This window comes from Hordeum vulgare, chromosome 5H, assembly GCF_904849725.1.
Source record: "Hordeum vulgare subsp. vulgare chromosome 5H, MorexV3_pseudomolecules_assembly, whole genome shotgun sequence".
Taxonomy (NCBI): Eukaryota; Viridiplantae; Streptophyta; class Magnoliopsida; order Poales; family Poaceae; genus Hordeum; species Hordeum vulgare.
Genome location: NC_058522.1, coordinates 338083163 through 338227341, shown reverse-complemented (window position 1 = coordinate 338227341; position 144179 = coordinate 338083163).

Genomic DNA, 144179 nt, shown 5'->3' with positions numbered 1-144179 from the left:
TCGGGCTGCCGTGGCAAAAGTTGTCTCAAATCAGCCCTAATACCTCAGTATATATAGGAGGGAGGGGGAGGGAAGAGGCAGCCTCAAACCCTCAAGGTTTGGCCGAAATTGGAGGTGGAGGAATCCTACTCCAATCCAACTTGGAGTAGGATTCCACCTTCCCACTTGGAAACTCTTTCCACCTTGTGTTTTTCCTTCTCAAACCTTATGGGCCTTAGTGGGAACTTATTCCAGCCCACTAGGGGCTGGTTTATCTCTTCCCATTGCCCATTAGACCCCTTGGGGCGTGACACCCCTCCCGATGGTCCCCGGCACCCCTCCCGACACTCCCGGTACACAACTGATGAGCCCGAAACTTTTCCGGTGACCAAAACAGGACTTCCTATATATCAATCTTTATCTTCGGACCATTCCGGAGCTCCTCATGACGTCCTGGATCTCATCCAGGACTCCGAACAACATTCAGTAACCAACCATATAACTCAAATACGCATAAAACAATGTCGAACCTTAAGTGTGCAGACCCTGCGGGTTCGAGAACTATGTAGACATGACCCGAGTGACTCCTCGGTCAATATCCAATAGCGGGACCTGGATGCCCATATTGGATCCCACATATTCTACGAAGATCTTATCGTTTGAACCTCACTGCCAAGGATTCATATAATCCCGTATGTCATTCCCTTTGTCCTTCGGTATGTTACTTGCCCGAGATTCGATCGTCAGTATCCGCATACCTATTTCAATCTCGTTCACCGGCAAGTCTTTTTACTCGTTCCGTAATACAAGATCCCGCAACTTACACTATGTCACATTGCTTGCAAGGCTTGTGTGTGATGTTGTATTACCGAGTGGGCCACAAGATACCTCTCCGTCACACGGAGTGACAAAATCCCAGACTCGATCCATACTAACTCAACGAACACCTTCGGAGATACCTGTAGAGCATCTTTATAGTCACCCAGTTACGTTGCGACGTTTGATACACAGAAATCACTCCTCCGGTGTCAGTGAGTTATATGATCTCATGGTCATAGGAACAAATACTTGACACGCAGAAAACATTAGCAACAAATGACACGATCAACATGCTACGTCTATTAGTTTGGGTCTAGTCCATCACATGATTCTCCTAATGATGTGATCCCGTTCTCAAGTAACAACACTTGCCTATGGCCAGGAAACCTTGACCATCGTTGATCAACGAGCTAGTCAACTAGAGGCTTACTAGGGACAGTGTTTTGTCTACGTATCCAGACATGCACTGTGTTTCCAATCAATACAATTATAGCATGGATAATAAACGATTATCATGAACAAATAAATATAATAATAACTAATTTATTAATGCCTCTAGGGCATATTTCCAATACTTCCATCGTTCCGCCACCGCAGCGCTTCCGAGATCGGGAGCGTCATGAGACCTCTTCCTCGCACCCTGTCGGAGGGAGGATTGACCTCCGGGAGCTTCTTCACCGCCATGGACGCTTCCCGGACGTGCCGTGAGTAGTCCTCCTTGGACCATGAGTCCATGACCAGTAGTTATGTGATGTCTTCTATCCAATCTTGTGCTTCAATGGTTAGTCCTTGTGAGCTTCCCTACATGATCAAGGCATCTATGTAATTCTCTTGCTATTGCTATGCTCGGTTTGTTGGGATCCGATGGATTATGAGATTATGTTTAGATTGTTATGAGTTATATATTTGGTTATCCTTTTATATCATGTTCCTTAGTGATTAATGCATGTTCTCCGTTGCTATTTATTGCTTTGGTCGAGTAGTAGATTGTAACTCCAAGAGGAAGCGTTATGCATGATTGTGGGTTCATGCCCCTCGATGTCTAGCTTGAGTGACAGAAACATGAGACTAGGGGATGTGTTGTTGCCACCAGGGAGAAAACAAAGGTGCTTCTGGCTACGGTTGCAAGGATTGTTTACCTTACGCATAGTTTGGTAATGGAGTTGTCCGTTGCTTTGACTTTACACTTTGGGTGGGGCTCGCAACTTAATACCGACGAGATGTTCTGGATATATATCTCAAGGTGGATGATTAGTAAGTAGATGCTGATTCATAAACGGTCTATTTGTCTTGGCGTACTGCCCATTACTATTGAACCTCTAACTATCAAGTAGCATAACTAGCATTGCGGTGCGCTCATAATATTGTCAATTGCCCAACTGTAATTTGTTTACCCAAGCATAGTTGTTTATCGTCTTTTGGAAGAGAGACGTCACTAGCGAACATCATGTGACTCCGGTCCATATCACAATCATTGTTTACACCTCCATCATTTACCGTTTTCATTTACTTTTCCGTTGCAATCACTGTTACTTTTCCCGCTTGTGTTTTGATCCTTTGCAAACTACAAGGCCGGAGAGATTGACAACCTCTCTATACTTGTTGGAGCCAAGTTATTTGTTGTGTGTCCTGGTCTACATCTTCTGCTAGCGCCAGGGTGGAAGACACCTACTTGTTGATCCTTGGAGTCCTCGTGGTTCAATAAACCTTACAGTATCTGTGTGAGGGAAAACTTGCTACTGACTACATCTCGACCTTCCACTTGGGTAATGAGGTGCGAGAAGTACATACATCATCTCGTCATCAAGCAAAGTTTTCTGGCACCATTGCTGGGACTCCAGTCTTCAAGATAGGGGAGTTGCACACTATTCTTTACCTTTGCTTTTTAGTCTTGTCAGTTTGCTTTCTAGTTTTTGCTTTAGAGTCTTATACCAAAAACCACAAAAAAATTAGTTGCTTTGCTCTTGCTTGTTGCCGCTGCTATTGGTTCCACTGAGAACACCAAGTTGTGTGACTTTACTAGAAATAAAAATGACCTTATCTACACTCCTATTGTTGCTCCCGCCACTGAGGCCACGTTCTACGAGATTAAACCTGCTTTACTGAACCTTGTTATGAAAGATCAATTCTCCGGTGCTGGAGATGATGCTGCTTTGCACTTGAACAATTTTGTTGAGCTTTGTGATATGCAAAAATATAAAGAAGTAGATGATGATATTGTTAAACTTAAGCTTTTTTCCTTTCTCCTTGAGAGGAGGAGCTAAAGTGTGGCTTCAATCTTTGCCTAGGAATAGCTTAGATTCTTGGGATAAGTGCAAAGATGCTTTTATTGGTAAGTATTACCCGCCTGATAAGATTATCCAGTTGAGGAGTAACATTATGAATTTTATACAGTTGGATAATGAACATGTTGCTCAAACTTGGGAACGTATGAAATGTCTTGTTAAGAATTGCCCTACAGATGGTTTGACTACTTGGATGGTTATCCAAACTTTCTATGCAGGATTGAACTTTACCTCACTTGGTGCTGCCACAAAGCTATTGGATGAGATGATGAAAAATATTCCCAATGGTACACCGAGAGAGCTCCAAAGGGTAGGAAGGTAAATTCTGTTGAGGAGATCTCCTCCCTTAATGATAAGGTTGACATTATCATGACTCTACCACTATAGGAATTAGCTTCTTTGCCGTCTGCCATCACAGACGGCAAAGAGTAAATCCCGGACGGCAAAGAGAATATCACAGACGGCAAAGAATCTCACGGCCGGCAAAATTTCTGCGTCAGCCTACGACGACATCGTAGCTTCTTTGCCGTTTGTCTCCCCAAAGCGGACGACAAAGAGCTTTGCCATCAGCCTTTCATAGGAGCAGTCAGCAAAGTGGTCGAGACGGCAGCCGACAGGCGTTGCCTCCGTCAGGGGCTAACGGAGGGTTTGCCGTTTGCCTCCCCCTCTTCTTTGCCATCAGCCTCCCCCCTCTTCTTTGCCGTCTGCCTCCCCCCTCTTCGGTGTCGTCTGCCTCCCCTCTCCTCTTCTTTGCCGTCAGCCTCCGCCTCCTCCACCCCTCCTATGTGCCCTCTTCTTTGCCGTCTTCCCCCTGGAAGCAGACGGCAAAGATACTATATGACCAGCTGCTACTGCCCAGGTTGCATAGCTGGGCGCCACGTGGCACCTTTGCCATCGGCCAGCTGACGGCAAAGGCCTTTGCCATCAGCTGGCAGATGGCAAAGAGCCTATATTGTCACATTTTTGTTTATTTTTTATATTTCATAGCACATATACATATAATTCATAGCACATATATGATAAATAGGTCACAACACACATATGATATACATATAAAGCTCATCAATGCCATTTGTTCATCAACGTACATCCCATATATCAAAAGAACCAACACATACAAAGTTTCATCCATATATACATACATATAGTTGCACATATATAGTTCATCCATATATACATATACATATAATTCCACATTGTTCATCAACTCAAATAAAAACGGAAACTAAAGCACTCCAATGCCAGCTTCCATGCATGTAGTACATCCAATCTGCAAAATGGAAGTAAGAAAGTCAGAAAAAGAAGAACAACAACATATATATGACAAATAAGCTAAATTGAAGAAGAAAGAGAAGAAGGAAGAAGAGAACAACGAGAAGAAAAACAAGAAGGAGGAGGAGGAGGAGGAGGAGGGGAAGGGGAAGGAGAAGGAGAAGGAGGAGGAGAAGAAGAAAAAAGTAGAGAAGGAGAAGGAGAAGAAGGAGGACAAGAAGGAGGAAAGAAGAAGGAGGAGAAGAAGGAGGGATCCTTATCCTTCTTCTCCTCCTTCTCCTTCTTCTTCTCTTCTTCACCTCCTCCTTCTTCTTCTTCTCCTTCTCCTTCTCCTTCTCTTCTTCTTCTCTTCTTCTTCTTCTTCTTCCTTCTTTTCATTTCTCCTCTTCTCCTCTTCTTGGAGCTAAATTAGCTAACTATGTTTTTTGGAGCTAAATGGGCTAATTATGTCATTATAGAGGAAAACAAGCTAAGTATATAATATTAATGAGCTAACCAAGGTTCTTATGCCATTTTGAGCTTATAATTTCTTTTAGGAGCTAAATTGGCTAATTATATCATTGTTGGGGAAATTAAGGCAAGGAGAATATGAAAGAGGAGAAGAAAGAGGAGGACGAGGAGAAGAAGAATAAATAAAGAAGAAGGAGGAGAAGGAGGAGGAGGAGCAGAAGGACTAGAAGGTCATTGGCCTTCTCCTTCTCCTCCTCCTCCTCCTCCTCCTCCTTCTTCTTCTCTTCTTCTTCTTCTTCTTTCTTTTAATTTTTCCTATTTCTTCTCCTCTTCTCCTCTTCTTGGAGCTAAATTAGCTAACTATGTCTTTTTGGAGCTAAATGGGCTAATTATCCAATTTTTGAGCAAAACAAGCTAAGTATATAATATTAATGAGCTAACCAAGGTTCTTATGCCATTTTGAGGTTATTATGGCATTTTGGAGCTAAACGGGCTAATTTTGTCATTGTTGGGGAAATTAAGGCAAGGAGAATATGAAAGAGGAGAAGAAAGAGGAGGAGGAGGAGGAGAAGAAGAAATATGCGCAGCCTGGTAGTTCTCCCAGGAAAATCCTAGTGTAGGAACCTGACCCTCACTAGGCAACGTGACAATCCCCGGGAAATTTGCCCGGCAAAGCACACCAAGGGCGGAGTTCGGCCTGCGGACTCCAAGAGGGTGTACCCATCCCCTGCAGTATGATAAGGTCAATGCATTAGATATTTGAACAAACTTGAAGGCAAAAGCTACAAAAAGAGTAAATGTACTTACCTATCTCCTTCAGGTTTAATCACCGGCCTCTGCTCGCGGGTAGCCGGCACGACCGGGAGACATGTACTACCACGCTTGTACACGGTGGCTACGTCCACCTGCACATCGCCCTCACTATCCGTAAGCTCATCCCCGCCATCCTCGCCCCCTGAGCCACTCGGACCCTCTGTCTAATCCGGCAACTCGGTCCGATCCGGCCAGGTCTCTCATCCGGGCCTCTCCACGTCGGGTGAAGCCTCCGGAACCGTAGTCTCGTGGGCCGAATGCACCTCGACCCGAGGCTGCTCCTGGACCGGAGTCTCATGGGACGAATGCCCGTCAACACAAAGCTCCTGGAACGGAGTCCCCGTAGCCTCCTCCGCAAACGGGTCGACCATAGTAGTCCTATTCTCGGGTGAATGAGCTGGTGGTGGTGGCGAGGACGGCTCAACAGTCCTCCTGGATCTTCTGCGGCCACCACATCTCCCTGTACCCTTCCCCTTCTTCGCTACCCAACCAGCACCTCTCCCAGTGGGCAATGCCGCCGACGAAGAAGAACCCACGGGTGGTGTCGACAGACTGTCTGCCAAGGCTCTACGAAGAGATAGGGGTGGAAGGGAAGTACCACCCCTCGTGCAGGGCGCGTGGGAAGAACCCGTCGAGCGATCTGGACCAGCGCCCACCATCTTTCCACACCTGGTGACCTGCCATGATAAAGATTAAAAGAAATTAGTACAACATAAAAAAATTGAATAATTGACATGAATAATAATATGTACATGAATAATAAAGATTAAAATATATAATTTAAGTTGTGAATCTTACAAACTAGTAATCATCATCAATAAATGCATCATCATCATCACTATCACGCATGTCTTCATGAATGACGTGCTCGTCGGGTTCAATAGCATGAAGTTGTGAAAGGCCTTCCTTTAATCGTTGAAGCACTGACAGGTCATCCGCATCAGTAACCTCTACGAGTTGCAGGTCTCCTGGTTCTAGCTCAGGGCTGGAGTCAGATTCATTGTCGCTTTCTACTTCCATGTTCTTGGGTGAAGCACGACGGTTCTTGAAACGTTTCTTGGAAAGACGAGTTTCTTGGAAGAATTCTCCATCATATGTGTCTGGGTTAATGTGAGGTTCATAATCCTGTTCATTTGGGAGACGTGGTCTGACATGTGGCGGCACTTCATAAACAACATACCAACCTTCCAGATTCTTATCCGTTTGGCATGCCCACGGTAGATAGAAAACTTGGGTCGCCTGTTGAGCCATAATATACACATCGGGAACATCTAAATGGGTGTTTGGATTGATTTTGACTAGTCCTATATGTTCATGAGTCCTTCTAGTCTTCTTCGGCTGGAACCAATACATTTGAAGACTACAACGTTCGGTGGGTTTTCACCATAGAATTGAAGTTCATAAATTGCTTCAACTCTTCCATAATACTCGATAACACCTTCGCCGATAGCAGAGACACCACAATTTGTAGATTTCCGGTCGGGCATAGATAGCTCTTTGCCAAAGGTACGAAAGAGATACCCGTTGATGTTGTATTTCTCAAATGAACGGACCTTATAGTCAAAACCATTAGCGACTTGTCTCAATTCGGCATCCATAGACTCTGAATTAGCCTACAAGTTTAATACGAAACGATTGTTGCATTAGCCGTAAGTTAGACCAAGAAATGAAATGGTCCATTATTGATAATTATCATTTGTTTGAACCAAGAGATGAAACCGGGATAGCCGCCTCCTGTCCTTGACAGAAGCTCATACTCTTCGACGGAATCATTTTCGATCACCGCTCCATTCTAGAATTTGGCGACGTAACGCTGTTTGAAATATCCGGGAATAAGAGGAGTTCAAATGAATTAGAAGTTATGGGAAAATGTGCCGAGAACTCACTCGATGTACACTTCTGTTAGGTTGTTGAAGATATACAAGGAAATGTTCCGCCATTCTTCGACATCCAACGTTATTGGTTTTGAAGCACCGGCTGGTGCGAGCTTCCCTTTGAATAGGCTGAGGTTGGACCCACCTTTTTTAGGATCTGCATCATTGTGCCGAGGCTTCGGATTATGCAAATGATGATTTTTGGCTTCGTAGTGTGCTGTCACAAAGTTTGCCACCTCCTCAGTAATGAATGCCTTAGCCATCGATGCTTCAATTCTATGCTTATTTTTACATTTAGCTCGAAGGTTCTTCTGCATCCTTTCAGTTGCATAGCACCAACGATCTTGCACGGGCCCACCCAATCTTGCCTCGGTCGGTAGATGTAAAATCAAATGCTGCATTGGATTAAAGAAGCACGGTGGAAAGATCTTCTCTAACTTGCACATCAACTCCGGTGCAAACTCCTCTATGTCTTCTACCACACCAGGCGACAATTCTTTCACACAAAGAACACGGAAGAAATAGCTCAGCTCCGCCAGTACTAGCCATTCATCCTCAGGAATAAAGCTACGTAACATCACCGACATTACCCGCTCTATCCATATGTGCCACTCATGACTCTTGAGACCAATGATTTTTAATTTTTCAAGACTCACTCCCCTCTTTAGATTCGCTGCATACCCATCGGGGAACATCAAGTGCATTTTGACCCACAAGATAATTTCCCTCATAGCTGGACTTCCAAGATTGAACCAGGCCTTTGGCTTCGACCACTTCTGCTTTCCTTTGCCTTCTCGCACGTTTTGTAACGGTCTATGACATAGTGTCTCTTGATCGACTCTAGCCTTAGTATTATGCTTTGTCTTCCCATCTATGTCGAACAATGTACCAAAAATAGCCTCTTCGATATTCTTTTCAGTGTGCATCATGTCGATATTGTGTGGAAGAAGGAGGTCTTTGAAGTAAGGCAGATCCCAGAAGCATGGCTTGTGAGTCCAGGCGTGTTTTGAATTATACCCCTTGAAATACCCTAGACGCTCTGGATCAGGCTCGAGGGTGTTTAACTGATCCAGGATCTGTTGGCCTGTGAATGCAGGTGGTGCCAAGTTTTTGACAACTTTACCTTTGGTAAAGTTCTTCTTGTCTTTTCTCAACTGATGGTCAGGATCCAGGAACTGTCTATGCAAGTCAAAGCAAGAATACTTCCGACCCTCCTGCAACCAATGAAACTGAAGAGCTGCCTTGCATTGGGGGCACGGGAACCTTCCATGCACACACCATCCAGAGAATAGCGCATACGCTTGCAAGTCATGCATAGAGTACAAGTACCACACATGCATTTTGAAGTTTTCTTTTCTAGCGGCATCGTATGTCTTGACCCCATTATCCCAAGCTTCTTCCAATTCATCCTTAAGCGGTTGCAGGTACACATTCATTTTCTTCCCCGGATAATTGGGCCCTGGAATTATCAACGTCAGAAATATGTTCTTTCTTTGCATAATCTGCCCGGGGGGAGATTGAGTGGAATGACTAATACAGGCCAACAACTGTATTGGGTTGACATCATGCCGAAGATATTAAAACCATCCGTGGCGACGCACACTCGAGGATTCCTTGGTTCTGCCGCTTTATCCTGATGCAATCCATGGAAATGTTTCCACGCTTCCCCATCTAATGTGTGTACCACCATTTTATTCACATCCGCATCTAGTTCGGTTCTTTTGCCCAATTTGTGCCATGTCATCTGTCTGGCCGTCTCTTCGACCATGAAAAGATGTTGCAGTCTTTGTGTGATTGGCATATACCGAAGAACACTAACTATGATTTTGGTCTGCCTCTTCTCACCCATATCGTTGTCTACCACAAGATACCTGCAAGACTCGCAATTGGGACAATAGTCCAAGTGTGCATACTCCTTCCTAAATAAGACACGTCCTTTCTCACATGCTTCTGTCTTCTCATAGGGCATCTTATGTACACGAAGTATTTTGTCCGACTGGTACAGGTTTGCAGGCATGACATGACCTTTGGGTAGGAAGCGTCCAAATAGTGTCATCATCGCGTCGTAGCATTCTCTTCCCAAGTTGAACTGAGCCTTCAGAGCCATTACTTGTGCAATTGCATCCAGCTGACAGAGCTTAGTGTGCTCATGGAGAGGACGTTTTGAAGACTCCAACATTTCATAAAAGACCTTTGCAGATTCCTCCATCTCATCTTCCGAATCCCGAGCATCATCAAAGTCTTGCACCATGTCTTCGATCCCGGTACCATGCTCGTCCGTGCGACGACGGACCACCTCAGCTCTTGTGCGTTGTATAGGCTCACCATGAAAAGTCCACACCGTATAATTAGGCTTAAAACCCCTCCTCTGCAGGTGTTTAATCATTACATCCTCTGTCGTCTTTTTATAGTTGTCACATCCAGGACAGGGGCAATAGTTTCTTTCCTGGCCATTTGTGAATGTGGCTTTCACAAATTCCTTTGTTTTTACAAACCATTCTTTCGTCATCTCTTTCTGACTAGGGTGACTGGTATACACCCACGCACGATCACTCATCTTGCGTAGCTATTAAAGACAGAAGAAATATATTTATATATAATTTAGCATTTATATTCATCGGTTAATCAGGTTCGCCATTTTTATTACGTCCAGGCAACCTACACGCTAATAGGTAAAGATAGGTCCTAATCCCACCCGAGTATGTGTAGATTGGGTTCGTTTTCCCATGCTCTGCTCCGGATCCAACGCAAAATTTTGGGAGCACCTCCTCGCTGTTCTCCTGATACACGTCTCCGCAATAAACAGAGAGGATGTGCATCCGGAGAACAACAGAGAGGCACTGAAGAAATTCCGCATCGGATACAAAGCACAACATACGGGAAAACGAAACCAATCTACACATACTCGGGTTGTCCATGGATAATGTTGGACAATTCGAAAGGATGGCGGTTATAAATATGCAAAGACATGCATATTTATAGATGTCGCCCTTTCGAACGAGAGACGCATACTGGTCACGCATACTGATAAATTAATTTAATTACCTAAATCTAGAAAGTTTCATCCGGAAACCGAGCCAGAGTAAATGAAGGGGCGGGGAGGAGATGAATTTGTACTGACCCACGAATGCACGGGCGGAGCTCGTACAACGCACGGGCTCGTCTTCGCACAGCACACCTCACAGCAACGAGACAACTATCACAGGTAAATCCACCCGATCAACACAAATATTCTAATTATGTCATTTTAGAGGAAAACAAGTTAAGAATATAATATTCATGAGCTAACCAAGGTTTTTATGCCATTTTGTAGCTAAATGGGCTAATTATCTCATTGTTGGGGAAAATAAGGTCAGGAGAATAAGATAGAGGAGAAGAAAGAGGAAGAGGAGAAGAAGAAGAAGAAATCAAGAAGAAGGAGAAGGAGGGGGAGGAGAAGAAGGAGGAGAAGAAGGAGGAGGAGAAGGTATTCTTCTTCTCTTCTTCTCTTCTTCTTCTCTTCTTTTCTTCTTCTTTTCTTCTTCTCCTTCTTATTTTTGTCTTCTCCTCCTCTTCTTCTTCTTCTTCTTCTTCTTCTTCTTCTTCTTCTTCTCCTCCTCCTCCTCTTCTCTTCTTCTCCTCCTCCTCCTCTTCTTCTTCGTCCTATTCTTTCTATTAAGCTAACTAACTAACTAACCTAACTAACCAAGCTAACGAAACCTATCGCTAAACCTAGATAGCACTAAACAGCAAAAAAATAACAAAAACAGAATCTACCACTAAGTAACTAAAAAAGAATCTAGCTACTCCTAAATACCAAACAATAAAAAAATCAACTTCTTCTTCTTTTTTCTCTTCTTGTCCTTCTTATTTTTTTCTTATTCTCTTCTTCTCTTCTTCTTTACTTCTTCTCCTTCTTATTTTTTTCTTCTCTTCTTCTTCTTCTTCTTCTTCTTCTCCTTCTTATTTTTTCTTCTCTTCTTCTTCTTCTTCTTCTTCTTCTTTTTCTTCTCCTCCTCCTCCTCCTCCTACTCCTCTTCTTCTTCTCCTCTTCTCGTCCTCCTCCTCCTCTTCTCCTCTTCTCCTACTCCACCTAACTAACCAAGATAACTAACTAACCTAACTAAAACTACTAACCTAACTAAATCTACCACAAAAACTACTAACAATAACAACTACTAAAATTACTAAAATTACTAAAAAATAATGCGGGTGGGGGGTGGGGGTGGGGGTGTGGGGGCTCACCGGGAGGGGCGGCTGTGGAGGGGCCGGGGTGGCGGGGTGGCGGGGCGGCGCCAGGGGCGCTAGGGGCGGCGGTGCGACGGTGGTGGGGCAGCGGCAGCGGGGGCGAGGTGGGGAGAGAGAGAGAGGGGCGGCGGCGGGGGCGACAAGGGCGACAGGGGGGCGGTGGAGGCGACAGGGGCGGCGGTGGGGGCGAGAGGGGCGGTGGCACGACGGGGGCGGCGGTGCGACCGTGGTGGCGGCGGCAGTTACAGAGAGAGGGGCGCGCGGGGTGAGCATTACAGAGAGACAAAGGGGCGGGGTGGGGGGAAGGAGCCGTTAACAGAGTTAGCGCGTTGCCGTCTGCCGGCGGACGGCAAAGAGTCTAGTCTCTTTGCCGTCTGCCTCCGGACTCTTTGTCGTCCGCTAGCAGACGGCAAAGGTCTGACTCCAGTTTGACCTAGCCACCCCGCGGTCAGGTGGGCCCATCTATATCTTTGTCGTCTGCCTCCGGACTCTTTGTCGTCCGCTAGCTGACGACAAAGATGTGATAGATGGCAAAAAAAACTTTATGCCATCAGCCTATGCTTTGCCGTGTGTTTTGCTGAAGTTGACGGCAAAGACACTCTTTGCGATCAGCTAACACACGGCAAAGACTAGGCTGATGGCAAAAAACGGTTTTCCACTAGTGTACTTACTAAGCAAAGTCCTATTGATCCTCACGATGTTCCTTTAAATTCTTCGATTGCTCAAGAAAGAGAGCAAGTTTATGTTAATTTTATCTGTAGGAACAACTTCAATAATAATGCCTATAGGAGTAATTTTGGTAGCAATCCTAGACCGTTTCCATCCAACAACTATGGTAACAACAACAATTATCCTAGCACTAAAAACTCCATTTCTGAATTAGAGAGCAACATTAAAGATTTTATCACTTCTCAAAAGGCCTTCAACAAGAATGTAGAAGAGAAATTAGAAAAACTAGATAGTCTCTTTGAAGGTGGACAGCATAGCTCATGATGTACAAATGCTTAAAATTAGAACTTCCCCCTTGAGGAAAGTAACACCACACCCATGAATTCTATCCAAGTCCAAACTAAGGAGAACATAAGAATGCTAGCCAAACTTAAAGAGAGATGGGCTAGAGAAAAAGAAGAGGAAGAGAGAATTAAGAGCCTTCCTACACACACTACCATTGCTACTATACAAGTTCTTGAGGACCTCAAAACTGTTAGCACCCATCGAACTCCTAGTCCCAATGGACCTATTAATGGTGATGCTAATACCTCAACTATAGGACAAGAAGGTCCTTTGAATTTATAGACTACTAAAATAATGAGATTAAATGACATCACTACCACTTTAATTAATGGTAGTAACCTTGTTTTGACAATTGTAGTCTTTCCGAAGTTATCACCTTTCTGCAAAGAATGGCAAAAGACCCCCATAGTAGTACACTCCATATTGCTTTCACCATGCATATTATGAATGCTCTTATCAAATCTACAGAGGAGAAGCTCAAGCTAGATACTTCTATTCCTACGAAACTAGAAGATGGTTGGGATCCTATGGTCAAAATAAAATGGAATAATATCTCTTGCTTTGCTTTGTGTGATGTTGGAGCTAGTGCCTTCGTTATGCCCAAAAGAATGTATGATATGCTTGATTTGAAACCTTTTGATCCATGTTCTTTTAGTGTTCGTCTTGTTGATTCTTCCATAAAGAAACATTTTGGGAGAATTGATGATGTGCTTATTATTGTCAATGATAATTATGTGCCCTTTGATTTTCTTATTATGGACATTGAATGTGATCCTTCATGTCCAATTATTTTGGAACGTCCTTTTCTCCACACTGTTGGTGCTATCATTGATATGAAAGAGGGGAATATTAAGTTCCAATATACCCTTAAAAAGGGAATGGGACACTTCCCTCGAAAGAAGATTAAGTTATCTTATGAGTCCGTCATTCGGGCAAGTTATTCTTATGGAGTTGATAATACTTGATCTTTTTGCATTAAGCCTAGCTCAAAGGCATAAAAGAAAGCACTTGTTTGGAGGCAACCCAATTTGTTTTGACTTTCATTATTAGTGGTCTTGATGCTTGTTACCACTGTCGCAACATCATTGTATCTTTATTTTTAAGCTTTGTGCCAAGTTATAGCCTCCGATTGCAAGAAAGTTCAAAAATTGTGACATGCTATCTCGAAACAGATTCTGTCCACTTGACGGAAAAATTCACCAAAAATCACCAGGTCATCTTTTTTATCTGAATTGTTTTGAAAGCATGCTCTATATAATTTCCTTTCTGGCATCTGTTCTGAGTTTTTTGATTTGAGTTGCAGAAGTGCCCTGAATAAATTATTTACTACATGTTGTTCTGTTTTTCACAGATTCTGCCATGTTTTGCATTTTCATTGTTTGAAAATCCTAAGCTTACTATTTATTTTTAAAAACCTTTTGGAATTCATGAGAAATAGTATCTCTTCATGAAAATCTTTATTTCCAGCAGGTAATGAATTATTTTATTAAGGGTACTAACCACTCTAATCAGCTTATGATGAGTTTCGTATGAAGGGAGTTTTCAAGTATGCGATGGGAGATGATGAAAGAAGATACAGGAGTGTCAAGAGCTCAAGCTTGGGGATGCCCCCATGCATCCCAAGAAATATTCAAGGAGACTCAAGCATCTAAGCTTGGGAATGCCCTCGTGCATCCCCTTCTCTATCAACAATCATCAGTTCGTCCATCTCCATCCTATATTTTATCACTTCATATGTTATGTGCAATGCTTGGAGCGTCCCGCTCTTTACTTTTCAGTTTTTTTAGTTTTGTTTTATGTTAATAACAAGTCGGAACCTAGCCTACCATGTTGGGAGAGAAACACGCTCCATTCCACTCTAGAACACAACATAGGTTTTCATGATTATCTTCTTTGTGTGTTCGTTATCTTTCCATAGGTACTTTCATGCTTAGCTCTTAGTTTTCATGATTATCCTTTTAAGAGCTTTTATTTAGGTTGCTTTTGGAACTCTCTTGAGTTATCATGCATATCTTGTTTAGAGAGTTGGCTCGTTGCACTAAGTTGTGTGTCTTGCATGAGTAGTTAATTAAGGTTGCTATTTAAGTATATTGATTTGAGTAATGTTTGGACTACTGGTGCCAAGAGCTTAAGCCTATTAGTGATATGTGTCGTATTTTGGTAAATCCATGTGTTTTTCAAAAAACTAAAAATTAGTTGAGAACTCTAGCTACTAAATTGATCGCTAACCTCTGCAGGGGTTGGAATATATAGGGTACCCTCACGTTACCATGAGTCAAGGATGCGTGTTGACCCACAAGTATAGGGATCAATTGTAGTCCTTTCGATAAGTAAGAGTGTCGAACCCAACGAGGAGCGGAAGGCTCTCATAAACGGTTTTCAGCAAGCCAATAACAGCAAGCACTGAAAGTAGCGGTAACAAGTGATAATGTAGCGAGGTGAAACGTAGCAAGTGAAAAGTAACAAGTAACAAGTAGTAGCAATGGTGCAGCAAGTGGCCCAATCCCTTTTGTAGAAAGGGACAAGCCTGAACAAAGTCTTATAAGAGGAAAAACGCTCCCGAGGACAAACTGGAATTTCTGTCATGCCAGTTTCATCATGTTCATGTGATTCGCGTTCGTTACTTTGATAATTTGATATGTGGGTGGACCGGCGCTTGGGTACTGCCCTTACTTGGACAAGCATCGCACTTATGATTAACCCCTCCCGCAAGCATCCGAAACTACGAAAGAAGAATTAAGACAACGTCTAACCATAGCATTAAACTAGTGGATCCAAATCATCCCCTTACGAAGCAACACATAGACTGGGGTTTAAGCTTCTGTCACTCCAGCAACCCATCATCTACTTACTACCCCCCAATGCCTTGCTCTAGGCCCAAGTATGGTGAAGTGTTATGTAGTCGACATTCACATAACACCACTAGAGGGAAAGACAACATACAACATATCAAAATACCGAACGAATACCAAATTCACATGACTATTATTAACTTGACTTATCCCATATCCTTAGGAACAAAAGTAACTACTCACAAAGCATAATCATAATCATGATCAGAGGTGTAATGAATAGGATCAAGGATCTGAACATAAACTCTTCCACCAAGTAATCCAACTAGCATCAACTACAAAGAGTAATCAATACTAGTAGCAACCTTACAAGTACCAATCGGAGTCGCGAGACGAAGATTGGTTACAAGAGATGAACTAGGGATTGGAGAGGAGATGGTGCTGATGAAGATGTTGATGTAGATGCCTCCCCACCGACGGGAGGAGTGTTGGTGATGATGATGGCGACGATTTCCCCCTCCGGGAGGGAAGTTTCCCCAGATGGATCGTCCTACCGGAGCTATAGATTGGATATGCTCAAGTTCCGCAAAAAGCTCCCTCTTGATTTTTTCTAGAACGAAACCCTTCATATAGCAAAAGAGGGGGGCAGTGGGCCGTCAGGGAGCCCACAAGCTCTGTAGCCATCACCAGGGGGGTGGCGGCTACCAGGCTTGTGGGGCCCTGGTAGCTCCCCTCTGGTACTTCTTTAGCCTAGTATTTTTATATAATCCCAAAAAAATTCCACGTAAATTTTCATGGCATTTGGAGTTGTGCAGAATAGAGGACTCAGATTTGCTCCTTTTCCAGTCCAGAATTCCAGCTGCCTGAATTCTCCCTCTTCAAATAAACCTTGCAAAATAAGAGAGAAAAGGCATAAATATGGTACCACAAAGTAATACAACAGCCCATAAAACGATAAAGATCAACATGAAAGCATGATGCAAAATGGACGTATCAACTCCCCCAAACTTAGACCTCGCTTGTCCTCAAGCAAAACCAAGTTCCATAAACATGTCCACATGTTTAGGGACGAAGGTGTCAATAAAATATAATACGGACATGAGGGCATCATGATCACACATAGAAGATCAATACATCATAAAGATTCTTATGGGAAAGTAACAATTCCTTCACAAAGCAAAGTATGAAGCAAAAACCTTACCGAGAAGTAACCAACAATAGTCCAAAGTCAATGAAGCAATTGCAATTTATCATAACATCAGAAAGAGTCAAATAAGAGCTTGTAAGGCAAACCCACATACTCAATCATCTCTATTATTTTGTACAATTATTACAACTCACGTGGTACTCATGGTATCAAAGTTTCAGCTGGACACAGAGGAAGATAGGGGCTTATAGTTTTGCCTCCTAACTATTTACCTCAAGGGTAAAGTCAACAATAATAAAGCATAAGTACTCAACTCCAAGTTGATATATGAATATAGATCTTTCCCAAGCATGTGACGGTAGCCAAGACAAAGGCAAAAATAGGGAATTGGTGAAGATCACCATGACTCTTACAAGGGCAAAAAGTAAAGGTACAAGATAGGCCCTTCGCAGAGGGAAGCAGAGGTTGTCATGCGCTTTTGAGGTTTGAATGTGTGTCCTCTTAGTGCGGAGGAACGTCACTTTATATTTCCTACTCTGATAAAGAACTTTATTATGCAGTCTGTCGCTTTTATGTCTTCCTCATCACAGGTTCGTACAAAGCTTATTTTCCACACACTAATAGATCATACATATTAGAGAGCAATTTTTATTGCTTGCACCGATGACAACTTACTTGAAGGATCTTATTCAATCCATAGGTAGGTATGGTGGACTCTCATGGCAAAACTGGGTTGAAGGTTTATGGATGCACAAGTAGTATCTCTACTTGGTGCGGGAGTTTGGCTAAAATGAGGTGGAAGCAATCGTCACATGCTAAGGGATATCTAATCAGATAACATTGTTTGGAACCAAGCAAACACAATTCATTATGTTGTCTTCCTTGTCCAACATCTACTCCTAAGCATGTAATAGTTTGGTGCGTGCTCACAATTGTAAAAAAAATGTCTAAGATGATATATTTATATGTGAACCTCTCTTTCCTTATTACTTCTTATTAATTGCAACAATGACTGAGGTCTATGTTGATTTATTCTCAACAAGTTTCAATCATCATACGTGTCATATGTGAAGCTATCACTTTCCATAAGATCATCTCATGATCTTTCATGCTATCATTCTTTTCATACTTTTGATCACGACACAAAGCAAAGCCCTTGACTAAAATACTCTTTATTATATAGCTCGCAAGCTCGAATACATCGGGGGAGAGACAAAAGCAAAAGACTCAAACTAAACACTAAAGACTTTTTCCTCTAAGAGAAGAAATAAAAACTAAAAAGGAAAGAACTAAAACAAAGGTAAAAGCAAAAGATATAAAGGTGATACGATACTAGGGAAACTCCCCCAGGCTTGGCAAAAGCCAAGGGGATTGCCCATACCAATGCTTAGTTGTCTTCCTTTGGTGGTGATGGTGGTGGAGTTGTTGAGGCACTCTGATCCTCTGTCTTCCAAGGCCTAGGTGCTCCATCATGGCAGGATGAACGAGTCGCCGGAATCCTCAAATCTGCAGCCAACCTTATTGATTTAAATTTATACTCATACTCACAGTTTTCGTTCTGCAGGTCATAGATCTGGCCCTGAAGTTGGTCAACCCTGTCATAGAGCCTGGAGAGGTGTTTCCCAATGTCTATGGCATCCATCTTGTGATTGCTAGTGAACTCCGTGATCATCATGTGGTTGGCATTGAGTCCACGCTCCACCATCCCTTGGCACTTGAAGACTTGTTGCTCCATTGCTTCGAGCCTCGTCTCCACGCTTCCGGTCTTCTTAGGCCCCTCAACATCACAGATTTGCAACATCCCCTCGCTCGTCTTGATAGATTGAGGGTGTTTCAACACTTCCGTGAGGTAAGGATTGATGACCTTCTCGAAGATCTTGTCCTTAGGAGCGTTTGGGGAAGTCATGATGATCTAGATCTGCCACAGAAACAGGCTCGAAACGAAAACAGAGCAAAACTGCGCGATACGGAGATCAAAACCTTTGGGCGTATAAATAATGATTTTTTCTGGACCAAAAGGAGTGCTCCGCAAGAAAACGGAGTCCGGGAGGCACACGAGGTGCCCACAAGCCCTCTAGCCGCTGCGAGGGCATAGGTGGCGGCTACCAAGCTTGTGGCCGCCTCGTGCGCTCTTCGGACTACTTTTTATTTTTCTAATTTTCCAAAAATTCCAAAATGGAGGAAATTTCCTATTGGAAAAGCTTCGGAGTCCAATTACTTACCGAAACAGATACCTCTTCGTTTTCAGGGTCTGAAACAGGCTGATAAACATCCCTTATGTACTCGTCTGGAGTTATGATATTGATGATATTGGTCTCAACATTTATGGGAGTACCGGAGATATAATGCTTGATTCTTTGCCCATTAACCACTCTAGGAAAATTTCCTTCCGTGTTATTGATTTTGATGGCACCGGAGCGATATACTTCCTCAATAACGTAAGGACCTTCCCATTTAGAGAGAAGCTTGCGTGCGAAGAATCTTAAGCGAGAATTGTATAACAGGACATAATCACCTACATTGAACTCTCGTTTCCGTATTCATTTATCTTGCCATCTCTTAACAGTTTCCTTGAACAACTTGGCATTCTCATATGCCTGGGCCCTCCATTCATCTAATGAGCTGATATCAAACAAGCGCTTCTCACCGGCAAGTATGAAATCGAAGTTGAGCTCTTTGATTGCCCAATAAGCTTTGTGTTCCAGCTCAAGAGGTAAATGACATGCCTTACCGTAAACCATTTTATACGGCGACATGCCCATGAGATTCTTATAAGCAATCCTACAAGACCATAGTGCATCGTCAAGTTTGCTAGACCAATTCTTTCGAGATCTATTGACAGTCTTTTGTAGGATCAATTTGATCTCCCTATTACTCAACTCCACTTGACCACTAGACTGAGGATAATAAGGAGATGCAACTCTATGGTTGACATCATACTTAGTGAGCATCTTGCGGAAAACACCATGAATGAAGTGTGAACCGCCATCAGTCATCAAATATCTAGGGACTCCAAATCATGGGAAAATGACTTCTTTAAGCATCTTAATAGAGGTGTGGTGATCAGCATTTTTAGTGGGGATAGCTTCTACACAATTAGTGACGTAATCCACAGCAACTAAGATGTGAGTGTACCCATTGGAACTCAGGAAGGGTCCCATATAATCAAAGCCCAGACATCGAACGGTTCAATGACAAGTGAATAGTTCATAGGCATTTCCTTACGCTTACTGATATTCCCTATTCTTTGGCATTCGTCACAAGACAAGACAAACTTACGGGCATCCTTGAAGAGAGTGGGCCAATAGAAACCTGATTCAGAAACCTTATGAGGAGTTCTATCTCCAGCATGGTGTCCTCCGTAGGCTTTGAAATGACACTTCTGCAAGATCTGTCCATGTTCATGTTCAGGCACACAATGTCTAATAACACCACCTACTCCTTCCTTATAAAGGTGAGGATCATCCCAAAAGCAGTGTCTCAAATCAAAGAAGAATTCTTCTTTTGCTCATAGGTGAAACTGGGTGGTATGTATTTGGCTACGGTATAGTTTGCGTAATCGGCATACCACGGTGCACTATGTGAAGTGCAGATGACATTTAGTTGCTCATCAGGAAGGGTGTCATCAATAGGTCGTGGGTCATCAAGGACATTCTCTAGCCTGGACAAGTTATAAGCTACAGGGTTATCAGCACCCTTTCGGTCAACAACATGCAAATCAAATTCCTGTAGCAGGAGAACCCATCTGATTAGCCTAGGCTTAGCGTCCTTCTTCTCCATAAGGTACTTAATAGCAGCATGATCAGAGTGAATAGTGACTTTGGAGTCAACTATATAAGATCTGAACTTTTCACATGCAAACACGACTGCTAAAAACTCCTTTTCCGTAGTGGCATAGTTTCTTTGGGCACTGTCTAGAGGTTTACTAGCGTAGTGAATAACATTCAACTTCTTGTCAACTCTTTGTCCTAGAACAGCACCAACAGCATAATCACTAGCGTCACACATGATTTCAAAGGGAAAGTTCCAGTAAGGTGGTTGAACAATAGGTGCAGTTATCAAAGCCTTCTTAAGTATTTCGAAAGCTTCCTCACAATCCTCATCAAAGACATAAGGAACATCCTTCTGCAAGAGGTTGGTAAGAGGCCTAGAAATCTTAGAGAAGTCTTTAATGAACCTTCTATAGAAACCAGCATGACCTAGGAAACTTCATATACTTCTGATATCTGTGGGGCAAGGCATTTTCTCAATTGCATCAACTTTAGCTTTATCAACTTCAATGCCTCTTTCAGAGATTTTGTGTCCTAAGACGATGCCTTCATTAACCATAAAGTGGCACTTCTCCCAATTCAAGACGAGGTTGGTATCTTTGCATCTCTGTAAGACTCGATCAAGATTGCTGAGGCAATCATCAAAGGAAGACCCGTAAACGGAGAAGTCATGCATGAAAACATCGACAATCTTTTCACAAAAGTCACAGAATATAGCCATCATACATCTTTGAAAGGTGGCAGGTGCATTGCATAAGCCAAAAGTCATACGTCTATAAGCAAAGGTACCGAAGGGGTAGGTGAAAGTGGTTTTCTCCTCATCAGATTGTGCAACAGGTATTTGCGAGAAACCTGAATAACCGTCTAGAAAACAGAAGTGTGTGTGTTTGGATAGCCTTTCTAGCATTTGGTCGATAAACGGCAAAGGATAATGGTCTTTCCTGGTTGCCTTGTTCAGTTTCTGGAAGTCTATCACCATCCTATAGCCAGTAATAATCCTTTGTGGGATTAATTCATTCTTATCATTAGGAACGACGGTGATACCTCCATTCTTAGGTACGCAATGTACTGGACTTACCCAATCACTATGAGCAACAGGATAAATGATTCCTGCTTCCAGAAGCTTTAATATTTCTTTTCTAACGACCTCTTTCATCCTAGGATTTAATCTCCTTTGATGATTGACAACTAGTTTAGAATCAGGATCGGTTTTAATCTTGTGCTGACATAGAGTGGACTAATACCCTTAAGATCATCAAGAGTATATCCAATAGCAGCACGGTGCTTCCTTGGAGTTTTTAGTAACTTCTTCTCTTCGTGCTCTAAGAGGAGAGCACTAATAATAACAGGATATATCTCCTTCTCATCAAGATAGGCATACTTAAGAGTATCATGCAACTGTTTAAGCTCGAACACAGGATCACCCTTTGGTGGGGGAGGGTCCCCAAGCAGTTCAACAGGCAGATTATTCTTGAGAATAGGATATTGTTCTAAGACAATTTTATCTATCTCATCTCTTTCCTCCATATGCATATCATTTTCATGCTCAAGCAGATATTTCTCTAAAGGATACGTAGGAGGTACGGCAATAGAGGCAAGAGCAATGATTTCATCCCTACCAGACGACTCTTTTTGATGGGGTTGTCTTCCAAACTTGGAGAAGTTAAATTCATGAGACACACCCTCAAAACTCACTGTGACAGTCTGCTTAATGCAATCAATGTGAGCATTGACAGTGTTGAGAAAGGGTCTACCGAATATGATGGGACAAAAGCTATCTTGTGGAGTACCAAGGACGAGGAAATCAATAGGATACTTTGTCTTACCACACAAGACTTCTACGTCTCTCACAATTCCCACGGGGCAGATAGTGTCGCTATTAGCTAGCGTAATAGTGACATCAATGGGTTCTAGCTCAGTAGGTGCAATCTCATCTTTGATTTCATCATATAGGGAACGGGGTATTGCACTAACACTAGCTCCCATATCACATAAACCGTGGTAACAGTGATCTCCTATCTTGACAGAAACAACGGGCAGGCCAACTACAGTTCCGTATTTGTCTTCCGCGTGAGGTTTAGCAATTCTAGCGGAGTCCTCATAGAATTTTATAACATGCCCATCTATGTCTTCGGCTAAGAGATATTTGATAATAGCAACACTAGGTTCAACTCTAATCGACTCAGGGGGTGCAAGTGGTCTAATGTAACCCCTACGTATCACAGTTGGAGCTTTAGAATAATCCTTTTTCCTAGCAGGGTAAGGTGGTTTCTCAGCGTAGGCACAAGGAACAACAGGATCACTAAAAGCAATGACTTTCTCCTCAACTAGATTGGTTTTGACTATGTTGCTTTCTACAGGAGGATGATACTTAAAACACTTCTCCTTGGGAAGATCACATGAGCAGCAAAGGATTCACATAGAGAAGCTACTATCTCAGATTCAAGTGCATACTTATCGCTAAAATCTCTAGAAGTGTTTGTCTCGACAAAAGATTTAACGCAATCAAACTGGAAATTCATACATGACTCCTTACCTTCCTCCAGCTCCCAATCTTCAGATTTATGTTTGATTCTTTCCAATAAATTCCACTTGTGGTAAATATCCTTCTTCATAAAAGAACCGGTACAAGAAGTGTCAAGCATGGTACGATCTTCATGAGAAAGCCGAGCATAAAAGTTTTGGGTGATAATTTCTCTCGAGAGCTCATGATTGGGGCATGAATATAGCATTGATTTAAGCCTCCCCCAAGCTTGAGCTATGCTTTCCCTGTCACGAGGCCAAAAGTTATAAATATAAGTCCGATCACGTTGTAGTACATGCATAGGATAAAACTTTTGATGAAATTCCAATTTCAACCGATTGTAGTCCCATGATCCAGTATCATCACATAGCCTATACCATGTCAACGCCTTATCCTTCAAAGATAAAGGAAAGACTTTCTTCTTTACCTCATCCTCGGGCAAACCTGCAAGTTTAAATAAACCACAAACTTCATCTACATAGATCAGATGCAAGTCTGGATGTGAAGATCCATCTCCTGTAAAAGGATAAGCCAGCAGTTTCTCAAGCATACCCGAAGGAATTTCATAAAAGATATTTTCAGTAGGTACCTCAGGTTGAGGAACAACTCCTCGTGCTTCCGTTCGTGGTGAAAATACCCTGAGCAAACTCCTCAAAGGAATAGTTTCCATAGTGACAAGTGACAATAAATTTCAGCACAATATATAAATGTTTCCTTACGAATTTCCACTTAGCAAAGGCGCTTCACTCCCCGGCAACGACGCCATAAAAGAGTCTTGTTGACCCACAAGTATAGGGGATCAATCTAGTCCATTCGATAAGTAAGAGTGTCGAACCCAATGAGGAGCGGAAGGCTCTGATAAACGGTTTTCAGCAAGGTAATAACTGCAAGCACTGAAAGTAGCGGTAACAAGTGATGATGTAGCAAGGTGAAACGTAGCAAGTGAAAAGTTACAAGTAACAAGTAGTAGCAATGGTGCATCAAGTGGCCCAATCCCTCTTATCCCATGTCCTCAGGAACAAAAGTAACTACTCACAAAGCATAATCATAATCATGATTAGAGGTGTAATTAATAGCATCAAGGATCTGAACATAAACTCTTCCACCAAGTAATCCAACTAGCATCAACTACAAAGAGTAATCAACACTACTAGCAACCTTACAAGTACCAATCGGAGTCGCGAGACGGAGATTGGTTACAAGAGATGAACTAGGGATTGGAGAGGAGATGGTGCTGATGAAGATGTTGATGAAGATGACTCCCCTCTGACGAGAGGAGTGTTGGTGATGACGATGGCGACGATTTCCTTCCCCAGCAGGATCGTCCTGCCGGAGCTCTAGATTGGGTCTGCTCAAGTTCTGCCTCGTGGCGGCGGCGAAACCACGAAAAAGTCCCTCTTGATTTTTTTCTGGAACAAAAACTTCAGATAGCAAAAGAGGGGGCCAGTGGGCCGTCAGGGAGCCCACAAGCCCTATAGCCGCCACCAGGGGGTGGCGGCTACCAGGCTTGTGGGGCCCTGGTAGCTCCCCTCTAGTACTTCTTTCGCCCAGTATTTTTATATATTCCCAAAAAATTCCACGTAAATTTTAAGGCATTTGGAGTTGTGCAGAATAGATGACTCAGATTTGCTCCTTTTCTAGTCCAGAATTATAGCTGCCTGAATTCTCCCTCTTCAAATAAACCTTGCAAAATAAGATAGAAAAGGCATAATATGGTACCACAAAGTAATATAACAGCCCATAAAGCGATAAATATCAACATGAAAGCATGATGCAAAATGGACGTATCAATGCGCAAGGAAAACCAAACCCCCAAACACTCCTCCTCGGGGTACTTGTCTCTTTGTGAATTTACTAACTAGTAGAGAGTTACCGATAAAAAGTGTATGAGTTCTTCAGACTAATGTGAGTATTCGATTGTTGGCACTTCCACCATCAAAATTTTGCTAGCCTCTTCGGTAGCATGCATTGCCCTTTCTCACATTGAGAGTTGGTGCAAACTTCGCCGGTGCATCCAAACCCATGACATGATACGCTCTATCATACATAAGCCTCATTATATCTTTCCTCAAAACAGCCACCATACCTACCTATTAAGACATTTCCATAGCCTTTTGGAGATACATTGCCATGCAACATCCACCATCTCATGACTTGATCTTCATGTCATACATGCTTTTGCTTGATTGTAGAGCCACATGATAGTAGGGCCTTGCCCCAATTATTGCTACATGACGCACTAGTATCATTGCATATCCTGCTACACTGGCAGAGGCATACATTTGCATACATCATGATAGTTTTCACTTGTCTTTATGTTGAGTACTTCTTATAAATTGTGATGATCTTCTTTTTATTCATGTAAAACATAGAGTGTTGCCCTTAAGTGAGGAAAAGATCCCAAAGAGGACAAACAAAAGATCCCAAAGAGGACAAATTTGAGATAAAAAGAAAGAGCCAAACAGGCCACACACAAAAAAAGAGAAAAACAAAGAAAAAAGGAAATAAAAAGAGAGAAGGGGGCAACACTACTATTCCTTTTGAAAGATCCACACTCGTACTCCATTGCTATATTGGTACTACATAGAGATTATCATTCGTGCATAACTACGTGGGACCCTTACGCTATAGAACTTGGTTTGCATATTCCAATGATGAGCCTCCTCAAATGAGCTCTAGGTATTCATGAGCAAACAAGTTGGATGCACCCCCACTAGTTCCGTTGGAGAGCTTACCTTAGCTCATATGTGCATCTGTTACATGGCAATCCCTACTCCTCACATCATATCTATCATTTGGCTTTCTCTCGCATATGCTTATCCTCATTGATGTGAGGCTTTCACACCTTTTTGTCTTCCTTCCCCATCATCATTCTATTTTCCATACTAAGTGCCAACATATCTTGCTTACGCTCATCCATTGCATGAGTTCTCAAAGTCGAAAGGGAGAGGATTATTTTGACTTGTGCCTGACTAGTTGTCTCAGGATGAGTCAAAATAAGATTATGAAGGAGACCAAGTGTGAATTTTAGTAGATTGAGTTCTCAATTAAAAAATATTTTATGAGCTCAACCCATCTCCCACTTCTTACACGCAAACACCATTTGGAGACATTCGAGTCACGGACAGTGAGAGCTCTTGCACCTTTATGTTCTTACTTTGCTAAATTCAATACTAGATATAGACTCCTGCTTGTTATTGTCTTGACTTGAATTGCATATCTTACTTGCTTTACTTTGAAGTTCTTATATGTGTGTTAGCATGTAACCACCAAAATTATTGTGTTATCATTTATCTACTCAAGGACGAGCAGAAATTAAGCTTGGGGATGTTGATACGTCCAAAACGTATCTATAATTTCTGCCTGTTCCATGATCTTTTGCGTGATATTGTTATATGTTTTGCTATGCTTTTATTTCATTTTACACATATTTGGACTAACCTACTAACTCAGTGCACCCAGTGTCAGTTTCTGTCTGCTGATGTCTATTTTGCAGGGGCTTTTACCCAATTTGCCGAAGTCCGAAAAATTCCAAGAAAAATATATAAAAAACAGAGTAAAGGAAGCTTCCACATTACCGAAGATGGGCCCGAGGTGGGCCAGGGGCCTCCCAGGCGACGTGTGGGCGCGGGATGGCCCTAGGCCGCGCCAAGAGGCCGCCTGGGTGGGTCCCACCTCCTCCAGTGCCCTCCTTCGACCTATATTTACTCCTCCGAGAGAAAACCCTTCCATCATATCCACAATCGTGAATTTCTCGATCGTTATGCCGCAGCAGCGCTTCCGAGATCGGGAGCGTCAGGAGACCTCTTCCTGGCACCATGTAGGAGGGAGGATTGACCTTCGGGAGCTTCTCCACCGCCATGAACGCTTCCGAACGTGTTGTGAGTAGTCCTCCTTGGACCATGAGTCCATGACCAGTAGCTATGTGATGTCTTCTCTCAAGTCTTGTGCTTTAATGGTTAGTCCTTGTGAGCTTCCCTACAAGATCAAGGCATCTATGTAATTCTCTTGCTATTGCTATGCTCGGTTTGTTGGGATCCGATGGATTATGAGATTATGTTTAGATTGTTATGAGTTATATATTTGATTATCCGTTTATATTATGTTCCTTAGTGATTCATGCATGTTCTCCGTTGCTATTTATTGCTTTGGTTGAGTAGTAGATTGTAACTCCAAGAGGGAGCGTTATGCATGATTATGGGTTCATGCCCCTCGATGTCTAGCATGAGTGACAGAAACATGGTACTAGGGGATGTGTTGTTTCCACCAGGGAGAAAACAACGGTGCTTGTGACCATGGTTGCAAGGATTGTTTACCTTAATTACGCATAGTTTGTTAATGCAGTTGTCCGTTGCTTTGACTTTACACTTTGGGTGGGGCTCGCAACTTAATACCGACGAGATGTTCTAGATAGATATCTCAAGGTGGATGATTAGTAAGTAGATGCTGATGAATAAACAGTTTACTTGTCTTGGCGTACTACCCATTACTATTGAACCTCTAACTATCAAGTAGCATAATCAGCATTGCGGTGCGTTCATAATTCTTTCAATTGCCCAACTGTAACTTGTTTACCCAAGCATAGTTGTTTATCGTCTTTTGGGAGAGAGACATCACTAGGGAACATCATGTGAGTCCGGTCCATATCACCATCATTGTTTACAGCTCCATCATTTACCGTTTTCATTTACTTTTCCGTTGCAATCACTATTACTTTTCCCGCTTGTGTTTTGATCCTTTGCAAACTACAAGTCCGGAGAGATTGCAACCTCTATGTATTCATTGGGAGCAAAGTTATTTATCGTGTGTGCAGGTCCACGTCTTCTTCTAGCGCCAGGATGGAAGACACCTATTTCTTGATCCTAGGAGTCCTCCTGGTTCGATAAACCTTACAGTCTCTGTATGAGGGAAAACTTGTTGCTGACTACATCTCAATCTTCCACTTGGGTTAAACAACGAGGTGTGAGAAGTATATCCAGCATCTCATCATCAGGGGTCCCTCGCCTTCGTCTACATCGCCACTCTGTTTCTTCTACTTCCCGGAGCCTATGTCACGAACACCTCACCATTGGAGAGTTTGTGGTTTCGGATCCGCCACCCCTTGGATCGATCGAGCGCAGCCTCGACTTGGTTCTCTGCAGTTGCCTCCGCCGCCGCTTACACTTCTTTAGGTTAGTCTTTCTCTTTCGCAAATTTCAATTCGTAGATTTCCTCTGTTCTTAGGGCAGCGCTGGAGCTCTTCAAACCTCCATTAATCGCGCCAAGAATCCCCAAGTATTGACTGAATCCCGCATTCTAGTAGGGGACCGCGATTGATTAGCGAGTAGTTCGTAGCAGATATGTTGCTCATTTTACTTCCTTCGCAAGATCACCTCATAGATTGTATAGTGTTCATGTGTCTTCAGTGTTCCTGAAAATCATGAATTATTCTTCCTTTTTAACCACCCATAGATCTGTAATTTCTGGCATCACGTGGGAATTGTGTTTGTCTCCAATCCAAAAACTTTCTAAGCGATTTTTAAAATGTAACTCGCCCTTAACTTGTGGCGAGTCATGATGTCTGTTTAGGTGCATCTCCAGCCACTTGTCGGCGAGTCAATACTCTGTAGATCCTTATGACCCGCCAATCACCTTTCATGCAGATTCATGGCCCCCTTTTCTCGAGTTTTCAACCATGGGCACCATCTATAGGAGTAACTAGTTACCATCTGAGGTCGATGACGGTGCACTTGAGAAACTTGTGAAGGAGGGAACTTTGGCACCACGGGAAGCGATTGGCTGGCGACCTACCTTAGGAGAGCAATGTCCGCAACCTGCCAATGGGGAAGTAGTGGTCTTTACTGATCACATCCAGCGGGGCCTCACACCGCCCGGCTCAAAATTCTTTAGGGACGTTCTGCACTTTCTAAATCTCCATCCTCGAGACTTAGGCCCAAACTCTATCAGCAACCTCTTCCAATTCCAAGTATTCTGCAAAGCCTACTTGCAAATGGAGCCTACATCCTTCTGTTCAGGAAATTCTTCTACTTGAACCGCCAAACAGAGTTTACTGATGGCCCCTGCTTAGAACTTGGAGGAGTTAACATTCAGAGATGACGAGAATATAGTTTCCCAGCTGCTACTCTGCCCAGTCATTCCAAAGGATGGGGGAAGGCTTGTTTTTATTGCCGCAACACAGCTCCAGACACTGAGAACCCCCTACGAGGCTTTAGGCAAGAACGTCTTCCTATGGACTTCAAGCTGCCCGAGAAGCTAACTGCTGAGGAGGAAGTTTCCATCGCCAGTGTCTTTTGAAAGCTTAGAGCCTTGAGCGCCAATGGTCTTACTGGCGTAGATTTGATCCGCTGCTGGGTGGACTGGCGGATAATGCCTTTAAGCCGCCGGGACGGCTTAATGTGTGAATACAGCGGCGATTTAAACCACCTACAATGCTTCTCCAACTTCACGCTTGACAAAGAAGACATTGACCATATTGTGAAGAAATTGTCAAGCGAGTCACTTGAGACTTGTGCCAAGACTGGTTTAAAGCTGTTTTGCCTCTCCAACCCGGATCGAGAGATGAAATAATTCAACTCGCCTGTCTTGCTTTTTTTAATAACTTTGAGCTTGTTCTGACTCAGGTTCCAATTATGTTAATCAGAAGAACTCGCCTTTCTGGAAACGAAAGCCGAAAACCGCTGTCAAGAAGGTGCCAACAAAAACCACCCCAAAGAAGAAACCCAAGGGCAAAGCCGCCACCACCATAGAGTCATCTGTTGTGGGCGAGTCTCGGACCGTAGAGGAACACTCAGAGGTAAATACCTTTGTCCTTCTTCTTGTTCCAACATAGTCTGTACTTAAAGGTTGATGTTTTCGTTTATAGGGTGATGACATGGAGATCCAAGATGAAGACGTCGAGGTAATTTCCGTTTCTTCCGACTCAAATTTTTATTCTCCCAAACCGGCAAGGCGGGTCTGTAGAAAAGTCCCCATGTCTCACCGAGATACTCATCGAGATCCCGATTTCCTTTTGAAGAAGGCAGGTTGTACACCAAAACGTCACACTCGAAGCCATTTTGGGGATCTCTTGTCCGGCTTGCCCAAGAAAACGGTCGGCCGCAAATGCCAGAGCGAGGTATGTTTTATATTGAATGTCCTTCTTTCCTGTGCAGCCGATTCTCACAACTTACTCAATATTTTGAATCTTATGTCTAACAGGTTTCGCCTCCTTCATTTGGCGACTCAGCTGTTTCGGCTCTTCCTCCTTTAATCCGCCTCCAGGGGTAAGTCCTCTTGCCAATATGTTCTTTTGGCGCCAGTCTTTCAATTTTAACATAAACACCACCCTTGTAGGGCTCAAGCCAAAAAGAGGAAGATTGGCAAGTCATCATCTAACCCCAAGGCGGCCGAGAAGGTGGGATTACATACTTCCATTCCAGAAGCTCAGGATCAGCCGGATGAGCCTCACACCGAAGCTCCTGACGATCTCCCTGATATTCAAGATGAGCCGCCAAGCCCACATAAGAAAGCAACTGAGAATCTCAATCCGCCAAGCCCTCAAAAAGCGGCTGAAGACATGACACCTGACACAGATCAAGTCATTATTACCGGAACAGGTTATTCTGAACCTGCATCCACAGTGTTGATCAAGCATACGTCCAAGGATACCCCAATCCTAATAGAGAAGGGCAGGACCAAGTTGACGCTTCCCAATATTGAGAAGCTAGGCTTTGAAGAATTACATTCTGGCTATGTGAGTCGCTTGGCGGCGAGTCGTGTCATGGAAATAAGCCTAGCCAACATGATGAAGAAAAAACATGAGGTATGATACTTGTCATCCTCCTTTGCATGTACTCCCATTAGCCCTCCAAAAGGCGAGTCATCTTTGCAATGATGAGTCGGAGTTTTGTGACAAGCTTTGTAGACAACTTCAACCTGTAGCCCGCTAGGGCCGGGTCATCTTCTTGAAGATGAGTCGTGTCTTGGTGTAAATGTAGAAGAAAAAACTTCAACCTGTAGCCCGCTAGGGCCGGGTCATCTTCTTTGAAGATGAGCCGGGTCGTTGATGTAAATGTAGAAGAAAACTTCAACCTGTAGCCCCCAAGGGCCAGGTCATCTTCTTTAAAGATGAGCCAGATCTTTAGTTTAAATTGTAATAAAGGTTCAACCTATAGCCCCCATGGGTTGGGTCATCTTCTTGAAGATGCGCCGGGTCTTGCTTAAGTTATTAATATGGAAAATTTAATCATACATTAGCCCCCAAGTGTCAGGGATATTGCTTGCAATCTTCATGAAACTTGTGATAAACATATGGATTTTTGTAGGAATCGTTGACCCAGGCCAATTCAATCGTGTCCGGCTTGAAACAAAGCTTAGCACAACAACAAGATGACTGAGCTGAGGTTAAAGAAAAACTCCACCTTGCACTCGGGGATCTGGAGAAAATGAAGGCGAATCACAAAGAATTTGAAGAAAAAACCGAGGTTGAATGAGCCGCCTTGCTGAAACGGGATGAACAAGCCGAAGAACAAATGAAAATCGCCATTGAGGAACTGACTGGGCTTAAACTTCATATCTCCAAAATGGCTAATGTTGTGTTTGGTAAGTAGCCACCGCTGTCCTTATTTGTAAGGTAAGGTTGTAAAACACATCGGTGACATATGATTGTGTATCCTTGCTGCTGGTCCTTGATCCGCCAATCTCCATGATGATTGTGTGTTGAAGCTAAAGGCAATATAAACTCTAACAGAGCAAATTAATGCTGGCGGCTTGATGACTATTAAAGCCGTCATGAGCGATAAGGAGCCCATGAAGACCATCAGGTATATGTTGAGGTGCTTTTCCACAGTGCCAAAGCAGATTGAAGAATTAAAAAAGATCAGTCGCCCGGAGAGGAGTAATTACCACCCTTAGCCGATGCTTTGCTTACGCTCCAGAACTTAAGCCGCAGGAGATAATTGGCGGGTTTCCAGAATATAAAGACGACGGGCCAGAATTCACTCAAGAGGACTATACTTGTTCTGTGAAGGAAACTCGCCTATCGGCGACTCAACTTCTAGCCAGTCTTGACTTAGCCAAGTATCAGGTGGCTTATGACGAGAACAACAAACGTGTCCCTCCTCCCTCTTTTGAATGCACAGATCAGACTTCGCAGCGCCGTAAGCACCTTTTTGACTCTGATGCTGACCCGTCCACCATCTTGACCGAAGAGGCTGAGTTCCACGCCTTAACCAATTGCAATTGGACAATGGGCGACTTACAGATCCAAGACGATGAAGGCTTGATGCAGGATAACCCGGAGGCGTCCTGAACAAGGTGTTCCTTGAAGACTACCCAAGGAGATCGATCCAGAAGATCCAACTTCGGGTCATGTAAAATTGTGTGGCCTTCTAAGCCATGTAATAGGTTAGAGATGAAAACAGTAATATTTTGCACTGTACCTTTATTGACTCTGAAGTCTCACCCTTTTGAGAATATGAGCCCCCTTACTAGGCATTGTGCTATGTCTTCATCAAAGTAAAGATGCTTCGTGTGGTGAAGAATAATGAGCCGGCTCAATGAGACATGGCGGGTAACATGAGTCTAGAAAGCTATAACTGTACCCCAAAGATACTTTGTAGTCATAAAGTTTGCTAGCTCAATGAGTCGCGGCAGGGTAGGACGACCTTGCAAGGCTCCAGTGCTACTCTAGAGAGGCTTTTGCAACATCCTTAGTTGTTTAGACCAGCTGATCAGGAGCGAGTCAAGCTTCAGTGAAGCAGGTTCACTGAACTCATGGTTTGTCTATTTCCAATATGTCGGCTCCCGCAAGCACCCTTCATGTTTTAATCAAGGAAAGTTCAGGGTCCAAAACTGGATTGACTCGCCAAGAGTACATGGGGCCATAGGGCGCGTCGCCAAACATAGAGTGTAGTATAACCATTGTAATGCGTTAATTTTTCTCTAGCCAAGAGGGTATTCAGGCTGAACTCAGTGAGTAGAAGCCCCCAAGTGACCTATGATTAGGGAAAAGTTGGACATAGGATTACACAAGCGTTTATGCTCTTACTACAAAATGACTTGGGAACTAGTAGCCCCCAAGTAAGCCGACTTAATCTTCAAAATCATATAAGGCGCCCATGTTTGAACCGTGCAACGTGGCAACTTTGGTTCTATTTGGCTTACCAATATCCAGTTTTGAAATAAGTGCAGCATGGCGACTTATGCTCTTTGATACTGATAGCATCCATGCTTGGACGATTTATGAAACAATAAAGACTCATGCTTTCAAGAAGCTGAAACGACAAAGACCCGGAATTTTGTGTGTGCCGGCTTTATTGCTATATATATATATATATATATATATATATATATATATATATATATATATATATATATATATATATAAGAGTACAAGGACTAAACTATGTAAAATGATAAGGAGCCAATGGCTCTAAGTATAATAAGGCCGCAAATGGGCAATGTTCCACGGCCGGGTTTTTTCTACCTCTCTCGTTGACCTATCTGGACGAAGGTCCACCAGGTAGTAAGCACCATTATGAAGACTTTTGCTAATAACAAAAGGTCCTTCCCACGGGGGTGATAATTTGTGCATACGAGTATGATCTTGAATCAATCGAAGCACTAAGTCGCCTTCCTGAAAGACCCGGCTTCTGACTCTACGGCTATGATGGCGTAGCAGGTCTTGCTAGTAAATCACCGATCGTGCTGCGGCTAAGTCACTCTCCTCATCCAAAGCATCCAATGAGTCTTGACGCGCCAGCTCGTTGTCCTCCTCAACATAAGCGGCGACTCGTGGCAATTCATGCCTTATTTCACTTGGTAAGACCGCCTCAGCTCTGCAGACCAAGAAAAAAGGCGTGTAACTAGTGGACTTGTTGGGGGTAGTCCTTATGCTCCAAAGTACTGAAAGAAGCTCCTCAACCCAGCAACCCGGAGTGTGGTCCAGAGGAACCATGAGTCGAGGTTTGATACCACGAAAGATTTCTTGATTTGCTCTTTCCGCCTATCCATTGGATTGGGGATGTGTAACCGCAGATACATCAAGTCGAATGTGCTCCTTTTCACAAAATTCTTGCATGGCACCTGTGGATAAAATAGTACCATTATCAGTAATGATACTATGACGATACCCGAAGCGAAAGATCAACTTCTTGAGGAACTTGACGGCCATTTCTGCATCGCAATTGCTAACTGGCTCTGCTTCAATCCATTTGGTAAACTTGTCAACCGCCACGAGTATATGAGTCTTTTTGTTGGAAGACATCTTGAAAGGACCAACCATGTCGAGCCCCCAGACTGCAAAAGGCCATGTAATTGGGATTATCCGCAACTCTTGAGCCGGAACTTGCATCAATGAGTCGGCGGTCAATATGCCACATGTGATACGGCATGCCTGTAAGCCGCCATCAACGGATCCCTGGAATCCCACATTCCGGAAACTTGTTGCGCCACCAGATCTGAATCGCCCAGGCATCTAACCCAGCTAAGGTTCATCTCTTTGGCGATCCTAAGCCCATGGAACAAAGCCTCGTACTCTGCTGCATTGTTAGTGCATGGAAACATGAGCCGTAGGATATAGCAAAATTTTTCACCCTGCGGGGAAGTCAGTACCACGCCAGCCCCCGAGCCTTCCAATTTCCTGGACCCATCAAAGTGGATAGTGCAATATGTGTGATCACGTCTGTTTCTCGAATTTGCAACTCGGTCCAGTCGTTGATGAAATCCACTAAAGCCTGAGACTTGATGACCGTGCGGGGCATATACTTCACGTGGTGAGGACCAAGCTCAATGGCCCACTTAGCAATCCGCCCAGTCGCTTCACGGTTTTTATGATATCGCCATGTGGCGCAGAACTGACCATCGTGATCAGATGTTCCTGGAAGTAGTGCTTCAGCTTCTGGCTTGCCATGAAGATCCCGAAAACTAACTTCTACCAGTGTGGATAACGCTGTTTGGAGAGGGTCAAGACTTCGCTGACAAAATACACAGGCCTCTGGACTGGGTACTCCTTTCCTTCTTCCTAGTGTTCGACAACCACTGCCACACTTACTTATTTGGAGTTAGCAGCAATGTACAGGAGCATAGGCTCTTTGTCGGTAGGGGCGGCTAAAACGGGCGGCTCATCCAATTGCTTCTTCAGGGCCTTAAAAGCTTCATTGGTCGCGTCTATCCACACAAAATGGTATGTTTTCTTGAGAAGCTCATAAAGAGGGATGGCCTTCTCACCAAGGAGGCTTATGAAGCGACTCAGAGCTGTGATACGACCCGCCATACGCTAGACTTGGTTGATATTAGCCGGCTTGCCAAGGGAAGTAATCGCCTTAATCTTGTCTGGGTTAGCCTCAATACCTCGCTCTAACACCAAGAAACCCAATAGCTTCCCTGCAGGGACACCAAAGACACAATTGGTCTGGCTAAGCTTCATCTGATACACACGCAAATTGTCAAACGTCTCCTTGAGATCCTCCATAAGTGACTCCTTCTGGGATTTCACCACTATGTCGTCAACATAGGTGTGAACGTTGCACCCGATCTGATTGTGCACACAATTCTGGATACAGCGCTGATAAGTGACCCCTGCACTCTTAATCCCAAATGGCATGGAGACATAGCAGAAAGTACCAAAAGGGGTTATGAAGGCCGTCTTATCTTGATTCTCCCGAGCCATCTTGATCTGGTGATAACCTGAGTATTTATCCAAAAAACACAGCCGCTCGCAACCCGTCGTAGAGTCAATGATTTGATCGATACGAGGGGGAGCAAAAGGGTCCTTCGGGAAGGCCTAGTTAAGGTCGGTGTAGTCAATACACATGTGGAAAGTCCCATTCTTCGTGAGGACAAAGACTGGATTGGCCAGCCACTCTGGATGGAAAACTTCTACAATGAACCCAGCAGCCAAGAGCCGGGCTACCTCTTCCCCGATTGCTTTACGCCTCTCCTCGTTGAAACGATAGAGGTACTGCCGAACTGGCTTCATCTTCGGATCTACATTAAGGTGGTGCTCAGTGAACTCTCTCGGTACACCTGGTATGTCAGAAGGTTTCCATGCAAAAATGTTGTGATTCTCACGGATGAATTCGATGAGCGCGCTTTCCTATTTGGGATCCAGACCCGTCCCAATTGTGAATTGCTTGGAAGAGTCGCCAGGCGTGAAATCAACCTTCTTGGTGTCATCGGTCGGTTTAAACTTGAGGGGCGGCTCTGAATCGATTGTGGGCTTATTAAGTGGAGTCATGTCTCTCAAGTCAACATTGGCCCGATGAAACTTGAGTTCCTCAGCAGTGAAAGCCGACTCGACATAAGCATCATCTCCTTCTTCGCACTCCTGAGCTATCTTCCGATCTCCACTTATCGTGATGGTTCCTCTGGGGCCTGCCATCTTGAGCTTAAGATAGACATAACACGGCCGAGCCATGAAGCGGGCGTAAGCCGGCCGACCAAAAAGCGCATGATAAGGGCTCTTGATCTTGACCACCTCGAACGTGAGAGACTCGCTCCTGTAGTTAGATTTGGTGCCAAAAGACACATTGAATTTAATCCGCCCAATAGGATATGCCGACTTACCCGCGAGGATGCCGTGGAATACCATGGCGGAAGCCATCAAGTCGCCTTCAGAGAAATTCATTCTCAAGAAAGTGTCATAGTATAAGATGTTGATGCTACTGCCACCGTCCGTGAGGACTTTGGAGAGGGTATAGCCCCCAACCTGTGGTGCCGCGACCAATGGCAAGTCGCCAGGGTTATCAACCTTGGGCGAGTGGTCCTCCCTACTCCAGGTAACATGCTGCTCAGACCAGTTCACATACCTGGGAAGCGTCGGCTCAGCCATGTTGAGGGCTCTCTGCTTAACCTTCTTGTCCCTCTTGCAAGCATTGCTGTTAAACACGTGATACTGCCCGCTATTCAACTGCTTCAGATTATTTTGGAATCCGTTGTTGTCGTTCTGCTGCTCAGAGCCGCCCGGGTTAAGTTGCTACTGAAAGCCGCCCTGAGCATTATATTGCTGGTCACCTTGGACCGGGTATTGCCCAGTGTTGGAGTGTGACCCGCCGTGTGGGCCAGGATTGGAAAAGCCACCAAACGGATTCCCGTGTGACCCGCCCGAACCAAATTGATCCGGGTGTCCGCCACTACTCCCTCCTTGGTTGTTCTTGAGTTCCTCTGCATGAAACTCCTGCATCACAAAACAGTTTTCCCAAGAATGAGTGATTGGACCCTCCGTTGTCTTATGTTGTGGACAGAGGCCCTTGAGAATCTCCTCATAGTTACGTGGTCTTTTGCCACTGAAGCCCCGATGCCCACTTTTCTTCTGACGCTGATTCCCGGTCCCAGTGTTAGTATTGGCGACGAAATCAGTGACACCTTCTTGCTGCCTTTTCTTCCCTTGGCTCCCAGGGTTATTGTTGTTACGTGTGTGAGCCTGAGAATGGCCTCTAGATGACTCTCCCTTCCTGGCATCGCTGACTTTGTCATCGTCTTCTCCGGGATCTTTGGTGACATCTGACTCGGCATATCTAGTTAGGGTGTCCATCAACTCGCCCATATCCTGCACTTTCCGCTTGAGTCGCCCAAATTTCAATACCAAGGGCTGGAAGTGACAGTTTTTCTCCAAAATTAGCACAGACAAAGCCGTCGTGATACCATCCGATGAATGGATTATCTCTGCAACCGGCCGTGTCCAATGATGGCCCGACTAATCTGAGCGTTGGAGACAGTGTTGTAAGTAGAAAATATTCATTGGACGCTTGCAAGTTCCTCTGAAGTTTGTGACAAAACGTTCCTTCATCTCGGCCCAAGTGTTGATGCAGTTGGGTGGAAAATTCTTCAGCCAAGTGCATGTCATCCCTTCGAGCATCATTGTAAAGTACTTGGCACACACAACATTGCTAACATCGAGCATGTCCATCGCAAGCTCGTAACTCTCAACCCACGCTCCTCACTCAAGGTCAGGCGTGTAGTTGGGAACCTTGCGTGGACCCTTAAAGTCCTTGGGCATACGTTCATTGCGGAGGGCGGGTGACAAACAGGGAATCCCTATGTTCCTACCTCCTGACTCGTCGTGCGCCGGGGAAGGCGGCACATAAACCTGATAGCATTGACCCGCCGCGGCTGCCGCCTCTTCCAGACGGGCGGCTCGTGTTGCATCCACAATGTCTTGGGCATGTGTGCCTAGCAGTCCATGCGGGTTGGTATGCGGATGTCGACACTCCTCACCGCTAGACACCGCGGGCAGGTCGTCACGCCGACTCCTGGTATGACTTGCGTGAGGCGTACAGTGCAGTCGATCACGACTATACGAGTACTGGGCCTGTTGGACCACCGTCGTTTTCAACATCTCCATGGCATTCCTTGCCTCCACCTCAGCTACAGAGTTTCCGTGAATCGGAAGAGACTCTAAGTTGCGGGTCGCAGCCAGCACACTGTCAATAGGGTTAGAAAAGTGACCCTCCGGCGTCTGGAAGCGTGGCGGCTGGGCCGGCGTCGGTTGAGGCGCCTGTGGATTGGGCGGCGGCTGATACGTCCATTTTGCATCATGCTTTCATGTTGATAGTTACCGCTTTATGGGCTGTTATTACACTTCACGGTACAATACTTATGCCTTTTCTCTCTTATTTTGCAAGGTGTACATGAAGAGGGAGAATGCCGGCAGCAGGAATTCTTGCCTGAAAAAGGAGCAATTTGAGATACCTATTCTGCGCAAGTCTAAAAGCCGTGAAAATCAACGAGGATTTATTTTGGAATTTATAAAAAATACTGGGCTAAAGAAGTACTAGAGGGGAGCGAGCAGGAGGCCACAAGCCTACTAGGCACGACCTACCCCCCTGGCCGCGCCTAGGGGGCTTGTGGGCTCCCTGTTGGCCCTCTGGCCCCCCTCTTTTGCTATAAGGAGGGTTTGATTCCAGAAAAAATCAAGAGGAGGCTTTCGGGAGGAATCACCGCCGCCACGAGGTGGAACTTGAGCAAAACCAATCTAGAGCTCCGACAGGGTCGTCCTGCCGGGGAAACTTCCCTCCCGAAGGGGGAAATCATCGTCATCGTCATCACCAACACTCCTCTCATCGGAGGGGACTCATCACCATCAACATCTTCATCAGCACCATCTCATCTCCACACCCTAGTTCATCTCTTGTAACCAATCTCCATCTCGCGACTATGATTTGTACTTGTAAAGTTGCTAGTAGTGTTAATTGCTCTTTGTAGTTGATGCTAGTTGGACTACTCAGTGGAAGATTATATGTTCAGATCCTTGATGCTATTCAATACCTCTCTGGTCATGAATATTATTATGCTTTGTGAGTAGTTACTTTTGTTCCTGAGGACATGGGATAAGTCATGCTATAAGTAGTCATGTGAATTTGGTATTCGTTCGATATTTTGATGTGTTGTATGCTGTCTCTCCTCTAGTGGTGTTATGTGAATGTCGACTACATAAAACTTCACCATTATTTGGGCCTAGAGGAAGGCATTGGGAAGTAATAAGTAGATGATGGGTTGCTAGAGTAATAGAAGCTTAAACCCTAGTTTATGCGTTGCTTCGTAAGGGGCTGATTTGGATCCACTAGTTTAATGCTATGGTTAGACTTTGTCTTAATTCTTCTTTCATAGTTGCGGATGCTTGTGAGAGGGGTTAATCATAAGTGGGAGGTTTGTCCAAGTAAGGGAAGCACCCAAGCACCGGTCCACCCACATATCAAGCTATCAAAGTAGCGAACGCGAATCATATGAAAATGATGAAAACTAGCTTGACAGAAATTCCCATGTGTCCTCGGGAGCGTTTTATCTCCTATAAGAGTTTGTCCAGGCTTGTCCCTTGTTACAAAAGGGATTGGGCCACTTTCCTGCACCTTTGCTACTTGTTACTTGCTACTTGCTACGAATCATCTTATCACACAACTATTTGTTACCGATAATTTCAGTGCTTGCAGAGAATACCTTGCTGAAAAGTACTTGTCAGATCCTTCTACTCCTCGTTGGGTTCGACACTCTTACTTATCGAAAGGACTATGATAGATCCCCTACACTTGTGGGTCATCAGCAGCTGAGTTGGCTCAACCTGCTGAGTGACTCGCCATGGCAGGTTAGGCTCCATCCCAGGGGTATGTGGGATGTCAAAGAGTCGGGTAGGGTTTAGATCGACCGGCAAACAATTATGATGCCTCCTCTCGTGAACCACATCCGAAGTGCGTTGTTGGCGTTCAAGCCGCCATCCCTGAACCCTTAGTCGTTGTGTCTCTGCAGCGATCTGGGCATGCTCGCTCGCCATCCAGGTGGCCTCGATTTTGATCTCGCGCTGGATCTTGTTCATCTCCTCCCTCATCTTTGCCAATTCGGCATTAACCTCTTCTTGGTTCTCCGCGGTCATGGTGACTGTCGTGAGTTTAGACATCTCTGCCACTAGATCCGCCATGGCTTGAGCCGGAGTCTTCCCTGACCCACTAGCTCCGTTGTTATCCGCCACGGTCGGCCGAGCCGCAGCTGCTCCTGCCATGTAGATGGCGACCTCACGATGAGTTTCTTGGAAATCTTCAGGAATCGGCGCCTCGGGCAAACCCCCAAGCCGCCCTTCATGGAGGGGGTACACTACTAGGAAAAGGCTTGCTAATGGCACACCTATTTTGGCTACTAATGGCGCACTATAGGTGCGCCACTAGCATCACGCCATTAGATTTTTTTACTAATGGCGCACCACACGTGCGCCATTAGTATCTGGTATACTAATGGCGCACCAGGCAGTGCGCCATTAGTATAGCTCATGGTGCACCATTAGTATGCCTCCCAGGTGCGCCATTAGTATGCCTCCCAGGTGCGCCATTAGTATGCCTCCCAGGTGCGCCATTAGTATGCCTCCCAGGTGCGCCATTGGTATGCCTCCCAGGTGTGCCATTAGTATAGCTCATGGTGCGCCACATGTTATACTACCAGCTCTAAAAATATTCAATTATTATCCTCACACCCACAAAAAGGTTCAAGATAAACACATATTACACCACAATGAAAAATATGTTTATAAACATGCACATACATTGAACGCAAGTTGACAAACAAATTAACATAGAGGAAGCATAGTTTTGACCATCTTAACAATCATTTAGAACACACAAGTCACGCTCATGCAGGGATAGTTCCCTTTTCGTGTCGAAGCTCGTCCAGCAGCCCTCGATGCCACAAGTGTACCCTTCGAAGCGCATCGGATGATCTCTTGGAGTCCTCTCCTCTCCTATAGCCTTCTTCAGCTGCTTTGTCGTTTCGGTGTGAACCTCGCGGTGCTGCAGCAGATGCTTGTGCGTGAAGAAGTTCTTTCCACAGCCATCCACCAGGCAGATGTGGCGCTCATGCAGGGACAGTTCATTCTTCATGTCGAAGCTCATCGAACATCGCAGATGTGGCGCTCATGCAGGGACAGTTCATTCTTCGTGTCGAAGCTCATCGAACAGCCCTTGATGATGCACGTGTACCCTTCAACGCGCATTGGATCATCTCTTGGAGTCCTCTCCTCTCATGTGGCTTTCTTCAGTTGCTTCATCGTTTTGGTTCTGGTTATGTGCTCACTTCAGTTACCATTGTTACTAAGAATGAAAACCTAGCAATCATATGGCCGATGTGTACTGACTTATCAACTAAAGTAAAAAAAATAAGTCACATACATGATAGCCTGATTCAAGGAACAGGCAAAAATAAGGAACACTAGAAGGAACCATTCACTCCTATTCATGATTATTTATCTTCTTTGGTTGTCCACAATCAGCAAAAGGATGTTTGTACATTCTCTAGGCCAGGCGCCGACGCAGAGGTAGATGCACAACAAGAGTTCGTCGACGGTGGCTCATCACGGAGAAAAGAACTAAACATGTGCATGATCTCCTAATGTGAAGAAGACATTTCCACAACACACACACACACACTTGTTGATTTCGTGCTCATATGACCACAGCACACGCAAGCATGGGCTAGAGATGAATAAAGATCACCTACATGGGAAGAAAAAATAAACAAAAAATCATGCATCAATTTAACATATGCTTGAAAATTGAGAGCACACTATAACAGCAACCAGCAAGTCAACTAGCAATCTAGAATACAATAGAACAATATTTCATACGGAACACTATATTTGTTCATAATGAAAAGAAACAAAAGAGGGGATCTCAAGCCCCATAGCTGCTCACATACTTGATTTCTGTGATGACGGCCTGGGTGATAACCTGCTTGCTGCAGTGACCTCTACCTCCGATCCGTTTGCAGCCTCATCTGAGGATGTTTCATACTCCACCACTGCCACCCCTCCTCTCTGCAGCTACAGCTCCAGGGTGTGATGAAGAGTGCCTCACGGCGGCACTAACCAGAGGGTACATGAGCCTAGATAGTGCCCTGTATTTGTCATTCTAAGGTCTCCCTACTTGGTGTACATAATAACAATATTGACGGGACAACAAGGCGTCAAAGTAAGGCAACTTTGGACAATGTTAAAAATATGAATAACACTCCAGTACACAGAATCTGTAACATCTGGCCATATGACAAGAATATTCACAAATTAGAATCCAATGCGTTATAGGAGTAACTAAAATAAGAGTTGCAACTCACAAACTTCTGACATTTCTAGTATAATCATATATTGTAATCATAAATTGTGAAATGCATCCATTATATAAACTGGCTAGACCATGCATGTGAAATCCTAATTATAGGCTGTTACAAGACAGTGTAAATTTCGTATAATTGTTTAAGGCATTGCTGAATTAATTGATTATAGGTACAGCTGTGGCAGATGTTGTCACAGACTTGAGCCCAGCAGTACAGGCATGAGCCTCTGGAAAACATGATAATAAATCTAATTAAGGAACCTGCACCTGCGCAATCCTGGGCAAGGTGGGGCGGTTGGGTCGTCTTCTGCTCGCTCGTGGTGCCCTCGTCGTCGGGCAGTTTCCCCTTTCCTGGTCTCGTTCCTAGCCGGATCAGGCGATTGTGAAGCTTTGTTCCTCTAGCAGTTCCTCTTGCATTGCCTTTAGCTATCTCTGTTCTAGGAGCTCTTGCATCTTATCTTTGGACTTTGGGTGTTCCAATAGTATAAGCAAATCTACGACCCCAAAAATACGTAAGAGCAACATAAATTGCTTCTACTAACATGAAAGGCACTAAATTATCAGCACTTTTAGCGAACTAAGCAACTTCACTGTCACACAATGTACAGCAACCGCGCACACAAGTGACAAAGATGTTGGTAAAACAAAGAGTTCTAGATTACTTCAACGGCAACAAAATCAAGCATACCTGAACGTGGAAAGAAAGCGTTGCTTATGATTGGGGTTAAGTTAGTTGCCACTGAAGCAGATGATGATTTACTACCACTGGAATAATAAAAAAGGATGTATCATATTACATAGCAGTTAAGAGTCGGTTTCTCCTTCCATTTGAACAAACCAGTAGTATGCAGATATTATAACATTCCAAAGTTACAACATGAGCTCACCTAACGGATGTGTCTTCGGCATTTGGTTCATCTTCAAAAGGAGAATGAATCGCATAGAGAGAACATGGCCTGTTAGAACAGTACTTGATGCCGATTTTTCTAGCGGTGCTCTAAAACCCGTTGCATTCTAACCATCCCACAAAGACCAAAAGATTTTGATGGCCTCTTGAAGATGGCGGAGCCCAAACAACTTGGCCAACACTGATTGATTTTGTAATGCCTCTAGCAGCACGTACTTCTCCACTGCATGCACGAAAGTACATCAATTGATCAATACGTGTTTTGGTTTAGTATAAGCCATATTTCTGATGGATGAAGGATTGGCAATAGTCATGTTCATTAGAAGGTGCTAAGAAGGAGACCTGGCAATATCAAGAACAAACAGTGAGGGTCTCCCCTTTCTGGAGTAAGTTTCACCCCAATTCTCTTCCCAATCCCCCTGTCCCCTCCAGCTATTATAGTCTTCTTCAGAAGAGCCACCCCTCCTATACCCGGCATCGTCGAAAGCTGATTTTGGTTGAGGTGTCTGTTCAGCGATGTACGCTACGAAGGTTTCTTCATGGTTCCAGGAAATCCCCTGAAACCTGCAGTACCGACAAATATAATGTCAGATGTTACATATAGAGGTGAGGGGTGAAGAGGTTAAAAATGCAGATTTTATGTTGTACATTTACCACTCATCTGAATAAAGTCGACCATGGCCCCAACCGCCGCGCACGCAGGCAGCACGCTGCTCACCGTCAGCTCACTCGGCTGCACCCCTGCCCCTCCCACATCTCCAGAACGCCCCCACGGCCTCCTCGTGCCGTCCGTTCTGCGCGTAGCCGGAGACCATGGCGGTCCACGAGACGATGTTCTGGTCCGGCATTTCCCCGAACATCTTTTCCGCGGCATCAAGGAGGCCGGCCCTGGCGTAAGCCGAGAGCAGCGCGTTGCACACGGCCGTGTCCCTACGCGGCATTTTGTTGAAAACCCGCCTGGCGTCGCCGAGGAGGCGGTTCCTGGCGTAGAAGGAGACGAGCGCGGAGCCGAGGAAGGAGTCGCCCGACGCGGAGTGGCCGGACTTGACGAGCAGGGCGTGGGCGGGGAGCGCGGAGGGCGCGGAGGAGGAGGGGGGCGAGGAGAGGAGGAAGGTGAAGGAGAGAGGGGTGAGGAGGCGGAGGCGATGGGCGCGGGAGAAGGAGGGGATGAGGAGCGGGCTGTGCGAGGACGCGAGCGCGTGGAGGAGGCGGTCGTGGAGAGTGGCGGAGCGGGGAGAGGAGGCGAGGAGGAGCGCGGCGTAGCGGAGGTCGCCGGTGGCGAGGACGCGGAGGAGGAGCAGCTGCAGGCAGCGCACCCCGCGCCGGAGCAACCGGCGTGAAGCCGTTGCGCTTCCTCCATTGAAGCCGCTTCGCTTGCTCCATTGAACCGAACCACACGGGCTCGGCTGGGGCGACGAATTCGGGCGTTGGCCCGCTGCTCGAGCCCGAGCGTCGCAGGGCCGGCGGGTGCCTACACCGGCGCAAGGGGCGAGGGCGGCGAGGCTTCGCTGGCAGGTTGGCGGCGGAGATGGTCTCCCTCGGACCGGATCGGGGCGGCGGCGGCAGAGATCGAGGCAGAGGGCGGCGCAGTACAAGCGATGGTCTCCCCCGGACCGGATCGGGGCGGGGGCGGCGGCGGCGGAGATCGAGGCAGTGGATGGAGGAGCTGGGGAGGACTGCGGCCCATGGATGGATGGATCCCCACCCCACGGATCCCTACCGCCGCCACAGCTAGGTTACTATTGGCGCACCACCTACAAATGCGTCATTAGTAACCGTGGTTACTAATGGCGCACCAGCTAGTGGTGTGCCATTAGTAGTTTCGCAAAAAAAAGTAGTGGCGCACCAACAGCAGATGCGCCATTAGTAACACTAGTTACTAATGGCGCACTAGATGTGGTGCGCCATTAGTAGTTTGCAAAAAGAAACAAAAAAAATTATGGTAGTGGCGCACTACCAACAGATGCGCTATTAGTAACCCTGGTTACTAATGGCGCACCAGCTGCTGGTGCGCCATTAGTAGTTTTGCAAAAAAAATAAAAATAAAAAAATATAGTAGTGGCGCACCGAGTGTGTGGTGCGCCATTAGTGTCCATCACACTAATGGCACACCTCACATGGTGCGCCACTACTATATAGTAGTGGCGCGCTGTTTGTGTGGTGCGCCATTAGTATCTATATCATCTATATCCCTTTTCCTAGTAGTGGTAGATTGAATCTGTATCGCCCATGGATGACTCGTCGTTCGAGTTGACAGGAGTGTTCTCCTCAATCACCGGCTCATCCGGTAGGTTGACCACGTGCGTAAAACCAACAAAAGTGTGGCGCGGCCTGACCTGGCGTTTGGCGGGTTGGGCGAACCGTGCCGGCTCGACGACCTCGGTGCACATGTCCAGCTCGGGTACAGGAACTCCAAACTTGCCAATGAAGGCGTGGATTTTGCCAAAGGGGACTCGGTAACTAGATTCAATTGAATCGGTGTCAGGCCCCCACTAAGAGTTGTCGATGTAGTACTTTGGGTAGCGGCTCTTTGTCATGAGGCCGACCGCGTACCTCCCAAACCCTGGAAGGGCTCCCTCTGAGAACTCAACTACACCATGCGCAGGCCCCACGGTGGGCGCCAACTGTCGTGGTTTTGTCACGGCAGATGTCCTCGTGAAAGGACTTAGAGATGGAGCCATCGCACCTTGGTGGAGACTCAAAGGGGTTAAGTGGAAGCAAGACTCGGGTTAACCAGGTTTGGACCCTCCGATGGAGGTAAGATCCAACGTCATGATTTGTGTATATTAATGGTGGAATCGATTACAAGGGTGCGAAACTCACCTGACCAAGCTCTCGATGGATTGTAACTTAAGTCTATCAACCCTAAAGACTCGCCTTTATATACAGATCGAGGCCCTAGGTCTACAAGAGTCCAAGTCATATCACAAGTCATGGCCTAACATATCTCTAAGATGTCGTGCCTCTCAAGTAAGGAATTTTTATGACGAGTCTTTCTCTTCTTGGGCCGTGAGTCGCCATCTAGGCTCTTGGGCTGGAGATCACTTCATGCCTTCCATATTCCGGGTCTAAGCCCATCTTCGGGCCACAAGTGTTGAGTCGTGATGGGCCTGACTCGGCCCAATAGGGTGGGTCAGGCAACGGATAATATCCCCAACACCTGGCGAGGTGGTTCTCATAGCTCCTCAGAGATTTCTAGCTCAAGGAAGCCCCCAAGTCTCCCATTATAAAGGGTGCAGATTGACTCTGCGTCCCCCATGGATGAGTCGCCATCAGAGTTGACAAGGGTATCTCCGCCAGACGTCGGCTCATCCTCGAGGCGGATCCATTACGTTAAGCCGACGAAGACATGACGCCGGCCGGGTTGACGCTGACCGGGTGGGTTGAATCGAGCCGGCTTGACGATGTTGGTGATGATGTTTGACTCAGGTATCGATGTGCCGATCTTGTTGATGAAGACGTGGATCTTGCCGAAGGGAACCCGGTAACCAGATTCGATTAAACCGGCCTCGGGAAGCCAGCTCGTATTGTCAATGTATCGGTGTCAATGGCGGCTCTTGGTCATCAAATTGACCGTGTAGCTCCCAAACCTTGGAAGGGCTCTCTTCGAGAACTCAACTCCACCAAGCGACAACCCCACGGTGGGCGCCAACTATCGTGGTTTTGTCATGATAGATGTTCTCGTGAAAGAACTTAAGTGTGAGGCCATCGTTGCTATGTGGCTACTCAAAGGGGTTAATCGGGAACGAGACTCGGGTTTACCTAGGTTTGGCCCCTCTGATGGAGGTAAAAGCCTACGTCCTACTTTGTGTGTATTGATGATCGTATCGATTACAAGGGAGCGGATTCGCTTGACCTAGCTATCGATGGATTGTAACTTAACCTTCTCAACCCCACGGGCTTGCCTTTATATACAGGTCAAGACCCAGGGCTTTACAAGAGTCCGGGTCGTGCTATGATTCGTGACACGGCTGATCTCTAACTCGCCTTGCCTCTCAAGCAAGGGCATCTCCTATTTGCCTTCTGCCCAATTGGCCTTGTCTTGACATCTTCAGGTAATGAGCCGCCAGGCGACTTACTAGAGTAGGCCACCTTACACCTTTGGTCCTGTATGCCAAGGCCCATCTCGAGTCTTATATCAAGACACCTTAATCTTGACCCGGACTCCATAAGGCGGGTGATACTGCAGGGTAATATCCCTACAGCTACTACTACTGTTACTGTTACTACAGTTGTTTTGCTTTTGCTATAGAGGGATAACCTTGGTGTGGTTGAATGGACAACTCAACTACCAAGACCAAGAAATATTATTTGTCTTCCCTTGTGTCGAAACAACAAATTTGGGTAGAATACTTCCCTTGAAGACTGTTGTGATCCCCTCTACTTGTCGGTTATCAGATATTTTCAGGAATTATGCTCAAAGTGCTACATTCTTGATAAGCATTATCGTTCTAAATTTTCTCCCGAATCTCATGAAGGTTTCCTACTTGGTTATGGATCAAACTCTCACACTTATAGTATCTAGAACAACTTCAATTGAAAAGTTGAAGAGATGATAGATGTGAAGTTTGATGAAACTAATGGTTCGCAAGTCGAACAATTGCCAATTGATGTAGGAGACAAAGACCCTTCAGAAGCAATTCAAGATCTATCCATTGGCAAGATTCGTCCATGGAGGTGAAGTAAAGTACTTCATCAACTCAAGTGGAAGCCCCATCTTCACGTCAAGGTGAACCACAGAATGATGCGAAGGCATCCACAAGAAGTACACGCCAAATATGAAGAAGTACATCAAGATGATCCACCTCAACCTCCTTCACCACCTCCATAAGGGAATGACGACCTCAACAATGACGAAAATGATGAGGATGAGGAAGCTCCACTATCTACAACTCAAAAGCTATCTCGAGTTAGATCAAGAGTAGGCAAGAACTACCCAGTCAAACAAATACTTGGCGATATTAGATCGGGCGGAATCGCTCCCTCTTAAACTCATTTGGGTAACTTTTGTGGGCATTAATCATTCACATCTAGTATTGATCCAATGGAGATGGAAGAATATCTTGAAGACCCTGATTTGGTAAATGCTATGCACGAGGCGCTACACAACTTTGAGAGGAATCAAGTGTGAACTCTAGCGGAGAATCCCAAGGATGATCATAATATCACAACAAGAAAGATGATGATGGATAAGTAGTGCGCAACAAGGCTCGTCTTGTAGCTCAATGCTACACTCAACTCAAAGGTATGGACTATTGTGAGACTTACACCCCCATTTCTAGAATCGAGTCCATTCACATACTTCTTTCTTATGCCAATGACCATGATATTACACTTTACCAAACGGATATTGTTGGGGATAAACCCCATGATATAACAAGCCCTATTAGGTCGTGTCATCCTGATGGCAGCTCGTAGGCAATACACAAGGTGGGCTGAGACTCGGAGGAACAATACCAGCAAGGGGGCTTACGAAGAAAGCCGGTTTGTGGTCCAATATACGAAGACGCCGGCACAAAGGCCGAAGAGGTGGAAAGACACCTAGAGTTTCCTTACTTAGGAGGTAAGTCGAGTTAGAGATATACTTGGTCACAAATCGTAACATGACTTGGACTCTTGTAAGCCTAGGTCTCGACCTATATATAAAGGCAAGTCCCTGAGGCCAATAGACTTTAGTTACAATCAATCAATAGCTAGGTCAAGCGAATCCGCTCCCTTGTAATAGATCTCCAAGCAAGAAGCAGAAAATCAAGAGTAGGCTATTGCCTTGATCGTGAGGGGCCAAACCTAGGTAAACCATGTCTATCGATTTCGATCAACCCCGACAAGCTAACCACCCAGTTGTGATGGCCTCACGTCTAAGTGTCACACTAGGGCATCTGTTGTGACAAAATCACGACATTTGGTGCCCACGATGGATCATCCACATTCCAATGGCGAGGCAGAGCGGGCTAACCAGGAAATATTACAAGGGATTAAACCCTGGCTCATGGTTCCTTTGGAGAATACTCCAGGTTGTTGGGTTGAAGAGCTTCTTGTAGTCCTTTGGAGCATAAGGACTACCCCAACAGGCCGACGCGTTACATGCTATTCTTTATTGTTTACAGCGCACAAGCAGTTCTTCCAAGTGATATACGTCATGACTCGCCCTGAGTGACGGCTTACGTTGAGACGGACAATGAGATGGCTTGACAAAATTCAATTGACGCCTTGGAGTAGGAATGTGATCTGGCGGCGGCTCAATCTGCAATGTAATAGCAAAACCTTCACTGTTATCACAGTCGAAGATTCGTAGCTCCAGTTTCTAGTAGGGCAACTTAGTGCTCCATTTGATTCAAGATCAAACACGCATGCATAAGCTTTCACCTCCGTGGGAAGGGCCCTTTGTGGCTAGCAAAAACCTCAATAATGGATCATATTATCTGATCGACATACGTGAACACAATAGGTCACATACCTCTGAGGTGGAGACTAACATGCCCTAGAACATTACTCATCTTCGGCCTTACTACACCTAAAGCCACTGGCTTCAGTCATTGTACATACCAACATCCTGTAGATACCGTTTACGATCAAGTATAATAAAGCCGGCATACCCGAAACTTGGGGCCTTTGTCGCTTCATCTAATATATTGTGCATGAGTTTTTATTTACTAATCTTCGGTCACTTGGGGGCTTCCAACTCACTGATTTTAGCTTTCTCACCCTCTTGACCCAGCAAAAATGCCGCAATATATTGGTTAAACCTGCTTGTTTGCTTGATACTAGTCTGAAAATGTGACCCGCTATACTCTGAAGAAGTCAATCTTTATGACCCTGAACTTGCTAAAGCTAAAACAACATCTTAAATCTCGTGAGAGCCGGCTTACGGAAAGAGAGGATAAGGCAAGGCTATCATGCTAGCTTCATTGAAGCAAGACTGAAGCCTCGAAAGCCAGTCTTTTGTCGAGCCCGAAGGCCAACTTATAATTCACTCCATATATATATGGGGATATTGTTTATTCAGGAAAAAAATCTGTCTTAAACTCCCAGGGTCAAAAGAGCTCCGATTTATTCATCCTCCTCATTGAGTCTTCATCAACCATGAGTCGCCGGATTATTAATGTGAAACACCTTTTTTGACTATAAGTCGTCGGTCGATGACTTGTCGGACCTTTCCACTTCAAGTATTATTGGATGGAAATTGTTTTGCAGGTATACTTTCTGCACATACATGTCGCTGCAGGCAATTTATCAAAAACACGTGCAAGCAACAGGCTGCATGTTTCCAAACAAAATTATAAAGGCAAGATGACATACTTGTTGATATACAAATCCTTAATCATCAAATTGAGATGGGATCAAAAGTTAAAACATGCACGAAGGCACGACACAGGCAACCAGATGTTTACTTAAGCTGTTACATGGCTACAATAAATCACAAAATTTAGGATCAATGTTTTTGAGTAAAAAGTTACTCCTGTACCTGGCTACTCAGCCATCCAGGTTAGATCTGGGCTGACCTTTCGCATGTGGCGCCTCCGAGTTATCCCGCGGCGACTCTTCTATGTCTTGGATCTGAAGGTTGTCCACATCCTAGTTGACATTGGTCAAAGCTTAGAAAATGGCCTCTTCATTCAAGATGGGGGACATGTCAACATCAGGGGCGAAAGTATGCTTACGACTTTTAGGAGTAAGGCCTACAATTTCAAAGGTTGGTGGTTGAACTCGCGAGTTATGGTGGTCATAAGCTGCAACTAGTTGGTTGGCCATCACTCGAGTCGCCTTTACACAATGGGCATAGTTAGCATCAGAGAATTCTGACCCGTCGTCTTTATACAAAGGAAATCCTCGGGCCATCTCTATAGGACCCATATTTGCTGAATAAGCCAAGGTCCGGCTCAAAGATGACATTGTACCTCCTCCAGCAGCTGATCTTTTCACCTCTTCGATCTGCTAAGGGATTGTTGAGAGGCATCTTAGTGCATCCTTGATGAACTTCATCGATTCTTTTCACCCATGACAACTTTGATGGTGCAGAGACTTCCAGCATATAATTTCTCAACCAACGAATATACAGGTTTTAGTTTCATTAGGGTCTTGTCCTAGAGATTGCGAGTTCGGGTGCCTACAAAAAATTCAAGTGTGTGAGTCATCGGGCGAGTATTTATTCATACATGATTATTTGAGCGGGTTATCATGAGCTCATAAAAATCCTTACCAAAGATTGCTTGGGTCATATGAGTGATATGCCATTTTAACCCAGCAAGCTCTTCAGCAATGGGTCTCAATTTACCTCCGGCCTCTCCTGCGCGCATGATCAAGGCGACTTCTTTAGTCTATAAATACTTTTTCTTTACTTAAAAGCCCACTTTGATTTTCTCCAATTCTTTCAATGAAGATTGCAGGCTCAATTCAGCTTCACCTCAAGCGGTTCATTCTAGCCCCAGCTATTTTTTCAAGCCGGTCACATTTGACTCAGCCACATTCAGAGCCTCCTACACGGTGAGAGTTATCACTTTAAAGACATTCTTTACTCCTAACCCGGAAGCAAGGTGGCGCTTGACATTTGGGGGCTATGACAAGAAAAAAATTATGAAGTCCCAAGCAGGTTGCAAGCAATATACTTGACACTAGGGGCTAATGCATATCAGTTTTTTGCTTCCAAACATATGATACGGGAAGACCCGACTCATCTCATAAAGATGAGGCGGCCCTTGGGGGATACAGGTCGATTCTTCATGCATATTATGTTAAGAAGACCCGTCTCATCTCATGAAGATGAGTCGGCCTTTGGGGGCTACAAGTCGATTCTTCGGGCATATTATGTTAAGAAGACCCGTCTCATCTCATGAAGATGAGATGGCCCTTGGGGCTATAGGTCGATTCTTGAGACATATTATATTAAGAACACCAGACTCATCTCATAAAGATGAGCTAGCCCTTGGGGGCTACAGCTTGATTCTTGTCAGGACGAGTTTCCAGATAATCTTAATTATCGGAAATCAGCCATGAATGTCATCCAGCATAGAAAATAATTCACACTTGTAAACCAACTTGATACAGAAAACCAGTAGTACTTAATATTAAATAGGGTCGAGCGGAGGTTCACTCAATAGTTTATTACAAACACACCCATAACAGCATAAGGGAGGATATATCATAGTGGTTGTGAGGGGGTAACTCTGCTTCTCACATAAAGATGGGCATGTCACATCAGAATGAAGTGACATCGCTTTAAGTACTACTAGGCACCAAGCGTCAGAGTGAGGCTTGACGATTTATTCATGGTGGCTGAAGTGGTGAAATAATACAATGACGGACTCCATGATCACAAGACTAACTAGGACTCCTCCAGGCGTCAGACTAGCTATCGTACTCTTCATCCATGAGTTCTGCTTCATCCATATCTGGCCACATCAACAAGATAGTGAGTACTTCGAAACGTACTCGCAAACAGTTTGCAAAAAAGATAACATGAATGCAATAGTTCATATGCGAAGTTAAATTATCACAATTGTCATGGTAAATAATTTTAACAGTTAGTTAGTTTAGAGTGATAAGTCGGGCAGTAATCCTCCCGAAATATCCAAACATAATAAAAGGTACCGATCGGGTGTCTGAAGCGACGCCATGAAAGGTGAACATGTAAAGTAAATGGCCATCGTCGGGCATCTAAGCGACACCACATATAGGGCTAAAAATAAATTAATGAGCCACAGTAGGGCGTCTTACCGACACCGCAGAAACGGCATAATAAAAGTAAATACTCACCTCAGACACGCGTCTCAATGACACCTCAGAAAGGGCATAATAAAATAAACACTCACGTGAGTCGAGCGTCTCGGCGACACCTCGGAAAGGGCATGATAAGATAAATGAATATCCTGGTGGTACAACCAACCTTCATGATAGTCCACACAGGCAATTTTTCGTCAACTTAATCCTCATATCATAGTCAGATGTCAATAATACACATTAATGTAAACCAATACTTGTGCTCGAGAGACCGGCACTAAGACCAACACTTGACATGTCAACCAGCCGTCCTTGACCGTGGACACGGCTACTCGAAATAGTTTTGACTCTGTAGAGGTTGTAATCTTTTCCCACAGCCAACGGGTTCCAACAGTTAGTTCCAATAGCCACTATGGTATTTTAGAAGCAAACACTCAGAACCAGCACACACCCATTTTAGCCCCGTGAAGACCGGTATCACCCGGGCTACGTTGCCAAGGAAAAACCATAAGACGAGGAGGCCAACATTCTCGACTAGCATGGGATCATATTTCTACGGTGCTACAAGGGAGTGCCCTCCCTCTCGGTCCCAGAACGGAAACACCCATGCCCCGTGACGGGATGACTTGCTTTATTCCACGGCCATGGAGACATTCATCCCAGCCCCTCTACTTGGTGTGTAACTGATAATTGGTTCACGACCTACTACACTGTATTCCCTTTCTGAAAAACTGTGGCAGCATGAAAGGAAAGGTGACAAACTAACATGACTTGATCTAGGTCGACACTGGAGTTAATTAGATTCATCCAACGAATGTCATGCATCCAGCATGACCAGGCCACAACATATCACCTCCCACGTGCTAGGCTTTCCACGGCCTTTCATCACCACATCGGTCATCATTGTCACACATATAGTCATTTTAAGTAATATGCAATGTGTTTGTTAATTGAGAAGTGATCAAACATTATCATCACCAAACATCATATCAAGTGTTCTTGCCTGGTTCAACGTAGTCCGGGTCTAGCTCAGTGAAGTTGAAGGTGGCATTTCCTTCCTGAGAATCAACGTCACACATGCTGGTTATAGCATAAATACCATAGTCCAAAATCTTGGCTCAAAATATTGTGAATAAATATGAAAATAAACTAGACAACAAGAGAAAGATTTTGCAAAAGGAATCACTGGAAAAGCCCATGTAGTTTGAAACTTATTAATTAAATGAACTTAGGGACTAATTTGTAATGAAACAGAGTTATCCTAGGGGGCTGACTGGAAAGAACAAAAGTGCTCCGTTGGAAGTACGCAAACCATAAGGGAATACATACTCTGGAGAAATGCGCTTGGAAAAACGGTTCACAAAGATTAGAATCCTAGAAGAGGCCCTCCACTTTCAGGTTTGAGTCTACCTCGCCAGCGGGAGAGGCTCGCGTTGTCGCCGGTGGCGTCCTGCAACGCACCAAAGGGAAAATAGCATGCGGGTGAACTCACCAGGAGGTTCTGCGGCTGATGGAGGTGGAGGCATTCGTTGGGGAATAGCATGTCGATGATAGCTCCAACTCCTGCGGGAGGCGCTTTCCGGTGGAGGTGGATCTCGACGGAGACGTGTGCAAACTCCAAATTCGCAAGCGGGTTAGAAGGGCTGGTTCTCGAGGAGCATGCTGGCAAGTCTTGGGTTGCGGGGGTGCACTCACCGGCTTGAATTTAACCAGACCCCGAAGCTGAATCGGGTGCCGGAGGCGGGGAAGATGATCTTCTCGAAACCCTTCGAGTGGCTCATGCGTGACTCTGTTGAGGGGGGAGAACTGGTGGCTTCAGCAAGGTTTGGGAGGTCCTATTTATAGGATGGTGAGGGGGGTGCTGCATCTGGGTTAATTCGGGCGCCGATTACGATGGCCAGAGAGGTTCGGCGGGCGATTACGGGACTAGGCTAGCAGGTATGGTTTGTGGTGTCTCCATTTTAGTCCTATACCCGAGTCAATATGGACAGAGGCAATCTATCAACGGGGTGGCTCATCATGGTAGCGACGGCGGCAGAGATCGTGGTTTCTGCTGTCCAGGGCATGTCGGCGGGCAATGTGGCAAGCATGGGTGGGGGACACACACGCGGAGCTTGTAGGGTGCTTGCGCGGTGTCGGGCGGTGCGACTTTGCAGCAACGGTTACTGGCGGTCGCGGCAGCCATCACTGGCGCCATGGCCAGAGCTGGCAGGCTAACGCCAACTCACCATCAACGCGCGCAAACAGCCAAGGGATCGTGTGGTGCAGCCGATAGGCTTAGGGCACAGTGTGCAAGCCGCCAGGGCTTGGCACTGGTGAGATTGATGTTGCTCCTCTCCTACTTCGAGCAGTGTTGTAAGTGCATCTAGTGCCCCTTAGTGATTTTGGTGGTTTGAAGACATATAGGTTAAGAGACTGATAAGTTTGTAAGTGTACACAGGCTCTATAAGTCACTGAGTAGTTTGAGTTATTCGATGAATATCGACCCATAAAAATGTATGTCTTCGGGTAAAGACTTTGGTCATTCGTTGAAGACTTTGATCGCATAGAAATTGTGAAGAAATTGATATTCCTCATGAAGACATTGAAGATGAGGAATTCAGTGTGTCCCGAAGAAAATATCTTGAAGACTTTAAATCTTAAATATTTACTCTTTCTGTTTCATTTTCTTCATTCTTGAGTCATAGGAACACTGTACTGTTAAAGGGGGTTGAGGTTAATATGTGGAAAGAATTTTCTCATGATGCTCACCTCAAACCTACACCTACCAGATCCTCAAAGTGAGGTACATGATAGACATGAGGTCTTTCACAGTTGAAAGTCCCATCATTGTCGTGCCACGTGCCACGTGTCCCAAAACTTATCCAACCAACGGCCATATCATTAAGGGCATTTATGTCAAATCATGTCGAGATGCTCCCAAGCTATAAATAGCACCCCCCCACACACACACACAACCACTAGCTGGATGGCTGCTCCGAGAGAATCTGACACTTGTCATTTAGAGCAACCCAATTCCTCAAGAATGTTGAGAGAAAATCATCAAGTGAGGAAATACCCCAAACACCCAAACTCAAACGAAAACCCAAGTGGTTGAGCATCACTGAAGAAGTTATTCCAGTTTGGAACCGACGCTTGTTACCTTTGAGGATTGTGCATCCTCCAGACAGCTAGGCGTCACGGTCTGGAGCATCCAGCAGTCAATTGTGGATCGTCGGGTGACCAAGTTTTTGAGGGTTTGGAACTCTGCCCTGAAGATTTACCACGAGTATTGGGCGAGGACTGTGTGTCCTTAGCTCAAGGAGAATACGGTAGGGACTGTGTGTCCTTTGATTTCAATAACAAGGCTCTCCAAACCAGACGTACAACCGTCACAGAAGTTTGAACTGGGTCCTCAACCACTGTCTTCATCGAGCTACAGGATCTATTTCTTCAACCCTTTCCATTTCCTCAATTGCATGTTGAAGACTTTCATCTGTACTGTTTGTAGAATTTGACTGAAGAATTTCTCTGAATTCCACACCTCAAATTCTTTACTTGGGTTATTCATCACCTGCTTATCCTATATAGGTGACATGTGCAAACCGATTCTCTCAATTCACGCTCAGTACTTTGCTCTAGTCATTTTTGCACTTCTACCGAAGTACTATTTTTGCTGCACTCAGTTCGTGAATGAGGACTTTCCTCACTAGAAATTTCCTGAGTGATGAATTTGTAAAAAAACGCCTATTCACCCCCTCTAGTCGATAACGCACTTTCAAGTGCCCACCACCTGCTCAATGAAATGCAATTGGCATGAGAAAAATAAGTTAGATGCTCAAAATTTATGGGGTAGCCTCTCATTGATTCCAGAGGCTGCTTGTAAATTTTCAGAATTTTTGAAAATGGTTAAGTTGGGTTTTATCAAAAACATCAATTTTGGTCCAAATTTGGTCAAACCAATTTTGAAAATTTTAAACTTGAAACCAGAAAGTTTTTGGTGAAATTTGTTGAGGGTACCTAGGGCTACCAAGAATAGGAATTTAGAGGTGAGAAACCAAAGGAATCGATGAGTTCCTTCATAAATTTCTAGGGGTCAAATCTGATTACAGAAATTGGTCTTGATGCTATTTTGAAAAATAGTTAAACTGCTTCAAATCTTTGAGAAACTATTTTGAAAAGATACCTTGATGCTAGATGGGGGTTCATGGGTAAGAAATCAGAGAGAGGGGAAGAAAGGAGTTTTGGAGAAGAGCTAGCTAGCAAAATCAATTTTAAGAAGAAATTAGAAGGGGTTCTCCAAGTAAAAAATGTGAAGGAGAAATCCAGTAATACTCTTCCCAAACCAAAGTAGTTGTGAAAGAAACCTCAAAAGGGATTTTGCTAAAGAGAGGATTTTCCGAAGATTCCAAAAATGTTTTTGTTAAAGTTTTGGACATCAACTTTAAAATTATTAAAAATTAGAAAAATCTAAATTGAAATTTTGTGGTTGTTACATCACATACCCCCTTAAGAAAATTCTCGTCCCCGAGATTTCACCCATTCCTCAAGGAAGTGTGGTTGTTCCTTCTGCAAAAAGTCTTCTCTTTCCCAAGTGGCCTCATCCTGTGAATGGTTATTCCATTGTACCCTGATTAGCTTGGTGACCTTCTGACGTGTCCTCCTTTCTGCTTCCTCTAGTATTCTTACGGGGTTTTCATGGTACGTGAGATCTGGTTGCACATCTATATTGTCGTGTGATACTTGCTTCTCTAGATCTCTCACACACTTCTTCAACTGAGATATGTGAAAGATATCATGCACGTCTGACAATTCAGCGGCCAGATCTAGCTGGTAGGTAACCTGGCCTCTCAGAGCAATTATCCAGATTGGTCCGATGAAACAAGGTGCCAACTTTCCCTTAACCTTAAATCTTTGCAGACCTCTCATTGGTGATACTTTCACGTACACATAATCATTGGGCTCAAAACTGTTGTCACTATGCTTTTGATCATAATAGCTCTTCTGATGGCCTTGAGCGGTCTTGAGTTTATTCTTGATGAGTATCACCTTGTCCTTAACCTCTCGGAGCATCTGTGGACCAAAGATATGACTTTCTCCCGTCTCTAACCAATTCAGTGGTGTACAACACCTTCGTCTGTACAAGGCTTCGAAGGGTGACACTTGTAGACTTACCTGGTAACTGTTGTTCTAGGAGAACTCGTCGTATGGTAAGCTATCCTCCCAACTATTCACGTAGGTTAGCACACATGCCCTGGGCATGTCTTCCAGAATCTGGGTCACACGTTCCGTTTGTCCTCCTGTCTCGGGTGATAAGTTGTACTGAACACTAACTGTGTTTCCAAGGCTTGTTGTAAATAATCCCAAAACCTTGATGTAAACTGAGTGCCTCGGTCGGACACTATGGTCTTTGGAATCCCGTGCAAGCAGACAATACGAGCGAGGTACAACTAGGCTAGCTTTTGTGTGGAGTAAGTGGTCCTCACTGGAATGAAGTGAGCCACATTGGTGAGTCGTCCAGTGATAACCAATATAGCGCCATGTCCGTGTCGTGACTGAGGTAGTCCGACAACAAAATCCATGTCGACCTCATCCCACTTCCACTCGGGTACTTTCATAGGCTGCAATAGTCTTGTTAGCTTCTCGTGCTCTATCTTGATTCGCTGACAAGAATCGTAGTGTGCAATAAAGGAAGCAATATCCCTCTTCATGTCGTGCCACCAATATTTGGTTTGGATGTCCTTATACATTTTTGTACTTCCTGGATGGATCGAATATGGCACATTGTGAGCCTCTTCTAAATTTTGTACCTTGAGCTCCTCTTGGTGTGGTACTCATAGTCGATCATAGTACCATAATATCCCTTCTTCGTCAATAATAAATTCGGTGGCCTTGCCTAGGCTCACCTTCCTCTTTATGCCTTCAATACTAGGGTGCTCGTTCTGAGCCTCCTTGATCTTCTTGTCTAGAGTGGGTTGTACTTCCAATCATGCAACAGTGCTTTCCGGGACGAGAAGCAGGTTTAGACAAGCGAACTCCTAGATAAACTCAGGCCTTAAACTTTGCACAGTGCCCTTATTTGTAGTGGGATACATGTTGAGAGCATCGGCTACCATATTGGCCTTAATGGGATGGTAATGAATACCCACATCATAATCTTTGATCAATTCAAACCAACGACATTGCCGCAGGTTGATATCTAGTTGAGTGAAGATATAATTGAGACTCTTGTGAACCGTGTATATTTCACAGCTATTTCCAAGCAGGAAATGCCTCCATTCCTTGAGAGCGTACGTGTCTCATGGCGGCTAATTCCAAATCATGGGTAGGATAGTTTCCGTCATGTCGTTGTAATTGCCATGAGGCGTAAGCCACGACTTGTCCTTCTTGCATGAGCACACATCTCAGGCCTTTCCTTGAGGCGTCACCGTATACTTCAAAATCCATATGTAGATGAGGCATGATCAATACCGGTGCGGTGGTCAGTCTCTTCTTTAATTCTTGGAAGCTGTTTTCGCATGCTTCAGTCCACTCAAATTTCTTATTCTCTTTTAGCAGCTGGGTCATGGGCTTGGCAATGGTGGAAAATCCTTCAATGAACCTTTGGTAATATCCTGTCATTCTGGGGAAACTCCATACATCTGTCATGTTGGATGGTTGCTACCATCCGTTTATGGCCTTGACCTTCTCGAGGTCCACGAAAATGCCTTCTTGAGTTAGTACGTGGCCCAAGAATCTGACTTCCTTCAGCCAAAATTCACACTTGCTCAAATTTGCATAAATCTGATGCTTACGCATCTCACCTAATACAATCCTGAGGTGTTGTGCGTGCTCTTCGAGGGTCTTGGAGTATACTCATATATCATCGATGAACACCACGATGAACTTGTCCATCTATCTCATGAAGACCTTATTCATCAGAAGCACAAAATATGTAGGGGCGTTTGTTAGTCCGAACGGCATCACTATAACTCATACAATCCGTATCGGGAAGTGAAGGCTGTTTTGGGGATATCTTCTGGTCATACATTTAGCTCATGATACCCCGACAGCAAATCAATCTTTGAGAACACTTTTGCTTGGGCTAGTTGATAGAACAAATCATTTAGCTGGGGCAATGGATACTTGTTCTTGATAGTGGCCATGTTGAGGGCTCTATGATCAAGCATAACCTCAGTGTCTCTTGATAACCCACAAGTATAAGGGATCGCAACAGTTTTCAAGGGTAGAGTATTCAACACAAACTTATTGATTCGACACAAGGGGATCCAAAGAATATTCTCGAGTATTAGCAGCTGAATTGTCAATTCAACCACACCTGATAGACATAATATCTGCAGCAAAGTATTTAGTAGCAAAGTAGTATGGAAGTAACGCTAACGGTGGCAAACATGACACTAGCAGCTTTGTAGTGATAGTAACAGTAGCAATGGAAAAGTAACTTAGCAAAGATCAATATGTGGAAAGCTCATAGGCAATGTATCAGTGATGGATAATTATGTCGGATGGCATTCATCATGCAACAGTCATAACATAGGTTGATTCCATATATGTAATGTAGGCATGTATTCCATATATTGTCATACGTGCTTATGGAAAAGAACTTGCATGACATCTTTTGTCCTACCCTCCCATGGCAGCGGGGTCATAATGGAAACTAAGGGATATTAAGGCCTCCTTTTAATAGAGAACGGGACCAAAGCATTAGCATGTAGTGAATACATGAACTCCTCAAACTACGGTAATCACCGGAAAGAATCCCAGTTATTGTCACCCTGGGGGATGTTGATCATACGTCGTAATCAGTGTCTATAACTTGCAAGATAGGATCAAGAACACATATATATTAATGAAAACATAATAGGTTCAGATCTGAAATCATGGCACTCGGGCCCTAGTGACAAGCATTAAACATAGCAAAGTCATAGCAACATCAATCTCAGAACATAATGGATACTAGGGATCAAACCCTAACAACACTAACTCGATAACATGATAGATCTCATGCAACCCAACACCGTCCAGCAAGCTTACGATGGAATTACTCACGAATGATGGAGAGCTTCATGAAATTGGTGATGAAGGATGGTTGGTGATGACGAAGCCCAAACCAGACTCTAGATCTGCCCTCCCGAGGAAGAACAAGAGGTGGCGGCAGCTCCGTATCGTAAAACGCAATGAACTCTTCTCTATGATTTTTTTTTCTCCGTGGACGGGAATTTATTGGAGTGGAAATGAGGTCGATGGATCCTGAGGGACCCCACAAGCCAGGGGCGCGACCTAGGGGGCCTGCAACCTTGTGGCCTAGGGGTGGCCCCTTGGTGGTAGATTCTTTCGCCAGTATTTTTTATTAAAACCAAAAACAATCTCCGTAAATTTTCACGTCAATCCGAGAACTTCTATTTCTACGCAAAAATAACACCAAGGCAATTTTGCTAAAAACAGCGTCAGTCCAGGTTAGTTCCATTTAAATCGTGCAAATTATAGTCCAAAACAAGGGCAAAAGAGTTTGGAAAAGTAGATACGTTGGAGACGTATCAACTCCCCCAAGCTTAAACATTTTCTTGTCCTCAAGCAATTCAGTTGATAAACTGAAATTGATAAACAAAAACTTTTACAAACTCTGTTTGATCTTGTTGTTATAAACATGTCTAACTTATGTTCAGATTTTTAGCTCAGATTATAGACTAATCACATTCACAATAATATTTATGTCTCATGTTTACTTATATCAATGGCATAATCGACTAGAGAGAAATAATAATAAGTCTCAGATGACAACAATTTAATCAAAACAATCATAATACAATATGATGAACTGGTATCTCGCTAGCCCTTTTTGAGACCGCAAAACATAAATACAGAGCACCTCCAAAGAACAAGGACTGACTAGACATTGTAATTCATGGTAAAAGAGATCCATTCATACTCATACTCAACATCAATTAATAGCAATGCATACAAATTACGGGGGTGCTCTCTAACTGGTACCTTTTTTATAAGAATAGGATGACTCAACAGTAAAGTAAAATAGATAGGCCCTTCGCAGAGGGAAGCATTGATTTGCAGAGGTGCGAGAGCTCGAGCTTTCATTATCAACATAACAACTAAGAGATCTCAATATCTTCCAGGATAAATACATTATATAGGAGGTTCCCGAACAAAATAGTAAAAAATTTACCCCCCCCCCCTCCTCCATTAATCAATCACATTCCACAGCGGGCCGAATCCACGAGTACCGTCCATACAAACAACAATCCTGGGGGACTTTTGTTTTGTTAAATTTGATTTGACTTTTGAGAATGGAACTGGGCATCCTAATTACCAGCCACTTTCTCGTGAATGATAGTGAATAAACACATATCTTGAGAATAACCCACCTAGCATGGAAGATACTGATAGCCCCTAGTCACTACATGCGTGATTCAGGCATACAAAATAGAATATTTATTTGAAGGATTAGAGAATGGCACATGCAAATTTACTTGGGACGGCAGGTAAATACCACATATAGGTAGGTATGGTGGACTCATATGGAACAACTTTGGGTTTATGTAAATGGATGCACAAGCAGTATTCCCGCTTAGTACAAGTAAGGCTAGCAAGAGACTGGGAATCGACCAACTAGAGAGCAACAACAGTCATAAACATGATTTAGATTAACCAACATTGAGTGCAAGCATGAGTAGGATATAAATCACCATGAACATAAACATCGTAAAGGCTATGTTGGTTTTGTTTCAACTACATGCATGAACATGTGCCAAGTCAAGCCACTCGAATCATTCGGAGGAGGATACCATTCTATGATACTACATCGCAACCATTTTAATATGCATGTTGGCACTCAAGACAAACCATTATTCACTGCTAGCTAATTAAGCACGGCATAAATAACTATAATCTCTAATTGTCATTGCAAAAATGTTCAATCCATAATGAGCTACATCCAGAATGATGAGCTAATCACATTTAGAAAAACAAAATAGGCTGAGTTCGTACTAGCTTTTTTCCATCACCGTCACTTCATCATATATCATCATTATTCCCTTTCACTTGCACGACCAAACAGTGTGAAGAATAATAATAAGAGTGCACATACATTGGACTAAGCTGGAATCTACAAGCAATAACTCAAAGGAGAAGACAAGCTAGTGTGGACTCTCTGATAGATAAAAGATAACGAATATGAGAGCCACTCAGCATATCATCCTGGTCTTCTCCTTACGACCCAAAGAAAAAAGAAAAACTATTTACACGGGAAAGCCTGCAACAAGCAAAAGAAAAAAAAATGTTTTTGGGTTTTCTTTTAACACTACAACTCATTAGAAGGTAAAGATAGAACTAAAAAATTTTGGATTTTCTCATGGTTAATGAAACACACAAGAAGAAAACAAAAGGAAAAAATAAACTACCATGGATGATACAAGGAAAAAGTATGAACACCAACAAGTGGAATGAGTGTGTGAACATGAATGTAATGTCGGTCAGAAATACGTACTCCCCCGAGATTAGGCTTTTGGCCTAAGTTCGTCTAAGGTGGCTGGCCCGGATAATATCCGAACTCATAGTTGGGGTTGTACAGGGCTGCGGCAGCTGCCACCTGAACGGCTTCATCGTGGAGGCGAGTGGCTTTCGCCTCTCTCTCGTACTCGTCTACCTCCTCTCTCATTATGAAGTACCTTTGTTTTTCGTGAAACTTAAAGAAGGCAGGAGCAGGAAGGGTAATAGGGACAGCATGATGTCTATCAAAAATTAGTCCATATAGGAGATGTTGTTCATTTCTCTTGAGGAACTGGTAGCACACCATAGCCTCATAATCAAGAAAAGCATTTGGTAGCTCAATATGATTCTCCCTTATAGGTAACCTAAGATAATTGGCTACACAGATGGCATAAATTCCACCAAAGAAATCTCCGTCCTTAGCATTTTTGTGTAGCCTCCTAGCAATAATAGCTCCTAAGTTATATCATCTATCACCCATGACCGCACTCTTAAGAATACTACGGTCAGGTACAAAAAGGTGGTTGTGCTCATACTTACCGGTAATACATCTACCTCTGAAGAGAGGAAGATAATGTACGGCGGGAAACTGAATGCTCCCCAAGGTAGCCTGCGCAATATTTCTAGTTTCTCCCACGATGATGCTAGCAAGAAAATCATTATATTCAGCTTTGTGAGGATCACTAAAGCTACCCAATTGTGGAATTTTCCGTGCATGGTTATAATCTTCTAGGTCCATAGTGTAAGATTAATCATAAAGACTAAATAGAACGGAATGCGTATTACGCCTCGATGAAAATTAAAACCTCCGCACGAAGGAATCCGAGAGTTGATAATATTGCTTGCATTGGTCTGAAACAAAATCTTCAAGGCCAACATTTCGTATATACGCGTAAAATTCTTCCTTGAATCCAACCTAAACAATGAATGATTTTGATGGACATTCACAAGGTTGCACTTGAGCTATCCTTGGGTGTTCAAGGTCGGGCTCGCGTATCGTGAATCTCGAGGTCTTCTTGCTCGAGGAACCACCTTGGTATATTTTCCTTAACATTTTTCTTTTTCTGAAAATGAAATCTGAAATTTTTAGTGACTCCACATAAAAATGAACAAAACTCAATCAAAGCTTATAGCAACTACTCCCACAAGTGCCTAGAAGCTATATCATGCATAAAAACTACTTGGGACCCTACAAATTTGACATTCAAGCTCAAGACCAAGATCACCACAGCAGCAAGATTTTGCAAAATATAAAGCACTAGAACAAAAACTAATTGGACGATTGGAGGAGCCACATACCCATGAAGAATCCCCTAAAATAGTTTTGCAAATGAAGCTTTGAGCAAGGAGATCGAAAATGGCAGCAAGATGAGCTAAAACACGGGTTTCAGCAATGGTGGGATTTTATCTGGAGAAAGGAGTGGATGGGTACTGGAATAAGTGAACGGGCCCCACGTGGGACCCACAAGCCAAGGCGCGTGCCCAGGGGGTGGTCGTGGCCTGCAGGCTTGTGGCCCACTGGTGCAGTCCCCTGATATATTCTTAGTGCTAGAAATTCTTAAATATTCCAGAAAATCATACTAAATTTTCATGGCGTTCTGAGAAAAAAAATCAGGTCATATTTCTATTGCACGGATAAAACGGAAAAAAGGAGAAATAATATTTTTTTACTAAACTAAAACTAAAGAACAGAAAATAAAAGTTGGGTACACAAGGTTGTGCTTTCTAAATTCATCCATCTCATGCCCGTCAAAAAGAAACTATCAATAAGGTTGATCATGTCTTATTGACAAACTTTTTTCGAATGACATGGAACAGGAGAACTTTCGAATAACACTAGGTTACCTCAATGGGGATATGCATGTCCCCAACAATAAGTATATATTTCTTCTTGGCAGTAGGAAGAGGGAATTCAAAGTCTCTAATGGGGAATGTTGGAATTCTTTCAATGGAGTTGATGCTATGAACTTGAGTTTGTTTCTTTGGAAAGTGTACCGTATGATCATTACCATTAACATGAAAAGAGGCATTGCCTTTGTTGCAAACAATAACAGACCCTGCAGTATTCAAAAACGGTCTACCAAGGATGATCGACAAACTGTCGTCCTCGGGAATATCAAGAATAACAAAGTTCGTTAAGATAGTAACGTTTGCAACCACAACAGGCACATCCTCACAAATACCGATAGGTAAAGGAGTTGATTTATCAACCATTCGAAGAGAGATTTTAGTAGGTGTCAACTTATTCAAGTCAAGTCTACGATATAAAGAGAACGGCATAACACTAACACCAGCTCCAGGGTCACATAAAGCAGTTTTAACATAATTTCCTTTAATAGAGCATGGTATAGTTGGTACTCCGGGGATCTCCCAGTTTCTTTGGTATTCCACCCTTAAAAGTATAATTAGCAAGCATGGTGGAAATCTCAGCCTCAGGTATCTTTCTTTTATTTGTAACAATATCTTTCATTTACTTAGCATAAGGAGACATTTTCAAAATATCAGTTAAGCGCATACATAAGAAAACACGCCTCAGCATTTCAGCAAAGCGCTCAAAATACTCATCATCCTTTTTCTTGGATGGTTTAGGAGGAAAGGGCATGGGCTTCTAAACCCATGGTTCTCTTTCTCTACCATGCTTCCTAGCAACAAAATCCCTTTTGTCATCTCTCTTATTTACCTCCACTACCTGTGTCGGGTTATCAAGACTATGTATTTCTTCAATAGGTGGTAGATTCTTAACATCTTCATCTTTAATACATTTTTCTTTCATAGATTTCTTTGCCTCTTGCATATCTTCACAACTGAGGAATAGAATACCTGTTTTCTTCGGAGTTGGTTTTGGAGGTGGTTCGGGAATAGTTCGATCATTATCATTTCTCAATAAATTATTCAATAGTAGTTTAGCTTGTTCAATAGTTCGTTCCCTGAAAACACAACTAGCACAACTATCTAGGTGGTCCCTAGAAGCATCGGTTAGTCCATTATAAAAGATATCAAGTATTTCATTTTTCTTGAGAGGGTGATCAGGCAAAGCATTAAGTAACTAAAGAAGCCTCCCCAAGCTTGTGGGAGACTCTCTTCTTTAATTTGCACAAAGTTAAATATTTCCCGCAAGGCAGCTTGTTTCTTATGGGCAGGAAAATAATTTTCAGAGAAGTAGTAAATCATATCCTGGGGACTATGCACACAACCACGATCAAGAGAATTAAACCATATCTTAGCATCACCCTTTAATGAGAATGGAAACAGCTTGAGAATATAGTAATAATGATTTTTTTCCTCATGAGTAAATAGGGTGGCTAAATCATTCAGTTTAGTAAGGTGTGCCACAAGACTTTTAGATTCATAACCATAAAAAGTATCAGATTCTACCAAAGTAAGTAACTCAGGATCGATAGAGAATTCATAATCCTTATTAGTGACACAGATAGGTGAAGTAGCAAACTTGGGATCATCTTGCATTCTAGCATTCAAAGATTCTTCCTTCCACTTGCATAGAAATTTCTTAAGATCATATCTATCCTTACAAGCAAGAAAGTCCATAGCAATTTCTCCATCCATAACATAACCCTCAGGTATATTAGGCAATTCATATCTAGGAGAGATAGGTATAGCAGGTGAATCATAGTGTTCAATTTCATCAGATTCAGCAATGTTATCCATTTTAGCATTCACTCTAACAATTTGTTCATCAAGAAATTCACCAAATGGCACAGTAGTATCAAACAAAGTATCTTCATAAACATCATGCATAGCAGAAGTAGCATCATCAATTACTTGGGACATCTCAGATTCAGTAGCAGTTGGTGGTGTCACAAATTTACTCATAACAGACGGTGAATCAAGTGCAGAGCTAGATGGCAGTTCCTTACCTACCCTCGTAGTTGAGAGGTATATCTTGGTTTTAGCATCTTTCAGATTCTTCATTATGATCAATAGATATAAATTCCAAGTGACTCGGAGAATAAAGCTATGCTCCCCGGCAACGGCGCCAGAAAAAGGTCTTGACAACTCACAAGTATAGGGGATCGCAATAGTTTTCGAGGGTAGAGTATTCAACCCAAATTTATTGATTCGACATAAGGGGAGCCAAAGAATATTCTTGAGTATTAGCAGATGACTTGTCAATTCTACCACACCTGAAAGACTTAATATATGCAGCAAAGTATTTAGTATCAAAGTAGTATGGAAGTAACGGTAACGGTGGAAAACGTGACGGTAGCAGTTTTGTAGTGATCGTAACAGTAGCAACAAAAAAGTAACTTAGCAAAGATCAATATGTGGAAAGCTCGTAGGCAATGGATCAGTGGTGGATAATTATGTTGGATGGCATTCATCATCCAACAGTCATAACATAGGGTGATACAAAACTAGCTCCAATTCGTCAATGTAATGTAGGAATGTATTCCATATATAGTCATGCATGCTTATGGAAAAGAACTTGCATGACATCTTTTTTCCTACCCTCCCGTGGTAGCGAGGTCCTAATGGAAACTAAGGGATATTAATGGCTCCTTTTAATAGATAGCTGGACCAATGCATTAGCCCTTAGTGAATACATGAACTCCTCAAACTACGGTAATCACCGGAAAGAATCCTAGTTATTGTCACCCTAGGGGATGTCGATCATAATTCGTAATAGGTGTCTATAACTTGGAAGATAGGATCAAGAACACATATATAATCATGAAAACATAATAGGTTTAGATCTGAAATCATGGCACTGGGGCCCTAGTGACAAGCATTAAGCATAGCAAAGTCATATCAACATCAATCTCAGACCATAATGGATACTAGGGATCAAACCCTAACAAAACTAGCTCGATTACATGATAGATCTTATCCAACCCATCACCGTCTAGCAAGCTTACGATGGAATTACTCACGAATGATGGTGAGCTTCATGAAATTGGTGATGAAGGCTGGTTGGTGATGACGACGACATCGATTTCCCTTCTCCGGAGCCCAAATCATACTCTAGATCTGCCCTCCTGAGGAAGAACACGAGGTGGCGGCGGCTCCATATCATAAAACGTGATGAACTCTTCTCTCTGATTTTTTTTCTCCGTGGATGGGAATGTATTGGAGTGGAAACGAGGTCAGTGGATCCTCAAGGACCCCACAAGCCAAGGGGCGGCGTAGGGGGCGCGTCCTGCGGTCTTGTGGCCTGCGGGTGGCCCCTCTCCGGTAGATTCTTTCTCCAGTATTTTTATTAAATCCAAAATATATCTCCATAAATTTTCAAGTCAATCCAAGAAATTTTATTTCTACACAAAAATAACACCAAGGAAATTCTGCTAAAAACAGCGTTAGTCCGGGTTAGTTCCATTCAAATCATGCAAAGTAGAGTCCAAAACAAGGGCAAAAGAGTTTGGAAAAGTAGATACGTTGGAGACGTATCAGTGTCCCATCTCTCTTTTTGGAAAATAATACTAGCGATCCCCATGGTGAGGAACTGGGTCTGATATACCCATTGTCCAATAGTTCCTTTATTTGTCTCTTCAATTGGGGCTCTACGAGGTGCAAGTTCAATGAGAAACTCTATCTCTCGATCTGGTGGCATACTTGGCAATTCTTCCAGAAATTAACACACTACTGGAACCTTCTTTAACTCGGATATGTCCAGTTTATTTAGCCAGGCTTGAGGTAGTGCGGGTCTCTCGAAAGCCGCAACTCTTACCCTTTTCACTTGATGATGTGTGAGGGTCACAGTATGGATGAAGTAGTCAATAAATCCATTATTTGTGTTTAACCAGTCCATTCCCAAAATAATACCAAGATTGTTGTTCTCAATCACAATCATATTTTTCCAAAACGTCAAACCCTTGATTACAATAGTAACGTCCTTGTAGTAACTTTGAGTACTTGGCTGAATTCCCGGGATTTGATGGTCGTTGAATTTTCCAGGGGGAGAATCAAAAAATCATGTTTCAAGAAAAATCTTTTCAAAACGAACGAATGGGAACCTATAAATCAAGCAAAACCATGGCAGGAATTTGGTTGACAAGAAACTTACCGAGCATGATATCCACCGCATTCATAGCTTCCCCCTTGGCCACATGATTCACGTGACCTTTCATGTCGTTGTTGTTGGGGTTGAAGTTGTTGCGCCTAGGTGTTGAGTTGTTGTTGGAGTTGTTTGACTTTGGCATTCCATTTCCGGTCTTTGGACACTGCCTCGCATAGTGTCCAGCTTCTCCACAAGCGAAACAGTTGTTTCCTGGGCGGGGAGTAAAATCCTTGTTCCTTCCATAATAATGATTGCTTGAGTTGTTGTGTGATGTTGGAGCACAGGGTGTTGAATTCTTCTGGTTCTCTGTCTTTTGCTTGTTGTTCAGGAAATTTGCCGAATTGTTATGATGGCGCTTGTGAATGTCGTCTAGGTTGCGACGTTCAGTTTCCAGCATAATGGCCTTGTTCACAAGGGTCTTGATGTCCAGGAATGTATGAACAACCAATTAACACTTCAGTGCAGAAGCAAGTCCATCAAGGAATTTCTCCATCCAATCTTCTCTTCAGTCTTATATTCATCACCCACATAGCGAGACAGTTGGTTGAACTGGTCCAAATATTCCATCACAATTGAGCTTCACTATTTGAGGTCTTCTAACTCCTTTTTCTTGATTTTCATGACAATGTTAGGAATATGTGCTGCACGAAAGCTGTAAGATCGATAGAAGGTGTGTCTAGAGGGGGTGAACAGACTACTTGACCAAATTAAAATCCTAGCCTTTTCCCAGCTTTAGAGGTTGGGAGATTTTAGCAATTATAACAAGTCTAGTGCACCCTACACATGCTAGTCAACATATATGGTAGTGGAAAGTAAATTCTTTGCAGATGTAGTAAGGAGTAGAGTTTATAAGATCAAACGCAAAGATGAACATGATGATTTTTGGTGTGGTTCCGGTAGTTGGTACTATCGTACGTCCACGTTGGTGGAGACTTCAACCCACGGAGGGTAACGACTGCGGGAGTCCACGGAGGGCTCCCCCACAAGGGGTCCACAAAGAAGTGGCCTTTTCTATTCCACCATGGATTATGTCCACGAAGGACTAGCCTCACTCACGGTAGATCTTCACGAAGTAAGAGATCTCCTTGCCCGTACAAACTTCTTGGTTCAACTCCACAACATGAAGTAGGAGGCTCCCAAGCGATAGCTAACCAATCTAGGAGGCACCACACTCCAAAAGGTAAAAAGATGTGGCAGAACGATGAACTCCTTGCTCTTGTGCTTCAAAAGATAGTCTCATCAACACTCAACCACTCTCTCATAGATTTGGCATGGGTAGGAGAGATTGATTTGGTGGAAAGCAACTTGAGGAGGCTAGAGATCAAGTATTGGAATCTCAACACATGAGTAGGTGGCTCTCTCTTAGAAAAATGGATCTCGCAAGTGTATGTGTGTTCTGAGTGCTTTCTCTACAAATGAGAGGTGGGTGGAGGGGTATATATAGGCATCCCCCAAAATCCAACCGTTACACCTTTATTGACCAACTCGGTGACACCGAAGTTAGAAACTCGGTGGAACCGATTTGCTCAAAGGTAGCTACTTTCGAATCTCGGTGGAACCGATATATACTTCTCGATGGTACCAAAACTATGACCAATGGTCAGATGACAAAACTCGGTGGAACCGATACAGAAACTCAGAATTTACGATTTTGTGTAATCAAGTACAAGAGGATTTGCCACCCAAACTCGATGGCACCGATGCAGAATCGGTTGTACCAAAAATCTAGGGTTTGGCACGGTTCTGTCTAGGATGAAAATCGGTATTGCCGAATTGGAATTGTTGGTGACCCCGATTTTTGGACATTTTGTTTGGGACAGATATATTTTGTGGGAGAATGAGTGAACAGTTTTGGTGGCTATCTCTAAGCACTTGAGCAAACAATTCATCATGATACCTCGCCCCTTTTAATAGTATTGGCTTTACTATTACTCAAAGTGATTTCTCACAAATATAAAATGTAGAGTCTTCTTACTTGTAGCTTGAGCCAATCCTATTTCTTCCTTCATCAAGGGGCTTCTCCTCACAACCCTTTGGCCAATGTTCTATGTGGACTATGCCTGAAATATACTAGGTATAAGTGTTAGTCCAAGAGACAATGTATGTTGTCATGAATTATAAAAATCACCAAGGGAGCATATGTGCTTTCAATCTCCCCCTTTTTGGTAATTGATGACAAAATACAGTTAAAGCTTTAAATAAAGATGGGTATTATAATATGACATCTTTGAAAGATACATGACTAGTACAAGCTCCCCCTAAATGTGTGCAATCCCTTCTAAAGGATGGTTGCTTTGGACTGCATGGGCACACACAATGTAGAAAGGACTAGACAAGTCATGTACATCCTAGCTATATGCACCAAACAAATGTGAATGAAGGATTTCCATGTTCAAGATTCCCCATTGCAAACAGTATGTGCAAGAAACAAGAGATCATCATGAACAACGATATGATGCATATACTTACCCTAAGTATCTTGAGCATCTTAGAAGTAGGAGTACACTTGGGAAAATAATTGTTAGATATCACAAGAGTATTCTACTGTAAAGATGCAAAGAGCTTCAAAAGTACCAAGATATGGGGAACATATGAGAAGATGTGATTTGATAATAGATATGTCTCCAAGAATATTTAGAACTTTCTCCCCTAAGAATGAATATATAAAATTATGTAAGAATTTCCTCTCCCCGTGAATCATAACAGGTAGATATTGGGAGTAGGAAGGGTGAGACAAGTTCAATCTAGAAAATATCAATAATATGTAGCTATTTTTTTATTGCTATTGATATCTGAAGCAATTCTATCTCTATCTACTCCTTAATGGTGTTACTCCCCCTGAATATTTAATTTTGATATATCTCCCCTTTGGCAGATCTCCCCTTAGGTAGACCTTCCTTTAGGAAACATATATTGGAAGCTTTGAAATTTCTCCCCAATTGGAAGTAATTTCCAAAAAGGTTAGAGGGTAAGGGCTCATAGAGAGTAAGGGGCCCTGGATTCATCTCTTTCTGATAAGGGTTCCTTGAATTTTCTCCCCCTTAGCGCAAGATTTCCTTGATTTATCTCCCCCTTAGATATAGGTAAAAGTTCATTGAATTTTCTCCCCCCTTTTATATGGATAACAGTTACTAGAGAGATCTCCCCCTATTTGTTAGGGATCCTAGATGTTTCTCCCTCTTTCATTGTGGGATAAGTGATCCTTCTCTCTCTTTTGAAGTTTTCTCCTTATTTGAAATTTTTGGGAAAACTTTTATGTCCTCCTTTGAAAATTTGAAAAATTCAATAAAACTCTCGAGGTTATAAACTTGTGATCATAGAAAATATTTCTCTCCCTTAGGCAACTATTCAAAAAAATTCAAGAAAAATATAGGCAGAGATAATTTTTGGTGTCACCGAGGCATTTTGATTCGGTAGAACCGAGTATTTGAATTAGGCCTCTGGAAGAAATCGGTGGGACCGATTTTTCCAATTCGGTGAAAACGAGTTGGAATGAAATTCAACTCCTTTAACTCAATCAGATGGAAAATGTTCAGTAGATGCTATTTAGATACCAATTGTAAAAGGATACCAATTGTAAGAAAAATACCAATTGTAATAAAATACCAATTGATAAATTATAATAAATACAGAACAGGATAACACCGGAAAGATAAATATATATTATTATTATTTTGAAATTAACATTTTAAACACATATAGATGAATGTTGAATGGTCCAAGAAATCAAGAAACAAGGACATGAACAATACAGGAATATCCATCTAGATTTTGGGTGGTGACTAGGTCACCTATATTAGAGTATATTGACTTGAGGAGTCACACAAGAATGCTTGATCATAGGTCATACTCATCGTTAAGGGCAAAATGAGCTTACCATTTATCGATTAAGCATTTTCATGTCTTCATATCACTTGTGTTGCTTTACCTCTTGACTTGGTGCAAAGCTTTATCAAGGATATGAGTACATACCTTCGAATGATGTTGATGTCGTGGTATGTAGGTGAACTTGTTGTGGATGCTCAATGTTGATGAAGATCATCTGGAGTTGGGAGAAATCCTTGTCATTTTGGTTCACTTTTCACCTACATTGGTTAGTCATGCAAGCAAGACCATAATATATCTGAATGACAAGAGTTAATGAATTCAACAAATGGTTGTCAAGGATATGATTTTGTTGTCTTCTTCCTTCATCTCCGAAGAAGGGGTTGTTGATACTTTGCCATGTCAAAATTAATTTTGATGGGAGTTGATCGCAATATCGTGGAGTGTATTTCTTCCAAGTACCTACAAAATATTAGATGCATTACAAGGGAGCATAGTTTTCCAAGATATAAGATAGTCAATTCAATAGCATCATGGAATAGACAATCAAGCTCATGCCCTTGCATGCATCCGACTGAGTCTAGCTCAAATTTAAAGCATCAATGATGTTCAACTCACTTCTCAAATAACAAAACACTTTCTCATCAAGTGGTTTGGTAAATATATCAACTAATTGTTTGTCAGCGCGAACATGCTTGAGAATTATATCACCTTTACCAACATGATCACGAATGAAATGATATCGCACTTGAATATGTTTAGTGCAAGAATGTTGCACAGGATTATAGGCAATTTTAATAGCACTTTCATTGTCACACAACAATGGAACTTTTCTAACATTAATGTCATAATCCTTAAGAGTTTCAGTCAACCATAGTAATTGCGCACAACATGATCTAGCAGCAATGTATTCCGCTTCGGTAGTAGATAAATATACCGAGTTTTGTTTCTTGGATGACAAAGACACAAGAGATCCCCCAAGAAATTGACAAGTGCCCGAGGTGGATTTTCTATCAACCTTGCATGTGGCATAGTCCGAGTCGGAATAGCCAACAAGATTAAAAGAAGATCCCTTGGGATACCATATGGCAAAGTTTTGTGTACATATCAGGTATCTCACTATTATTTTCATGGCCAATAGATAACACTCTTTAGGTGCCGGTTGATATCGGGCACACATGCAAACACTCAACATGATGTCAGGATGGGATGCACATAGATATAACAATGAACCAATCATTGATCGGTAAACCTTTTGATCAACTGGTTTGTCATCCTTGGTGAGGTCAACATGTCCACTAGTAGGCATGGGGGTTCTCATACCTTTGCATTCTTGCATGTTCAACTTCTTGATTAAGTCCTTGGTGTAATTGGTTTGACAGATAAACGTACCTCCTCTCGATTGTTTGATTTGCAATCCAAGGAAAAATTTCAGCTCAACACCATTGAAATCTCATACTTCTGTGACATCGACCTTCCAAATTTGTCACTAAAATGTGGGTTAGTAGAACCAAAGATAATATCCTCCACATAAATTTGGCACACAAATAGTTCTCCATTAACTCTATTGGTGAATAAGGTTGCGTCAATTTTACCAATCTCAAAACCCTTTTCAATGAGAAACTTTGTTTGGCATTTGTACCAAGCTCTAGGGGATTTCTTAAGACCATATAAATCTTTACGAAGTTTGTAAACAGGGTTAGGTTTCTTAGGGTTCTCAAAGCCAGGAGGTTGTTTAACATAAACTTCCTCCTCAATTTCACCATTTAGAAAAGCACTTTGATATCCATTTGTTTAAGAGTAGTATCATGGTGATTGGCATAATCGAGAAGAATGTGAATGGAATCAAGTCTAGAAACGGGGGCATAGGTCTCACCGTAGTCCATACCTTCAACTTGTTTGTATCATTGGGCTACGAGATACACCTTGTGGCGTATGACCTGTCCATCTTCATCTTGCTTGTTTCGAAACACCCATGTTGTAGCGATGATGTTGTGCTCTACGTTGGGCTTGTCAACAAGTGTGCACACTTGGTTCCTCTCGAAGTTGTGTAGCTCTTCGTGCATGGCATTCACCCAATACGGGTCTTGAAGGCCTTCTTCAACCTTCAAAGGCTCAATGCCAGAGATGAATGAATAATGCTCACAAAAGTTAGCTAAGCCAGATTTAGGGCGAGTGATTCTCCCGGATTTTATGTCACCAAAAATTTGATTCAGCAGATGATCTTTGTCCACTCTTGCTCTAACTCGTGGCTACTTCTTCTTGTTGTATGGTGGAGCTTCTTAATCATCATATTCTAGCTCGTTGTCATTGACGGAGTAATCTCCTTGAGGTGGTTATGGGGAAGGTTGAGGTGGATCATCACGATGTACTTCTTCCTCTTCTTCATCATGTCATGTACCGCTTGTGGATACCTCCATGTCGTTTCGTGGTTTGCCTTGACGCGAAGTAGGAGCTTCCACTTGAGTTGATAAAGTACTTTCCTTCACCTCCATGGGATGAATCTTGCCGATAGGTAAATCTTGTATGGCTTCCAAAGGTTCCTTATCTCCTACATCATTTGGCAATTGTTCGACTTGCGAACCATTAGATTCATCAAACTTCCCATCTACCGTCTTTTTAACTTTTTGAGTGAAGTTGTTGTAGACATGGTAAGTGTGAGAGTTCGACCTGTAACGAAGTAGGAAACCTTCATAAGATTTAGGAGCAAATTTAGAGCGATGATGCTTATCAAGAATGTAGCACTTAGAGCCTAATACTCAAAAGTATCCAACTTGGGGTTTGTTACCGTTGAGTAGCTCTTATGTCGTTTTACTGAGAAGCTTGTGTAAGTAGAGTCGGTTTATGGCATGGCAAGCTATTTCCACGGCTTATGCCCAAAAGCATCTTGAAGTATTGTATTCGTCAAGCATCGTTCTGCCCATCTCTATGAGTGTCCAGTTCTTTCTCTCAACAACTCCATTTTGTTCAGGTGTGTACGTTGTTGAGAACTCATGTGAGATACCTTCTTCGTCAAGAAAAGTATCCACATTTGTGTTCTTGAACTCCGTTCCATTGTCGGTCCGAACCCTCTTGATCTTCACTTCAAATTTATTTTGCGCTTCCCGAGCGAAGTTCTTGAAGATCTTTTGTACATGTGACTTATCATCGATAAAGAATACCCACATAAATCTGGAAAAATCATCAACAATGACTAAGCCATAAGAATTTCTACCGAGGATCTTGTAGGCATTGGGACCAAAAAGATCCATGTGAAGTAGCTCGAGTGGACTTCTTGTAGTCATGATGTTCTTTGGGGGATGACTTCCACCGACTTGCTTTCCTGCTTGACAAGCACTACAAAGTCTATCTTTATCAAAGATAACATCTTTAACACCAAGAATATTATCACCTTTGATAAGTTTGTCAAGATTACACATACCAACATGCCCTAACCTTCTATGCCAGAACCAATCTTCAGAAGATTTTGCAATAAGACATGTACGAGGTTTGGATTTTTTTACTGAAATCGACAATGTATAGATCACCTCTACGGAAACTAGTAAAGACTATGCACATTGAAAACAAAGTCTGCTTGTCTAGATACGGAAAGAAGATTGTAGCCAAGGGATTCAACAAGCATGACATTTTGAATGGAACTATCATAAGATCCGACCACCTTACCAAGACCAAGTACCTTACCCTTGGAATTGTCCCCAAAGGTAACATACCTTCGAGGTCCATGGTTTGGTGTGAGCTCATGGAACATGTCTTTATATCCGGTCATGTGATCGGTGCATCCACTGTCAAGTATCCACTTCTTTCCTCCAGCCAAGTAGTCTCTAAGGTTCTCCATAAGAATAAGGTTCCTCATGGTCTTCTCATACTTGATGTCAAACTCTTCATCTTCATCATAGTAGCCAAGCTCCACATAGTCATCATCGCACGAAATACCCTCGTCATAAGAAACACGAGTTTCATCAGAATTTTCACTAAGGCAATGTTCATATTTATGCATGTGAATGGCCTCAACAATGATATTGTTAATAATAATGACATGTCCTTTAGCACGCATGAGGTCACGAATCTCAAATATACATTTATCAAAATTAGGATCATTTGGCTTAATATTGTGAAAGGCAATGCATTTATGCATAATGATATCAAGATTCTTCAAGGAATATTTTGGATATCTTTCTTCTAAGTCTTTCCACAAAGTATGAACACACTCAAAATTCTGCATTTGATTAAGCACATTTCTTGGCAGTCCTCTAATGATTAGATTAACAGTGTTAAGATTACCAAGCATATCAAGTTATTGATCATGAGAAGGATGTAAGGGATCAACGGGAGGCGCATAGGGATATTCAACATACTTGCACAAATGGAATTCATCAAATATATCAAGAATTTGATCTTTCCATTGTCTATAATACTCCCCATTGAGAATAGGCACTATACAACTAATATTCCCCAAAATACTCACATTCATCTTCCTCCAATGGTGATTAAACCAAGGTTATGGAGACCTTGCTCTGATACCAATTTTAGGATCGACAGAAGGTGTGTCTGGAGGAGGGGTGAATAGATTACTTGACCAAATTAAAATCCTAGCCTTTTCCCAGTTTTAGAGGTTGGACGATTTTAGCAATTCTAACAACTCTAGTGCACCCAACACATGCTAGTCAACATATATGGCAGCGGAAAGTAACGAATTTGCACATGTAGTATGGAGTAGAGTTTACAAGATCAAACACAAAGATGAACATGGAGATTTAGGTGGTGCTATTGTACACCCACATTAGTGGGGACTTGAACCCACGGAGGGTAACGGCTGTAAGAGTCCACAGAGGGCTCCACCCACAAGGGTTCCACGAAGAAGCGGCCTTGTCTATTCCACCATGGCTTACGTCCACGAAGGACTAGCCTCACTCACGGTAGATCTTCACGAAGTAGGCGATCTCCTTGCCCATACAAACTTCTTGGTTCAACTCCACAACATGAAGTAGGAGGATCCCAGCCGACACCTAACCAATCTAGGAGGCACCACCCTTCAAAAGGTAATAGATGTGGTAGAACGATGACATCCTTGCTCTTGTGCTCCAAAAGATAGTCTCCTCAACACTCAATCACTCTCTCATAGATTTGGCATGGGTAGGAGAGATTGATTTGGTGGAGAGCAACTTGGGGATGCTAGAGATCAAGTTTCAAATGACTGGATTGGAATATCTTGATCTCAACACATGAGTAGGTGGCTCTCTCTCTCTCAGAAAAATGGATCTGGCAAGTGTATGTGTGTTCTAAGTGCTTACTTTACAAATGAGAGGTGTGTGGAGGGGTTTATATAGGCATCACCCAATATCCAACCGTTACACCTTTATTGACCAACTCGAGTGACACCGAAGTTAGAAACTCGGTGGTACCGATTTTCACAAAGGTAGCAACTTTCGAATCTCGATGGAACCGATATGCACTTCTCGGTGGTACCGAAACTGTGTACAACGATCAGATGACAAAACTCAGTGGAATCGATACAGAAACTCAGAATTTCTGATTTTGGGTAATCAAGTACCGGAGGATTTTCCACCCAAACTCGATGGCACCGGTGCAGAATCGGTTGTACAAAAACTTCATCATAATACCTCACCACCTTTTAATAGTATTGGCTTTCCTATGACTCAAAGTGATTTCTCACAATTATAAAATGTAGAGTCTTCTTGCTTGTAGCCTAAGCCAATCCTATTTCTTCCTTCATCAAGGGGCTTCTCCTCACAACCCTTTGGCCAAAGCTCTCGGTGGACTATACCTAAAATAAACTAGGTGGAAGTGTTTGTCCAAGAGACAATGTATGTTGTCATGAATTATCAAAACCACCAAGGGAGCGTATGTGCTTTCAAAAGATTTCCTTAAACTTGGCCCTGGTGATGTTGTTCTCGTTTGGATGCACGCGTAGGAAATTCTCCCACCATGAGGCCGCTGTTCCATACAAATAGTGAGGTGCATATAACACTTTCTCATAGTCAGAGAACTGGGCAATATCCAGCTTCCTCTAAATATCACGTAACCAGTCATCAGCCTCCATTGGTTTATAAGTGTGAGACAAAACCGGTGGACGGGTCTTCTGTAATTCAGTTAATCGTGAGTGCTATTGTTGAGGCCCATGATGATTCTCCATATTCAAGAGTGTACTCATCATTTCTTGGTGATGTTGCTGACTTTGCTCATATAGGCGACACACTTGCGAGAACGCTGAGTCACTATCCGACTGACTTGACTACCTTTGAGTGAAATTATTACCTATATGTGTGAAATGATTTTGTTCCAGCGGACTCGGCATGGAGCGGGTCCAGGGATGATTCATTTCTTAACTCTGGTTGATGTTGCAAAAAAACAAATGAGAAAATCCGACTATAGGATAAAAATAAGAGATTTTTGCGGCCAAGAGAAACACCAAATATTTTTCATAGAACATACGCCGCGTTTGGAGAAGGACTCCGATTACATATCTTACATTGAGCATAATTATACAATACATCACTTAGGATGTGCTCACACGAACCTGAAATGTTGTTTAAGCCAGTGCACTTCTCTTGATCCTACATGATGCAACACGGCTACTTCTCTTCAGCCTACAAGCACACAATCATACATATCATACATATCATACAAGCGTCCTGAAGAACTGCTACACCATCTCTAGGTGGAGGTGGAAGGGATCTAAATTGGCTGACCCAGGGTAAGTCCCAAATGAGGTGATGGGGATTCAACTTCCTCCTACACACGCTCTAGGTGGATGACGTGAGATGGTGATGCACGCACGGGGCTAGAAGGCGGGGCAGCTCTAATAGGGGCAGGAGTAATAGCAAGATTGAACTCCTAAGTTGTGGGCAGGCAGTGGCTAGCTGGCTGGATTGGCGGTGCACATGAGGCAGAGGAGGATGGGCATGATCGGGGTGGCGCGGGTCGGAAGAGCTTAGTCCTGATAGAGGAACGTGTGTGAGCCTCCATACAGCCAGCCACCAAGTCATCTACTAAGCCATCGAAGGCTGACTCGAGGGTCATGAGATACTCCATGAGCATCTCAATGGCCTCATCGTCCTCTCCTCTGGGGCAGGAAAAGGCGTAGTGAGTAGTGTATGGAACGAGACATGGGAGGTAGTGATAAGGACGAGTCTTCATCACTCGGAGACTGTCCCAAAGTCGGGAAATAGCCTCCCTGTCAGCCATCTGCATAGCATGCCTCTCTATAGGCATTACTCTCCCAACAAAGAGAAGGCTATTACCTCGATCTTGAGGGGTCGAACCTCTGTAAACCGTGTCTCTCAATTCCAATCAACCCCGATAAGCTAACCACCCAGTTGTGATGGCCTCACATCTAAGTGCTCACACTAGGACATCTACCATGACAAAACTAGGACAGATATCAAAAGTACTTTTCTAAATGGTGAAATTGAGGAGGAAGTCAATGTTAAATAACCTCCCATATTTGTTAACCCTAAGAAACATAATCATGAATATAAACGTCGCAAAGCTCTCTATGTTCTTAAACAAGCCCCTCGAGCTTTGTACAAATGTTTAACTAAGTTTCTCGAAGAAAAGGGTTTTGAAATTGTTAAAATTGATGCAACCTTGTTCACTAAACGAGTTGATGGTGAATGATTTTTGTGTCAAATTTATGTGGATGGTATTATCTTTGGATCTACTAATCCACATTTTAGTGAGAAATTTGCAAGGTTGATGTCTGAGAAATATGATGTGTGAGCTAAAATTCTTCCTTGGTTTGCAAATCAAGAAAATGAGAGATGGTACATTTATCTCTCAAAGAAAGTACACCAAGAACTTGTTCAAGAAGTTCAACATGCAAGAGTGCAAAGGTATGAAAACACCCATGCCTACAAGTGGACATGATGACCTCACTAACACTACTGAAATTCAAAAATTTGCCGTCTGCCATGGCAGACGGCAAAGGGGGGCACCCCGTACGGCAAAGACCTTTGTCGTCCATCAGCAGACGGCAAACTAGGTGGCAAACAAAAATCCGGTGAAGGGCCTCTTTGCCATGTGCATTGGTACAGCTGGCGGCAAAGGATCGACAGTTTCATCCAAAATCCATAATACATAATATATTTCACACAAACTGCCCCATACTCATAACCATATTAAAATAAGTTTCATCCACAATACATACATATTATGCAAGTTTCATCCGTACCAAACCATATATTACACTAGTTTAATCCATACATACAAAGTTTCATATCCATTTACTACAATAGTTTCAACCCAAGCTTCCGTGCAGTGAATGTAATCTGCAAAATGGGAAATAAGTAAGTTAGAAGAAGAAGACTAGATGAAGACGAGAAGAAATAAGTAAGTTTCATATCCATTTAGCTCCAAAAAAGACATACTTAGCTAATTTAGCTCCAAGAAGAGGAAAAGAGGAGAAGAGGAGAAATGAAAAGAAGGAAGAAGAAGAAGAAGAAGAAGAGAAGAAGAGAAGAAGAAGAAGAAGAAGAAGAAGAAGAAGGAGGAGGAGGAGGAGGAGAAGAAGGAGGAAAATTAGCTAAGTGTGTCTTTTTGGAGCTAAATGGGCTAATTATGTCATTTTAGAGGAAAACAAGCTAAGTATATAATATTCATGAGCTAACCAAGTTTATTATGCCATTTTGAGATTATTATGTCATTTTGGAGCTAAATTTGTCATCTTAATGAGCTAACAAAGGTTCTTATGATGATTTTTCCTAACTAAGCTAATTATGTCATTTTGGAGGATAATTAGCTAAGTATGTGTTTGTTGGAGGAAAATAAGCTACGTAGAAGAAGAAAGAGAAGAAGCAAGAAGATAAGAAGAAGAAGAAAAAGAAGAAGGAGGAGGAGGAGAAGGAGAAGGAGAAGGAGGAGGAGGAGAAGAAGAGAAGAAGAAGGAGAAGAAGAACAAGGAGAACAAGGAGGAGAGAAGAAGATGGAGAAGAAGGAGGGATCCTTCTCCTTCTTCTCCTCCTTCTCCTTCTTCTATTCTTCTTCTCTTCTTCCTTCTTTTAATTTTTCCTCTTTATTCTCCTCTTGTCCTCTTCTTCGAGCTAAATTAGCTAATTATGTCTTTTTGGAGCTAATTATGTCATTTTGGAGCATAATTAGCTAAGTATAGGTCATTTTTTATTAAATAGACCATTTTGGAGCTAACTAAGCTAATTATGTCATTTTGGAGAATAATTAGCTAAGTATGTCTTTGTTGGGGAAAATAAGCTACGTAGAAGAAGAAAGAGAAGAAGCAAGAAGAGAAGAAGAAGGAGAAAGAAAAAGAAGAAGAAGAAGGAGGAGGAGGAGGAGGAGGAGAAGGAGAAGGAGAAGGAAGAGGAGAAGAAGAAGAGAAGAAGAAGAGAAGAAGAAGGAGAAGAAGAAGGACAAGAAGGAGGAGAGAAGAAGAAGGAGAAGAAGAAGGAGAAGAAGGAGGACTCCTTCTCCTCCTTCTCCTTCTTCTTCTCTTCTTCTTCTTCTTCTTCCTTCTTTTCATTTTTCCTCTTTCTTCTCCTCTTGTCCTCTTCTTCGAGCTAAATTAGCTAAGTATGCCTTTTTGGAGCTAATTATGTCATTTCGAGGATAATTAGCTAAGTATAGGTCATTTTTTATTAAATAGACCATTTTGGAGCTAACTAAGCTAATTATGTCATTTAAGTGGAAGCCTAGCTAACTATAGGTCATTTCGGAGCTAACTTGGGTAAAATAGGTCATTTCGGAGCAAACTATGCTTATTAAGCCATTTTGGAGCTAGCTAAGCTAACTATAGGCCATTTAGTACCTAAGTTAGGGGGAATAGGTCCTCTTGGAGCTACGTAAGCCTTATTATGTCATTTAGGAGAGAACTTAGCTAAATATAGGTCATTTTTTATTATATATGTCATTTTGGAGCTAACTAAGCTAATTATGTCATTTAGGTGGAAGCCAAGATAACTATATGTCGTTTTGGAGCTAACTTGGGTTAAATATGTCATTTCGGAGGTAAATATGCTTATTAAGCCATATTGGACCAATATGCGGTTGTTCAACAAAACACTAGAAATAACATACCATTATCGTCATCACGGCGGTGAAGCACGGTGGTTGTGGCTTGTTTCACCTGGAGAAAGCAGCCATGGAGAAGGCTCCACTGTAGAAGGGTCGTGCGATGTGTTTCGAGAGATATTCTGCACCAAACATCGTTTGCAATGTGTCGTTAGCATGATGACACTCTTGAGATCACTGCATTGAAATGAAACTCACCGTCCCCGCCATGTTAATGACTCGCATCGCCGGAGGGACATGGCCGATCTTCTCGCACATAGACTGTACATTTGGTTTCGACAAGTCAAACTTTTTAGTTATTAATGAAACAAACATTAAAATGCAAGATTTGAAATAATATGAAGAAGAAACTTACCATGAAAAGCTCGTACATGGCCCTGTTAGACGCATCATTCCGTGCCCTCTCCGCCTCCACCAATGCTGTCGTCCTCTCCTCCAGCTCCTTCATCTCCTTATCCTTCTCCACCAAAAGCGCCTGCATTGCCTCTCTCTCTCTTTCATAATAGTAGCGTGCAACACAACTCATTGTTAGCATTGTAATCATATTGGTTCCCACGCACAACATAATGTGGAAAGATAATTGAGTCCATTAAACTAACCTCGATGACGAGCTCGACTGGCCGTGGACAAGGTGTTATCTTAGGACACGAGCTTATTTGGCGTGCCTTTATCTGCCAGAGAGTGCTAGGACAACGTATAAGGTCGTCTCCAATGGTGATCGAGCCATGGGGCCTCCCATTGCCAACTATCGTCACCAGCTCTGGATCAATAGGCCCCTCGCTCGGGTTAAAGTCCTCCCCTTTTCTCGCCTTTCCGTGATCTCTGTACTTCACGATCTTGTGGTGGGAGGAGATGTTGGTGAAGTTTTCTGGATGCTCGAGGTCAGACTCAGAGAATGCCTTGACCTTCTTGTACGAGGCAGTATGGGCCATCGCATACTGGTCGTACATCTGTGGCACCTCCGTCTTATTGTGACGCGCCTAAAAGAGGGAGAGAGGAAAAATGTATTAGTAAAGGGCTCAAGGTAGAATTAAGAATGAATTGCATGAGGCATGAAGCAAACCACAAACCCAGTTTTCGCCAAATTGGATTAAGTTGACGCTCCCTTGATGGTGTGGCACACCAACCATTTTGCCACGCCTCTCCTTGGCGTTGTTGTGGCTGGCCTCCCACGTTTTGGAGCACCACTGATCCACCAAGGCCTCCCAACAATCCATCTTATCCACACACCATCTTGGGGGCACCTAAGTTAATAATGAGAAATTTGAGCGCAACACGTAAGAATCAAATCAAGGAAACTAACTACAAGTCCTTAATAATACGTAATTACCTTCATGTAATGCTCCTTCTCCATCTTAGAATTGCGACACTTCGCCTTGTCCTTCCTAATACGCCGCGAGGCATAGTAGTCTCGAACAGGCTGCACCTGAGCCTCGTGCCGAAAGTTTTGAAGTAGGCGGCGACATTCGGTTTCGATAACCTTTGCCGCGTCCTCCTCGTATCCCTCCTCACGCCTGTAGTAGGTATGCAAATGAGACAACATTGGTTAGTACAATAACTAGCTATGGTTGATTTATAATTGTGTAAAGGAGAAATTACCCAGAACCGTCGGATCACCATGTCGGCCCTCGTGTGGCACAAAAAACTGTTGATCTCCACCTGCGGCGGGGCCGGGGCACCCAAGTAGTGCTCCCACGTCATTCTAACCTCTCGCTCCCAACCAGGAAACGTAACAAACCCCGGGAAATTTTTACAACAAAGCACACCAAGGATGTTGTTGGGCTTGCGGACACCCTTGGCAATAATCCAACCCTTGTAGTATGACAAATTAAAGCCAAAACATTATATATTTGAGAAAACGTGAAGGCAAAAGGTTAAATAAGAGTAAATTAACTTACTTGTCCCCATTTGGCTTAATCGACCACCTCTGCTCGTGGGTCGCCGACACGAGCGGGAGCCCCGAACTACCACGGTGGTAGACAGTGGCTCCCTCACTAAGCTCCTCAGCGCTATCAGCACGGGCACTTGGCTCAGGCTGACCTAGATCAGCCCAGGTATCCCATTGGGTCTCTAGGGACGTGCCCTCATCCCTGCTTTGCTCCGGAGTCACTTGGGACGAAGCCTCTAGGACATGAGTCTCGTGGGTCGAAGGCTCGTCGACCTGAGGATCGTGAACCGGAGACCGTGTAGCCTCCACCTCAGACGAATCCACCCTAGAAGTCATGTGCTCAGGTGAATCAGCTTGGGGTGGCGGCGAGGAAAGCGTGGCAGCCACCTCCCTACCTCTCCCGCAGACACGTGTACTTTTAGTGCAACATAAATACCAACATGAGTAATAAAATGTATATAAATACCAACATGAGTACAACATAAATACCAACATGGGTACAACATAAATACCAACATGAGTAATACCTTTAGTACCTCTCGGCTTCGCGGGGGGTGGACCTCCTCTCACGAGGGCCGCGAGAGTCGAAGAAGTGGCCACTCCATGCAGAGTAGAGAGCAACGCTCTCCGAAGAGGCGAGGCAGGAATAGAAGTACCCATCCCACCACCCGCCGACGAACAAGGATCCCCGGAGTGCTTTCGACCCTTTCCCACCATCTTTCAACACTTGTCAGGACAAAGAGTAAATGAAATTAGTACAACATAAATACCAACATGAGTAATAAAATGTATATAATTTAAGTGTATCATCATCATAAATACCAACATGACTAATAAAAATTGAATACCTAACATGAACTCAAAAATTATATATAGTAATAATTCAATACCTGACATGAACTAATAACAATCGTGCTCGTCTATATATGCTTCGGGGTCAATAAATGCATCATGATCATCACTATCATCAATAAATGCGTCATCATCATCACTATCAGGAAGAACATGTGGAAGGCCACCATTATGTAATCGGTCAAGAAGTGACAGGTCATCCGCATGAGTAACCTCTTCTTCTTCTGGCTCTTCCTATTCGGGCTCAGGGGTTAAGACGGATTCAATGTCGCTGTCTACTTCAATGTTCTGGGGTGAAGTAGAGCGGTTCTTGAAACGTTTCTTGGACATACGTGTTTCTTGGAAGAATTCTCCTTCATATCTTTCTGGGTTAACGTGAGGTTCGTAATCCTCTTCATTAAGGGTAGGTGGTCTAAAATGTGGCGGCACTTCATAAACGAGATCCCAACCTTTTAGATTTGGATCAGTTTGGTAGGCCCACGGTAGATAGAAAACTTGTGTCGCCTGTTGAGCCGTAATATAGACATCGGAAACATCTAAGTGGGTGTTTTGGTTGATTTCGACTAGTCCTATATGTTCGTGAGTCCTTCTAGTCTCCCTTGGCTCAAACCAATAACATTTGAAGACTACGACTGTCGGTGTGTTTTCACCATAGAATAGAAGTTCATAAATTGCTTCAACTCTTCCATAATACTCCGTGTCTCCTTCGCCGATAGCACAGACAGAACAATTTGTAGTCTTTAGTTCGGGCATAGATAGCTCTTTGCCAAAGGTACGAAAGTGATACCCATTGATGTTGTATTTTTCAAATGAACGGACCATATAGTCAAAACCATTAGCGACTTGTCTCAACTCGATGTCCATAGACTCTGAATCAGCCTACAAGTTTAATACAAAAGAATGGATGCATTAGCCACAAATTAGACCAAGAAATCAAATGGCCCATTAATGGTAATTAATTACCCTTTGTTTGAACCAAGAGATGAAACTGGGATCGTCACCGCCATGCTTTGCGAGAAGCTCATACTCTTCGACGGAATCCTTTTCGATGACCGCTCCATCCGAGAATTCGGCGATGTATCGATTATATCAAATATCCGGGAATAAGAGTAGTTCAAAGGAATTAGAAGTTTCGGAACAATAATTTACCGAGAACTTACTCGATGTACGGCCGCACTTCTGTTAGGTTGGTGAAGATATACAATGAAATGGTCCGCCATTCTTCGACATCCAACGATTTCCCTTTCGAAGCACCGGATGGTGCGAGCTTGCCTTTCAATAGGCTGAGGTTGGATCGACGTTTTTTAGGATCGACATCATTGTACCGAGGCTTCGGGTTATGCAAATGATGTTTTTTGGCTTCGTAGTGTGCTGTCACGAAGTTTGCCGCCTCCTCAGTAATGAACGCCTCGGCCATCGATGCTTCAATTCTACATTTATTTTTACATTTAGCTTGAAGCATCTTCTATATCCTCTCAGCTGAGTAGCACCATCGATTTTGAACGGCCCCCCCAATCTTGCCTCGGTCGGGAGATGCAAAATCAAATGCTGCATTGGATTCAAGAAGCCCGGTGGAAAGATCTTTTCTAATTTGCAGATCAACTCCGCCGCCAACTGTTCCATTTCATCTAGCACGCCAGGTGATAGTTCTTTCACACAAAGAGAACGGATGAAATAGCTCGCCTCTGCTAGTACTAGCCATTCATCCTCAGGGATAAAGCCACACAACATCACCGGCATTACCCGCTCAATCCATATGTGCCAATCATGACTCTTGAGACAAAATATTTTCAATTTCTCAAGAGTCGCTCCCCTCTTTAGATTCGCAGCATACCAATCGGGGAACATCAACCGCATTTTCACCCACAATAGTATTTCCCTCATAGTTGGCCTTTCAAGATTGAACCATGCCTTTGGCTTCGCTATGCTTTGCTTTCCTTTCCGTTGTCGCAAGTTTTGTAACGGTCTATCACATAGAGCCTCCAGGTCGTTTCTAGCCTTAGGATTATCTTTTGACTTCCCCTCGATGCCGAACAATGTACCAAAAATGGCCTCCGCAATATTCTTTTCAGTGTGCATCACGTTGATGTTGTGTGTGCAAAGGAGGTCTTTAAAGTAAGGCAGATCCCATAAGCATGACTTGTGAGTCTAGGCGTGTTCCGTATTATACCCTTTGAAGTACCTTGGACGCAAAGTATCAGGCTCGAGAGCGTTTAACTTATCAACGGTCTGTTGGCAAGTCAACGCAGCTGGTGCAGTGTTTTTGACAACTCTACCTTTGATGAAATTCTTCCTGTCTTTTCTAAACTTATGGCAGGATCGAGGAACTGTCTATGCATGTCGAAGCAAGAAAACGTGCGACCAGCCTGCAGCCAACGGAACTGAAGAGCTGCCTTGCATGTGGTGCACGGGAACCTTCCATGCACACACCAGTCAGGGAATAGCGCAAACGCTGGATGATTATGCGTCGAGTACATGTACCACACATGCATTTTGAAATTTGTTTTGCTAGCGGCGTCATAGTTCTTGATCCCATTATCCCAGGCTTCTTGCAACTCATCCTTAAGCGGCTGCATGTACACATTCATATTCTTCCCCGGATAGTTGGGCCCTGGAATTATCAATGTCGGGAAAATGTTCTTTCTTTTCATAATCCCTCCAGATGGGAAATTGAGTGGAATGACAAATACAGGCCAACAACTGTATTGTGCTGTCGTCGTACCATACACATTGAACCCATGCATGCTGATGGCAACTCTAGGATGCCTTGGATCTTCCGATTTATCCTTATGTAATGCATCGAAGTGCTTGCACGCAACACCATCTGAAGTGTGTACCAGCATCTTGTTCCCATCCGCATCTAGTTCGATTCTTTTGCCCAATTTTTGCCATGTCATTTGTCTGGCCGTCTCTTCGACCATGAAAAGACGTTGAAGTCTTGGTACGATTGGCAGATACCGAAGAACACTAATGGGGATTTTGGTCTGATTCTTCTCACCCATACCATTGTCTACCACAATATACCTGGAAGAATTGCAAATGGGGCAGTTCAAGGCCGCATACTCAAGCCTAAATAAGGCACATCCATTCTCACAAGCATGTATCTTCTCATAGGGCATCTTAAGTACACGGAGGATTTTCTCTGACTCGTACAGGTTTGCAGGGAGTACACGGCCTTTGGGTAGAAAGCGTCCAAATATCGTAATCATCACGTCGTAGCATTCTCTTCCTAGGTTGACTTGAGCCTTTAGAGCCATTACTTGCGCGATGGCATCCAGTTGACAAAGCTCAGTCTGCTCGTGGAGAGGACGTTTTGAAGACTCCAACATTTCATAGACGGCTTTGCAGATTCCTCCATCTCATCATCCGAATCCCGAGCATCATCAAAGTCTTGCACCATGTTTTCGATCCCGGTACCATGCTCGTCGGTGCGACGATGAATCACCTCAGCTCTGGCACGTTGGTCAGACTCGCCATAAAAATTCCACACCGTATAATTAGGCATAAAACCTCACTTCTGCAGGTGTTTACCCATTTCAAACTCTGTCACTTTTTCCAGTTGTCGCAGTTGGGACAGGGGCACCATGTTTTTTGCTGGCCATTTGCAAATGTTGTTCTCACAAACCCCCTGGTTTTTGTTAACCATTCATGGGTCATGTCTTTCTGACTAGTATGACCAGTGCACATCCAAGTACAATCACTCATCTTGCCTAGCTACCTATGGGCACACATGAATTAAATATATAATTCATCATCCATAATCATCCGCTAATCAAAGTTTGTCAGTTTTATTACGTCCATGCAACCTACACGCTAATAGGTAAAGACAAGTCCTAATCCCACCCGAGTATGTGTAGATTGGGTTCGTTTTCCCATGCTCTGCTCCAGATCCGACGCAGAATTTCGGCAGCACCTCCCCGCTGTTCTCCTGATACACGTCTTGGAAATAAGCAGAGAGGATGTGTACCCGGAGAATAACAGGGAGGCACTAACGAAATTCCGCATCGAATCCAGAGCATAGCATACGGGAAAACGAACCCAATCTGCACATACTCGGGCTATCCATGGACAAGGTTGGACAATTCGAAAGGATGACCGTTATAAATATGCAAAGACATGAATATTTATAGATGTCGCCCTTTCGAACGGGAGGCGCATACTGGTCATGCATACTCATGATTGAAGAAACATATAGCTAGCAAGTTTCATCGGCACGAAGACCGGAACAGAGAAAATTAAGGGGGTAGGAGGAGAAGTCATTTGTGCTCACCAACAAACGCAGGGGTGGAGCTCGTCCAACGCACGCGGAGGTCGTCAAACAACTGCACATTGAAATTCACTCGATCAACACAAATATGATGTTTTTATAATTAACATAATCGGAAAATATGTGACCTAACTCATAATTTACAAAAATATGACCCCGGCAGCCTCTGGAAGGCCGAAAAGCACATTCTCGTTCAACAGGTTGCAGAAGAGGTGTCGGGGTCGGGGCTTAGTTGCGTCGGGAGTCACTGGTGTCAGGTGTCGGTGGCATCGGGGATCAGGGGTTAGTGGCGTCGGTAGTCGGGTGTCAGTGTCGTCGAGGGTCGAGGGTCAGTGGCGTCGGGGGTCGGGGGTCTTTTCGGCCAACAAGAGGCCGTAGAGGTGTCGGGGGTCGGGGGTTGGGGGTCAGTGGTGTCGGGGGTTGGGGGTACGGGGTCGAGGGTCAGTGGCGTCTGGGGTCGGGGGTGGGGATCGAGAGTTAGTGGCGTCGGGGGTCGGGGGTCAGTGGCGTCGGGGGTCGGGAGTCGGGGGTTGAGGGTTGGGGGTCGTGGGTCAGTGGCGTCGGTTGTAGGGGGTCGAGGGCCGGGTGTCAGTGGCGTCGGGTGTCGGGGGTCGGGGGTCCGTGGCGTCGGGTGTCGGCAGTCGGGGGTTGGGCCCATGGGCGGGGGTCGGGGGTCGGGGGTTGCTACTGCAACAAAAGACCTTCCAATGGCGCTAGAAATAGTCATGTTGACGGCACCAGGAATCCTTCTGCTACGGCTACGCCTTAAGGGACTTCCTAGGCAAATATGCAAAGGATTTCCCACGTGGCCTTGGAGCCTTGCGTTGGTGTTCCCTCGAAGCGGAAAGGGTGATGTAGCGTAGCGGTGGTAAGTATTTCCCTCAGTTTGAGAACCAAGGTATCGATCCAGTGAAGGAGTATCTCAAGTTCCTGCACAAACACAAAAATCTTGCTCCCAACGCTATGAAGGGGTTGTCAATCCCTTATAGATTGTTTGCCAAGTGAGAACTGAAAGCAACAAAGTAACAAAGCACAGTAAAAGCGAAAGTGGAAATGATAGTTGTGAATAGACCCAGGGGCCGTAGTGTTTACTAGTGGCTTCTCTCATGAAAGCAAGTAGACGGTGGGTGAACAAATTACTGTCGAGCAATTGATAGAACCGCACAATGTCGTGACGTCATCTATGGCAATGATTATATCTATAGGCATCACGTCCAAAACAAGTAGACCGATACTTTCTGCATCTACTACTATTACTCCACACGTCGACCGCTATCCAGCATGCATCTAATGTATTAAGTCCAAAAGAACAGAGTAACGCCTTAAGCAAGATGACATGATGTAGATGGACAATCTCATATCTACGACAAAGCCCAATTTGTTACCCTTTATGGCAACTACATGATGTGTGCCTTGCTGCCCCTACTGTCACTGGGAAAGGTCACCACACGGTAAGAACCCAAAACCAAGCACTTCTCCCATTGCAAGAATCATAGATCTAGTTGGCCAAACAAAACCCAAGACTCGAAGAGACTTTCAAGGATATCAAATCATGCATATAAGAAATCAGCAAAGACTCAAATATATATCATAGATAATCTGATCACAAATCCACAATTCATCGGATCTCGACAAACACACCGCCAAAGAGGATTACATCGAATAGATCTCCATCAAGATCATGGAGAACTTTGTATTGAAGATCCAAAAGAGAGAAGAAGCCATCTAGCTACTAACTACGGACCCGTAGGTCTGAAGTGAACTACTCACGAGTCATTGGAGGGGCGATGATGTTGATGTAGAAGCCCTCCAACTCCAAAGTCCCCTCCGACAGGGCACCGGGAAGGGTCTCCAGATGAGATCTCGCGGAAACGGAAGTTTGCGGCGACGGAAAAGTATTTTTTTGGATCCGTTGATTTTTTGCTGTATTTTAGGGAATATATAGGTGAAGGAGCTAGGTCAGGGGGGCGACAGGGAGGCCACAAGCCTGCCCACCGCCGCCCCCCTCGTGGCAGATGGGGGCTTGTGGGCTCCCTGTAGGCCTCGTGGCTTGGCCCACAAGCCCCATGATCTTCTTCCGTTCGGGAAAAATTTAATTCGGGGATTTTATTCCGTTTGGACTCCGTTCCAAAATCAGATCTAAAAAGAGCCAAAAACACAGAAAAACAGGAACTGGCACTTGGCACTGAATTAATAAGTTAGTCCCAAAAAAGATATAAAAGGTACATAAAACATCCAAAGATGACAAGATAAGAGCATGAAACCATCAAAAATTATAGATATGTTTGAGACGTATCAAGGGTCAGTGGCGTCGGGGGTCGGGGGTCGAGGGTCAGTGGCGTCGGGGGTCGAGGGTCAGTGGCGTCAGGCGTCGGGGGTCGGGGGTCAGTGGCGTCGGGTGCCACGGCAGCAAAAGTCCTTCCCCGGAAGTGGTGCCAGAGATCCTCATGTCGTCTCTTGAGCTTGCGTTGGCTTTCCCCTTGAAGAGGAAAGGGCGATGCAGCACAGGAGCAGTAAGTATTTCCCTCAGTTTGAGAACCAAGGTATCAATCCAGTAGGAGAATCTCGTCAAGTCTAGAGTACCTGCACAAACACAAAGAGCTTGTACCCAACGCAGTAAAGGGGTTGACAATCCCTTCAAGATTGATTGCAAAGTGAGATCTGGAGGCGGAAAGTGCAACGAAGAAAAAGTGTAAGGCTGAAAATATGGTGTGGAGTAGAACCGGGGGCCATAGTGTTCACTAGAGGCTTCTCTCAAAATAGCAAATATTACGGTGGGTGAACAAATTACTGTCGAGCAATTGATAGAACCGTGCAAAGTCATGACGATATCTAAGGCAATGATCATACTTATAGGCATCACGTCCGAGACAACTAGACTGATACTTTCTGCATCTACTACTATTACTCCACACATCGACCGCTATCTAGCATGCATCTAGTGTATTGAGTTCATGACGAATAGAGTAACGCCTTAAGCAAGATGACATGATGTAGAGGGATAAACTCAAACCAATGATGAAAACCCCATATTTTTACCCTTGATGGCAACAACACGATGCGTGCCTCGCTACCCCTTCTGTCACTGGGTGAGGTCACCACAAGGTATGAACCCAAAACCAAGCACTTCTCCCATTGCAAGAATCATAGATCTAGTTGGCCAAACAGAACCCACAACTCGAAGAGAATTACAAGGATACGAAATCATGCATAAGAGAGATCAGAAAAAACTCAAATAAGATTCATAGATCATCTGATCATAAATCCAAAATTCATCGGATCTCGACAAACACACCGCAAAAGAAGATTACATCGGATGGATCTCCATGAAGATCATGGAGAACTTTGTATTGAAGACCCAAGAGAGAGAGGAAGCCATCTAGTTACTAGCTATGGACCCGTAGGTCTATGGTGAACTACTCACGCATCATCGGAGAGATCATGGTGTTGATGAAGAAGCCCTCCATATCCGAATCCCCCCTCCAGCAGGGCACCAGAACGTGCCCCAGATGGGATCTCGCGGAGACAGAAGCTTGCGGCGGCGGAAAAGTACTTTCGATGATTTCCTAATTTTTTTATGGGATTTTAGGGAATATATAGGCGCAAAACCTAGGGCAGAGGTCGCCCAGGGAGCCCACAAACCAGGGAGGCGCGGGCCCCCTCGCCACGCCATGAGGGCTTGTGGGGTCCCTCCAGGCCCCCTGCCCTGATTCTCTGGCTTCCCGATCTTTTTTTGTTTCGAAAAAAATCTTTTTGGCAGTTTCATTCCGTTTGTACTCCGTTTGAAATCCTCCTCTGAAAGGGGTCAAAAACATGAAAAAACAGGAACTAGCACTTGGCACTGAGTTAATAAGTTAGTCCCAAAAAATATATAAAAGGCATACAAAACATCCAAAGTTTGACAAGATAATAGCATGAAACCATAAAAAATTATAGATACGTTGGAGACGTATCATCGGGGGTCGGGGGTCGGGGGTCAGTGGCATCGGGGGTCGGGGTTGAGGGTCAGTGGCGTCGGGGGTCGAGGGTCGAGGGTCAGTGGCGTCGGGCGTCGGGGGTCGAGGGTTAGTGCCGGGGTGTCCGGGTTCCTTTTTCCTCTTCTTTCTTCTTCTCCTCTCTCCTCTTTTTCTTATTTTTCTTCTTTTTCTTCTTCTTCCTCTTTTTCTCCTCCTCTTCCTCCTCCTCCTCTTCTTCTTCTTCTTCTTCTTCTACTTCTTCTTCTTGTTTTTTCTCCTCCTCCTCTTCTCCTCTTCTTCTACTCTACTATTTCTTTCTTCTTCTTCTTCTTTCTTCTTATTCTTCTTCTTCTTCTTCTTCTTCCTTCTCCCGCTCTTCTTCTTCTTCTTTTTCTTATTCTCCTTCATCTTCTTCTTCCTCCTTCTACTTATTCTTCCTAGCACTAAACCTAGCACTAACCTAATCTTATCTAACACTAAACCTAGCACTAAACTACATACATAATCTAGTCTAACAATTAAACAGCAAAAAAGAAGAAAAAAACATAAACAAAAACAAAAAAGAAGAAAAAAAACTCATCGGAGGGCGTCGGGGTGCCGGGGTGGCAGGGCGCGGAGGAGGGCGCCTAGGTGCCGGGGAGAGAGTCGCCGGCGCTGGGCAGGGGCACACGGAGAGGGGGTCGCCGATGTTGGGCAGCAGGCACACGGGGAGGGGGGTCGCCGGCGCGGGGGAGGTGGCACACGGGGAGGGGGTCGCCGACGCAGGGGAGGTGGGCTGGGACGGCAGCCGGGAGAGAGGTGTGGCTGGGGCGGCAGCCGGGAGGGAGGTGGGGCTGGGGCGGTGTGCGGGAGGGAGGTGGAAGGGGGGCGGCGGCCGGAGGGAGCAGGTGGGAGGGGGCGGTGGCGCGGGTGGCTGGATGAGAGAGAGAGGGGGTGGAGCGGGTGAGAGAGAGAGGGGTTGGGGTGCATTGGGGGCGTCAACCGTTAGGAGCAGGTGGGAGGGGAGCCCTTTGCCGTCTGGGGGCGAACGGGAAAGAGGTGGGGGTTGGGGTAGAAAACGGCCGTTAGGAGCGCATGGGGGGCACCTCTTTGCCGTCTTTCATGAGGCGGACGGCAAAGAGCTAGCACCTCTTTGCCGTCTGCCTTTGGTCTCTTTGCCATCTGCTAGCAGACGGCAAATAAAAGGCAGATGGCAAACAATCTCTATGCCATGTGCCTTCTCTTTGTCGTCTGCCAGTTGTAAGCTGACGGCAAATATCTTCTTTGCCGACAGGGGGCGGACGACAAAGACTAGGCACATGGTAAATTTTCTTTTTCCAGTAGTGTAAGGAGGACAAACTGGTTGATCAAAAAAAATTATCGATCAATGATTGGTTCGTTGCTATATCTTTGCGCCTCCCGTCATGATATCACGCTAAGTGTGTGCATGTGTGCCCGATATCAAGCGGCACCAAAAGAGATACTTGCATACATACACCAAACTTTGGCATTTGGTATCCTAAATGATCTTATTTTAACCTTATGGGCTAATCCGACTCGGACTATGCTGGAGGTGATGTTGATAGAAAATCCACCTCGTGTACTTGTCAATTTCTTGGGAGATCTCTTGTGTCTTGGTACTCCAAGAAACAAAATTCGGTATCTCTATCTACCGCCACAACAGAGTAGATTGCCACTAAATCTTGTTGTGCACAATTGTTATGGATGACTCAACCTCTTAAGGACTATGGAATACATGTGAAACATGTTCCATTGTTTTGGGACAATGATAGTACTATCAAGATTGCACAGAACCCCATGCAACACTATCGAATTAAGCATGTCCAAGTTCATCATCATTTTATTTGTGATCATGTTGCAAAAGGAGATATAAATCTCAAACATGTTCGTACCAATGAACTAACGACAGATATATTCACAAAACCACTTGATGAGAAAGTATTTTGCCACTCCATGAGTGATTTGAACATCATATATACTTCAAACTTGTTCTAGAAACTCGCTTGGATGCATGCAAGGGCATGAGCTTCATAACTATTCCTTTATACTATTGACGTGATAAAATCTCATATCTTGGAAAACTATGCTCCCTTGTATTGGATCAACTCAAATCATAACCAATCTTCTCATGGCCAAGTATCAACAATCATTATTTGAGATGAAGGCACAAACCATGTCCTTGACAAACATTTGATGGAAAAGTTCACTCTTGTCATTTGCATAAATTCATGTTATTCCTTGCATGACTAACCCATGTATAAGGACCTACTTCAAAACAAATAAGGACTGCTCCAAAGTCCAACCTTTTAGCATCCACAACAAGACCATTTACATGATACGTCATCAACATCTTTCAAAGGTATATAATCATATTATTGAAGAATATTTACTCCGAGTCATGAGTTAAAGCAGTTCTAAGTGATATGAAAAAAATCAAAATGCTTAGACGAAAAATGGTAACCCATTTTGAGCTTAACGATGAGTATGACCTATATTCAAGTATTCTTGCTTGAATCCTTAAGTCAATATACTCTAATATAGGTGACCTAGTCATCAACCATCTTCTATATGAAGGAAAACGAATGGATAATCTTTTGTTAATTGCTTTATTGCTACCATTCCATCCTTATCTAGTTGAAAATTCCTTGCAACTCTTATTGAAAATTCCTTGCAAATCTTATTGAAATTTCCTTGCAAATCCAATAAAGTTTCTCTAAAAAAATTCATTAATACAGTTGGTCAAGAATGCCTTTGCCAAGTTTCTATTTGCAACTCAGATTCTTCGACCAAAAGGAATTGACGTCAGCGATGTAGGAGATAATCTTCTCAAAGTTTCTTCGTATAACCGACATGAAATGCTTCGGTGCCACCGATATTTCCTAGTGCTCTACATATACTTTTAGGTTCTACCTATCAAAATTGCCTCGGAGTCTCTGTATTTTGCTATTTCTTATGTTCTTTGCCAAATCTTAATATTCTCACACAAAAACTGCTCCATGACCCTTTCTCTCTAGGATCCCATACCCTTCGACCCTTCTTGGAAAATGAATCCAAAGGGGGAGACATGTTTAAAGCATAAATTCAAAGTTTCAGGGGGGGAATCATCAAACCTCAACGCTAACCATCAAGGGAGAGAGATTAAGTAATTTTCGATTTGACTTATATTACTCATGATCATGTGTTGGTCTTGTGTTTTCATTATAGACTTGTCTCACCCTACCTACTCTCAATATCTACATATTAAAGATTCAGGAGAGGAAAGGAAAAACTATATTCAGGGGAGAAGGTTCTATAAATATTCATGGAGACATGTCAATCTTAAGAGAATACTATTTTCTACATGTCATCTAAATCTTGGTTCATTTTAAATACTTTGCATTGGTATAAAAGAAACATTCTTGCACTATCTAACCCATTTTTCTCAAGTGTGTTTCTCTAATTAAGATGCTCTAGAATTTCAAGGTAAGTATATACATCATACCCATGCTCAAGGTGATTGATACGTCTCCAACGTATCTATAATTTTTGATGGTTCCATGCTATTATCTTGTCAAACTTCGGATGTTTTGTATGCCTTTTATATCTTTTTTGGGACTAACTTATTAACTCAGTGCCAAGTGTCAGTTCCTGTTTTTTCCGTGTTTTTGAACCTTTTCAGAGGAGAATTTTAAACGGTGTCCAAATGGAATAAACCTTCCGAAAAGATTTTTTTCCGGAACAGAAGATACACACGGGACGTCAGAACCAAGGCAGAGGCCACCAGGGGAGGCCACAAGACCCCTAGGCGCAGCCAGGGGGCGCGCCTAGCAGGCTTGTGGGCCCCCTGTGGCTCGTCTTCCCTACCTCTTCCGCCTATAAATTCCTGAAAAATCCAAACCTACGCGAGAGATCCGCGAAAATACTTTTCCGTCGCCGCAAGCTTCTGACTCCGCAAGATCCCATCTGGGGCACATTCTGGTGCCCTGCCGGAGGGGGGGATTCGGATACGGAGGGCTTCTTCATCAACACCATGGCCTCTCCGATGATGCGTGAGTAGTTCACCATAGACCTTCAGGTCCATAGCTAGTAGCTAGATGGCTTCTTCTCTCACTTGGATCTTCAATACAAAGTTCTCCATGATCATCATGCAGATCTATCCAATGTAATCTTCTTTTGCAATCCGATGAATTGTGGATTTGTGATCAGATTATCTATGAATCTTATTTGAGTTTCTTCTGATCTCTTATATGCATGATTTCATATCCTTGTAATTCTCTTCGAGTTGTGGGTTTTGTTTGGCCAACTTGATCTATGATTCTTGCAATGGGAGAAGTGCTTGGTTTTGGGTTCATACTGTGCGGTGACCTCACCCAGTGACAGAAGGGGTAGCGAGGCACGCATCATGTTGTTGCCATCAAGGGTAAAAAGATGGGGTTTACATCATTGGTTTGAGTTTATCCCTCTACATCATGTCATCTTGCTTAAGGCGTTACTCTGTTCGTCATGAACTCAATACACTAGATGCATGCTGGATAGCGATCGATGTGTGGAGTAATAGTAGTAGATGCAGAAAGTATTGGTCTACTTGTCTCGGACGTGATGCCTATATGTATGATCATTGTCTTAGATATCGTCATGACTTTGTGCGGTTCTATCAATTGCTCGACAGTAATTTGTTCACCGACCGTAATATTTGCTATTTTGAGAGAAGCCTCTAGTAAATACTATGGCCCCTGGGTCTACTTCACATCATATTTTCAGCCATACACTTTTACTTCGTTGCACTTTTCGCCTTCATATCTCACTTTGCAATCAATCTTGAAGGGATTGACAACCACTTTATAGCGTTGGGTGCAAGCTTGTTTGTGTTTGCGCAGGTACTGTGGACACTTGGCTTGATTCTCCTACTGGATTGATACCTTGGTTCTCAAAACTGAGGGAAATACTTACTGCTACTATGCCGCATCACCCTTTCCTCTTCAAGGGAAAAACCAACGCAAGCTCAAGAGGTAGCAAGAAGGATTTCTGGCGCCGTTGCCGGGGAGGATCAAGTCAAGAATAGTCTCCCGTCAACGTGTCAATTTCTGGCACCGGGAATTATTCTAGGTGAAGCTCATCCAAGTAAGTGTCGCAAACTCATCTCTTGCATTTACTTTTTTGCCTCCTGTTTTCCTCTCCCCCACTTTTGAATAACAAAAAATTACAAAAATATTTTCCTTTTTTGTTCGCCCTTTTCTTTCGCTTGCTTTCTGCCTACTTGAGTGGGATAGTCTACCTGTCCTCATGGCTAGACCCACCGCTTCGAACGATACTCCCGAAAGTGAAGTTCTCAATTTTAAACAAATTGAGAAAGAAAATTTAAAGGATGCTTGGTATAGGATTTGCAATGCTCAGAATAGATCTACTCGTAAGCAATCCACTACTGTCCTGCTTCGCAGCTTTTATGTCGGTATTTCCGCTTGGAATAGGTATGTTTTTGACACCATCGTAGGCGGAGACTTCTTGGGTAGCCATACCGTTGATTCTTACAGGGCTTTGATAAATTTGGTAGGCTCACCACCACTCATGGTTAATATAACCACCTTAACTTTGGAACATGTGATGCGTAGGCTGGATATCATTGAAAATAAAGTTGCTACGATTGAACTCATTGAGAATTTGGATAAAAAGATGCACAATCAAATCACTCAGTACGGGTCCAAGGTGGGAATGACTTTGAAAAATCTAAAGGAGAGGGAACCCACAGTTAACGAAAAAATAGATCATGATTCCGCTAGGATTGGCAAACTAGAGGATGTTATAACCAACTTGGGTTCTGCTTTTGCCGCAGTGCAGAACACTCCAATTTTTTCCCACAATAAGGCCACCAAGTCTGTTTTTGTTCCTAAAAATAGTGGTGAACCATCTAGTAAGAGAGATGAAGACCTTAAGATGATGAGGGATACTTATGATTTGAGTACCAAAGACGACGATACGTGATTCCATCACCTTATGCCTAGCTAAGGGCGTTAAACAATAGCGCTTGTTGGGAGGCAACCCAATGAATTTATCTTTTTCTTTCTTTTTTGTTGCGTCCACACCATCATAATTTTGTTATGATTGTTTCTTTTGTGTTTATTTTTGTGTTTGAGCCAAGCAAAACCTTTATGACTAGTTTGGTGTTGGTTGTTTGATCCTGCTGGAAAAAGACACAAACTTTTCGCTCACGAACTTATTTTTCATTGTTATCCAGAAAGATCTTTTGAGTTGAATTTTTTTGTTGCTGGTTGATATGCCATTTTCCCAGGCTGTCGTAATTTTTAAGATTTTTTGAGATACCAGAATTATACGAAGTATACATATTGCTACAGATTCGTCTGTTTTTGACAGATTCTGTTTTTGTTGTGTTGGTTGCTTGTTTTGATGAAACTATGGATAGTATCGGGGGGTACTAGCCATGGAAAAGTGAGAATACAGTAATCTAATACCAATATAAATAGAAATCAAGATTGCTACAGTACCTCAAGAGGTGGTAGTTTGTTTCCATGTGCTAATGATATCACGAGTTTCTGTTTAAGTTTTTTGTTGTGAAGTTTTCAAGTTTTGGGTGATGTACTCATGGACAAAGGGATAAAGAGTGGAAAGAGCTCAAGCTTGGGGATGCACAAGGCATCCCAAGCCAAATTCAAGGACACAAAAAAGCCTAAGCTTGGGGATGCCCCGGGAAGGCATCCCCTCTTTCATCTTCAATCCATCGGTAACATTACTTGGTGCTATATTTTTATTCACCACATGATATGTGTTTTGCTTGGAGCGTCTTGTATCGTAGGAGTCTTTTCTTTTTGTTGTGTCACAATCATCCTTGATGCACACCTTTTGAGAGAGACATGCACTCATCGTGAATTTGCTAGAATACTCATTGTGCTTCACTTATATCTTTTGAGCTAGACAATTTTGCTCTATGTGCTTCACTTAGATCTTTTAGAGCACGGCGGTGCATAACTTGGTAGTTGGCTTGTGCTATGAAAGTAGTCCCAAAGGTGATAATTACCCAAATAGGATACAATAAAACTTCCATCTTCATGTGCATTGAGTAGAAAGAGAAGTTTGATTCCTCTCAATTAGTTTTGAGACATGGATTCGGTAATATTAAGAGTTATGTTAGTAGGGTGTTGTGAATCTAGAAATACTTGTTTGAAGTTAGTGATTCCCGTAACATGCACGTATGGTGAACCGCTATGTTAGGAAGTCGGAGCATAATTGATTTATTGATTGTCATCCTTTGTGTTGCGGTCGGGACCGCGCGATGGTTAACACCTACCAACCCTTCCCCTAGGAGTATGCGTTTAGCACTTTGTTTCGATTACTAATAAAAACTTTCGCAACAAGTAGGTGAGTTCTTCATGACTAATGTTAGTCCATGGTATAGATGCACTTTCACCTTCCACCATTGCTAGCCTCTCTAGTACCGTGCAATTTTCGCCGGTGCACAAACCCACCATATGCCTTCCTCAAAACAGCCACCATACCTACCTACTATGTCATTTTCATAGCCATTCCGAGATATATTGCCATGCAACTCCTACTGTTCCGTCTCATGACTTGTGTCGTCACTCGCATATTGCCATTGCATGATCATAAGATAGCTAGCGAGATTTTTCAACGTCATACACCAAGCTAGATCGTTGCACATCCCAGTACACTGCCGGAGGCATTTCCTATAGAGTCATCATTGTTTTAAGCTTTGAGCTGTGAGTAAATAAAAGTGTGATGATCATCATTATTAGAGCATTGTCCCATGTGAGGAAATAAAATAAAAAGAGGCCAAAGTTTCCCACAAAAAAAAGAGATATGGAAAGAGGCCAAAGAGCCCAAACAAAAAAAAGAGAAAAAGAGAGAAGGGACAATGCTACTATCTCTTTCCACACTTGTGCTTTATAAATAGCACCATGTTCTTCATGATTGATAGCCTCTCGTTTTGTCACCACCATATGCTAGTGGGAATCTTTATTATATAACTTGGCTTGTATATTCCAATGATGGGCTTCCTCAAAATTGCCCTAGGTCTTCGTGAGCAAGCAAGTTGGATGCACACCCACTAGTTCTCCTTTTTGAGCTTTCACATACTTATAGCTCTAGTGAATCCGTTGTATGGAAATCCCTACTCATTCACATTGATATCTATTAATGGGCGTCTCCATAGCCCTTTGATATGCCGAGTCGATGTGACCATCTCCTCCTTTTTGCCTCACAACCTCCACCACACTCTATTCCACCTATAGTGCTATATCCATGGCTCACGTTCATGTATTGTGTGAGAGTTGAAAAAGGTTTGAGAAAGTAAGAGTGCGAAAACAATTACTTGGCCAATACCGGGGTTGTGCATGATTTAAATTAGTTGTGTGGGGATGATGGAGCATAGCCAGACTATAAGATTTTGTAGGGATAACTTTCTTTGGCCTTGTTATTTCGAAAGTTCATGATTACCTTGCTAGTTTGCTTGAAATATTATTGTTTTCATGTCAATAGCAAACTATTGTTTTGAATCTTACGGATCTGAACATTCACGTCACATGAAAGAAGGTACAAAGGAAAACTATGCTAGGTAGCATTCCACATCAAAAATTTAGTCTTTATCACGTCCCTACTCGAGGACGAGGAGGAGTTAAGCTTGGGGATGCTTGATACGTCTCCAACGTATCTATAATTTTTTACGGTTCCATGCTATTATCTTGTCAAACTTTGGATGTTTTGTATGCCTATTATATATTTTTTGGGACTAACTTATTAACTCAGTGCCAAGTGCAAGTTCCTGTTTTTCCCGTGTTTTTGACCTTTTCAGAGGAGAATTTTAAACGGTGTCCAAACGGAATAAAACTTCCGACAAGATTTTTTCCGGAACAGAAGATACGCAGGGGACGTGAGAACCAAGGCAGAGGCCACTAGGGGAGGCCACAAGCCCCCTAGGCGCGGCCAGGGGGCCACGCCTAGCAGCCTTGTGGGCCCCCTGTGGCTCGTCTCCACTACCTCTTCTGCCTATAAATTCCCGAAAAATCCAAAACTATGCGAGAGATCCACGAAAATACTTTTCCACCGCCGCAAGCTTCTGTCTCCACAAGATCCCATCTGGGGCACGTTCTGGTGCCCTGCCGGAGGGGGATTCGGATACGGAGGGCTTCTTCATCAACACCATGGCCTCTCTGATGATGCGTGAGTAGTTCACCATAGACATTCGGGTCCATAGCCAGTAGCTAGATGGCTTCTTCTCTCTCTTGGATCTTCAATACAAAGTTCTCAATGATCTTCATGGAGATCTATCTGATGTAATCTTCTTTTGCGGTGTGTATGTCGATATCCGATGAATTGTGGATTTATGATCATATTATCTATGAATCTTATTTGAGTTTCTTCTGATCTCTTATGTGCATGATTTCATATCCTTGTAATTCTCTTCGAGTTGTGGGTTTTGTTTGGCCAACTTGATCTATGATTCTTGCAATGGGAGAAGTGCTTGGTTTTGGGTTCATACCGTGCGGTGACCTCACCAAGTGACAGAAGGGGTAGCGAGGCACGCATCGTCTTGTTGCCATCAAGGGTAAAAAGATTGGGTTTACATCATTGGTTTGAGTTTATCCCTCTACATTATGTCATCTTGCTTAAGGCATTACTCTGTTCGTCATGAACTCAATACACTAGATGCATGCTGGATAGCGGTCGATGTGTGGAGTAATAGTAGTAGATGCAGAAAGTATCGGTCTACTTGTCTCGGACGTGATGCCTATATGTATGATCATTGCCTTAGATATCGTCATGACTATGCGTGGTTCTATCAATTGCTTGACCGTAATTTGTTCACCTACCATAATATTTGCTATTTTGAGAGAAGCCTCTAGTGAACACTATTGCCCCTGGGTCTACTTCACATCATATTTTCAGCCTTACACTTTTACTTCGTTGCACTTTCCGCCTTCAGATCTCACTTTGCAATCAATCTTGAAGGGATTGACAACCCCTTTATAGCATTGGGTGCAAGCTTGTTTGTGTTTGCGCAGGTACTCTCTGGACACTTGGCTTGATTCTCCTACTAAATTGATACCTTGGTTATCAAAACTGAGGGAAATACTTACTGCTACTGTGCTGCATCACCCTTTCCTCTTCAAGGGAAAAACCAACGCAAGCTCAAGAGGTAGCAGTGATCTCTTGTTTTTTGCACATATTGTTTGCAAGAGTGAGTCTTGAACATGGAGACATTTTATTACAAATATTTGATGCATATAGCCAAGGTACATACGACTTGTCATGTCATCTCTACTGTGTGTGCTCATGCAGTCCAACATCAACCATTCCTTAAAGAGATTGCACACCTGTAGGGGGCTGCTTTAGTCATATATGTCTCAAACCTATCATATATTACTGCTTACTTTGAATTGAATATTTGATTGTATGTTGTCATCAATTACCAAGAAGGGGGAGACTGAAAGCACAAATGCTCCCTTGGAGGTTTCGATAATTCATGACAACATTTCTCGTCCACTCTAGGGGGTGCATACACACTTGTGCGGATTACAAGTGACGGTTACGAGAATGGCGGGGAAGTGAAGAGTATCTGGCGACATTCAAGGATGAATGTAGACCCATCTTTCTCTCGATATGCACAGGGGAGAGCCTGCCCTTTCTCAGGCAGTATATCAGTCGTTCACGACCTTACCGGGACACATCACATCCAATTGAAACTAGAATCCCAACCTCTTGGGAAGAATGTCCATATAGAAAAGAATTCAGAGCGGGGAATCTTCCTACAAACTAAGATGTGTTAAATGTATATATATACCTACCTCTCCCTAGAAAAACTGGAGTTTTACCTCGCTCCGGTGCAGCGGAAAAACAATGACCAACTTGTTGGTGTCCAATTGTTAAAATTTAGAATTTCCAAGTTTTACTTCTTGGTGCCACCGTACCGGGACTCCAACTGAATTGGTCTCACCGGGATATTATATATCGGTCTCAACGAAACACCAAAAGTTAGGACATTTTGCACTAGTTAGTGCAACTAAGTTTATACTTCAGTTCCACTGAGTTGGGCAATAATGTTGCAACGGTTGGATTTTTGGATATGACTATATATAGCCCACGATCTCCCTCTCATTTGTAAAGAGAGCACTCCGAACAAGCAAACACTTCCACCATTCATTTTTTGAGAGAGAACCACCTACTCATGTGTTGAGATCAAGATCTTCCACTCCAACCATATGAATCTTTATCTCTATCCTCCCCAAGTTACTTCCCACCAAATCAATCTCTTCTACCAAGCCAAATTCTGTGAGAGAGTGATTGAGTGTTGATGGGACTATCTTTTGAAGCACTAGAGCAAGGGGTTCATCATCCATACCACATTTATTACCTTTTGAAGAGTGGTGTCTCCTATATTGGTTAGGTGTCGCTTGGGAGCCTCCAAATTGTATGGAGTTGAACCGAGAAGTTTGTAAGGGCAAGGAGATCGCCTACTTAGTGAAGATCTACCCCGGGTGAGTCTAGTCCTTCATGGACGTAAGCCATGGTGGAATTGACAAGGCTGCTTCTTCGTGGACCCCTTGTGGGTGAAGCCCTCCTTGGACTCGCACAACCGTTACCCTCTCTGGGTTGAAGTCTCCATCAACGTGGATTTATGATAGCACCACCTATCGGAACCACACCAAAAATCTTTGTTTATTCATTGCGTTTGATCTTCCTACTCTACCATCCTCCTATGTTTCTTGCAAATGCATGCTATTTACTTTTTGCTGCTCAAGCTCTAGATATGCATGTGTAGAAACTTTGGATGCTACTTCACTTGTGCAAACTCTGCTTAATTTGCAAGCAAATAAAAAACTTCTCATATATCTTGTTAAGTGTCTATTCACCCTCTCTAGACCCCACATCTCGATCCCACGGAGCATGAACAGGAACGAATACTATAGAAGTGCGCATTCCAAAGCATATGGAGGGCACCATGTTGGAGACAGAACTGCACATAAGGTATTACATTCTGGTTTTTATTGGGCTACTCTCTTCAAGGATGCACGTAAGTTCGCCCTTTATTGTGATGAATGTCAAGTAATATTGGTAGACGTCAGGAAATGCCTATGAATTATTCACTTTTCATTGAACCATTTTATGTTTGGGGATTTGATTATATGGGACCTTTTCCTTCCTCTAGTGGGTACACTCATATTTTTCTTGATGTGTATTACGTTACTAAGTAGGTAGAAGCTATTCCAACTAGTACTGCCGATCATAACAGTTGTATTAAAATGCTTAAAGAGGTTATCTTTTTGAGGTTGGTAGTCCCTAGATATTTAATGGTCGATGGTGGTTCACATTTTATTCATGGTTCTTTCCGTAAACTTCTAGCTAAATATGATGTGAACCATAGTATTGGTTCACCTTGCCATCCTCAGTCTAGTGGTAAAGTGGAATTTAGGAATAGGGAAATAAAATTTATTTTGCAAAAGACTATCAACAGATGTAGAAAGAATTGGTCTAAGAATCTTGATGATGCATTATGGGCTTATAGAACCGCTTATAAAAATCCTATGAGTATGTCTTTGTATAAAACAGTTTATGGAAAAGCATTGCATTTACCTCTTGAGTTCAAACTTAAAGCTTATTGGGTTTTTATAGACACCTCTCTCTCTCTCTCTCTAATCATGTGGTCATTGTTATCGAGTTCGGCTTTCGCTTGACGACAGGCGAGGTCTAAGCTTGGGGGAGTTGATACATCCATTTTGCATCATGATTTCCTATTGATATTTATAATTTTTTCAATCTTTATTTCAATTTTTGATGTAATCCTTATAACTTTTCCCTCTTATTTTACAAGGTTTATACAAAGAGGGAAATCACTCGAAACTAGAATTCTGGACCTGAAAGGCTATGGAAAAGGTTGGAATTTTTCTCGACTCTAAATGACCTAAAACTTCAAGGAGATTTTTTGTGGAATAAATGATGAATATTGGAGCAAAGAACCACAAGAGGGGGACACCAGTTGCCCACAAGGCAACATGGTGCGTCCTGATGCCTTGTGGGCGCCACAGGCGGCGTCTACTTCTGCTATATGAAGGGTTTTGACCTAGAAAAAATAAGGAGGATACTTTTGGGATGGAGCGCCACCGTCTCAAGGTGGAACCAGGGGCATGAGCAATTTTGCCCTGTGGCAGAGCGATTCTGCCGGGAAACTTCCTGCCGGGAAGGGGAAATCGAAGCCACTATCATCACAAACGCTTGCTCCTTTGTGGGATGACTAATCTTCATCAACATATTCACCATCACCATCTCATCTCAAACTATAGTTCATCTCTTGTATTCAATCTTTGTCCCAAAACCTCAAATTGGTACAGGTGGATTGCTAGTAGTGTTGGTTACATCTTGTAGTTGATGCTAGTTGGTTTATTTGGTGGAAGATTCTATGTTCAGATCCTTAATGATATTCAATAATCCTCTGATCTTGAACATGAACATGCTTTCTCAGTAGTTACTTTCGTTCTTGACATGGGAGAAGTCTTGTTATAAGTAACCATGTGAAGTTGATATTCGCTCGATATTTTGATGATATGTATGTTGATCCTGCTTTAGTCGTGTCATGTGAACGTCGACTACATGACACTTCACCATACTTGGGCCTAAGGGAAGACACCATGATGGGTTGCTATAGTGACAGAAGCTTAAACCCTAGTTTATGCATTATTCCGTGAGGGACTGATTTGGATCCATATGTTTTATGCTATGGTGAGATTTATCTTAATTCTTCTTTCATAGTTGCGGATGGTTGCGAGAGGGGGTAATCATAAGCGAATTGTTTGTTCAAGTAAGAACATCATCCAAGCACCGGTCCACCCATATATCAAATTATCAAAGTAACGAACACGAATGAAATAAACATGATGAACATGACTAGATGGCAATTTCCATATTTCCTCGAGAACACTTTGCTTTATGTCAGAGAACTTTCCGGCTTGTTCTTTGCTATAAAACGGGTTGGGCCACCTTGATGCACCTTTGCTACTATTGTTACTTGTCACTTGTTACGAATTGTCTCGTTACAAAACTATCCATCATTGTTACTTACAACACTTGCAGAGAATACCTTGTTGAAAGCCGCTTGTCATTTCCCTGTGCTCCTCGTTGGGTTCGGCAATTTTACTTATCGGAAGGGCTACAATTGATCCACTATACTTGTGGGTCATCATGTATCTATGATATACTCATTCTCAGATACTATCCAGAGCGATGGCCATCTTGGATGCAGTGAAGGATCTGGAAGGTCACTCCATGTTCATCGACAGGAATAACATATGGCTAGTGCGGGCTTAGGCCACACTGGGAATAAGGCCCAACTGTGTCTACTGGATAGATTGCGGGCAATGTACGTCGTTGTCGTTTGACATGAGCACCAGAACCTCTAAGAGGTGTGTCTTCCTCCTTGTAAACGTGCAAGTCCTAAGAATAGAACTGAGTACTCACCTAGTTGAATTTACTCTTTCGCTTGATTGCCGCCAACCCAGTCGACGACAATTCGGAGATCAAGTTTGTTGATGGACGTTGTTATTTATTTATCCCACAGAGAGCAGTCTCGGCAAATAGATGGACGCTCTTAGCTTTTGTTTAAGCCTTCTAAGGCACTATGTATTCTTACATCTCTAAGTTTTATTTGCTTATATTATATGAGTCACATCTTGAGCGAAAGACCCTTGTTGTATTTATTAGTTTAATTTGACTCTTGTTGTTGTTGTGGATTATTTTGCTGCATGTGTTGTGATGTTGGCCGTTCCACCAAATGACGAGCACGTTTTGATATGTTCGTTGTGTGAAGGTGGCACCCTAGGATCGTTATTATGAGGAGGCTAGCGGTCGTTAGATCTGCATAGTGCCGATCTCGAGGTGCTACAAGCAGCAGGTGGTGGATAACAAGAGTCGTGTACTACCACTCTCTCCTGCTGATGAGGGGGGGATCAAATCTTAGCCGTCAAGCGAATAACACACGATGGAGTGTGTTTTCAGATGCCAATCCGCACATAGGGAGGGATCTTCCTTCACAACCTCTTGCGCGTAAAGGTAGTCCTCGTCCTCCTCTGATGCGTCCTCATTCTGGATCCGCTCCTCCTCCTTCCAGAGCGACACTTAGTAAGGCCGCAGGGGAAGAAGCACGGTGTCGTGAAGGAAGTGAAAGTTGTGGGCCATGGGATGAGGTATCCGTACTTGGCGATGGGGTGTGTGTGGAGGTTGTGGGCAGAGGTGTTGGAACTAGGGTAACTAGGCTATTTGGGCATGCCAACATTCTTTTTATAGTTGTGTGCGGCTGGTGGCGAGAAAATGTGGCATGAAACGCGACATTTTAGCCGCAGATAATTGGCACGCGGTTCGACCACCCTTAATTGGCACGCCACACCATTGATACATGGCGTCTGCCCTCTCAATCATTTACAGGGTGACGAGATGGGCCGTGCGGGATGATGACGATAAGGAGCTGAAACTTTCTTCCCGCGCTAGCATTTGGCTAATAGTGTGTGCTCTAAATGGATCCCCCCAGCCTCCAAAGATGGAGTCTCGCTCGGTGAATATGACGTGTGCTCCATAGTTTGTGGCGGCTCAGAGTTGGGTGTCATCTGTGCTAGAGCGGCCTTTTTGGCCAAAGGCACCATATTAGCCGTTAGTCGATGGGGGATGCTACGCATCCACCGGCGGATGTTTAGTAAACATCCGTCACCTCGACGACCGTCCGATCTAGGCGCGTAGCCGTTCGATCTACACGGCGCGGGGCACCGGTCGGGCACCTAATAATTTCTGAAACGACGGTCGAGTTCCAGAAACAATCACTTTGTTGCAAAATAGCTTCGGACCCATTAATTCCTGAAATAAAGGTCGAGTTGCAGAAACAATCGCTTTGTTGCAGAATTTTTTTCTTCGCCTTGTAATTTTATTTTGCAACAAAGGTCATGTTGCAGAAAACTTTTGCAGCATAGGTGAGCTTGCAGATTTTTTTTGTCTTTGCCATTATGCAACATAGGTATTGTTGTGTCGTGTTCCTGCAGCAAGACATTCGTTGCAAAAAAATGCAACAGACAACATGGTGCGAAAACTTGTCGTTGCACACCCGGTCGGAACCACCCTCCGTCGTCACGGCGAGCTCCTTGACCCGCGCCATGGTTGGTCGTCCTCCCCGCGTCGAGCTCCACTCCGTCGTCCTCCCAGCGCAGTTTGCATGCCTTGTCCCGCGTTGTGGCCCGTGCATCCCTTCAAGCAGCACACATGGCTGGCCGTCCTTCTAGTGCGGTCTGCATGCAGCAACCTTGCTATGGCCTTTGCATGCCTTCAAGCAGCACACATGAAAGAGAGGAGAAGCTATGGGAGGAGCGACACTGGTGGAGCGAGGCGGAGAAGATGAAGATGTGGTTGCAACTGAGAACAAAATGAGTGGAGGGGAGCGTTTGGATAAGATTTTGAGAAGGCTCTTGAATGACAGCACTGGACAGACCCACATGACACGCGTCAGTTGGTGCAGGCGACGGATGCGCAAAAAAAAACAGCCGGATAAAAGTAATCATTTTTTTTAGTCGATCGGGCCGGTATGATGACACGTTTAGAGTTTCTCTAAATATCTGTACACAGGATTTTACTATATAGTCGTACAGAAAGTTTCATGGGCATGCACACATTTGGGTAGCGCGCGCCGACCATGACTATGAGGTCATGGGTAATGGATTAGACGTGTCAACCGTATGCCACGTGAGCAAAAGAAAATAACGTACTCCCTCCGTATCTAAATATAAGTCTTTTAAGATATTTTACTAGATGTCTACATACGAAGCAAAACGAATGAATCTATACTCTAAAATATGTCTATATACATCCGTATGTAGTGCATTAGTTGAATCTTTAAAAAAACTTATATTTAAGAACAAAGGGAGTAGAATTCTTTTACCAGTGGCCGTATTTTTGAACATCTTAAAAACCTTGGCTACCGTATTTAATATATTCTGAAGTGGAGTGAGGAAAGTGAGACACCTGAGTAAAGTTTCGCCTAGTCGGCGCGCGGGTGGCATGGCGCGATGTTGTGTCTGTTTGGTTGAAGACTAATTTTGCCAAGCCAAAGTGTGACAAGCCATCAAAATGTGGCAAGCCACAAAATGTGGCTGAAAAAACGAATTCCAAACTTTGATAAAAGTTGACAAAAAATTTGACTCTATGACAAATGGGTCATAAGGACAATAAAGTGTGACAAGTCAAAGTGTGGCAAAAACCAAACATATGCCAACTAAACTATGGCTGTCAAATTTTGACTTGACAAAGTGTGGCTGTGAACCAAACAGGCCCGTTGTGTGTTTGGTAAAAAAAAAGGGCCGTATGTTGGCACTAGCCGAGGGAGGCGGCAATCCAATCACAACTCGTGTAGATTCGCAAAAAAAAAAGAAATCACAACTCGTGTAGGGCAGGGCAGGGCAGGGCAGCAGAATGGAGGGGTTCCAGCTCAGCTCCTAGGCGGGCGGGCCGGGCTGGCGGCATCCACCTCGGGATCCGAGCGGATCAGGGTGGTCTTTTTGTTTTTGTTTTGCAGAGGTGGGGTCTCCTCGGGGGCAGACGGAGTGCAGGAGGGACAGCTTTGGAAAAAGCCGCAGGGAAGTGCAAGCACTCGTCCCTCCCTCGGCACACAAGTGCATCCCTCAAGTACAGCCAGGGACCAGGGAGCGACAAGCGCTTGCTTTCCGGACGGGAGGCCACAGCCCACAAGGTAGCAGCGAGTGTGGACGGATCGCTGGTAGGTACACACATTCCCCTCCCATAGTGGTTACTGGTTACTGTATTATGGACGCCAAATCCCTTCCTTCATCCTTGGATGAGCAACGGCAATGCACATAAATCTTCAGTTTGGTTCGGCCCACCATCAGCCCCTGTGAGCAGCAGTGCTTTTCCATGGGGCATGGGGGCAGATCTCTCAGGTAGACAGGTACTAGTACAAAGCGTGGAAAGTAGTCTTCCTCCTCTCCATCGCTGCAAACAGGGCAGATTCCGTGCTGCGCTTTTTTTTTTGCTTGGCCGTCACATCATCGCGCCATGCAAAGACTCTGGTTTAGCTTGGTAGGAAAAAACCGTGTATAAAATGATTCTTGTTTGCAATTGAGTCGTACGTTTGAATACAGGAAATAGAAAAAAATATACTGCTCGAGGCCAGGACCGTTGATCTCCATGATGTCATCCACGTCTTGTTGCAACACATGTTCCTTACCCGCTCACTGATTGCCCGCCGTGATGCTCCCATTCTCAACTTTTCTTGGCATGCATGCATGCATGCATCGAACTATTTCAACTTCAAATTTACGCCTTGCATTTCCATGGACGGATCGGTTCAGCTCTGCAAAAAAAAAAAAAAAAACAAGTCGGGGGAATGGAACTTTAGTTCCGACGAGAGCAAAGATGCAAGGCCATGACGGTGGTCCGGCCGGTCCATGGAGAGACGCGCGCGCGCAGAGGGAATCGACGAAAGGAAGGTGAAAAAAGATCTCCAACTTTGCAGGCACACTGCACTAATTAGTCGTACGTGGTGGAATCAATGACGGTTGGCTAGTCATGCATGGGCATGGCCACACTGTACGTGCGCCCGCTTCTGGCCTTGTTAATCGATGCCACGCAAGAATTTGTAACTCGCATTAGCAACGTATATCGATCGGTACATGTATGTATACGTACGTATGCTTTCTTACCCCGCTAAAGAAAACATCAGATGATCGTGCATCTAAACAATGCTGCATTGCATTTGACAAACAGTGGGCAAATTAAGCTTGCATTTGCATGGTATAAGCAGTGTAGCGCGCTAGCATTGCATTTATGCAGGTGTAAGTCTCGATCGAGTGGAATGGACAAGGATAAAAAGTGAGTGCACCAACACGAAATGCTCAGCCTTGTGACGGAGGATATGGCACTGGCCGGCAGCAGAGAAAACATCTTGGCGTTGGCGGTTACCCGACCATATGCCCAGCCCTTGCAGCTTTTCTCATGCTTTGCGCTAGACGACCCAGCTGGCAGTCTCTCTCTCATCGTCCACGCCCTAAGGCAACATAAAGCCCGTCTTGCGCTTGCGCTTGGGCAGAAATCAGTCTACCAGTCTCGTTCGCATAGCAGGGTGTGAGGATCTCGAACGTCGCCCATGCTCCCCCCAACCCACACGGGCGCCATGATCCAAGGTTGCCACACTTGCCAGTCATTCCATTTCTGTTGGGTTTTGAACGTGCGTATGCAGCTGTACATGCGTGCCTACGCGATTCTTGCTTCGGCCGGCTACTTGACGAAACTTGTGTAACTAGCGACACGAATAAAACTGATCGATGAATTTGATGGCTAAAGGCTCGTGTCGTGCCTTTGCTTTGTATTGCTTTTCGTTTTTCTGGTGTTACAATCAACATCCCTAGGGTGTCTTTTATACACGTTCACAAGGGACTATGGAAATAGACTACGACTAGGAATCCTAATACTACTAGGACTCGGTTTGGCTTTCTTTCCTAATCCTAAAGAAACAACGTGATTAACTTCTACATTCACCTCCTTAATCTTGTTGCTTGACTTCACTTCTTGCACTCCGACTTTCCTCCTCATCTCGATGAACTTCTGTCGACCGAGGGACTTGGTGAAAATATCGGCAAGTTGGTCTATCGTGTTCACATGTTGAACCTCGATCAACCCTTCTTCAATGCACTCCCGGATATGGTGGAACCGGGTATCTATGTGCTTGCTCCTTTCGTGATGAACCGGATTTTTGCACAACGAGATTGCAGCTTGGTTATCGATCTTCAGTGACACCTTCTGCACCTCCCGCTTTGCAAGAATAGCTAGGAGTCTTCTCAGCCACACTGCTTGACAAGCCGCCGTGCTTGCCGCTATGTATTCTGCCTCGCATGAAGACAGTGCCACCACCTTTTGCTTCTGAGAATTCCAGCTAATCGGATTCGGGCCAAGGTAGAAAACCATGCCCGTTGTGCTCTTTCGGTCATCAACATCACCTGCCATGTCACTATCTGAATATCCAGGAAGGATCAATCCTTCCTTTCCCTTTCTGTACGTGCAACCAAGATTAATGATGCCTTTCACATAGCGCAAGATTTGATTGACCGCGCTCATGTGCTCGGTTGTCGGATTCTCCATGAAACGACTCACGATCCCGACTGAATAAGCCAAGTCAGGTCGGGTATGCACCAAATATCTTAGGCTGCCCACAACGCTTCGATACATTGTGGTGTCCACCGGCGGATTTGAGCTACGCTTGCTCAACTTGTCACGTTGGTCCATTGGAACTTGTGTCGCGTAGCAATCTGACATGCCACACTTGTCCAATAACTTGACCGCGTAAGCCGATTGACATAGGGAAATCTCTCCGGAGCTTTGCTTCACTTCGATGCCCAAGTAATAGCTGAGTAATCCCAGATCACTCATGCTAAACTTGTTCTTCATTTGCGCCTTGAAACGTTCAATTTCGTGTACGCTATCTCTGGTGATAATCAGATCGTCGACATAAACTCCAACTAGCAGGTTTGAGCCTTTGGAGTTCTTTGTATAGACTGCGTGTTCGAGGGGACATCTCTTGAACCCGAGTGAGACCAGACTTCGGTCTAACTTTGAGTTCCAAGCTCTTGGCGCTTGCTTCAACCCGTAAAGTGCCTTCTTGAGCTTGTAAACTTTCCCTTCTTCGCCTTTCTTCTCGTAGCCGAGGGGTTGTTCCACGTACACTTCTTCTGTGAGATCGCCGTTGAGGAAAGAGGATTTAACATCCATATGATGAACCTTCCAATCCTCTTGTGCTGCCAAAGCTAGGAGCACTCTCACCGTCTCGATTCGAGCAACCGGTGCAAACACCTCATCATAGTCAACTCCTTGACGTTGAACGTAGCCCTTTGCAACGAGTCTTGCCTTGTACTTCACAATGGCACCCTCCGTGTCCTTCTTTAACTTGTAAACCCACTTCAAACCTATCGTCTTTGGGTTTGGAGGTCGGGTTACCAAAGTCCACGTGCCATTGCTCTCAATTGCCTTCATCTCCTCATCCATGGCGTGCGTCCAGCTAGGACTTTTGCTCGCCTCTACGAAGTTCGCCTGCTCCTCAACTCCAAAAAGACATAGTCCGGAGTATTCGAGCATAACTGGCTTTGTGTACTTGTAGACTTTCTTGAGGGTCTTGTAGCGACGAGGCCCTGAGGAATCCGTTGTGGCTTGCGAAGGAGGTGACACAAAATGTGTCGATGTTGATGCACTTGAGGAAGATGGCTGAGTCTCGGGCGTGTCATCGACATCCGCGTCGTCGGCGTAGTCGTCGTGATCATGATCAACATCTTGATTGTCATCGTCACTATGCGCCTCGTTGTCGATGTTGTTGTCGAGATCTCCACCCGTGCCGTGCGCTTCGTTGTCGCTATCTCCTTGCGACCTATGCACGTCGTCATCGGTGTCGGCACCATGATGATCACTACCATTGTGGTAACCTTGGTTGGGCGTATTATCAACCACTTGGACATCCTCCCCTGCATCATCATCAGTTGGAAATTCAACCGTGAATATGTTACTGTTTGGAGCATTGTCGGCTGCGGCGCTCCAATTCCACGCTTGGTTTTCTTCAAACACGACATCGCGTGAAATCCGTAGACGCTTGGTTTGTGGATCGTAGAAGCGGTATGCTTTGGTGCCGGAACTCCTCTCGTATCCGATGAACACCATCTTGGTGCTACGATCGGCAAGCTTTGAGAGATGCGGCTCCAACGTCTTCACATGTGCCACACACCCGAACGTCCGTAGATGAGACACATTCGTCTTACGTCCGTAAATTGCTTCATACGAGTCTTGTCGATCACCGCCTTCGTTGGAGCCCGGTTGAGAAGATAGACCGCCGTCGAGACAGCTTCTCCCCAAAAAGTCCCCGGCAGGTTCTTGCTCTTGAGTAAACTCCTTGCCATGTCAACGACGGTTCGATTGCGTCTTTCAACGACCCCATTCTGCTGCGGCGTGTAAGGTGTCGTGAGGAACCTCTTTATGCCAATCTTCTCGCAGTAGTCGTTGAACTCATTCGACGTAAATTCTCCGCCGTGATCTGTCCGTAGAGCGCGAACCTTCAACTTGTGTTCCATCTCCGTTGCAGCCTTCAGCTTCTTGAACGCTTCAAACGCCTCATCTTTAGATCGTAGGAGAACGACCCACATATATCTCGAGTAGTCGTCTACCACGAGGAAGAAATACTTCTTTCCCGCGTGAGTTGCTGGGGTGATAGGGCCACATAGTTCACCATGGAGCAGCTCGAGTGCATCACTTGCACGATAGGTAGACTGAGCAGGGAACGGCCTGCGGTGCTGTTTTCCAACCAAGCACCCGTCACATACTCGATCAACATGGTCGATAAATCGCATCCCGGATACCATCTCCATCTTTTACATCTTCTTCAAGGCGTAGAAGTTAACGTGTCCAAATCTAGCATGCCATAACCATGAATCATCATCACTCTTGGCGAGCCAACACTCCGGTTGAGATTGATCAAGGTTGAGGATACAGAGCCTATTCCGTGTGCGATTAACACGAGCTAGCACGTTTCGGAGGTTGTCGAAGATCGTCATCACTCCGTTCTCGATATTCACCTTGCATCCATTCTCGTCAAGCTTCCCAATAGAGATAATGTTGTTGCGAAGCCGTGGGATGTAGTACACTCCGGTAAGTATGCGATGTTCGCCTGTGAGACCGTCCAAGAGGACAGACCCTACAGTATGCCCTTGTTCTGTATATTCTGTCGTGCTCGATTGAAAACTCACCGTGGAAAACCAGCACCAGGGTCAGGGTGGTGTCTCAGATCCAGACAGACGCAGGATCTTCGACTTCTGTTGGAGGCGCTCAATTGGTGGCGCAAGCATTTCACTCCCAAACGTAAACATCTCCCTCTCCCATCCCGCATTTCATTCTTTGACAGCAGAGCCTGATTTACTGGAGTTCCTGTCTCTAACCTTCATTTTCCGGCAATTACATTATGTCCGCGTTTTCGAATTCATCAGCGACAGGCCCTAGTTCGGTAGTCCCTTCATTTTGGAGACCCCAGTTCTTCAGGGGAAGAAACAACACGAAAGGGCCCTGTGGGCTTTTACTTGCATTTAGAATTTTCTAAGCAGAAAGAATTGAGTGAGGTGTGGCGTAAGTGGGCTGTGAGCTGCTCGAATTCAGTGAGCTAGTTTTAGCTGAAATAAGTGGGCTGTGGGCTGATGGAATTGACGTACTACTGTCTTTGATACAAGAGGGTTGTCCGGGGGCACCATAGGGTGGTGGTTTGACTTTGAAATGTAAGAGCAACTTCAACCGACCGATCCAAACGGACAATGATTTTACTCGTTTTTTATCCGTTTGGTTTATTGGGTTTTTTTAGGTCGGCGGTGCGTCTAACGCGGACGATTCATTTTTTGTTCGCACATTTAGATTAAAAAGGCCTCCATGCCAATGCTCAAGAGTTCATGCAGGCATCATGCCAGCGGCCGGTATACATTGCCATAAAACCACCACGCAGCACATGCTGGCACACTTGCCAATGGGCGACACACATGCTAGTACATCAAAAGGGGCGGGAATTCGACCACACCATGTCGGCCTGTGGTCATGAGAGCACACTTGCCGACATACAAAAAAGGGATTGTGATCTCCAACGCAGATCACAGCTGGTCGAACTTGCGCATTTCGGTCACCATCTTCTCGAACCATAGCCTCTTCCTCGATGACACGGTGTTTAGATCAACCTTCATGATCTCCATATCCGTCTTCATGCTTGCGAGGGCCACTTCTTTCGCCTTGGTCTTGGCATTCGTGGTCTCGATCTCGAACATCTTGGCTTGCTTCGCCTCCTCCAACTCAAGCATCTTGTCTTGCCTCTCCGCGTCCATCTCGAGCTTCCTCCTTTGAATTTCCATAAAGGCGTTCATTTGCTCTTCCTTTTCTTGCCGGCGTTTCTCCTTCCTCAAGTCCTTCTTGCTTATCATGTCCTCCACATTTTCAAGCAAGGCGATCGACGCCGCGCCCCGCTTGTCCTCCTTCTTCGAGTTGGTCTTCCCCTGTCGCCGAGCCTTCTTGCCGTCACCATGGTCCTCCACAGCTTCTTTCCCCCCACGCACCAAGAGGGCGACATATTGCGCCTTCAACTTCTCCTCCCCGTTGATGATAGTCCAACAATGGGAGAGATGGAAGGCCTTGCCGTCGTGTTGAACCTTGAATGCCTCCAAAGCTTGGAACACCTACAATTCAAACCAAGCAAGCATATGTGGGCAAATGGACATGCAATCTACGGGAAAAATGTGTGGCACCAAAAGGGAATGAGAGGGCATGCATACCATGTATTGCATGGCGAGGCCGCTCACGAGGCGTGCCTTGATGCTCTCATAGCTGGCACAAAACTTGTTGAATCACCCTCAACGCTTCAAAAGTGGCACCCATCCATGGTTGCTTTCAATTTGGTACGGGGGGAAGTTCTTGTGCTCATGGAACTCACGATGAACACGAGTCCATAAGGCCGACCACTGTTTTTTGGCACCAACCTTTGGGTCTTGCTCAGTGTCCCTCCAACACTCACAAAGGAGCTTGTCCTCGGCCGACGTGTATGCCTTCGTCCGCTTGCTCTTGCGCTTCGGCTTCGCCCTGACAAAAGTTTGGTTGGCGAGCTCCTCCTCGAACAAAGGCTCCCCGTCGATGTCCATGTCATCACCCTCCTCCTCAAGGCCGTAGTCCTCCGGGAACTCATGGTCGAGCGGGAAGCCGTCTAGGCCGGCCTGATCTTGCATGAAGCCGTCATGTGGACCATTGGTGGCTTGCATGAATAGTGCTTGGCAGTCCTGGTTTTGGGTCTCATCGGGATCGTACATAGCCGCGGATTAAGCACCAGCTGTCGGCGCACCGCCTTTGAAGATCATGTTCTCGTAGAAACGGTTGGCCGTGTCATCGTCGATGGCCGTCGGCATTCTGTCGAACAGATTGCGGGCGCCGGTGAGCATGTCGGCTGGCATCTCGCGCTGGCATTTCCTCATGCCTCCGGATGATGATCTGCCTGCCACCGGCGTGTCATTGAGGTCAATGGTCACCGGCACGGGCGCGGTAGGGGCCACAATGCTCACCTCCGACGAGCATTCCCCGGAGAAGCGGCTGCCTTGCGGGTAGACGTAGAAGCCGGGAACCGGCTGCGTGGAAGACGCGCGCGGTGACTCCGGTAGCATCATCGGAGGATATGCTGATGAGCCCGTGCTGGCCGCGGTCGCGGCAACGATGGTGACAAGCCCGTGCTGGCCAGGATTTACCCCTAGGTACAACAAGGCCTCCCTCGTTGCCGCCTTCACCCGAACATTGGTGTCTTCCTGCTGCGCGGCGGCGGCGGCTGCCTCGCCCCTTGCATTCCGCACGTGATTTCGGACCTTCCTCTTGGCCGACTCCACGACCCGCTCCTCGGGAGTCAACTCCTCCATCTTCTTCTTGGGCGGTGCGACGGCCTTACGGGGGGCGCGGGCCTTGCCTCTTCCTTCGGCGGCGGCGGCGGGCGAGAGGAGGCGATGGCGGCCGTGGCCTCGAGGTCGTCGTCCATGGCGGTGGGAGCGGGCGCGGGAGCGAGCGGGAGGGTTTGGGGAAAATGGAGGGAAAAAATGGCCGCTTTGCCGCTGCTTTGCGGGCCAGTGAGGGGAGTAGGCGCGGCGACGCACGCGTCCGCTTTGTGTCCACACCGACGCAAATCAGGCTCAAAATTGGGCCGGGATTGGGTCGGTAGGCTGACAAAAAATCGAACGTGCGTCCATTTGGGTCGGCGTGTCAGGTCATCTTTTTGTTCGCACGGACCCAAACAAACGGCGACGGATGAAATGAGTCTCCCGTTGGAGTTGCTCTAAAACATGTCATTGCAAAATTACGCATCCTTTTTAACTTTATCCACTAGAATTTTATCAAACTTCCGGTTTGTGATTATTTAATTTGTGTAATGGGAAATTGGTTAACATCCTTACTAACGTATGGATTGATATTCTACACATACCTGTTAGCTTCATAGTGTAAAATCTTCCACCGCGTCTTATTTTTTCTTATATGATCTGCCAGGCTTCTCGTATGCAGAACAGTGGCAGAAGGGATCGATCACATGGCAAGAAGCGGACAATGGACTACCCTGGAGGGATATCTCAGGCAAATTATAGCGATGTATGGCAGCTCTGTGGATATGCATCCCAGATTACTATTGTACTGTCGCAGGGGACGGCTGATACGTCTCTTGCAAAGTGGATCGAGGTCGTTGGCCATTCGTTTCCACCAGGGATACATTGCACCGCTTCGCCACGTGGCCTCACAGTTCGCTGACACTGATGAGATGAGGTCACAGTTGGATGTTATCTGGGGAAGTATTACCAGGGACCCAAGGTGTGTGTAACTCTAAGCCAATCTCATGTCCTACTTCAGTGTTACTACATCATACGTATATGTTATCTGTTTAGTCCAATAAATAATATCATTCATACCAAGAATCAGACATTTGGTGTTAGTTAGTTTTTGTTACCAGACTTACTAGTTAATAACATTTCGTTATATCAAATAAAATGGATTCTGATGGAACAGTCTCTCCATTTGAAATTAATTAAAGTGCTGCCTAATCAATCTTGTCTAAGTTTATAGCTTAGAACAATATATATATATATATATATATATATATATATATAGGAAAAGCATCTTTTATGATGAAACAAAGTAGATTTTATTCTTTTTCCCAATAGATTCTAAGAGAATTTTAGCAACAATTTAATTTAAATTTGTTGGCTTCAGTATCTACTTTTGCGGGGGACTACATTATCAGCGTGTTTTTTCATGCCTTTTATATTAATCTAACATAAAAGAATCTGATTCACTTTAATTATGTTTCCTAATTGGTATTTTTGTTTTCTGATGTAGCTATACTGAATTGTTAACGAGCCACCCTCGTAATGTTGTGGAACTCATTATGGATTATATGAGATCGCACTTTCCAGAGGTTGTAGGGTAAGCACGCAGCAACTTGAGACTAATTCTGCATTTATTACACAAGGCGTTTTATCTCATTAATTATGTATTTACATTTGTAGACACATTAATCCTAGTGGTACCACAAACCGGTTGTGGGCTTTTGGTGTGCACCTTGGCCGAGTCTCGAAGAAGGTAAAACTGAGATGTATCTTATGCCAGCACGAGATGACCACTGACAGAGTAGGACAGGATATGGGAAAACACTTACGAGAGAGCTGTCCCAAGATGACGCCGCACTGGCGTGCAAAGGTGGAAGCCCTTTCTCATGAGTCTGCCTCTAAGAAGAGACCAAGAGCTGCGGCTACCAAGCAAGCTGGGAACAGTCAGGTTAAATTGCCTTCCTGGAAGATGGTGATAAGTGCAGAGGTAGTATCTATCAGTCCTTAATTGTTTTTGTTTCTGTTTTTGCAAGGACATCCTTCATTTGTTACATATGTTGACACTGAACAGGCAAAAGAAGCAATTGGCACGCTGGCACTTCTGCGTTTGAACGAGGGGGCAACATACCATGCCACGAACTTGGGTCGCGAACTCCAGGCTATTGCACAACTGGGAAATGAGCCATTCTTTCTAGCCGGAAGGGTATGTCCTCTTATATTATTCTAATGTACCAAACATATAAAAATGTGATAACATCTACTCTACAACGTTAAACTAGTTTTATTAGATAATATATGAAATATATGATAATTTTGAACAGGAGAAAAATATTAGTATGGTTCACAATATGGTTAGTACTAATGGACAGTAATACTATTTTGAAATAGAGATAGTAGTGCTGTACTGGCAAGTAGGAGTAGTAACCAAATATGGCCCCTACTTACATCATTTTGGTATCTTGTAGCTGAAGGCAGCTGTGAGTGCGCTTCATGACTTGATGGCTACTGTCATGATGGAGGGCGAAGAAGCGACTCCTGCTTTGAAAGAACTGACAGTTCGCCTTTACAAGCTTCAGTTCCTCATCCCCATTTTGCATTGTGCTAGTGCAAGGATATGCACCAACGCAGATGGCTCAGAATCAAGCCGTGACGGTGTCTTATTCCCAGCAGCAGTCTGTGGCCGTGCGTTCAACTCAGCAGCAGCAGGCTGTGGTGGTCGCGCCTTCAGCTGTGCCGCAAGAGCAGGTGGTGGGCGGGCCTTCAGCTGTGCCGCAAGAGCAGGTGGTGGGCGCGCCTTCAGCTGGGGATGAAGAGCAGGTGGTGGCCGCGCAGCAACAGCCGGTGATGGTCGCGCCTTCAGCTGGGGATGAAGAGCAGGTGGTGGCCGCGCAGCAACAGCCGGTGATGGTCGCGCCTTCAGCTGGGGATGAAGAGCAGGTGGTGGCCGCGCAGCAACAGCCGGTGATGGTCGCGCCTTCAGCTGGGGATGAAGAGGTGGCCATGCCTTTAGTGGAAGAGCAGGTGGTCGTGAAAGATCAAGTCTACGATGTAAATGACCAGAACGTTGAAGAGCACCATGGTCAGGGAGATGGCCCGTTCAATATCCTGATGGGCCATGCTGAGCTTGACCAACTGTTGCAATTAGCCAATCAGTTTCTTGGAGCCGGGCAAGGCGATCCTCCCCCTCCAGTCTAGTGATGTTTAGTCTTTGATGATGAGATAATGACCCGTGACCTTTACATAAGTGATATTATCTCTTTTAAAGAATGAATTCTGCACTTTTGGCATACACATGATCCTCCCTCTCCAGTCTGTCAGTTTCCCGTTCTAATACCTGTTTCAGTGAGCAATTTGGGAACATATTTGTTCATTGGATATAGTTTTTCAATGACGGGGAGTGGGTCTAGCTCGACTCGTTGGGGAAGTGGATGTGCAAACCCAACACGTGGGTTTAAATTCTCACGTAGACAAATTTAGATTCCTATTTATTCTTAAGGACCACGCTGAAGATGAGGGAGGAGGAGGAGATTTCTATGGGACCTTCGTCCCCACCTCGGCCTTAGAGCTCGGCGTGGTAAACACACCGGAGTGCAGCTTGACCCGACGGCCCGGGAGGACGTCCACGCACTCGTTCATCGTTGTACGGGGTATAAACTTTTTTCAAACAAAAGCCACATGCCCCCAACAACTCTTTGAACAATTTTGATCATTTGGCCCTTCGCGCTATGGGGTCTGGATATGGTCGGCTCACTTAAAGGGGGACCAAGAAAAAGAATTACCTCCTCGTTAAGGTTGACATATTTACCAAATGGATCGAAGCAAAGCCGATCACCTCGGCGAAGGCTAAACCAGTAATCGAATCTATTTTCAGTGTCGTACATCGTTATGGTGTTCCACACAGCATAATAACAGACAATGGGGCCAATTTCATCACCCAGGAGGTAAAAGTTAGTATGCAAACTTGGTCATAAAGCTCAATTATGCTTCCGTATACCACCTGCAGACCAACGGACAAGTCGAAAGAGCCAATGGGCTCATTATGAGCGGTATTAAATCCAAGTTGGTCCGATCCCTTCAAGACTCCGATTGCCAATCGGTGGAGGAGCTCGACTCGGTGCCATGGGGCTTGCGCACCACCCCGAATCGATCCACAGGGTACACCCCCTTCTTTATGGTGTACGTGGATGAAACAGTCCTCCCCTATGATATTATACATGACGTACCTCGGGTGTGTATGTACGCGGAAAAAGAAGCCGAGCTAGATCGGCAAGACGACCTAGATGCATTGGAAGGTGAGCGTGACATAGCTCTGGCCCGATGAGCTTTCTATCAACAACAAGCTCGACGCTGTCATAGCAATGAAGTCCGGGCAAAGGCTATATAACGTCGGAGAACTTGTCCTACGCCTCCCCGAGAAGCAGAAGCATAAACTTCACTCTAAGTGGAAGGTCCCTTTTATAATCGATGAAATCCTAATAGGAAGAGCTTATCGCCTGCGTAAATCCGAAGACAATCGCCTCGAGCCGAACCCGCGGAACGCAGCTCACGTTTGGCGTTTTTACAGCTAGACCACTATCATGCTCCCTTTTTCGTCACTTTCCTTTTCCCGTATCACCCACATTTTTTATTTTTTCCTATAGAGATAATTAGCTGTTCTCGCGGCATGTTCAGCTTAACCAAACACCCTCGGACATTTACTAAATCATATATGTTAAATGGAATGACCAAGTAGCACCTGGGGGCTCCTAAACAAGTTGTTCAAAAATATTTGTCATGCCCACTTATTCATGTATGCATCTTGAAATAAAAACATCGATTCCTGCCATTGTATGCATCAATTGGACTTAAGATTTTAGCAATGCTGGGTTGACTATCTCTTGTGCTTACTCTCTATGTTCCCGATGTATTCGGCTAGAGGGTGAAGGGAGCACCGTTGCGATTGTTACAACCGGTTCACGTGGACACGTACCTCAAACGGGTAAAGCCAAAAGCTAGCGCTTCTTGAGATACAACTTGATCGGCTAGGACAACGCCCACCTATTCGGCAAAATTTGCATCATTAAACCGCTGGCCGTGTTGAGCGGATAAACAACCTTACCGAGTACAACCTATGTAGCAGCCCCGAAAAAGGGAACCCATTAAGGAACATGTTTTTCCTAAAGATGTTTCTTACGCCTAGTCATAATATAACATAATCCACCTGTATAACTTTTGTCTGTTAGTACCACATGTCCTGATTGCCTAGTTATCGGAAATTTGATTTCTACCTTTGCAGAATACAAAGTACGAAACACTGCCCAGTTTATAACAGGGCAGGTAGAAGGAGGTGACGGGTTAAAGAATTTTTTTTCAAAATATGGAGGGAAGTACTTTAACACACAAATACCATTACAGGCGATTACACACTTGGTGATTGATCTAGTTGATCTATTATAGCATCTAACGCGCACTCCTCCTGTGACAAGCGCGCGGCGGGCATTACCTGATCGTACACGAAATGTGGAGGAATCTTCTTCCCATGTGGCCCCACTGATCCAACTCGAACCATGTGATCACGATCTAGGCGGGTAAAGAGGGTCTTCACCATATCCCATGCCTCCCGAGATCCTTCTCGGTAGGCCGAGGTCTTCCACAATTCAAAGCGACTGCGGGCTACTGTAAATTGCTCGGCAAGATCGGCCATCCCTTGCGGAGGGTTTTGGTTCGGCCATAAAGCTCTGACCATACTACACATAGCCTTCCGCGCATGCTCATCCATAATAGACAGTTCCTTCAATAGCCTCCCAAAGGTAGTGGCCTTCTCCTCAGGATGCCCAGTCAAAAGACCTAATCCAAAGGAGGAACAAATTTTCATGATCAACACAAAAAAATTTGAATCAGTTCCAGGTCAGAACTTTACTTACATAACATACCGCCTTTCTATTTCTGGTTCTCTTATCGAGTCTATGCCAATTGAGTTTTAAAACTCTCAACTTCCTCAGCTTGTTTTTTGTTCTCTTCCTTGAGATTGTTATTTTCTTAATGGCATCGCCTTGGTACGCACTGACCGACTTCAAGCTGTGATTCAGCATATCTCTGAGCTTCTCGAGAGGCATCTAGATCTTTTTTGCATTTGGCCTATTGATTCACGTGCTATAGCATTTTTTTTGCTATTAATATATATTTTGAGAAAATTCAGCATACTGCAAATCAAGTCCCTTACCATGGGCTTCTCTAGTAAATTTCTTCACATATTCCAGCTCGGCCCTACTGGCCTTTAAATCGGCCTGGCTCTGATGGAGATCTTTGGATAAACTCTCATTTTCCTGCTTCAAAGCCTGCAGATTGAAAAGGTACTTGTTTCGACCCTTAATTCAGCCATTTCGACCAAATTAAGGCTCGGGGGCTACCGGGTCTGAACTTTTGTTCGGATATTATAAAGTCGATGACTTACGTGCAGATGGGCAGACACTTGCCCGACCACTTCTTTAAGGCCGGCTCGTGCGACTCTGAGGTACGCATCGGCCAAATTAAGAACATTAAACTCTTCTTTGGAAAATACGGGATGACGTAGAGCCTCCTTCTGCTACCGATGATTCGTGGCACTCTCGTATTCATAGTCTATTACCGACAATCCGCCCGAACACTCTGCGAGTGGAACCGTGTTCCGTACTCCGGCGCCCATCGATGCACCGAGGTTTGGTTGACTACCCAATACCTCGACACCGTCCTCAGGCGGGGAAGGTTGCGCACGAATCCTACATTGGTCGGTAAAGGGTCATGAATGTATGGAAGAACAGATATCGTCGTAAGGAATATAAGTCGGTCTGTATACCTTTTATCGATGGAGGAGCAGATGGGTTTTCTCCCGCCACCTTTTGTTCAGGAATTCTGTCCTTGTTCGACAGAACCCCGTCCAATCTTGTGCGGGGAGTGGTCCGGTGAGCGCTCCGACGAGCCCTAGGCGCAGCCCCTCGTTGGGCCGTCGTTTTTCTCTTACTCCCTGAAGAGGGAAGGGGACTAGGGTTTTCGGCTACAAGGGCTACCCTCTGTTCATCAACTCCATCCTGGTAAAACACCCCATCCTCGAAAATGATCGAAAGCTTTGGGTCTTGATGAAACCGAGAGTCGTCGTCACGGTCATAGTCCACGGTCTGAGGCGCGGGACATTTTACCATCTTGATCCAGCGCTTCCAAGTCTACAAGGAAGGGGTAGAAATTATAAATCAAACAATAAAGGGCTTGAACACCCGAAACTTTGAACATTAGAACACTTAAATATTCGGCGGGGTTGTATGCCGAATAGCCTTCCTTGGTGAAGGGGCGGTTAAACTCTTCTTTTTCCCCTTTGAAAAGATCGGCTAGGATGGCAGCTAAGGCTTTCTGGTCTTCCGGTCCTAGCCTTCTGGATCGAGGGGAATAGCTCGTCTCGCTGTACATTGTTGGAGTGGTTGGATGCACCGGGTAATCACTACGGCAATTACATCAATAATGGTTAGCCTGCAATGAGAAAGCACCTTGACCTTAGCAGATAGACTTTTTTACTTGAGAACTCTCCTCTTGGGAGAGACTCTTCGGCCTCCAACTATAATGTTTTTTCAAAGGCTGCGCGCAATATTCGGGAAGGCCCCTGTGAATTGGATCGAACAGGGGAACATCCTCGATATAAAACCACTCCGAAGGCCAATCGTCGAGCTTCTTATTCAATGTCCCAATTGGGTATCCGGTGGCGGCTAAACGCCAGACTTCGGATCCGCCCACTTCCCGGATTTATGTCCCTCTGGTTCGAAGAATGACGTAGAAATACCTTCTCGAGAGATCAAAGTGGGGTTCGCAACCCAAGAACATCTCACATAAGGCCACGAAGCTTGTGATATGGTGGATGGAACCAGGAGTGAGATTGTGAAGCTGCAGCTCGTAAAATTCCAATAAAACCCTTAAGAAGGGCTGAATGGGGAATCCCACCCCTCGTAGCAGGAAAGGAACAATGCAAACCCGCTCTCCCCCGTGCGGGGAAGGGACGTTCTCCGCAAAGGCCTTCCCATCAATGGAGGTCCGACCAGCGCAAGTGGGTGCAAGATCCGATTGGGTGAGATATCCCTACGTTTCAAGCTCACGCATGCGGAGGAGGGAGACAGAGCAACTGGCCCAGACCCCTGGAAGGGGGCCGAGGGGGCGCGAAGAGGAACATCCATGATTCCATGAGAGTTAAGAGCTCTAGGGTTTCTTGGCGAGGTTGAGATGTGATGGGGCCTCGAGGTGGATTTTGATTTGTTTATAAAAGGCGCTACCCCCGTTTGATGTAAGGAGCGGTTCCGTCAAGGATTGCCAGGGGTGTTTTCCTCTACAAAAGCACGAGAGAATAGAGGAATATTGTTAATCTTTGTGCAGAATTACAAGCCGTTGACCCCGCGACACTTCGGTAATCATGAGCCAGCCGAAGACCAAGACCATCATTTCTTGTTTGGAGGAGACGAAGGAACTCACTTTGAAAGCCGAACACTTTGGGAGTAATCATCCAGAGACCTACACATCAGCGTTAAAGGCTAGTCTAGGGGCTACTGAGGGAGTCCGGAGTTAAGGGATCCTTGGTTAGTCGGCTTACTACTAAGAGGTATGCTACTGCAACAAAAGACCTTCCAACGGCGCGAGAAACAAGCGTGCTGACGGGAGACTATTCTTGTCTTGATACTCCTCAGCAACGGCACCAGGAATCCTTCTACTACGGCTATGCCTTTAGGGACTTCCTTGGCAAATATGCAAAGGATACCCCCGTGGCCTTGGAGACTTGCGTTGGTGTTCCCTCGAAGCGGAAAGGGTGATGTAGCACAGCGGTGGTAAGTATTTCCCTCAGTTTTGAGAACCAAGGTATCGATCCAGTGAAGGATTGTCACAAGTACCTGCACAAACACAAAGAGCTTGCACCCAACACTATGAAGGGGTTGTCAATCCCTTATAGATTGTTTGCCAAGTGAGAACTAAAAGCAAAAAGAAAGAAAGCAAAGTAAAAGCGAAAGTGGAAACGATAGGTGTGAATAGACCCGGGGGGCGTAGTGTTCACTAGTGGCTTCTCTCATGAAAGCGAGTAGACGGTGGGTGAACGAATTACTGTCGAGCAATTTATAGAACCGCGCAAGGTCGTGACGTTATCTATGGCAATGATTATATCTATAGGCATCATGTCCAAAACAAGTAGACCGATACTTTCCGCATCTACTACTATTACTCCACACGTCGACCGCTATCCAGCATGCATCTAGTGTATTAAGTTCATGAGAACAGAGTAACGCCTTAAGCAAGATGACATGATGTAGATGGATAATCTCATATCTACGATAAAAGCCCATCTTGTTACCCTTGATAGCAACAAAATGATGCGTGCCTTGCTGCCCCTTCTGTCACTGGGAAAGGTCACCACACGGTATGAACCCAAAACCAAGCACTTCTCCCATTGCAAGAATCATAGATCTAGTTGGCCAAACAAAACCCAAGACTCGGAGAGACTTACAAGGATATCAAATCATGCATATAAGAAATCAGCAAAGACTCAAAATATATATCATAGATAATCTGATCACAAATCCACAATTCATCGGATCTCGACAAACACACCGCCAAAGAGGATTACATGAGATAGATCTCCATGAAGATCATGGAGAACTTTGTATTGAAGATCCAAGATTGAGAAGAAGCCATCTAGCTACTAACTACGGACCCGTAGGTCTGAAGTGAACTACTCACGAGTCATTGGAGGGGCGATGATGTTGATGTAGAAGCCCTCCAACTCCAAAGTCCCCTCCGGCAGGGCACCGGGAAGGGTCTCCAGATGAGATCTCTCGGAAACGGAAGCTTGCGGCGGCAGAAAAGTGTTTTCGTGGATTCCCCTATTTTTTCTGTATTTTAGGGAATATATAGGCAAAGGAGCTAGGTCAGGGGGGCACCAGGGAGGCCACAAGCCTGGTAGCCGCCGCCCCCTGGTGGCGGCTACAGGGCTTGTGGGCCCCCTGTGGCTCTCCTGCCTTGGCCCTCAAGTCCCCTGATCTTCTTCCGTCCTGAAAAATTTATTTCGGGGATTTTATTCCGTTTGGACTCCGTTCCAAAATCAGATCTGAAAAGAGTCAAAAACACAGAAAAACAGGAACTCGCACTTGGCACTGAATTTATAAGTTAGTCCCAAAAAAGATATAAAAGGTACATAAAACATCCAAAGTTGACAAGATAACAACATGAAACCATAAAAAATTATAGATACGTTTGAGACGTATCAAGCATCCCCAAGCTTAACTCCTGCTCGTCCTCGAGTAGGGAAGTGATAAAGAATGAATTTTTGATGCTTTCATGCTACCTAGCATAGATGTCCTTTGTAACTCCTCTTATGTGATGTGAATGTTCAGATCCATTAGATTCAAAACAATAGTTTGCTATTGACGTGGAAACAATAATACTTCAAGCAAACTAGTAAGGTAATCATGAACTTTCAAAATAACAAGGCCAAAAGAAAGTTATCCCTACAAAAGCATATAGTCTGGCTATGCTCTATTATCATTGCACAACGAATTTAAATCATGCACAACCCCGGTATTGGCCAAGTAATTGTTTTCACACCTTTACTTTCTCAAACCTTTTCAACTCTCACGCAATACATGAGCGTGAGCCATGGTTTTAGCACTATAAGTGGTGTGGAGTGTGGTGGAGGTTGCAAGACAAACAAGGAGAAGATGGTCACATTAACTAGGCATATCAATGAGCTGTGGAGATGCTCATCAATAGATATCAATGTGAATGAGTAGGGATTGCCATACAAATGATGCACTAGAGCTAAGAGTATGTGAAAGATAAAACTAGTGGGTGTGCATCCAACTTGCTTGCTCACGAAGACCTAAGGCAAATTTGAGGAAGCCCATCATTGGAATATACAAGCCAAGTTATATAATGAAAATTTCCCACTAGCTATATGGTGGTGACAAAACGAGAGACTCTCAATCATGAAAATCATGGTTCTTAATAAGCACAAGTGTGGAAGGATAGTAGCATTGTCCCTTCTCTCTTTTTCTCTCATTTTGTTTGGTGGGCTCTTTGGCCTCTTTTTTTGGTGGGCATCTTTGGCCTATTTTTGTATATGGGCTTCCCTGGCCTCTTTTATTTCCTCACATGGGACAATGCTCCATCAATGATGATCATCACACTTACAACTCAAAACTTAGAACAACGATGACTCTATATGGAATGCCTTCGGTAGTGTACCGTGACAATGATCTAGCATGGCATAGACATTAATGGAAACATCATGCTAGCTATCTTACGATCATGCAATGGCAATGTAGACGTGGTGACACATGTCATGGTATTAGTTGCATGGCAATATATCTCGGAATGACTTTGAAAAAGCCATAGTAGGTAGGTATGGTGGCTGTTTTGGGGGAGGCCAATGGTGGGTTTTGTGCACCGGCGAAAATTGCACGGCACTAAGAAGATAGTGATGGTGGAAGGTGAAAGTGCATCTAAACCATGGACTCAACATTAGTCATGAAGAACTCATATACTTGTTGCAAAAGTTTTAGTAGTAATCGAAACAAAGCATTCAACGCATACTCCTAGGGGAACGGTTGGTAGGTATAAACCATCGCGCGATCTCGACCGCCACCCAAAGGATGACAATCAATTGACTAATCATGCTCAGACTTCATCACATAGCGGTTCACCATAAGTGCATGCTACGGGAATCACTAACTTCAACACAAGTATTTCTAGATCCACAACACCTTACTAGCATAACTTCAATATTACCACAACCACAACTCAAAACTAATTGAGATGAATCAAACTTCTCTAACTATTCAATGCACATGAAGGTGGAAGTTTTCATATCCCTTTGGATAACTACCCCTTTTGAGACTACTAACAAGACACGCACCGCCATGCTCTAAAAGATATAAGTTAAGCACATAGAGCAAAATCAACAAGCTCAAAAGATATAAGTGAAGCACATGTGAGCTGAATTGTTTACTAAAGGTTATAAGTGAAGCTCGACAAAATCACGGTGAGTGCATGTCTCTCTCTCTAGGTGTGCAGAAAGGATGATTGTGACAAAAAAAAATAAAAGACTCCTACGATACAAGACGCTCCAAGCAAAACGCATATCATGTGGTGAATAAAAATATAGCCCCAAGTAACGTTACCGATGGATTGGAGACGAAAGAGGGGATGCCTTCCCGGGGCATCCCCAAGCTTAGGCTTTTACGGCATCCTTGAATCATCTTGGGGTGCCTTTGGCATCCCCAAGCTTGAGATATTGCCACTCTTTATCTCTTTGTCCATAAGAACTTCACCCAAAACTTGAAAACTTCACAACACAAAACTTAAACAGAAACTCGTGATAACATTAGTATAAGAAAGCAAACCACCACTTCCTTAGGTACTGTAGCAAACTTAAATTCTACTTATGTTGATGTTGGGTTACTGTATTTTCAATCTTCCATGGCTAATACCCCCCGATACTATCCATAGTTTCATCAAAATAAGCAACCAACTCAACAAAAACAGAATCTGTTAACAACAGACCAATCTGTAGCAATCTGTATACTACGTATAGTTCTGGTACTTCAAAAATTCTGAAAAATTATGACAGTGTGAAGAATTTCGTAGCAATCAGAAGCAAAAAGAATCAACTCCAAATCTCTTACAGAAAAAACTGAAAATTCTTTTCATGAGCAGAAAGTTTCTGTCTTTTCCAGCATGACCTAACGATCATCCCCAAGACTAATCATAACGGTTTTACTTGGCACAAACACAAAAAACACAATCATAACAGAATTATGAAAGTGTGGAAAACACAAAATAGAAAGAAAAAGGATAGATTCGTTGGGTTGCCTCCCAACAAGCGCTATTGTTTGACGCCCTTAGCTAGGCAAAAGGTGATGAAATCACGTATAGTCATCTTTGGTGCTCAAACCATAAGTAGCCCTCATCATAGATTCGTAAGGCAATATTATTTTCTTTCTAGGAAAGTGCTCCATGCCCTTCTTTAGAGGAAATTGAAATCTGATATTCCCTTCCTTCTTATCGATGATAGCACCAATAGTCCTTAGGAAAGGTCTACCAAGAATAATGGGACATGAAGGATTGCAATATATGTCAAGTACAATGAAATCCACGGGTACATAGTTCTTATTTGCAACAATAAGAACATCATCGATCCTTCCCATGGGTTTCTTGACAGTAGAATCCGCAAGATGCAAATTAAGAGAACACTCTTCAATCTCATGAAAACCAAGAATATCACATAAAGACTTTGGAATCGTGGAAACACTAGCACCCAAATCACACAAAGCATTGCACTCATAGTTTTTTTATCTTGATTTTGATAGTAGGTTCCCACTCATCATGAAGTTTTCTAGGTATAGAGACTTCTAGTTCGAGCTTCTCTTCAAGAGATTTCATCATAACATCTACGATATGCGCGGTAAAGGCTTTGCTTTGGCTATAAGCATATGGAGAGTTTGCAATGGATTGCATCAAAGAAATGCATTCAAACAAGGAGCAACTATCATAATTGAATTCCTTGAAATCCAAAGTGGGAGTTTCATTACTACCCAAAATTTTGATTTCTTCTACTCCACTCTCCACACCTTTATCATCAAGATAGGTGGACTCCGAATCATTGGGGCGTTTTTCAACCAAAGTGGATTCATATCCATCCACTTCATCAATAGGTTTGACATGCGAAAACAAAGATTCAAGAGGAGTCACACCAAGCACTTTAAGATCTTCGTGATTTGCATCACTAGAACGCACCCTTTTAAACCATTCATGCCTAGCGCGAATTTGGGCGGTTCTTTCTTTGCTCTCATTCATGGAGACATGCATAGCTTTTAAAGTTTCATCCAAGTTGACCTTGGGAGGAGCACATCTAACTTTCAAAGCATCAATATCACAAGACATCCTATCAACGCTCTTAGCCAAATCGTCAATTTTGAGTAGTTTTTCCTCTATGGACGCATTGAAAATGTTTTGAGAGTTGATGAACTCTTTGATATTACTCTCTAAATCAGAGGGTAATTTGTTGTGATTTCCATAAGTGTTGTTGTAGGAATTGCCATAATTGTTAGAGGAGTTACTAGGAAAAGGCCTAGGAACATAGTTTCCTCTAAAAGCATTATCGTTGCCAAAATTGTTCCTACCAACAAAATTAACGTCCAAACTAGCGTTGCTACTCTCAATCAAGGAATATAGTGGCATGTCATTAGGATCTAAAGGAGCATTTCTACTAGCAAACAAATTCATCAACTCGTCCATCTTAGCACTAAGCGAGTTAATTTCTTCTATATCGTGTACCTTTTTGCTAGCAGGTGACCTTTCAGTGTGCCACCAAGAGTAGTTGGTCATGATATTGTCTAGGAGTTTTGTAGCGTCTCCTAATGTGATTTCCATGAATGTTCCACCTGAGGCGGAGTCCAAGATATTGCGAGAGGCAAAATTCAAGCCAGCGTAAAAGATTTGTATAATCATCCACAAACTCAAGCCATGAGCGGGACAATTTCTAATCATTAACTTCATCCTCTTCCAAGATTGTGCAACGCGTTCATGATCAAGTTGCTTGAAATTCATGATACCGTTACGTAAGGAGATAATCTTAGCCGGCGGAAAATACTTGGATATGTAAGCATCTTTGCACTTATCCCAAGAATCGATACTATTTTTAGGCAAAGAAGAAAACCAAGTTTTTGCGCGATCTCACAACGAGAAAGGAAAAAGCTTCAACTTAATCACGTCATTATCCACATCTCTTTTCTTTTGCATACCGCAAAGCTCAATGAAGGTATTGAGATGGGATGCGGCGTCTTCACTAGGAAGGCCAGAGAATTTCTCTTTCATAACAAGATTCAGCAAAGCTGCGTTGATTTCATACAATTCCGCACTAGTGGCGGGAGCAATCGGAGTACTAATAAAATCATTATTATTGGTACTCGAGAAGTCCCAAAGTTTGGTGTTTTCCGCCATGATGACTTCAACAAACAAACAAGCATACAAGCAAGCAAGAAAACCGACAAAGGAAAACGGCAAAAAGGCAAAAAGCAAAAGAAAACGGCAAAGGAGAAAGGCAAATGAAAACGGCAAATGTGAAGTGGGGGAGAGGAAAACGAGAGGCAACTGGCAAAAAAGGTAAATGCAAGAGATGAGTTTGTGAGACCTACTTGGATAGATCTCTCCTTCCCCGGCAACGGCGCCAGAAATACTTCTGCTACTGCAACAAAAGACCTTCCAACGGCGCCAGAAACAAGCATGCTGACGGGAGACTATTCTTGTCTTAATACTCCTCAGCAACGACACCAGGAATCCTTCTACTACGGCTACGCCTTTAGGGACTTCCTTGGCAAATATGCAAAGGATTCCCCCGTGGCCTTGGAGCCTTGCGTTGGTGTTCCCTCGAAGCGGAAAGGGTGATGTAGCACAGCGGTGGTAAGTATTTCCCTCGGTTTTGAAAACCAAGGTATCGATCCAGTGAAGGATTGTCACAAGTACCTGCACAAACACAAAGAGCTTGCAGTCAACGCTATGAAGGGGTTGTCAATCCCTTATAGATTGTTTGCCAAGTGAGAAGTGAAAGAAAAAAGAAACAAAGCAAAGTAAAAGCGAAAGTGGAAACGATAGGTGTGAATAGACCGGGGGCCGTAGTGTTCACTAGTGGCTTCTCTCATGAAAGCAAGTAGAGGGTGGGTGAACGAATTACTGTCGAGCAATTGATAGAACCCCGCAAAGTCGTGACATTATCTATGGCAATGATTATATATATAGGCATCACGTCCAAAACAAGTAGACCGATACTTTTTGCATCTACTACTATTACTCCACACGTCGACCGCTATCCAGCATGCATCTAGTGTATTAAGTTCATGAGAACAGAGTAACGCCTTAAGCAAGATGACATGATGTAGATGGACAATCTCATATCTACGATAAAAGCCCATCTTGTTACCCTTGATGGCAACAACACGATGCATGCCTTGCTGCCCCTTCTGTCACCGGGAAAGGTCACCACACGGTATGACCCCAAAACCAAGCACTTCTCCCATTGCAAGAATCATAGATCTAGTTGGCCAAACAAAACCCAAGACTCGAAGAGACTTACAAGGATATCAAATCATGCATATAAGAAATTAGCAAAGACTCAAATATATATCATAGATAATCTGATCACAAATCCACAATTCATCGGATCTCGACAAACAGAACGCCAAAGAGGATTACATCGGATAGATCTCCATGAAGATCATGGAGAACTTTGTATTGAAGATCCAAGAGAGAGAAGAAGCCATCTAGCTACTAACTACGGACCCGTAGGTCTAAAGTGAACTACTCACGAGTCATTGGAGGGGCGATGATGTTGATGTAGAAGCCCTCCAACTCCAAAGTCCCGTCCGACAGGGCACCGGGAAGGGTCTCCAGATGAGATCTCGCAGAAACGGAAGCTTGCGGCGGCGGAAAAGTGTTTTCGTGGATTCCCCTATTTTTTCTGTATTTTAGGGAATATATAGGCGAAGGAGCTAGGTCAGGGGGGCGCCAGGGAGGCCACAAGCCTGGTAGCCGCCGCCCCCGTGGTGGCGGCTACATGGCTTGTGGGCCCCCTGTGGCTCTCCTGCCTTGGCCCTCAAGTCACCTGATCTTCTTCCGTTCGGGAAAATTTTATTTCGGGGATTTTATTCCGTTTGGACTCCGTTCCAAAATCAGATTTGAAAAGAGTCAAAAACACAGAAAAAACAGGAACTGGCACTTGGCACTGAATTAATAAGTTAGTCGCAAAAAAGATATAAAAGGTAAATAAAACATCCAAAGTTGACAAGATAACAACTTGAAACCATAAAAAATTATAGATACGTCTCAGACGTATCAAGGTCGGCCTGATGGGTTGTGCTTATGATGAGCCGGGTTGTGCCATCGTATCGTATTCAAGAAGGAGAACCTCGAAGACTGGCGTGGCGACCAAGTAAAATAGACTAGGTCGGTTGCATGTAACCCTAGGCCCCTTGGTGACTATATAAACCAGGGGTCCTTGTCCATGTAGAGGGATTATTCCATCTAGGGTTTAGTATACAAGATCTAGAGGTAGACTCTGTAATCATCATCCACATCAATATAATGAAGTAGGACGTAGGGTTTTACCTCCTCAAGAGGGCTCGAACCTTGGTAAACATTGTCTCCCCCCTCTCCTGCAACCCATCGATCTAAGGTCCACAGTTCGGGACCCACTACCCGAGATCTGCTGGTTTTGACGCCGAGAGCCGGTGACAGACAGGCCGATCCATGAATTGTGGGCTCTGCGTTTGAATTCCATCCTTGGGGTGTCTGGGCTTGATTTGCCTCTATCTTCGTTGAGATCGGTCGCAACTGGGTATATGGCCCAGGGCTGTTCTCATGAAAACGGAATATTGCAAAAGAAAGGTGCCTTGAGGGATTCGATGGATCAATGTGGTATGCAATATTCGCACGGCGACACCTAGTGCTGGCTCGGGATTGCCGACTAATGGGTATACGACCCAGGTCGAAGCCCGTGAGGAGGATTTACGTGATCATATTGGCGCTGCGGTGGTGTCAGTCACATCTGATCTATTGATTGGAAGTTGTTCTCTGGAATCTAGGGTTCTCCCGTGACGTGTTCGACGAGGGTTCCCAGCGCTAGGTCCAGGTTGCCTCCTACGTGTGTCGTCTATCCGACGTTCCTAGTCAGTTATGGATGGTTGGGGTAACAACCCACTACCGCCCAAGCCGGCTCCTCCTCTAGATCGAACTACGGTCGGTCCTCAGCATGTGCCTGTTGCACGAGAGGTGCGACCGGCAATTGCACCGCAGTGTAACGGCCGCGGCGATGTTGGGCCTGCCGCTAGGCAGGTTGATGCTGCACGGAAGCGACCTCTTGGGTAGTGGGGAGATGATGGATTCAATGCGTACGGAGATGGGCAACATCGCGGGTCATCGTCCATGGGTAGTGGTCGCGGATATGCTTGGCAGAGTAAAGGTGGCGCGGGGAGAGGCTTCAATGGACGTTCACATGGGTTCGTTGAAGGGCCATCACGGCCTTCGTACTAGCAGCAGGGAGGCGGTTATCGCCCAACTTGGGGAGGGAGGGGCCGTGGCAGGAATCCTAGGCTGTCGGCTCCACGTGTGTGGGCATCATACAAACCCGCTAAACAAGGAGAACGTTGTAGGTGCCGTTGGGACTACGACACCAGGGTTGTCTGGTTGGGAAACTTCCACGACGAGGGCTCTCACTGGGGTGAAAGTACCGGGGTGAGTAATGCTGCTGCTGTTTGGGACGATGATCGTGCAGGCGAGTCTAACAAGGCTGAAGGAGGTGAAAAAGCCTCCAAATGGGTGCGTAAGAAAGAGAAAATGACATGTTACTGCTGAAGTATGTTGGGTCACTTTGTGGCTGAGTGCAAGGCAGAGTTGTGCGAAATTTGTCTCAAGCCAAAGCACGGATCATGGAAGTGCCCTCTGCTGTCAGGGACAAAGCCGGTGGTAACGATATATGGGGTTTGCTGTCGGGAGCTTATGTTTTTTGAGTCGCCGAGTGCGTCTTCAGCTGCTCTGGTGGTTGATTCTTCTTTGACTGCTATGGTAAGTGTTACTCAAGGAAAGATGTCTGAGGAACAGGTGGTGCAACTGCTTTGAAAATTGGTTTTGACTAGTTTTAACTAGGCACCAGTCAAGTTAGATGACCAGGTATTTCGAGTGGATCTTCCTTCAAAGGAGGATCTTGCACAGTTGCTTAAGTTTGTGATGTGTAGAGTGCCAAACAATAAATGCGTACTCGAGTTTAATGAGTGGAAGTCAAAGGAGCCTCAGGGGACACCACTACCTCAGATTTGGATGAGGTTCTCGGGGGCGCCTCCTAAGGCGCTCCATGATTTCTTGGTCGACTCATGTTTGGGCTCTCTGATTGGTAAAACTGAGGACGTCGATATGCCGTATACTCGGGCTAACGGGGTAGATCGGTTGCTCGTGAGCGTGCTCGACATTGATCTGGTCCCTAATGTCCTATCCTGGACTTATGCGGGTATCACTACAGCAATCGGCTTCTTTTCCGTGTGCCAAAGCGGACTACAAAAGGGCCAATCCACGGACGACAAAGCCCTTTGCCGTCCACCGGCTGTCGACAAAACTTCTACGACTACTTTCATCGGTGAAGGCCCTTCTTTGCCGTCTGCCTGGTGAAAGCGGATGACAAAGGGCTTTGTCGTCAGCCTACTATGGCAAGCAGACGACAAACAACTTAGACGGCACCCGACAAGCACCTACTCCGTTAGGTGGCTAATGGAGTATTTGCCTTCTGCCTTTTTTAATTGATGGGTCTTTGCCGTCCTCCTGTTGGGGGCCCTTTGTCGTCTATTGTCCTTCAGCCTGGTAGGCAGCCCTTTGTTGCCGCCTGGTGGTGGTCCTTTGCCGTCTGCCTCGTGGCGGGCCTTTGCCGTCTGCCTCGTGGTGGGCCTTTATCGTGTGCCTCGTGGCAGGCCTTTGCCGTCTGCCAGAGCCACCCTTTGTCGTCTGCTTGTTGGAATTATGCCCTAGAGGCAATAATAAATATAGTTATTATTATAATTCCTGTATCAAGATAATCATTTATTATCCATGCTATAATTGTATTGAACGAAGACTTATATACATGTGTGGATACATAGACAAAACACTGTCCCTAGCAAGCCTCTAGTTGGCTAGCCAGTTGATCAAAGATAGTCAGGGTCTTCTGACTATGTACAAGGTGTTCTTGTTTGATAACTGTTGGGGAACGTTGCATGGGAAACAAAAATTTTCCTACGCGCACGAATACCTATCATGGTGATGTCCATCTACGAGAGGGGATGTGTGATCTACGTACCCTTGTAGACCGTACAACAGAAGCGTTAGTGAACGCGGTTGATGTAGTGGAACGTCCTCACGTCCCTCGATCCGCCCCGCGAACCGTCCCGCGATCAGTCCCACGATCTAGTGCCGAACGAACGGCACCTCCGTGTTCAGCACACGTACAACTCGACGATGATCTCGGCCTTCTTGATCCAGCAAGAGAGACGGAGAGGTAGAAGAGTTCTCCGGCAGCGTGACGGCGCTCCGGAGGTTGGTGATGATCTTGTCTCAGCAGGGCTCCGCCCGAGCTCCGCAGAAACGCGATCTAGAGGAAAAACCGTGGAGGTATGTGGTCGGGCTGCCGTGGAAAAGTCATGTCAAATCAGCCCTAAAACCTCCGTATATATAGGTGGGAGAGGGGGGGGGCCTTGACTTGGGGCTCAAGGAGCCCCAAGGGGGTCGGCCGAGCCAAGGGGGAAAGGTCTCCCCCCAAACCGAGTCAAACTTGGTTTGGTGGGTGGAGTCCTTCTTCCCTTTCCCACCTCCTCCTTTTTTTCTTTTCTCTTTGATTTTCTTCCTATGGCGCATAGGGCCTTCTTGGGCTGTCCCACCAGCCCACTAAGGGCTGGTGTGCCACCCCAAGTCCTATGGGCTTCCCCGGGGTGGGTTGCCCCCCAGGTGAACTCCCGGAACCCATTCGTCATTCCCGGTACATTCCCGGTAACTCCGAAAACCTTCCGGTAATCAAATGAGGTCATCCTATATATCAATCTTCGTTTCCGGACCATTCCGGAAACCCTCGTGACGTCCGTGATCTCATCCGGGACTCCGAACAACATTCGGTAACCAACCATATAACTCAAATACGCATAAAACAACGTCGAACCTTAAGTGTGCAGACCCTGCGGGTTCAAGAACTATATAGACATGACCCGAGAGACTCCTTGGTCTATATCCAATAGCGGGACCTGGATGCCCATATTGGATCCTACATATTCTACGAAGATCTTATCGTTTGAACCTCAGTGCCAAGGATTCATATAATCCCGTATGTCATTCCCTTTGTCCTTCGGTATGTTACTTGCCCGAGATTCGATCGTCAGTATCCGCATACCTATTTCAATCTCGTTTACCAGCAAGTCTCTTTACTCGTTCCGTAATACAAGATCCCGCAACTTACACTAAGTCACATTGCTTGCAAGGCCTGTGTGTGATGTTGTATTACCGAGTGGGCCCCGAGATACCTCTCCGTCACACGGAGTGACAAATCCCAGTCTTGATCCATACTAACTCAACGAACACCTTCGGAGATACCTGTAGAGCATCTTTATAGTCACCCAGTTACGTTGCGACGTTTGATACACACATAGTATTCCTCCGGTGTTAGTGAGTTATATGATCTCATGGTCATAGGAACAAATACTTGACACGCAGAAAACAGTAGCAATAAAATGACACGATCAACATGCTACGTCTATTAGTTTGGGTCTAGTCCATCACGTGATTCTCCTAATGACGTGATCCAGTTATCAAGAAATAACACGTTGTTCATAATCAGAAGACACTGACTATCTTGGATCAACTGGCTAGCCAACTAGAGGCTTGCTAGGGACAGTGTTTTGTCTATGTATCCACACATGTAAATGAGTCTTCATTCAATACAATTGTAGCATGGATAATAAACGATTATCTTGATACAGGAATTATAATAATAACTATATTTATTATTGCCTCTAGGGCATAATTCCAACAGTCTCCCACTTGCACTAGAGTCAATAATCTAGCCCTCACATCATCATGCGAATTACATTGTAATAAATCTAACACCCATACAGTTCTGGTGTTGATCATGCTTTGGCCGTGGAAGAGGTTTAGTCAGCGGGTCTGCTATATTCAGATCTGTGTGCACTTTGCATATATTTATGTCCTCTCCTTCGACGTAGTCGCGGATGAGGTTGAAGCGTCGTTTGATGTGTCTGGACTTCTTGTGAAACCGTGGTTCCTTTGCTAAGGCAATGGCACCTGTGTTGTCACAGAACAAGGTTATTGGATTCAGTGCGCTTGGCACCACTCCAAGATCCGTCATGAACTGCTTCATCCAGACACCCTCCTTAGCTGCCTCCGAGGCAGCCATGTACTCCGCTTCACATGTAGAATCTGCTACGACGCTTTGCTTGGAACCGCACCAGCTTACCGCACCCCCATTAAGAATAAATACGTATCCGGTTTGCGACTGAGAGTCGTACGGATCTGTGTCAAATCTTGCATCGACGTAACCTTTTACGGCGAGCTCTTCGTCACCTCCATACACGAGAAACATCTCCTTAGTCCTTTTCAGGTACTTCAGGATATTCTTGACCGCTGTCCAGTGATCCACTCCTGGATTACTCTGGAACCTACGTACCATACTTATGGCCAGGCTAACGTCCGGTCTAGTGCACAGCATTGCATACATGATAGAACCTATGGTTGAAGCATAGGGGATGGAGCGCATATGCTCTCTATCCTCATCAGTTGCTGGGCACTGAGTCTTACTCAATCTCGTACCTTGTAAAACTGGCAAGAAACCCTTCTTGGACTGTTCCATTTTGAACCTCTTCAAAACTTTATCAAGGTATGTGCTTTGTGAAAGTCCTATCAGGCGTTTTGATCTATCCCTATAGATCTTAATGCCTAGAATGTAAGCAGCTTCTCCTAGGTCCTTCATAGAGAAACTTTTATTTAAGTAACCCTTTATGCTTTCCAAAAACTCTACGTTGTTTCCAATCAGCAATATGTCATCCACATATAATATTAGAAACGCCACAGAGCTCCCACTCACTTTCTTGTAAATACAGGATTCTCCAACCACTTGTATAAACCCAAATGCTTTGATCACCTCATCAAAGCGTTTGTTCCAACTTCGAGATGCTTGCACCAGTCCATAAATGGATCGCTGGAGCTTGCACACCTTGTTAGCATTCTTAGGATCGACAAAACCTTCGGGTTGCATCATATACAATTCTTCCTTAAGGAAACCGTTAAGGAACGCCGTTTTGACATCCATCTGCCAGATTTCATAATCGAAAAATGCAGCTATTGCTAACATGATTCTGACGGACTTAAGCATCGCTACGGGTGAGAATGTCTCATCGTAGTCAACTCCTTGAACTTGTGAAAAACCCTTGGCCACAAGTCGAGCTTTATAAACGGTCACATTGCCGTCAGCGTCCGTCTTCCTCTTAAAGATCCATTTGTTCTGAATAGCCTTGCGGCCCTCAGGCAGTACCTCCAAAGTCCACACTTTGTTCTCATACATGGATCCTATCTCGGATTTCAGGGCTTCTAGCCATTTGTTGGAATCTGGGCCCACCATTGTTTCTTCATAATTAGCAGGTTCATTGTTGTCCAACAACATGATTGATAAGACGGGATTACCGTACCACTCTGGAGCAGCACGTGGTCTCATCGACCTGCGTGGTTCGACAGAAACTTGAACCGGAGTTTCATGATCATTATCATTAACTTCCTCCTCAACTGGCGTCGCAACGACAGAGGTTTCCCCTTGCCCTGCGCCACCATCCAGAGGGATGAGAGGTTCGACAACCTCGTCAAGTTCTATCTTCCTCCCACTCAATTCTCTCGAGAGAAACTCCTTCTCGAGAAAAGCTCCGTTTTTAGCAACAAACACTTTGCCCTCGGATTTGAGATAGAAGGTGTACCCAACTGTCTCTTTTGGGTAACCTATGAAGACGAACTTTTCCGCTTTGCGTTCCAGCTTTTCAGGCTGAAGCTTTTTGACATAAGCATCACATCCCCAAACTTTAAGAAACGACAACTTTGGCCTTTTGCCGTACCACAGTTCGTATGGTGTCGTCTCAACGGATTTTGATGGTGCCCTATTTAAAGTGAATGCAGCTCTTTCTAATGCATAACCCCAAAACGATAACGGCAAATCAGTAAGAGACATCATAGATCGCACCATCTCTAATAAAGTACGATTACGACGTTCGGACACACCATTACGCCGTGGTGTTCCAGGCGGTGTCAACTGTGAAACAATTCCACATTGTCTTAAGTGAGCACCAAACTCGAAACTCAGATATTCACCCCCACGATCAGACCGTAGGAACTTGATCTTCTTGTTACGATGATTTTCAACTTCACTCTGAAATTGCTTGAACTTTACAAATGTTTCAGACTTGTGCTTCATTAAGTAGACATAACCATATCTACTCAAATCGTCAGTGAAGGTGAGAAAATAACGATATCCGCCGCGTGCCTCTACGCTCATCGGACCACACACATCGGTATGTATGATTTCCAACAAGTCACTTGCACGCTCCATTGTTCCGGAGAACGAAGTTTTAGTCATCTTGCCCATGAGGCATGGTTCGCACGTGTCAAGTGAATCAAAGTGAAGTGACTCCAAAAGTCCATCGGCATGGAGTTTCTTCATGCGCTTTACACCAATATGACCTACGCGGCAGAGCCACAAAAATATGGCGC